The sequence below is a fragment of the Paramacrobiotus metropolitanus genome, unplaced genomic scaffold (genome assembly GCF_019649055.1).
Source record: "Paramacrobiotus metropolitanus isolate TYO unplaced genomic scaffold, Prichtersi_v1.0 Parri_scaffold0000181, whole genome shotgun sequence".
NCBI classification, from domain to species: Eukaryota; Metazoa; Tardigrada; class Eutardigrada; order Parachela; family Macrobiotidae; genus Paramacrobiotus; species Paramacrobiotus metropolitanus.
In genome coordinates this window covers 3,682-128,105 of record NW_026570401.1, presented here as the reverse complement: position 1 = coordinate 128,105, position 124,424 = coordinate 3,682, and the positions used below count along the sequence as shown (strand labels likewise).

General features: G+C 44.8%; 7 protein-coding genes across 7 annotated transcripts; 3 read left to right on the top strand and 4 right to left on the bottom strand.

Moving 5' to 3' along the window:
• Positions 1–6,019: 6,019 nt before the first annotated feature.
• Positions 6,020–8,728, bottom strand: LOC129600514 (zinc finger SWIM domain-containing protein 1-like). The gene is made up of 3 exons (XM_055499070.1): positions 7,761–8,728; positions 6,800–7,684; positions 6,020–6,743 (listed from the first exon to the last, which is right to left on the bottom strand). The coding sequence occupies exons 1-3, from the start codon at positions 8,481–8,483 to the stop codon at positions 6,477–6,479; spliced, it is 1,875 nt and encodes a 624-aa protein (XP_055355045.1). The 5' UTR covers positions 8,484–8,728; the 3' UTR covers positions 6,020–6,476.
• Positions 8,729–12,864: 4,136 nt separating this feature from the next.
• On the bottom strand, positions 12,865–17,403 carry LOC129600524 (uncharacterized). The gene is made up of 4 exons (XM_055499081.1): positions 17,109–17,403; positions 16,229–16,977; positions 13,208–14,077; positions 12,865–13,038 (listed from the first exon to the last, which is right to left on the bottom strand). Exons 1-4 carry the CDS (start codon positions 17,215–17,217, stop codon positions 12,865–12,867), a joined length of 1,902 nt encoding a protein of 633 aa, XP_055355056.1. The 5' UTR covers positions 17,218–17,403.
• A 2,246-nt stretch (positions 17,404–19,649) lies between these two features.
• LOC129600522 (paramyosin-like) lies at positions 19,650–22,832 on the top strand. Its single transcript, XM_055499080.1, has 3 exons — positions 19,650–21,695; positions 21,866–22,058; positions 22,610–22,832. The coding sequence occupies exons 1-3, from the start codon at positions 19,706–19,708 to the stop codon at positions 22,830–22,832; spliced, it is 2,406 nt and encodes an 801-aa protein (XP_055355055.1). The 5' UTR covers positions 19,650–19,705.
• Positions 22,833–22,969: 137 nt separating this feature from the next.
• Positions 22,970–24,835, top strand: LOC129600515 (uncharacterized). The gene has a single exon (XM_055499071.1). It carries the CDS (start codon positions 23,070–23,072, stop codon positions 24,681–24,683), a length of 1,614 nt encoding a protein of 537 aa, XP_055355046.1. The 5' UTR covers positions 22,970–23,069; the 3' UTR covers positions 24,684–24,835.
• A 24,449-nt stretch (positions 24,836–49,284) lies between these two features.
• LOC129600521 (uncharacterized) lies at positions 49,285–50,909 on the top strand. Its single transcript, XM_055499079.1, has 2 exons — positions 49,285–50,645; positions 50,702–50,909. The coding sequence occupies exons 1-2, from the start codon at positions 49,285–49,287 to the stop codon at positions 50,907–50,909; spliced, it is 1,569 nt and encodes a 522-aa protein (XP_055355054.1).
• A 2,956-nt stretch (positions 50,910–53,865) lies between these two features.
• Positions 53,866–55,979, bottom strand: LOC129600520 (uncharacterized protein F54H12.2-like). Its single transcript, XM_055499078.1, has one exon. It carries the CDS (start codon positions 55,552–55,554, stop codon positions 54,217–54,219), a length of 1,338 nt encoding a protein of 445 aa, XP_055355053.1. The 5' UTR covers positions 55,555–55,979; the 3' UTR covers positions 53,866–54,216.
• Positions 55,980–64,168: 8,189 nt separating this feature from the next.
• On the bottom strand, positions 64,169–122,350 carry LOC129600519 (uncharacterized; the record flags this gene model as incomplete). Its single annotated transcript, XM_055499077.1, has 3 exons — positions 64,169–64,401; positions 115,598–116,026; positions 122,195–122,350. Coding segments are annotated over 3 exons (818 nt in total), but the record flags the coding sequence as incomplete, so codon positions are not given.
• Positions 122,351–124,424: the final 2,074 nt, after the last annotated feature.

Below are 124,424 nucleotides of genomic sequence, written 5' to 3'. Positions count from 1 at the left end.
TTGTTTAATACGCTAGTACAGCACGGCAAATACCGTAATGCTGAAGTATAGTAAGCACTTATAAGTTATAAGTGAACGTTTCACACTTGTTCCAGAATTTAGCAGTTACAAATTTTTTGTGAAGGCAATCGAAGTCATCCCAAACTGTCCAAGCTTTTTATTGCAACGGCTAGCATGGATTCCGGGCAGGGATTCAGAGGCGCTGCCATTCTGCGTATACGAGATAGCGTCGTACTAGGTTTCTTAACATTATTTTGCGAGCCGAAAGACCTTCACTTTCTAAGTTATGTTATTAAGAAATTCTTTTGGGGACTTATAAAGTGATTTCCATTGAAACGAGACCGAGCTAATTAGAATATAATTATGTACTAGTTACAGTGTTACGAAGTTAGCATATGGAAACATTTTAACGCACTAGTTGGAATTACTAGATGGAGGCTCAAAAGGTTGCACTTCTTGCATGTGGCAATTAATGATCAACTGATCATTAATGAGCAGAGTCAGTAAAGCAAAAATAATATGAAAACTTGCCGGAAGAACTTAAAACAGTCCAAATACAGGGTTATCGTGCCTACTACGTAATTCGTTCATACTCAGCGAAGTGTAATAGTTATGTCTATATACGTGAGCCACTGAGCATTCCCGCCGGACACACATGCTCGAGAAATCAATGCCGGTTTAATATTGGTACTGATACAGGTTTATATAATGCACGGAGCCACTGAGCCACTAATAATAATTGAGATATTAGCGCCTTCTGATCTGCTTTTCGGGAGGGACAATATCAGCGGTGTCAAATTACCGCACGTCGCACGCTCCTATCTGTCTAATCGTGACCATCCCTGCCCGCGCGCGGCACCTGTGTTCACAAATAAAACGATACTGAATGTGGCCAATGGACATACTGCAATAACGTATTGCCGACTTTTGAATTTTGTACACCGCACAGAGCATAAAAAGCCTTACATGCCTTGATAAGAACTCAATCGCAATAAAGGTTGTATTTTTCAGCATCCCTTCTGTGCAGTAACTTAGATATTATGTACATACATATGAAATTTAAAATGGAAGAAACTTCAAGTTTTCGCAAATTTTACATAATATATGTCATTTTACGAGAAACTTCCATGCAAATTTACTGAGCTTCCGATTTTTGCTCTGTGCAGGAGAAGTTCAAAGACACCGAATAATAATCTGATTTACCATAAATTTTTTTTTCTGTATTTACTTTTTTATTCCCCATTTCTAATCACCTTTTTACGCACCGGATGCTGCTTGCATAAGCATTTGCGAGACTCGTTTTTTAAAGTTTCTTTGTGCAATTCGTATTAATAACTGCGACAGTACAGGTGTTTTCTAATTTTTTGATCATTCATAAACGTGAACATCCCCGCCCGGCTCGCGTGCTCACAAACGTGAACATATTTTCGCCGGCACCCATGTTCACGAGCGTAATGTAGACTGGCTGCCCACATCCACGCAGTGTGACAGCGCAGGTTGATCGGCTTGTAAGTGCGGCTAACATCAACGGTATCCGCTTACCGCACCGTCTTACAAACGTGAGTTTCCCTGCCCGGCACCCATGTTCACAGAATGCAAGCCAGAATGTCTCATATGCGCAGTGGTAATTAGGTAATATGCTCTCAGGACAATTTCATAACCATAAATTTCATAATGGGAGGCATTAAGAATAAAATTCAACTTTACGTGTTATATCATAAGAACGGGGACAGTAAGTAATTAGTATTATGATGTTATTATTGTTATGCCACTTAATCTACTGTAAATCAGCATTTGTTTGTTTACACGCCAGTCGTTGCGTGAATGTTTTGCCCAGAAATAAAATATCTACAAAAAATGGGAGTTTGGATTGTGCGAATACTTGTTAAGCGGATAGTAATATAGTAAATCAGCAATATGTGGTTTTATGTACTATCATGTTTGAAAAAACTTGCAGATAAGTTTTGATGTTTTTGCTTTTTGTCTTTTTTTTGGAACTCAGTGTACAATCTTTGAAACTTTTTGTTATCTTACTCTTGTCAGAATAAAAGACCGATTCAGTCAACGGGATTACCGCGCAGTTACTACCGTGAGCATCCATATTCGGCAATTCGACATCCAAAGTTTTTTTATTTAAAAACGTGAACATCCCGTCCGGGCACACCATTGTTCACAAACCTAATGCAAATTTAATAACTATATAATATTATCGTTTTAGAGACACACAAAGTACGAGCATCAGCCTTGACAGAGAATTAAGGCTTATTATAATCTTTTAATGACAACATTAACGTCCAATTACCGATTACCATACACGGCACAATTATAAGCGTGAAACCGTGAACATCCCCGCCCAACACGCTGGCTCGCAAACGTGAACAACCCTGCCCGGCGCCCATGTGCACGACTGTTATATGAACCGCCTGCATGTAGCCATGAAGAGCAAAACCGCGTCTGATCTGCATAAATGTTAGCGGTATCGGATTACTACATAGATCTTACAACGTGAGCATCCCTGCCCGGCGACCGTACCCACAAATATGATGTACAAAATACCAAAGTGGGCATTGCTTACACATACATTATTATTATATCAGAAAATTAGTACGTTATTCGTCGGTTATCCACAGAAAAAACAAGCAACATCTGCTTTATGTGTTGCACAAAAGTGCAAAATGCAGAGATCAGAGGGCAGCGCGTTCTGTATAGGCACAGAATAACATGAAGTACTGATAGGAACTAGTAGTCCATAAAAACGTGCCTAGGTGTGAATTCCCATGCTGTGTATGTAGAAACATGGCCGGTGTACCGGCTACCTAGTACTGTGACAAACTACACTGTGACAAAACTAATATTTTGTAAGCAAATGATGACATGAAACTATTCTACAACCAAATAATATTTAGTACGAGGCAAGCGACAACTCTTTCCCATCGCTTTAGAAAATTACCTCACTTTCCCTGCTGCATTTTTCCCGTATGCAGGCGCTCACGTGATCATGAACGGAATACCGTAGTCAGTGAGTGCATGCTGTCGTATCTCATTGTAATGAGAGCTTACTGAGCCGGCGATAAAATCTCACCTGCCGCGTTCTTCTATGTACTCGTTATCAGTTGCGCAATCAACTGTAGCTGCAAACCGGTTTAGACGTGAAACGGCTGAAATCAAGTATCACGTGAGCGCCTGCATACGGGAAAAATGCAGCAGGGAAAGTGAGGTAATTTTCTAAAGCGATGGGAAAGAGTTGTCGCTTGCCTCGTACTGGTCTCTAGAAACCCTCCGTGCGCGCTACTTCCGCTCGCTAAAATCCACGAAATAAAAATTACCATATAAGTAAATTTGAACGGCTAGTTCAGCCTAGTTGTGTGCTGTAAATAGAAATTTATTTTGTCTTCTGGCGATTTTATTGCGAGTGATAAATATGTACAGACATGATTTTGGATGAAAACCTGTTTCGTCGTTCTTTCTCAAACTTTTCACCTACATTTTTTAATTAACTTTTAAACGGAAAAATGTCATGGATCTGGCTTTTGACACACTGTAGGGAGGTACTGTTGGGTACAGCCTGACTGAAAAAAGTACAAGACACTGTTTCGTCGTGGGCGAAGGGTCAAGCGTCAGAAGATGCACACGCACTTAGGCCATTGCCGGGACATTTACCATAATTGTTTTTTCAGCCAAAGTGTATTTTCAGCAGCGGAAACTCATATTTACAGTCTTTTTTAAATGATGTCTCAGTCGTTCTGCAGTAAGAATCTGCATACAGAAGGCGTGTACATATATCATTCGTGAGCATTTTCGCCCAGCAAATATGCTCACAGCGTGAACCGTGAACATGTTAACATTCTTGCCGGCTACACACGAGCAGTAAGCGGCGACTGCTGTAATGGCCTTATTATTGCGTTTTAGCTTTAATGTTTCCCTTAGTTATGGCCATGCGGTAAATCGACCGGTGCCTTATTATCAGTTCCCCCGGCTAATTGGTTCTCTGAAGCATTACTTCGCTTTTCGGAGATCGATATTGTGCTGGCACTTACTGTATTGTGCGATCTTTCGTGCTTGGTTTGCATTATTGGTACGGGGATATCGAGACCTTCCACTTTATTCAGCAATAGTGTTTGAGGATAGAATTGTGCGATGTTTTTACGAAATTCTTTGCTCTGATTAAATGGGATTTTGAAGTGCCAGTAAACATAGTTGTATCCTTTGTGAAATCGTATTACAGGTAATAATTAACAGTCTAGAAGTACGTACAATCTGCCGTTACGCTGCCTGGCGCTCGCCGTTACCAGTTTGTGAATCAACGATGAATGTTCTTGCGCTGTGATGGATAACGAAGGAGAGCATTGTAAACAAAATTTAATGCCAACCGATATTATTATTTTAATAATGCGGGATTGCTCGTTATCCTCATTATAGAGTCACCGAATCGAGGAATTTTTCTCAGCGTAGCTTAACTTTATGCAATTATGAGCTGCTTTTTAATTACTGTATTCAGAAGAGATTTTGATTAAACAAGGAAACTGAAGCATCACACAGCTTCAACAAACAGCGGAAACCAGGAGGTCGAATCACAGAGGCTTAGCAACGATTACTAGCTGACCGACTCAAGTACAAGAACCAATATTTTTCTGCGTTGGCACATTAATTTTCCTAAATGAATTATGAGATTAAAGACTTTAACTAGTAAACCCCGCGCAAAATACGCGGAATAAATCAGCGATAAATTTACTTTTAGGAAACCAACAAACCCACGACTACGAATTGAGTGTTATTGATTGAAATGCAGAACAGTAAAAATATATTTTAATTGGTAGATAGTATTTGCCAAATACCTATTTCAGTACCGTTGACTACTTCCGTTGTAAATTATTTTACGATTTCTCATACTTCGCTGAGATAGGTAGCAGTTAGCTTGTATCACGATACTGTAGCGTTATTTTAAACGTCATGTCTACGCGCGAGAATACTCCCGCGCTATGAGTTTTGGCTACGCGCGAGAGTATCTCGCGCTATGAGTTTTGGCTACGCGCGAGAGTTTTTCGGTGCCACTATTTATGAATATAATCAATATATTTCGACATAAATTCAGCTCTGGAGTTGTTTATAGTGCATTATAGTTGTCGTATCAGTCAATCTGCATCAAGTTAGTTAGTTACACCGCAGTCGTTCGGAAACCGGTAGGCATTCCCAGCCGGCGAATTATAGGCAGTACATCAGCTGCCGTTACTACAGCGTTATTTTGGTCACAGAAGTTTTCCTTCGGGCGTTTCTTCCTTGTACTCGTGGAGGAGGTGTCAGTGCTCCTGTCTGTATTATTTCTAAGAACCACTGTCGGAAATCCTCGTCCCGGGCGTAATTGGCGCTCTGGATCTGTTTCCAGCAGAAGGTCATACGCATACGCAAAAGCGTATACCAAGCAGTTGTTACTGCCGGGAGACTGGGCGTACACAGGGACGTATTCGATGGCCACCTGGCCTTTGGTCTCGGGATAAGAGAAAAGGAAGTTGAGTTGCAGTTTCAAAGCATCGGTGGGCATTTGACCGGTGGAACAGTATATTCGCACCACGCCAGGGTTTTGAGAATTAAAGGCGCAAACATAATGATTGTCACCATTGCACAGCGGCTGTACGATAATACCTCCTTGCATGCGGACATGGAAACGAACCCTAGCGTAACACTGGTCGTTATGCTGGCACAGAGCTAACTCTGCAGGAAGTTCTAGCCCGCCTCTTTGAGGAAATGCATTGCGTAGCAGATAAACACCTGCGTTGAGTAATCTCAGCTCCAAATCCGAGCCGAACGTTTTCAAATTGTTGATGTCCTCGCGAAGCACCACTAATTCTTCCCCGAATCGGTGTACGACTTCATTTTGACCATCCGCATGTGCTCAAGTATCCGAACCGCACGCAAAGCGGGCGTTTCTCCTGGACGCGGCGGACTGTGGGGTATCCTGGCCGACTTCCGCCGCGGCATGCCGATATCGTTCCTTCTTGCCGAAGGACTGTTCAAAGCAGCGGGAGCCGGTGTTTCGGCTGGCTGGGGTGTGGCTTGGACTGGCTGTGACGACAGTACGGCTGTCCGATTAAATCGCTGATGGCGCCTTCCTTCCGACGGCCGACCGCGGGGCTTAATGGTTCCGCGAGGTCTGACTTTAAACGTCGGAAAATCAGGAGCGACAGAGTTGCTGACGGCAGGAGGCTCTAGCTCTGGCAAATCGGCTTCTTCGGCGGCTTCTTCCGCGGCTTCGGGGATGTTTGGCCGCTTTGGTGATGTTTCAGGTATCTATTCCTTAGCCAACAAGTCAGGGTGACTAATTACCGGCACAGCTCCACTTCGCACTATGTCCAGGTATTGCTGCAAAGCGGCTATGTGCACTTTAAACTCCACCGCTCCAAATTTTGCTAACTCAGTGGCGATCTCCTTTCCAAGCTCCGTAACAGTTTTGTATCGTACTCCCAGGCTTGAGAAACGCGTTAAGCTGACTCCACAAAGTCTTCTTCTGTGATCTTCATCCGGCTCACCGTTGATAGCTGCATCCAGCATTCGGGGATAAACATCAACTGGGTGATTTGCCGCCGGATTATTGCGGAGCCATCGGGGCAACATGTCAGATACCGAAACAGGTTCAGATCTTCTTCTCGGCGCACGTGGATTATATGCCGACAAAGCAGTCCGAACGAGCAGTTGATGTAACAGTTGCACACAAAACACCGGGTTGGCTGATCAAGTCGCTCTGTCACCTGGTGAATATTCGCAAGATGTACTGAGCGCCGGTCAAAGAAGCAGACGCATTTACCTCGTAAGTTCTTCCGCCTTTGGTATTAGCGACTACCCAGCTTCCTCGTTCCGCTCCGGGGTTGACTTCGTATGTTTCCTTCAGGTACAAGACGCACTGTCCTCTGATGACTCGAGCGGCAAAGTCGGTGACCTTTGCCTCGATCGCCGATCCGATTTCTGGAATTGGGAATTTGTGTAGTATCATCGTCTTTGCCATGTTGATGTAATCCTGGTATTTTGCAAGGTTGGCTTTATGGTCGATGACGGACATGACAATCTCGATGCACTCTGTTAGATGAAAACGTTTGGCAATCGATCGTCCCGATCCGCGCAGCGCTGTTTTCACAGTAAGGAAAAACCTTTCTATTCGATTTGTGGTGTTGTTGCCAAACGTTCTCAGCTCACGCCGCTTTGCCATGCACCACATCGCCGAATCCTTCGCCCAGTTCTTTTCGTAGTAACTTCGCAGCCTGTCGGTGCAACTCTGCCGAAATATGGCTTCCCGTTCTTGGAACATGCCTTCTTGTGGCGCGTACAGTAAACCACGGAAAGCCGTCAGCAGACCTTGCTTCTCCGTGACATTCAACTGTTCTTTTGCGATCTGGAACTTCCATGTCTTTATTGCGTGGAATGCACAAATAAGTAGGGGCACGTCAATAAAACGCTCTTGCAGCACCGCAATCTGCGTGGAATCTTGGTCAACGAAAATGGCCTCCACTTTACTGGTTGCGGCGCTCGTGAATTCCTTTACATGGTCGAAGAACAATCCTAGCGTATCGGCGCGCTCGTTGTCCACAAACCCGATGGCGACAGGCTGACCAAACCCATTTTCGTCCTGGACAACCATTGCGTACAAGGTATAATGTTCCATATTGATTCGATACGTGCTGTCCAAGAAAATGACCTAGAGCCGCATTGTGCATGTTTTATAATGATTATGGCAAAACTTTATGATGAAATTCACAAAATCGTGGCTATACCTCTGGATTGCGCGTGAAAGTCTGCTTCATGACAGTTGTCTGCAAAAAAACTATGCGTAAAGCGTTCGTTTCGTCTTCTGCCACGACCACGTTGAATGTGCCGCTCGCATCGCGCTGCCTCAGTTCTCGTAGAAATTCTGTAAGAATTTCATGTTCTTCTCGGCCTTGCCTCTTTCCCATGCGTATTCTCGTCCCTTGGTTGAAAATGTCTTTGGTAATAAGAGTGCCGGTCGCACCGGTCGACCGGCGTGTTGCGTTGATTGTATGGGCTATAATTCGAGGTGGCACCCGAGTCTCGATTAGCTGCTCCACAGTGTTCTTTTCTGCTTCCGACAGGCGCCTTCTTTCTGGAAAATGTTGGGCGATCGTTTCCGTGACTTCATGGTTATGGTCTTCTAAAGCCGGCACGTGAATAACCTCCATCATGCCGTTCACAAGCTTAAGACGGACCATAGCGTGGCAGTCACTTTTCAGAGTCGTCGTTATACTTTTCTTCGTGGGGGCTGAATTCCGCCGGTGTGGGCGGTAAGCGCCAGCTTTTTTGCAGACCAGCTTCACTGAGCTGTAGGGGAACGTGTCGTGAAGCGGATGCGTCTTTGACGTTTTCGCATTGCCGCCGGGATTTATAAAGACTTGGTGTGTTCGCTGGCTCCAGTGCTCCACCGCTCTCAAAACCTCCGCGTAGGATTCATAACGATTTCCCACTTTAAGTTCTGACGCCATAACGGCTGATAGTTGGGAATACTTGAATTATCAGAAAATGTAAAATGCCGGTACGGTCAGATTTTGTATTTCGTGCACTAAAAGGTGACCTTCCGTAATTATTGGTTGCCATGTGGTGATAAATACACCGATTTAAACTGTTTTTTGGTAGTTTTTTTTGTGCGGGAAAAAACTCTCGCGCGTAGTCAATACTCATAGCGCGAGATACTCTCGCGCGTAGTCAATACTCATAGCGCGAGATACTCTCGCGCGTAGTCAATACTCATAGCGCGAGATACTCTCGCGCGTAGCCATTTCGTATTTTAAAATGTGTGATTGTGTACTGTACTGTGTATCTGTGTCATAAATCTGATAAGTGATTCGTTACCCATCTGCTTTCTTTGTCTACTTCTCCTTAAAACCGGCATTTTCTCCACTTCTGAAATTAATCTTGAACGAGCTAGCGAGCGAGCGTTATAACTGCACTAACGGTTTAGAACTTAATGTTTCCTACTTTGTACCTGTGCTGCTGTTCGTTAATAGAATCCTAACACCAACCGGTTGACCTTTCGCTAAGTAAACCTGTGTAGCGATAGCGTCTCGTGCAGCGGCTGGATTAAGCCACGCACGTTGAGTAAGATTAAGCCTTATTCTTTAATACTTATGAAATTTTTTGTATTCGTTTCGGGGAAACATTTTTCCGTTCCGTTGATGCAGAATAACCTTATATTAGACCCGAAAATCAGACATTTTCCCGGACATGCTTTTTATGTCCCGGACATGATTTTTATGTATTGTTTTTAAAACAAATTCTTTAAGCTTTTCCAAAATGAATCAAATCAATCAGCAAATGCCGGCCAGTTGTTAAGAACTACATATAAGAAGCAGATCCATAATTACTGGAAATCAGATCTATAATTATTTATCTGATATTTCTACTCAATCTACTGGTTTATACACTTTTCCGATCGGAGTCGCCTTAACTTCCGCCTTCCGTTACGTGCTGATTAACCCTCCTCACTTCCTGTTTACATCCAAAATACGCGTTCCTCGCTCTGCTCCCAGAAAACAGTTTGGGCCGCTCCCTACCCCGGACGATGTTTAGACTCGAACCCGTATGCCCGCCGAAAATGGGACTCGTTGTTTTACTCAAACAGCGTTTTCATTCGAACAGGAAAATTCCAAGAGATGGACTCTCAGTCTCTCACAGATAATATCGGCAATTTAGCACGTCAGCAATTATTATTCAGTAATTAGTACGGTAGTATCAAAACCAACCGCCCCAAGGAAGGTTTTTAAATACGAAATCTGGTCAACCCGCTGCGAAAGGCAACTACTTTATCTTTGGAATTTGATTCGTTCCCACTTCCTACTTTCCAGGAGATTTCGTATGTTCAGTCTTTAAAAGGTATCTAGAACTCTCAAAAACCTTACATACATGTTTTTAAAACTAATTCTTGATAAAAACCTTGTGAACTCAAGGCAATCGGCTAAAACATTATGGACACAAAGCTTTCATCAAGACGTGTAAGTAGATTAGAGTTAGCGGAGCTAACAGTGCGTTTCCAATGCTGTCATGGCAGTGGCGGCGTGGGCGGGTTTGCAGTGGTGGGATTTCCACTTTTCCCTTAGACCTGTTGAATTCTTTTAAAATTTTCTTTAAAACCTTGCATACTTTAAGATAACTGACTGGTTTCTGCAAATCTGTAAACTCAGTGCTATTGAATAACATATACGAGTACTGTAGATATCAAAGTTTGGTTCAGTGGTTCGCTCACAAAAGGGAGACAGAAATGGAATCCGCTGAGGCTTAGAGAATTAATATATAGGATTTTCTCAGCTTCACAGTATCTGTATACCGTACATTAATTGCTCATTTTTCTGCTCAGCAAACGGACGCTTTTGGAGCAAGTTCATCCGCATCTGCTGCAGGAAGTCGCAATGCTGAATGCGGTGTCTCTGCGGTACCTCTGACCTTTCACATTAAAGGCGCCGTAATGCGGTGCGGAATCCCGAAAATGTGATCCTACATTATTAATCGAAATTTCTCCTACTGGTTAAACACAACAGCCGTCAGCAAGATCTACTTATTTAACAAAATATTCGTACATACTGTAAATAAAATAATACAGAGTGCAAAGGCATGTACAAAGGACATTCCAAAAGTTGCCCCTATTTCTTATATCCCTTTTATACGCATTCGGCTGACATTGCCCATGTTGTTTAGATAAGTTCTTCAGGAAGAAAATGTAAGGAAAGTTAGCATAAAGTATTACCTAACTCCATCAAACTAAGAAGAATTCCCATAAAAGATCAAACTTGCTTGATCCCCAACCGACAAAAGAAATTTCCAACAGGCAAACCGTTAACAAAATTTTGGTGTCACCGAAAAAGATCGGCCTAGAACTGTCGCATGTGGAGGTTGTTCTAACAAATAAGAAAACTACTAAGGAAGTGCACCACTGTTCGCTAGCACTGAAAGACCGAAGCGAAGCTAACAATATACAGAGCGTATCTAGAAATAGGGAGGTTACGAAAAAACGGTAACGAAAAGGAGTTTACGGGGTGGTCACAGAATTTTTTTTTGGGCGGGCACGATTACATTATAATTTATCTGTGCGTGACCGACGGGACAGAAAGTCCCGTTTTCTTCAACATAGAGGACCTTCGCTTCGCTTCGGTCGATGAAAGTGTACTGTAGCCGCCCGCACGAGTTGCTCCACTGGCGGACCCGGCCGTTGCCTTCTCCCTGCGCACACTGCGCTGAACAGCGAGCAATGTGGATGCAAATATCCGTATACCCCACTCTGTAGAGCAACGCTACAGTAATCAATCTGAGATAACCTAAGAAAAATAAGTAAACCTAATAAACTTAAAAAACCTAAAAAGACTTAGAATCCTAAGAAATCTAAGAAAACTCAATAAACAGAAACTCAAGAATCGTTGGTAACCGAAGTGCTAAGAATCGTGAGAAACATACAGATCACGTTAATCACCAGGTTGATTATTCTTATAATGCATTGTTTTTCATCAATTTCTAGCGAAGCGACGCCAAAGGGCGCGGTCTGCTTCTGTAGTTCCTTATTAGCCTACGTCCGTCTATGGGGGCCATGGCAACAGTCTATTTTCTGCGGCTTCTGCTTCCCCGCTGGGGCGTCTTAATTCCGCAATAACGTATGAACCTTCGCGCCGCTGAGACGATTCTAACGTACTTGGCCGCGTCGAAATCGACCCAGCCGTTCACTCGATCATCGCGGTCATCGTCAATCGTATATGCGAAGTTACGGATGTTCAACACCACTTTACGGAGGACTAATCCGTAAACAACTGTGCCATTACCGCGCATAATTTGTGGAGTTTTTTGGATAACTTTTGCTTTTTTTACGAACATTTTTTATAATACTTTGCTTTAGCCAGATGGTAGCGATGTCTGAAGCCGAGACTGACAGGCCCATGGCAACAATTCGTTTTTTGAGGCACCTCCTTTCCCTGGGGGTGCATCAGGTCGGCAATAGCGCACCGCCGCCCGCTTCGTTGCGACGATTCTGGCGCACTTTACCGCGTTAAAATCGGCCTACCCGTTCGTCCAAACATAATTTTCATAGCAAAGGCCGTCATGGCTGTTACGGATGTCGGTAATTATTATTACAACATTATTATTAATAAGCAAGAATTTGTGGATGAGACTTATGAGACTATGATATTGTAAACTATAAGTAACTTGGTTTATCATAAGTACTTCATCCATAGTTACATAAAATCGAAAAACCAGTAAAATAAATGTTCGTAAGTGATATTTATTGTCATCCCGTATCGACCCTGAACGGCGCGCGGATTATTAACTTGCTGCTAGCCGCCATGTAGCGGCACATCGCGACATCCCTAGCGAAATCTACCAGTGTCTGCGGTTTATGCGGATGATTCTTCATAAGAACATACTAGGCGCACAGATGCTGGTGCGTTTCCGAACCGTCAGTAAAAGAATTTATTAAAACAACGATGTGTTGGAATACTCAACTAAAACAGGTGTGTATACAAGAAAAGCACAAGCGCGATGAACTTATAGGTACAGAGTAATGGGCTTATCGTTGCTGGCAAAAAAAAACTAAATGGTAAATATACCTCATTTACTGTTTCCCAGGAGAGCAGAAAACTTGGAAACCATTTCCATAAAAACACCATGTAGAAGTACCATGATGGCAATACCATTGATAGCATCATTTCACGATGGTATGCCATCTTCCCGTAAAACGGATACCATTCTCTTTACTAGAGAGAATTAATATGCTGCAAGATCTTTGTCAGTCTTTGCAGCTCCGGTTTAATCAAGCCTTGACCGCCTGGGTTTTGCGTCGATTGATGCAGTGCTGAACCATTTTATTACGCACGTAGACGAAGGTCCTCACAAACGCCACCATCCACTCCAGGCTGTCTTCTTTTGAATTGCAACGAGAAAGTGAAGACTAAGACGCGACAGTTTCTCCAACTGCAAATCCTGTAACCCATCAACGCACCACTTTTTGCCGCGGTAGTGCGAGGAGAAACGCGGATCAGCCGACTGCGTCGCACACAGCGTCTGCAATTTAAACTCATAACTCATTGTTGTCAAAATTGTAGTGCATTCAATACGCACAAATAACCAGCATAAGGTCGAAAAAGAAGCGCGGGCTTTTTATCCTAAGCTACGAACTGGTGTGGCGAAAATGCCGAGAATAGGGTTAGATAACAGTAACTGTCGTTCCAACCTTGCACACGACCATCTCCAGCTTGACTTCGGCATTCGTATCCTCGCCACCTTTCAACCGCTGCACCAGCTTTTGCAGCTCCTGTTCATCCGCCCTCGGCAGTACCGCGTCCAGTGCATCCCACAATGCGCAGGCGACATCACCGCTTTGATGCAAGTGCGCCATACTGATGTGGATTTTGATAGCAGTTTTGAACTTCCTATCCTTAAACGCCCTAAGCCCCGGTTTGAGATAAAAGGAGCAAACCAGTGAAACAACACAATCCGCAATGTGAACAGTATCACACGGCAAGCTGCGGCATCCGGCAATGAAATCATGCAGCCAACAATACCCGAGTTCCGGACGCAGCGTTGGCTTTAGAGAATTCGACTCATGCATGCCACAGTCCACCGTGTCATCGATATCGCAGTTAATGGTAAAGTTAAGTGCGACGCGGCGTAAGAGAACGGCACGTAGTCGGATTCCGGACCGATGTTCGGCCACATATTGTATCATATCACATATCATAATGGCAAAGTCGGTGGTTGTCAACCATCCCTCATCCAATAGGGTTATGGTAACGCGTTCCGTGTCAGGATGTAGGGATTTGTACACCGTCGCCAGGCAGAGAAAGTCGTCAGGTCTGCCTTTGGTGTCGTGGTCCCATCGGACGACCATACTGGAACGCAGCGGCGATGCAGTCATGATCTGGTTCCATTTTGCGCACACAGCTCGCAGCTGAGTTTGTTCCATGGTGTCCAAGTAGGAAAAGACGTCCTGCCACAATTCGACCGGCAGCGTTAGCTCCACAAGGTTGTCATCGCCTGCGTGGAACTCAGGACACTGTCTGATCTTGCGGAGCAACACTTCATGAAAGTGATCCAGGCTTTCCTTGAAATCAAACGTACGGCACGTTACAATTGACAACAGTTGCTGGCTGCAAGCCTGCGCAGAATGTTAAGGACGGTGGATGATCGCTTATATTCGATTTTTAGGGATCGGGATAGTGGTTAAAAAGGGTTTGAAATCAGCCGCCAAGGCACTGAATTTTATATAAAGCTTCAAATTCCGGTGGAAATTCTATCAAAGTGCGCGACGGAAGAAACTGGACGGGTAGAGCGGGTCGACAGAGCGGCGACATGCGCGGTTTCCGCCATTAGCCCCACTGCCCCGTTTAATCGTACTGAACAACGGAACAGTTACGAAAGCATTAAAAAGAACATTATGTGCCAGTGAGCGCCACGATGCATAGTGGGCAAGTTGTTAAACAAAAACGCTCGAGAAAATCAGCGCTCAGTTAGAAAACTAACATGCTCTAGGTAAACTGTTTGTTTTCTGAATTAATAAAAAATTTACTGGAAATTTGATAGGTATAATTTTCCGTTCGCTGTTACTGGCAGTAAGTTTCTTATGATTTGATTTGCAAAATAATACAGATATGCGCAGATAGAATTTGTTTTTATTGAACCTTTTTGCAGGACGCACATGCCAGCCTCTCCGCGTTTCATACTGCTGAGGAAATCATTTTACCAAAGTTTTTCTAATGGGCCTTAAAACGTACCGAATGGTTGTCAGTGTTCTTTAAGCCGCCGCCGCCGTTTGCCGTGTGGTTGTTTTTTAATCGGGAGTGTTTTCGACGTACGCAGACACGCACATGTACCCACCCACTCTTCCCGTTTTTCCCCCGCGACGCTAATTGCCGAAACGGACTAATTGTTTTTGCACAAATAATAATTTTGCGGGAAGAGTGTTTCTCTCTCCGCATTGTGTTATTTCCTGCTTAGACTGCGTTGTGGCTGTGCGGGAATTGTATTACTCCGGGTGAGAGGCAGGATGGAGTTCATGTTTTTTTGTTACATTGGGAAAATCGTTCTGCACCGGTCGGCCGAATATTGGGTATATTGGGCCGCCGCTGAAACAAATCGTCAGCATGGCTGCAGACGGTCTGCTCTAAATGGGAATTTAGAGCAGGTCATCTGCAAAGCCGGTGGCAACTGGATAACGTAAACCGGCGCCGACAAAGAAAGTCGGCTGAGAGCTTGAGCCACACGTAACAAAGCATACAGGGAATTTCCACGAATTTAACTATATTTAAGTTCACTATGCTCGCTAACTGCTCTTATACCTAACTCGCGCGCAAATAAATGTTGCATTTTAATATTGTACGTGGCATTTACTTTGCGTCGCACACTAAGTCCTTTACACTGAAACAGACAGGTTGACGAACAGTCTGCCAAGAAGCATCGATTCCGGTGGGGCATGTGCGCTTCTAGCTGTATTACGCTACTTCGTGCGTAAAGCCGTTTTTTTTATTTCGTCCGGCTGATTAGCTAATTCTCTGGTAGATCGCTACCACCAGTTATTGTTGTTTTCTGGATGCGCTGTCGTCTGATTACCTAACCGAAGTTGTTCACTTTTATGATGAACAGAAATAAAAAACCGAATTTAATAATACGGTTTCTTTAGTAGTTTGTATGCTGTAGTCTGTAGACTATAGTGTCAGGCTGTCGGATACAGTAAAACCTGTCTCTACATACACTTGTTAAATACCTGGAAATAAAGTACTTACGCGGAAAATTTAACCGGCTCGTCCCGACGGTCCCGTAGACTATAATATTACGTAATGAATAGAGGGGATCATGTAAATTACATAAACCTGCGTAATAGCCTTAGACACACCTAGACACGCGTTAAAGCTTTAGCCTTAACCGGGACAAACTGCTTGTAAATGAACCTGCCGGGTACATACAGCCCCGTTAGGGAGCGTTTCCAAATTATGTGACCTGAAAAACGCCCTTTTTTGACCCCTCCCTTCCCTATTGTCACGAAAAACGCGCTTCAATCCCCTTTTTTCATGTACCTTTGGTTTTTTACATTACAGGTATCATACATTTTTGAGACCCCCCTCCCCCAGACCTGGTGACGTAATTTGGAAACGTTCCCTTATGGAATAGAAGATTACAAAGAAACAAACTGCGCCCCTCTACCAAAAATTCACCGTCTCGGGCCTGCCCGTCGGCATTACCGATGAAAATCCCTTACCAACAGAGCGTGATCATCCAGAGCATACTTTTCAATATAACCGATATTGTAAATGTATCCTAACTGGCCGTCGACGAGATCCACTACGAAAACTGGTGAGTGCAAATACAGACGACGACCGCCATTCAATCGCTTGATCAGCTTCTCTGTGTCGCCATTGGACAACGAGCGGAATTCCTCGCCGAGGTCCACACTGCGCTTTATGAAAGACTCTGGTCCGATGTAATGTTGGATTAAAGGATGATTGCTTGAAAGAGCTGCCGAGCTCGAGTTAAGATCTCCCGGCCCCGTGGCTTGAGAATGCGCAAAAAGCCGCTGCCAAGCTGATACATCCCAACGTGGGCGAATGCGCTCGATGGGGAGAATATCGGTGCATAGAACTCCCTTGTCGGGACACTGCCAATAGACAACAGCTCCTCCACACCGATCTCGCGACCCAGCGCGATCCACGCAGACCATTTCCCCCGGGAGCCAAATCCAGGGACCCGATGGGCTCTCCGGCAACAAAATCTCCACTGACCGCTGCTGGGCATAGAATTTGTGCTGATCCTCCAAGCGCATGAGACGATGGGAGTAGAAAACGCTGCCAAATGATGAAAACTCCCGTCGATGATCGGGACAGAGCAGATCGACGTAAAGACCATCTTTTGCCACGTCCACAACGCGCCCGTAGCGCATCCGTTGATCGCTGCCGAGAACGTACACGGCGGTATCCAGGCGCATTCCGCTCGGCATAGTGAACCCACGATCTAGGACGAAGAAGGAAAGGTTTTCTACTAAGGATGAGGGAGCTGGAAATTAGTACAAGTAAATTAGTACACTTTAGACTTACAAAAGAATATTCTTGTTTGAGTAGCCTGACTGTAGCTCGCAAACGTACCCCACTGGCACGGCTTTAGTGCTGGTACCGAGAGGTGCTGGCTGCCGAAGAGCTGATTCGTGAAAAGCGCCAGCACATGAGGATCAACGCAGAACAGACAGGCATTCATGCAGCTCAGACGTTAAAACAAACGAACACTTTCTTATTACACTAAACCTGTCTCTACATACGCCTGGCAAACAAATACACCTGGAAAGTAAATACCCTGGAAGAAGAACCGCGCATCCCGTAGACTTTAACATAGGGGGGATCCTGGGCAGTGCACACACTTGCATGATAGGCTTCACATGCACTTCTGCTCTTAACCGGATGCGAAATACCCATGTATAAAAACCTGCTGGCTGCATACAGTCTGGCCAAAACAAGCAAAATTACAACGAAACGTCCTGTGAGCGCGGGATCACTAGCGTTCACGTCAGCGGTGCTACGCCTGTGGCGCTACGCATTTGGATTACGTGTCTGTGTTGTGTCTCGCTTCTGATTGGCTGATGTTTTGTTTAGTGGGTGCGGCATGGCGCACATGCGAGAGCGACTGAATCGGGCTCTTCGCTCAGTGTTGTTGTGTATTCAATTTAGTCATAAAGTTAGCAAGTAGCTGAGCGGACTTCGCGTGTTATTTTCGCTGTTCGCAATACTTTCAGCATTGCTCACTCCACAGGATCTATCCCGTTTAGGTCGCTGCATCTGGATCCATTCTGGATCTAGCATTAGATGGTAGCAGAGCCGACAGCGGTTCTCTGATTTGAATTGATTTGATTCACTTGATTTGATTTGGATTGTCAGGCAAAATTGGCCTGTTATCCGTTAGTTGACGTGACCAGTAAGGCACAGGTCTGTGTGACAGCAAAGCGCACACCACAAGCGGTGAATTGCCTCATCGAACGCGGATTCCCAGCCGTGGTTTTCGGTACAGTGTCTTCAGTGAAGACCTGTGCTGTTCCACCGCTGTGAAAGAGTTCAAGAGTTCAGACGGCAGTGCTCCTCGGTGTAGAGTCTTCAGCGAAGACCTACACTGGTGCCACTGCTACTCGGCAAGGATTCAGCGAATCCTAAGCCGTGGGGCACAAGAGCCGAAGCGCCGAAAGGGGCGCACGGATAAAGACAGATCAGACTCCCCCAAACTGGTATTAGAGCACTTCTACTGTTGTTACGGCAGTCAGCCGGCACAGTAGTAGACGAAAAGCGGGCGGCACAACCGCTACGGAAAAGCGGCAACGCGGGAGCGGAGTGTGGAGAAGAAATTGGATCAATTGGATCATTTTCCCGTGGAACGGACGGTGAACAGGTAGAAAAACCGTTATTAATTACGGGATTGGTTAGCTGGTAAATTTGACAATTTTCATTGGTCCGTACTGAGCTAAGCTTAGACGTAGGCGGAGTTTTGCACACGGCGCGCACGTCTGGCCGTTGACCGTGACGTCAGGCTAATATAAAATCTAAGTGGATTAACGTGATTGGACGGTTATCTGAACTGTGATTGGCTGAAATTTGAACTGAATAATTTGAGCTAGTGGACCAATAGGAAAGACGTAAACAACGTAAATGGGGATTTTCCATTGAAATTAAGTTGTAATGGGAAATTTGAATTGAGACGAGATATTTGATTTGGAAAGTGACCTTTTGAGTTAAGCTGAGTCGGAAAGTGACCTTTAAGACCAGAATTGACCTTTCACTTCTAAAAGTGACCTTTACTAAAAAGTTGGAACTGATTAGTTTGACCTTTTAAGTGACCTTTAAGATCCAAAACTGATCAACGGTGACCTTTAACGAAGTGAAATTGAAGTGAATAGTAGTACAGCGATATCAGCAGCTGTAGGATTTCATTCCCGAACGGGTTTTAAATTGAAAAAAAACGGTTTCGAAGTCTTGTCCAAAAGGTGACCTTTAGGGCAAATCTTTTTACTGGAAAAGTGACCTTTAAACGGAAGTTAACCGAATTTTTTCAACCGAAAAGTGACCTTTAACAGGGACTTAGGAAAATTTCGCAGAACCTAAGTGACCTTTTTAACAACTGAATAAAGCATACAATAACGTGTGTGTGAGAACAATTGGCAGGAGCGTCGAAGTTATCCGATCACCATGGATACAGACAAAGAGCAACCGACATCTACTGGAAGTCAGGGAAGCACAAGCTCCCGTAGTTCACAGCAAAGCGCCCCGAACCCGTACAAAAAGGACTTGCACTCGTACTCACGTCCAGTTGGACATGAGCGGAGCACTCGAGCGCCCAAGGTATTCGAGAAGAAGGATTCACGAGGCTCTGATAGCACTTATCAGAAGGCGCTCGAAGCGGTCGCTAATCAGGAAAGCTCCAGCGACGCCCAGAAGCGTACTCCCGCGTCCGTGGCGGGATGTAACACGGTGAACCAGGCAAAGGTCACCGAAGAAAAAAGTCCACAGAAGAAGGAACGGAAGCAGCTGGGACATCACTGCCGGATGGTCCCACTGCTGGAATAAATGAGCAGGATAAAAATGTGAACCTGGCTCACGTACAAGTTGGAAAGGCAAGGGTCACCGAAGAGGAACTCAACGAACTTGGATTGGATGACCTTTCGCTCAACGATAAAACCATTAGCGATGACCTTTGGGCAACTCCAATGGTCTCAGGTGAATCGAACGAATCGTACTTCACGGACGACGAAACGACGATGAATACGTCGTTCCATACCGCTATGAAAGAAGCTGACCGTGCCGAGGGTATGACACTATTTAAGGACATACCCGAGCACCTTATTGAACGGACACAATATGGGAAGATCATCAACGTACGATCACCGTCACCGAACAGTCCCACATCAACCCTGAAGAGTCGTTTAAAGGAATTGGAAAACGAACTCGCAGCCAAGGAAAGTCAGGTTAGGAAGCTGAAACAAGAACATCGGGACAAACAGACTTCCATGGAAGCTCGGTTATATGAACTGGAACAACAACAGGGCGACCTGGAAAGTGCAGCGGACGAATGGAAAATCAAATTTGAGCGACAAAAAGAACTCGCAGAGGAGTACTTGAGAATGGTAGATGACAGAACAATGGAAGGTCATCTCGCAGTTAGCGACCTCAGTGAGAGCATGTCGGAAGAATCAGCTGAAAGGTCACGGCACTTAGCCGAATTGAAGGAGGAATGTGACCAGTTACGTCAAAAGGTCACTGAAGCTGAAGCTAAACGAGACGAATACGCGCCTAACTTCCCGGAGGTTACCCAACGATTGTCGAAGCTGGCAGCGGAAACATTTAAGCTAAGGAACGAACTGAATTCACGTGATGAAGCCATCAGCATCCTGCAGAATGAGTCGAAAGGTCACCAGAAACGCGCTGATGAAGCGGAGAATAAACGAGAGGAAGCAACCAAAGTGGCACGGGACTTGCGAGATCTTGTAGCCACCGAAGGAGAACGACTCAAGAATGAGATCAAAAAGGTCACTGAGGAGAACAAAAAGGTCACCGAAGATTGCCAAAAAGCCACAAAGGAAGGTCTTAAGTGGCAAAACGAGGCACGTCGGTTGGACACAATGGTTACAGTATTGGAAGTGAAAGAGAAAGAATGGCAACAACAAATAGCCCAACAGAAGCAAGAAAACGTAAAGGTCACTAATGAACTGTATGAAATGACAAGAACAGTGATGAGCAAAGATGACGAAGTAACCGAAGTCAGAACTCAGCTGAAATTAGCTGCTGAGGGATATCAAAAACTGGAAGGAGAGGTGGCCCAGTTGGCGGAACATATCAAAAAGATGGAAAGCAACACTGAAAAGATTGTTCAAGAGAAGACCTTTCAACTCCACCAGCATAAGTTAAAGGTCAAAGAGGAAAACCAGAAACTGAAAATTCAGAAAGAAGAATCCGAGTTGAAAATCAAACGCCTGGAAGATGAGAATAAAGCCCTCAATATGTCCAACAAACATAAGGATGAACAGCTCTTACAATATGGAGCCAAAACGGCCACAGTGGAATCTCCTCCGCCCAGTTACAGTAAGGCACAAGAAACGTGCAAAAGCTACCACTTTGAAATGCCGTTACGAACCGGTACTGGCAAAGGAGGCGCAGTCAAGACGGAACCTAATGACGAAAAGGTCACCGAAGATGATCAGATATCAGATGGGTTGCCAACCTTTGATGAAACCTCACGGTTTACCCGCACCGTCGAAACAAAGGTCATCGTAGATGAAGAACGAGGGGATGAACAACCTCGCCAGCGGGAACGCCAGAGACGTTCCGCTAAGACACGAGTGCGACGGAATCAAGACAGTGACAGCGATAGTACTGAAGAAGATAGTCAGGAGACAGCTAAGGAATTAACAAAGGCACTTAATTCTATGGCGAGGAAAACGAACCTCGCGACCTTTGATGGTAGCCGTGATGCGGTGACTGGTTGGACACGTTTAGTCAGAGACACCCAGAAGACGTATCAACTAACCGATGACCAAATAATGATTGAGATAGCCAGTGCGGTGAAAGAACCTGCAAAAATATGGTTTGAAGGAGAAAGGGAAATCGCACTCGAAGAAGAAGAAGAGTATTCGGTAACGGAATGGCTGAACAAATTTAAAGACGAATATGGTGACCGTGATGAAGAAGTCCTTGGCTTACGTGAAGCCATGGCACGGAAATTTGAACTGGGAAAAGAATCGCTTGATCAGTTTTATCAAGCGATAATGAAATTCAAAGCGAAAAGGATCATCACAGAAAAACAAGCAGTGGGATTCCTGATTGACGGATGCAAATGCGATAGTGCCCTTTATAAGGCACTGCGTTCACAGAAGTGCGAACGCCAACCGATATCAAGGACTTCTTCCGGACTTGGTCAGCCGGAGAAGACCGATACAAAGTGCCAAAAGGTCAACGCACTCAGGAGTACGCGACCATCGCACAGGGCAAGTGGAATCGATACCACAGCAACGATACGCAGCTGCACCAGTTCAGCAGCCAGTGGAACATCGCGTGGAAGCCCCAGTCAGAGAGGTCGCAAAAGAGGTGACCTTTATTGATAGTCAAACGGGACAGCCGATAACATACGCAATGGTGGCTGCAATACAAGCGGCGGCTCAAGTGAGACCGGCACCCCTGAACATGGCCCCGCTGAATGTAGCAGTACCAACAAAACAGGGAATGCCAAATGGCAACCTCGCTGGAAACGGGAACGGAAACGGAAATTGGAACGGAGGTCAAGGAAACCTCCAGAATCAAGGTCAAGGTCAAGGCAACTTCCAGCCAAACAGAGGAAACCAGAATAACTTCCAACAGCAACAAGGGTCACGAACGGAATTTAAGTTTCAGCTGATCGATGGATCGGTGGCAAACGGTGTGCAAATGTGCCAGTGCTGTATGTATGGCAACCACCAAACGCAAGGATGTAAGTTCGCCAACACACCGCCAGAGCAGAACCCGAACCTGTTTGCCTTCAGAGAATGGCAACGGCTGCGCAACCTCAATGGTTGGCGCCAAGCAGTTGCAATGGATATGACCTGATCAACCAGTGGTATCAGACGAAGGCGAACCTTCAGAATCAGCAGGGGAATGGCAATTACGGAAACGGAAATGGCGGTGGCCAGAATAACGGCGGCTACGGCCGTGGTGGCTTCGGCCGCGGGGGCTTCAGAGGAAGAGGCGGAGGCTTTGGCCGCGGAAATTGGAATGGTGGCAACCGCGGCGGCGGTAGTGGTGGCGGCCAAGGAGACTACCAACAGGGTGGTGGCGCCCAAAATATGGAGGCGGACAGAACGCTAACCCTGCAAACAATGGCGGAAATGGGCAGCAAGGAAACGTACAAAGGCGCGCAACAAGGTGTGGCGCCGGTTCAGGGAAACGAGCAAGATCAGTAGGCGCCGGTGAGCCTACTGATCGGCCCGACCCGAAACCACCGGATAAACGGGGAACGGAAAGATCACTGCAGAATGGTACTGCAGTGAACGTGAAGAGTGCAACGGCTATAAGGATGCCGTCACAGCAAGTTGAAACGGCTATATGGATGCCGTGTTATCGCAAAACGAAAAGGGAGCGGCTATACGGATGCTGTCACAACAGCAAAAAGAACTGGGTATCGTGAAACCAGTACAAGTGGATAAAAGATCACCGCAGAATGGTACTGCGAGTGGCAATTGTCGTGACGGTAGCGCGACACTGCAAAAATTGCAGAGAAATGAAAGGTCACCGTATTGCAGCGAGAAGGTGTTGGCAGAGCGACGCGCACAACGGAATGCAAAGATCCAACAGGCACTCTTGACACAAAGGTCACTACCGCAGAATGATACTACGAGTGGAAAAGTTCAAAGGTCAAGGTGCAGCTCATGTGAACCAGAAGACAATGATGAAGTGCACCATTCAAAGTTCCGGAAATATTTCGAAATCAATTACGAGACGCTGAAGAAACAGCAAGCGGAACGGATACGGCTGCAGAACGAGACTGCGAGCAAAGAAAATGAAAGGTCGCCTTCTGTTGGAAAAGTGCAAGCGAAAGGTCAAGGAGCAAGTGCAAACGTTAAAGGTCATGGCGAAAGCGCCATGTTAAAAGGTCAAGAAACGGACTTGACACTGCGAACAGCGCAGCAAAAGCAAAATGATACTGCTGAACGGATACAACAGGTCTCCGATGACTCACTTGAAGATGCAGAAACGCTGCAACGGAAGGAAATGTGGCAAAAAGTGGCCTACAGACCAAATGGCAATCACGGGATGTGGATACCAGTGACGCCGAAAGCGAAACAGAAAGCGAGAATGTCACAAGAGGATTACTGGGACATGCAACAGTTGCGGACACAATGTGAAAGAAGGAGATTAGAAGAATTGGTTACTGGTAAACCAGTACAAAGGTCACCGAACCAAGTCCCAGTATTCAACGCAGCTGAGTATAAGAACACGCTCGCTGATCTGAGAGATCCACGAAATGCACCGCCAGAGAATAAACCGTCAAACTATGGAGAAAAAGTCCCCATACAAAAGTTGTCAAGCGGCGGATTTGTCATGAAGCGCAATAAAAGGTCACGGGACTTAGCGCAAAACGAACAAAAAAGAAGGTCAAATGAGGCGGTAAAAACGCAGCAGAGTAGTGCAGTTGAAAGGTCACGGGACTTAACACAAGCACTGCAAAAAGATGCCAATAATAAGTCACCAGCTCGAACAGATGAAATGCCTTCGCAAATCGATCCGACGAAAACGAACAATGAAGTATCCGCGAAGGTGATTGAATGGATGACCCAAAATGGATATGAGATGGAAACATATGAAAGGTCACCAGACGAGCCGAGAGACAGCGAAGAAGAGGAGCTAAAACGAGCTGACCAGATAACAAGTAAAGTCATTGGGAAATTGCGAGATGAACGGAAAGATGACCGGAAAGAAGAAGTGCTGCATCAGACGATTACCGAAGTGGTTAAAGGTCACAGCACTTTAGCGAACGAGCAGGTGCAGAAGGGTGAAAAGGTCACCACAGATAAGTCTGCTAAGGGAAGAGAACGTGAGGAGTCAAAAGAAACGAACAAGAAAAAACCTAGAAAATTTTATGACGTTCGAACTAACGTGCCACACAGAATTGACAAGCTGAGGTCACAGCACAACAGCGAAAGGGCAAGTGCTTTCTGACATGGATCCGGGACCAGTATCGTTGACCCCAGTGAAATGTAAGATCCACACCTTGAAGATTCAAAACGGAAAATTGCCCAAGAGAATTGAAGCATACACACATGAAGTGAAAGCGGGAGACATAAAGGTCACCGCAATGCTGGACACTGGCGCAGAGACGCCGCTGATTAGTAAACCGTTTTGCGAGAAGAATGGACTTCATATGCTCCCATTGCCACCTGACAGATTGGTAAAAATAAATGGAATCAGCGGAACGTCAGGGTTCATGGTGACGCACTATTGTGTAGCACCAGTGACCTTAAGGAAAAAGACTAGCGAACATTCCTTTTACGTCCGACCGAAATGCGATGACGTACAGGTGTTATTGTGATTTGATTTCTTGAAAAAGAAATTCGTATTGACGGATAATGAAGGAGAGGAAGAGAAGGAAGATGACCCGAAAACAGTTGCCAAAGTTCAAGTCGGAAAGGTCACCGAACTTGCAGAACAGACGGGAAATGCTCAAACCGCCAATAAAACGTTAATCCCAGTACCAGAGGCACCGGGAAAAGAAAATGAAAGGTCACCAGCTAAAGTTAAAGAAGTAACAAAGCGCGATTCGCAAAAAGACTTGGAAAGTCCCTTTTTCGAACCACAATCTGCTACCAAAGATGAAAGGTCACCAACACTCGAACAGATAGCGGCCATACAGAAGGAAGCAGCAAGTGCGGCGAAACAAGCGCTCGTGCCTGGCATGGAGTGGGCAAAGCTTATCCCAGTACCAGAAGCAATGGGAATAAAGACTGCTAAAGTATGGAGAGATAAATTGAATGAAAGGTCAAGAGAACTACCGAAAGAGATAACTGATGCGGAACGAATATTGGCCAGCGAAATTCGCGACGAGGCAATTGAACAGTTGAAAGGTCACCAACTGGATACTGAACCAGAGGTCATCGAAATATCCTCTGATGAGAAAAGCGTGATCCCAATCGAATGTGAACAAGGAGCCACGGAAGAGAAAAGTGAAAAAGATGCTCAAAGGACACTAACCCCAGAAGAACGAGCCGGGAGTTGTCACCACGGTTACTACGATGATCCGTGCAGAGTGCAACCACAATGGGAATGCACTGAATGTTGCCAAAATGCCTCTCAAGATGACCTTTCAGAATGGCCGAGATGTAACGCCGCATTGACAGATCTTAAAGGTCAAGTCCAAAAGGAAGTGAAAAGTATCATGCGGACAAACGAAATGTGGAAACCACACATTGAACGATATCATTGGAATAGATATCGGGCATGGTTATCAAGCGTGAAAAACTTTATAACGTGGAGGGGCAAACTGCTGATTCACTGGCAACAATGTGTGGATAATGGAATCCAAGATCCCCTTGACCCAGTGCTAACGGAACGGAAATTCTTACGAGAATTAGACGAAATAAATGAAGAAGGAGAGATGTGGGATGAAGCAAGAGTTGACCTGTTTTGGGACTTCCGTGTAAATTACATGTTTAAAGATCAAGGGAGAACAATCATTTTTCCAGCAGGACTCAGCACACCGGTTTATGAAGCGTTCGAAGTGTACTTTAATGCACTAAAAGAGCGAAAGAAAAATCATTCGAAAAATACTGGAAAGAATCCGAAGCGGAAATTCCTACATTTGATGTAAAAGAAATGCGAGAATTACAAGTAACCCGGAAAAGAAGGTTACCGGGGTTGATGATAAAAAAGAAAGTGACCTTTGCACCAGATCCAGATGGAGTTGAATACCCAGAACGAGGTGGTGATACATGGTGCATGTATGAAACGATTCCGAGTGATGACTGGGTCACCGAAGAAGAGAGGTCAAATTCAGACCAGTCAGAAAGGTCATTCACGAAAATACGAGTAGCACGGAGTCACCCAAGAATCACAGCGAAATATGGAAGAAAAACAAAGGAAACGGGCAAACCTCTGCTCAAAAATCCAGAAACGAAAAACTTAGCGATTCACGGGGAGACGAAAGTGACCTTTCATCTGAAGATGAAGGAGTTGATGAGCGCCCACTCGAAAAGACTGACAAAGGTCAACTCAATGAACAGCAAAGCAGTGAATCTGACTCGGAGTGGACAAGCTCAAGCGATAATTCAACAACGTCAGAAGATTCAGGTGTAAGTGACCTTTCGGAACAAGAAGATTTATTGGACTTGGATGAAGATGACGAGGTGGATGAAGAAAAAGAACAGGAGATAAAAGTCAGGAGAGTAAAAATACAACGGGCAAGATTGTCAAAAGATGTGATCAGCATCTACAGTGACCAACGAATCAGATTGAAACCGTCAAACTGCACACGTGTAAAGGTCAAGATGGGAAAATACGCACCGGCTCAAAAAAAGTTGATGTTTACACCAATCCCACAAGTTGAGACTGATGTACAACCGTTGGCAGGTGTGACGGAACACAGAGGGAAACATTTCGGAATCGTTATTGCGAATCATAGCAGCAAAATATCAAATCGTAAAGAAGAATCAGCTTTTCGGCTACGTGGAGCCGTATGAACACATGGAAAATGTAAAGGTCAACGCGGGCACAGTAAAGAACGTGCTGGATGACCCCGAGGTGGATGATACAACGAAGGAAGAATTAAAAAAGATAATTCAGAACTTGAAGTTGGGACCTGACCTCACCGAGGAACAGAAGAACGATGTGTATAATGCATTTTGGGAATTTTGGAAAGTCTTACCGACGTCCAAAAAACCACACGGAGACGTGAAAGGGGTCACTCACGTAATCGACACGGGAGACGGGAAACCAGTTAAATGTAACCCGGCCAGAACGAGTTGGACAGGCCGCGAGTTCATAACGAAGCACATTAAAGAAACGTTGGCGCAAGATGTGATCGAGCCGTCAGACGCCGAGTGGAGTTTTCCAGTCGTGCTAGCTGTGAAAAAGAACGGCGACGGAACAATGGGGACAAGATTCTGCGTCAAATACATTTTGCTGAACAAGTTAACGAGGAAGAATAACTACCCGTTACCGAATCCAGATGAGTTGCTTGATGCGTGCGCAGGCAATAAATACTACGGAAAAATGGACTTGCAAAGTGGATTTTGGCAAATCCCAATGGATCCAGCGTCAATCAACAAGACGACCTTTGTCACGCAAGATGGAATGTACCGGTTTAAAAGAATGCCGTTCGGGGTTTGCAACGGACCAGCAACATTTCAGTTGTGTATGGACAAGGTACTGTCGAAGGCGAAAAGAAAGGGTTGCGTCTTTGGGTACATCGATGATGTTATCTTCGCCGGAAAGACTTGGGCGATTTTCATGCAGAATTTGAGAAATGTATTGATGAGCCTAGTCGAAGCGGGACTTACAATAAAGCCAACGAAATGCGAATTCGGAATGAGAGAAATGGGATTCCTGAGTCACATTCTCAGCGAGGACGGAATCAGAATGGATCCAGAAAAGGTCACTGCAGTATCCGAATTCAAACGACCTCAAACTGAACGACAGTTAAGGTCATTCCTTGGATTGGCAAACTATTACCGAAAGTTTATAATGGGATACGCGCAGAAGACATCTCACTTGTACGAACTGATGAGACAGGATAAGCAAGTGAAGAAAGACTGGACAAAGGTGCATGAAGAGGAATTCAACAGTTTGAAACAACTGTTACGTGAAGGTCCGGTATTAGCGAAATTTGACCCGACAAAACCGACCGACATAGAGTGCGGCGCGAGTAAAGAGGGAATTGGAGCGGTACTGTCACAAGACGGCCATCCAATCGCGTACGCGAGTCGCGTTCTACACGGAGCTGAAAGAAACTACGGTGTAACCGAATGGGAATGTCTGGCAGTAGTGTTTGCTGTCAGAAAATTCAAACCGTTTATCGATTACGCGGAATTCTCCGTGAGAACGGATCACCAGGCGCTGACCAACTTACTGAGGTCAGAGACGAATAAAGTTGGAATGAACCCGCGTTTGACGAGATGGGCGAGGACACTACAAGGTCACCAGTTCAAAATTGAATATAAACCGGGAAAGTATTGCGACAACGCGGACGCACTATCAAGAGCACCAATTGAAGGTCCAACATGTCAAGAAGAAGAATTTGACGAGATCCCGAATTTTGGAGACTATAAGAAAGAATTTGATACGAAGGAACCAGCGATCGAAATTGGACAGCTGTTCTTACAGATGGTGGAACAGAGAGAAAAACGCTTAAAGGTCAGCTCAGTTACGGCGAAAGAGTCGGCTAAGAACGCGAATGTCAACCAGGTAAAAAGTTGGTTGCCCACCGTTAGTGACTTAAAGGCCACCGGACTTGGCGCGGAATCGGAAGTTCAAAACGGAAAGGTCACCAAATCGTGTGAATCAACGGAGAATCAGGATGACCTTTGGGAAACGGACAAAGTTGCACGAGCACTGAATGAGTGTCCGATCAAGATGCTGAGATTCCCAAAGAACGCGAAAAAGAGATATAAACCGCTACCGCGTTGCAAGGTCATCAGAGACTGGAACGAAGTTAGCACTACAACGATTCGTATCGTTAACCTGCAAGGCGACGAAGAAAAGGAAGATGATTCGAATTTGCAGTTGCGAAATAGATAGTTGAAAGATCCTCACCTGGCAATGATAATCGATGAATTGGAACATTTACCAGATGCCGAAACAAGATCGAAATTCGAAGTGCATGACCAGTTATGGAATGGCATATTGTACCGAGTAAAGGATAAAAATGGAAAACTTGCAAGGTCATATGTGGTACCATTGTCAATGCGAAGAGCGATAATTTACACATTGCACGATGAGAAAGCAGCAGGCCATCTGGGATTCGAAAAGACGCTGACAGAAATCCGACTCAGATACTACTGGGATCGGATGAGTACTGATGTGAAAAACTACATACTCGCCTGTCATGGATGTCAATTCCGAAAAACGCCACGGAAATGTCCACCGGGAAAGCTGCAAGAAATAAAAGTTGGACATCCATTTTTCCGAGTTTATGCGGATCTTAAAGGACCATTGTTACCGACGAAGAAACGCGGATATAAATACATAGCGGTGTTCATCGATCAATTGACGAAATACGAGATTGCGGTACCAATGAAGACGGCAACGGCAAAAGAGTTTGCAAAAGTGTTCGTAAAGCACGTAATATTGGTACACGGAGCACCGCACATTCTACACACGGACCGTGGACGGCACTTTACGGCCGAAGTGTTGACAAAGGTTACCAATGTGCTTAAGATTAAACACACATTCGGACATTCGGAACGGCATACCATCCGGAAGGTCAAGGTCAAGTGGAACGACAGATGCAGATGATTGCGGACGATTGCGGACTCACAAACGCTAATATTTGCAGACGAACCCACATTTACTCCAGAATGCACTGCATCTGATGCAATAATTATCGTTTTGAAATGCGTACGTCATTTGCGTATGCTACATATATGGGGTTACTGATCTCATTCTTTACCTTGTCCTGTTCTAGAAGTCATCTATCCGACGGAAAAGATCAAAACGAAATTCTGACTGCCGCCCCACCCCACCCAACGCCCCACAACTAACACGGGTGGTAGCAATGAAGTCCAAACTAAAAAAAATATTTCATGGAATCTGATCAGTTTTTCTTGGTGAATCGAGGACGCATATTTTGAATCTGCTGTACGAATTTTGTTTTTACCGTTCGCGATTCTTTTCGAACAAAAATTAGTTTGGCGTGCTAAAACCAGAGTACCAGAATTATATTAGAATGTGAGCGATGGAATCACTGGCGTTCACCCTCGTGACGCTACGCTGCCGATGACGTGTCTGTGTTGGGTTGTGTCTCGTCTCTGATTGGCTGACGGCTATAGCCGTTCATTGTTTGCGCCACGTGCGGAGTAGCGTTGATTTGGCTCTCCGATTGATGAGCGAGCAGTATCGATCAGTGTTGATTTTCTGTTCTCCAGACTTTCAATATTCATTAAAAGTCAGCAATTAGCGGCGCGACTTCGCGTGTTATTTCGCTGTTCGCAATAATGTCGCATTGCTCACTACGCGGAATCAGGTCTGTTCTGGTTGCCGTATATAGATCAACTGGATCTATCATTAGAAGAAGAAACCACCCGAGGTAGCAATCAGATTCGGATTCAGCGTCATTGATTTACCTAGAAAAAGCGATCAAAGTGCAAAAACAGTTTTTTTGTGTGAGGAAAGAGAAGGGGCTCACGTACTACCCATTTTGTGTTGAACAATTCATCAATTGTTTAACACAAAATGCTGGCTGGCGGGCTAAATTTAGCTCCGTCAAGCCAGCGTATGTTTCCTTCTGTTTTTGTCCCAGCACCCAACCTTAGATAAGTTTTTTCGAACTAAAACGCTCCAAATTTTTTTCTGCATCTTTTGAATGTAAGGTAAAGGTAGCTGAGTGAGTATTCCTAAAATAGAGAACAGAAAGCAGTGTAGGCTTTCGACCGTTGTATACCACCACCTGAATATTCAAGGGCTGTCCTATGCAAAAGTTGATCTGCTCCATCAGTTGCTATCAAATCATGATAATCATTCTAAAATCATATGCCTGTCCGAAACTCATTTATCCGCGAACGATCCTGATCAGATTTACTCGCTCCCAGATTACCAGTTATTTCGCAAGGACCGTACGAAAGCATCCGGTAAAGCCCCTGGGGGGGCCCGCGCTCAAGCTCGGACTTGGACTACTAAAACTTGCACTTGGACTTCTCTTGGACTCTAAAACGTGGACTTCACTTGGACTCTAAAACTCGGACTTAACTTAAAATTGGACTTGGACTTTACTTGGACTCTAAAGCTTGGACTTTATGACTTAGACTTGGATTTAGGCGTTTCTTCATGTTTTCTTAGGTTACTCAGGTTTCTTAGGTTTCTCAAGTTTCTTTGGTTTCTTAGGTTTCTTTGTTGTTCATAGGTTTCTGACGTTTGCAAGATTTCTTAGGTTATCTGGGTATTCTTTGGTATTCTGAGAAACCTAAGAAACTAAGAAGCCTAAGAACCAAAGAAACCTAAGAAACCTAAGAACCCTAGAAACCTAAGAAACCTAGGAAACCAAAGAAACCAGAGAAACCTAAGAAAACATGAAGAAACGTAAGAAGACATAAGAAACATAAGAAATGCCTGAATCCAAGTCCAAGTCCTAAAGTCCGAGTTTTAGAGTCCAAGTAAAGTCCAAGTTTTAGTAATCCAAGTCCGAGTCCAAGTCCGAGCTTGAGCGCGGGCCCCCTGGTGGTGGTCCCCTGCTGTATGTTCCTTTCCACATCCCATGTCAAGAAATTCGGCGTTCGGAAACTTGTGGCCGTTGTGAAAGCTTATGGGTTCATCTTTAGATAGGGCAACGTAAAGCACTTCTTGGACTATTGTACTGTACAGAGCAACTGATGCGAACGCCATTGATACTGAATTTTTTTTCAGCCACGCAGATGAAATGCTCAAACACCGTGGTATTGATCATGTCGTCTGCGGGGATATCAACATCGATGTTTCAGTGTCGCCTTCCCCTTTTTTCCGACATTATCCTGATTTGTTGAACACCCATGCGCTGGAGGATAAAGTGTCGGGATTCACCAGGGTAGCCTGTCTAACTCGGAAGAGACATGGTACGATAATGCAGAGCGCTAAGAAGATCGATGTATTGTTATGTTCACCAGCAGAAAGCTACTCATGCCTGCCAGCAGAGGATGTGTGTTTTCGGACCACCGTTTATGCAGAACAGTGGCGTATTACAAGTCCGTTGCCCCGATACATAAAACGATTACGTTTCGGTTATGGAAGCATACTCCTCTTGAAGCATTCAATGAGCGAGTTGTAGCAGTGTGTGACAGGTACAGCTCGTATGACGAGTCCGTTGCAGTCGATGACTTTATTACAGCCTATATCCACGAACTGAACCAGATCGTGGATGAATGCTTTCCGCTGCGATCCCGGAGAGTGCGCCAGAATGATCCTTCCTGGATGAGTCTGACACTGAAAAAATCTTATCAAAGAAAAAAACAAGAGCTATCGCCGCAGGTGTCAACTCCGTGGCACAGATGAATACATGCAGAGCAACGCAGAATTCCACAGCTTGAAAAAGCAAGTCTATTCCATGACCCTGGATGAAAAGCGTGAATTTTGTTAAACGTAATCGGGATAAAGCAGAAGTCGTGTGGCGTGAGCTGGGCAGGTTGCTTCGGAAAGGGAAGCACAACGATGAACCGACCCTGGATCCGAACGTGCTTAACACTCGCACAATTTCTACTGCCGCTCAGGCGCAATAAATGCTTAAAAAACCAAGAACAAATTCTGCAGTTGTGCCGCGCTCTTTAGCCTTATATGTATTCCTAGAGACTTTGATAAGCTATAAAACTAGTTAAAGTTTTAGGAAAACAGAACAACTGTGTTGTTGTTAGCCAACAGAAACGGGAACACCCCCGAACCGGAAGTGACACACGTTTTCCCTGTTTACGCTGGACCAGATTTTTTGTTTTTGAATCGGACAACGTATGTAGCTAAATCCTGCTATTCAGCATATTTTAATATCGCAGCTCACGCCTCGTAACACAGCCGGAAATGGGCGTGTTGAACGACCGCGATTGGCGCTGCCTGGCCGGCGCACAGGAAAAGCCGACGTAAATCGAACGTGAAATTGTGCGAGTGTTAATAGGCACTTTGCAGCTCAGGGTCTGCACGGAAACGATCACGCTGCGCCAACTGCCCCCTCAGGAGGGGGCAATACTAACCCATTGCTTTGCAGGTTTGAAGACGTCACCGAAGATACTGTATCGTTTCTGATACAGCGAATGGCCAAGAAGAAGAAAAGCGCGGGGCCGTGCGGAATGCCTGTAAGAATTCTCGGTGAAATGAATAAGCACATGGCAAAGCCGCTGACGGGTATGATCAACGCGTCACTCAAGGCGGGAGTGTATCCGACCATCTTCAAAAATGCCGATATCATTGCGATTCCAAAGCAGCATAACGCACAGCATCCGGACGATTTCCGACCTATTTCGCTTCTCTGCAACATCTCAAAAATCTTTGAGAAAGCTGTCCAGAACCAACTCGTTGCCACCTTAAAAGCGAACAAGATTCTTTCCGACAAATAATCCGGATTCAGAGAAGGCCATTATGTGAAACGTTACTGCTGAAGATGTCAGAAAAATGGCGGAAGACAATGGATCAGGGGCAGGTAACTGCCGTATGTTTCCTGGACCTGAAGAAAGCGTTCGACTCAGTTTCCCATGCCAAATTAATTGAAAAACTGCAGGCCATTGGGATTGATGGAAATGCGCTGCTATGGTTTCACCACTACCTGACGTCTCGTAAGCAGCGAGTGAAAGTAACGGCGCGTTTGTCAGATTGGCTCCCAGTGCGGCCGGGAGTGTCACAAGGCACAAGGATGGGGCCTGTGTTGTTCATTGTGTACACTAACGATATGCCAAATGGAAATGATGCAGAATTGTTCGCCGATGATACGGTACTGTATGGCGTCGGTCGCACAAAAGTAGAAGCTGCAACGAAGTTAAGCGTGCAGATTGGCAGTGTGACAACCTGGCTTGCAGATAACACCCTCTGCATAAACGAAAAGAAGTGCGAACTCATGTACATCTGTTCCGAACCGAAGAAAGACAACCTTCTCCAGTGGTGATGATCAGTGGCTACCAGATGGAGGAAGAAAAGTGTTTGAAGTATCTGGGGATCTACATAGACCGCAACCTGAAGTGGGGAACGCATGTAGATCACGTGCTGCGAAAAGTTAACTACGGTATCGCAATGATTAACTGCGCGAAAGACGGCCTGGATCTGCCCCAGCGTAGAAGCCTTTACCATGCTTGTGTGCAGCCACACTTCGACTACGGGTCGGATACGTGGTCACCGGCATCTTTGGCTTTGCGCGGCAAACTGGCTAAAGCACAGCGGAAAGCACTGCGGGCGATTTCTAATTATAAGGAGTGGGTAAAGCTCTACCAGAAACTGCGCATCCTGCCGGTGTACGACCGCTAGAAGCAGTCCGAGGCAGTATGGCTGTACAAGATCTACAGCCACGAAGCGCACCATCCTCCACAGTACCTGGTCGACATAATTGACTTCACTGATGTTGCAGCGCGGTATAACCTCCGGAAGCTACAGAGAATCGAAGCCAAAGCGAAGAAGAAGATCAGTTGGAATTTCGTTTGACATTTTCTCCAAATTCGAAAGATGACTTCTAGATCAGAAAAATTCGCTGGTTTCAAAAACCGCAATCCGTTTTCGTAAGAAAGAACTTTGATCCGTAAACTAAAAATGATAATATTCTTACGAAGTGCATGACTGCATTGTCTGTGTGTGTGGAGCAGTGCTTCTAACACCCATCAGTGCCACCACACAGATTTGTTCGTGCGGATGTACACAAAAAATAATTTTTGACCTTTAAAAAGATAAATTTTTAAGCTCTTGCAGCTATTTATTAGAAAAGTGCCGTTCGAAATAAGGAAAACATCGAAGTAGAACAACCGCGGTTTGAGTTTATTGAATCATTACAAAAGGTTTCGATTTTCTCGTGATAATTCTAGGTTTTATACATATGATGTTAATAAAAATTTGCCAGGTTTTCAGTGTGTAACATGGCAGAGAACGCCATGCTTTGATGTCCCACACCCGAAGTCATATTGTAAACGTGCCGGGAATACGAAAACGTCAGTGTACAAGAACTTCCTACCGTAACATGCAGCACAATGAGCCTGAAGGCCATGTAGTGGCATTGTTTGATCAATTGATGCCGCCGGTAAAAGGGTTGATGACCTTTAGAGAAGGGTTGACGATCATTGGCAGAAAGGCTGATGACCTTCATTGAGCGTCAACCATCAGCCCGTCAACCTTCCAGTCGGCCACACGCGGCGCAGTCCAAATAAAAGACTGGTCAAACACTGTCATGCATTTTGAAGCGCAAAATTTTCGATCACCATCCAATGGCTTTAATGTTGAAATAATTTCCTTGTGAGCAGGATTTTTGCATGGATTTCAAAATCCACAGCGACGCCGTTTCGCTGTACTGGCGCATACGAAGAAGTTCTTGAAATAAATGTGTAGATCCTTTTTCGAATGTTCCCAGGCAGCAAGAATGGGAAAGCACGCCTTTTAAAACACCTTGCTAACCATATAAAAAGACCTTTAAAAAACCTTTTCTTTTCGTTATCACATTTTGGGCACTATTGACCACTCTGAAAGTGCCGGTACGAATACCCTCGCCATTTGGAAAAATGTACATATATTGCTAAATTCACAGTTATCCAGATTTTTCCACTATGAGCCTTGCTAGACGAACCTTCGCGTCTCTCCAGACAAAATGTTTCTTCGAAAAGGCTGAAACTCGATCTGATACTCTTACTGATTACCTACAAATGGTGGGATACAAGGGAGCAGATTTCGGATAAAACCCTACGTGCTAGCGAATGCCAAAGAAATAGGCTGGATTCTTTAGATAGGTCTGCACTAGCGGTACCCCACTCGAAATTCAAATACAAAGTTTTTAACCAAACATGGTTTCGGTGCAAACGTTTTTAGTTGGGAGAGGAATTTAGGTTCACTAAGAAAAATGCTTCTTATGGGCGTAAAAGCTAGCAGCAGCAAACACAATTCCTAGTACACAGCTGCAGCCCAGGAAGACTGTGGTGGGAACGTTGAAGGGTCTCCAAAATTCCAGGATTCGTCGTGATTGTTCTAAAAATGTGAAATTGTGAAGCTATTAACAATCTGCTAACATACACTAACGGCACTCTTAAATTTTCCTCGCTAATACAAAGCTTCGTTTCCCGTAACAAAAATTTTATAGCGGAATAGCGGAATGTGGACAATTAGGAAGTGTGAATGTGTCGAACTGCTAGAAGTCTCGCATTTGTGTAACTGCCCACAACATCCGGACCAAGGTATCTGGCGGCCGTTTTGGTTGTTAAGCCGAATAAAACGTTCGGGCCAAAATGTCTACCGTCGTAGTTTTTTTTCGCCCAGGTTTTTCGCTTTTTTTAAGCCCAGGTTTTTTGCAACCTTGCTGCCATCATGGTTTGATAGCGCTCTCGAGACAGGCACTTTGGTCGGACTTACGAAATCAGCCCCAACAAATGTTGGGGTTCATTTAAAGGCTAAATCAGCCCGAACACTTTCGTTAGAACAGAAAACCTGCGTGGACGATTCGTTCGGCAAACGCTTTACACGCGAATCCTCTCATCGGTACATCAAATCGAATTAAAAGAATTATTCCGAGCCAAATTTAATAACCGGACGGTTTGCCCTGCACAAAACTTTTTGTCCAGGGGGTTGTTCGGAAACAAGAAATTTGTTAAGTGATATTTCTGTTTTTATTGTAAAGTTCGATACGGATAAAATGTCGGTCTGATTTACCATGGTGCGCTGGGTCTGACCAATGCCTGATCGACGCACTAAAAATTTTATCTGAAAGAGCAATGTTTACTGCATTCAAAAGTTCAGCTTAACTTACATTATGCACAGGCTTCAGTTTTTTATAAATTTTTTTTAAAAAATGGATAGATTTGGAAGAAGTTCTGGAAACGAAAATTTGGAATTACCAATTTACAGAATTAAAAAAACTCGATACCCTACCAATTTGATTAAAGCATTTCGTTACTGCTTTGGGTAGAAAGGTGCTTCTAGTTTTATTTAAAGTAAGTAACTGCAGCATATTAGCGACCGCGTTTGATCGGTACACGGGCTAACGGCTACGTGACAAGTCGTCGCGGGACAGTTCGTCGCGGGTCATTTCGTCGGGGACGCTTCGTCTAAAGAAATTTTGGTCATGGGACAACTGGTGTTAGGATGTTTCGTTATAAGGACAATTCGGTCTGGGATACTTCGTTGTCGTGACAGTTGGTAGCAAATCTATTCGTTGCTTAACTGGTACATTCCGTCGCATGGATAATTCGCCGCATGGACTTTCCGTTGCGCCGCATTTTTTTGGGTTTTTAATGGGAATTATTACCAAACTGAATCCATTACAATTTGGCGTGTTTGTCCAAGGTCACGTGCCGCTTTCTGACGCAAATCCATGTGTGAAGTAAAGTATGTGCGATGATGGCACCCGGTCACCGGTATGGCTGTGAACTTTGGTAACAGTGAGTGCGTTGTCAAGCAAACGCACGCGACCGCTGCACCAAAGATCTTTACGTCGCCAAAACTGAGCAGTGTTAACCTTTCGTTCCAGCGTATACATAAAATGATCATGGATTAATAGTTCCCCACCACGAATGGCCGAAGAAAAACTATTTTCAGCCATGATAATTCAAAAACTGAAAAAAATCAATCGAAGGGTAAAATTTGTTTAAGTTTGCGCTTTATTTAAGAAAGCTAGCAAAACAGTGTAATTATGCTGGAAACACCATTATCGTAAGTTTTTTGAAGGGAAAGTCACAAAGTGCGCTAACTCATAATATTACTAAATACTGAGGTATCTGATCGACTTATGCTACGTCACGCTATGGGAGATGCATTACCACACCAGACACTGCAGAATGCACGTAAAACATGTTTTATTGTTTGAATTTCTTCAGTTTCTGAGAACGAACTTCAGAACACCAAGCTTTCTCTTGCTACGGGAAATCTCGTCATTTTTTCTACGTTGAAAGCCATTCAGCAAAGTATTTATACACACTTTTATCTCCAATATCGCCAAATCACTGTACAATGTACCACAGCCACTGCATGTTGGTTCCATCGCTTCCGCGCCATGTTCCAGCTGCAACTTTTCCGTACCTTCCATTAACGCTTCACGGTGAGATCCGGTTCCATGTAGGAAAGCGCTTTCTCCTTCGCCGTGCGTAAAATATGGAAGAAATAGCAGTATCGAGTAACCAAAACCGAAAAGCCCGACGGATACGTCATGCCGCCTATGTTCAGCTTTTTGATTAAATTAAACTCGGAATGGTTGTCCAGCTGATAGTGTAGCGTCTTGTTAGCTTTTAAACTAACTGAGCAGTCGGGGCACGAAATTCTTCTGCAGACTTTAAAAGCACAATAACCGGCAATAAATGTGAGAATTTCGTTTTCTTTCTTATCCAGCGTACCGGAAACCGAACAACAGGATCGACGTTGTTGCTGAACTACTCAATTAATCGCGCGGAGCCGTCATCTGCGTTTACTTGCTGTTCAATTAACGTTTGGTCAATTTTCGATACGCCGAAAGGTACCATACGGGCTTTTAAATATCCACTAACTCGCAATTTAGCTTGAGATTCAAAAACTAATCGGAAACAGACACCAGGTAGCTCGACCCAGAGAGCTGTCGGTACGAACCAAATGTTCCCTCAATGCAATCGTTAGAAATTTTTCCTGCAATAAAATACAAATTTTTTTAAATTAAGGTATAATATACACTGCACACCGTACTGTTCAGCAATGACCGGTCAAAGTAACATCCAGGACAGCTTTCGAGCACGGACTTGATTAGTTCGCATACTGCTTTCATCGTTCGAATAGTCGCTTTAAACGTGTCCACGGTAAGGGCAGATTTTCCCTTGGTTTATCCTTCAAAGTGGCACCAAGCCACTCTTCAAGCCATCGCACAAAATTGCTTAAGAAACTGAACCGTTCATCATCCTTCTCTGTGAATGGTTCGATTTCGTTGATGCGGTAACGCACTGAGAATAGTTTCGGATGTTCAGTATCGCCCAAAAACGCACAACAGTATCGATCAACATAACTGTGTTCTTATATCCAAAGAATTTTCAGTAAGGAATTCAATACCACGGGCAGTATGCTCCAAGAAAACTTGAAGGGCTACGTTAACGTTTTGCCGCTCCAAGCAGTTTGGCGCAATTGCAGTGGCCGTCAACCGGGTTGACTTTAGAAATCCATTCTGTTCAACGGCATAACAGTGCTCCAAATGAGACCGCAAAGCAGAAATGGTAGACACATCCAGGTCATCATAAAAAAACGAACGGGGATTTGGAAGCACTAAAATTCGCCTACTCAACCAATTGTTGAGTAGGCGAATGTAAACGGGGTCGATGATCAGAAACAACAATCGAGTAGGATCGCAGGGATGAGGAACAGATGGAGACTGCTAACAAAGTCCTGCGGCTTCGCAGAAGAGAGAAAACAGTCGCTGGTTTTCTTTTGTGGTTGTCGCAAACCAGGCCAAAAGCCAGAAAGCTCTTCTGCTCTAATTGTTCGATAATGTGCAGCGTCTTTTGGTATGTGTTCTTCTCTGTCACGTTGTTAACCGGAAAGAGGGCAACCATTTCCCGCAAGGGATACAGGAGACCGCTGATCATGAACCCTAAGATCGACGTTGCAGGTTTTTTTCCCGCCTTCAGATTGACCAACTATCTGCAATTATCGTAAAAACAAAATCAATATCTGTATTTTAAAACGAAAATTTAAATTTGGGTTTCAACAGTCATCTAAATTTAGCTTACTTTTCCTCCCTTGTATGCATAACACGGGCGCACAATAATTTCATCCAAATGCAGCAATATTGCTATCGTCTTCTATACGCCGTAACGCTGTCATAGCTTGGCTCATTAAATCAGCAGAAGTTGGCATTGAATTTTATAAGGATTCCACATAAGACAACAGATCCAAAAGTTCAATGGAGTACGACAGCATTGAAGGCACAGCTGAAGGATTCCACACAGACTCTCCGCTGTTGCCTGTGAAGGCTTCCACACAGCCTCTCCGCTGTGGCCTGTGTGTTGAAGTTCAACAGTAATTTCCATAGTTTCGAAAATTGTGATCTGCCTTTCTATAAATAAGGGTTCTGAATTCTTCAATAATTTGTAAAAAATCACGGAGTTGTCAGAAGAATAAATAAAGGTTCCATTCTTTCTTGGATAATATCTTTAACAAGTTTTTGGATGCCAGCCTTAACTTAAGTTCGCTCAGATTTACCAGACGAGATTCCTCTTTTTCCTTCTCTGATTCGGTAAGTTCTCGCGCTTGTGCATTCTGCCGTCTGTTCTCTGGATCACACCGTACTTTAGCGGTCTTTCTGCTCAAGTATTTCGGAATAGCGACAGGTTTACCAGTTTTTCCAAGCACCGAAAAATTTTCAGAAAATATGGTGGACATCGCATCGTCCGTTAACTTTGACCTTTCTCGCTGGTACTTCGAAATACTTCCATCTGGTCTCTTTAAAATGTCTGTACGTATAATAAATCGTGCTTCAAAATGCTGTTCACAGATACGGGATGAATCAGAAGGAGAAAAGCTCTCTCTGGACAAAGCACGAGTCCACGTAGCCCATCGCAAAGGATTTTTAGGGAATGCAAATCTAGAAAGATTTTTTGAGCAACCAGCTCTACCATAATCACACCCCGGCGCTACACAGTCTGGCATCTTTTTGACAATATATGATAAAGATATTCACATCATTTTGTGCAACAACGTTCAGGAAGAAGTTGGGTAGTAATTACTATTATTAAGTGGGAAAAGTGGGGCGTTTAAAGCATGCAGTGATTCATGGAGCGAGCAATGTGTGTGTGAGCGATGGGGCCACTGGCGTTCACCCTCGCGAGGCTGCGCCACCGATGACGTGTCTGTGTTGTGTCTCGCTCTGATAGTCTGACGGCTATAGCCGTTCATTGTTTGTGCCACGTGCGGAGCAGCGTGGATTTGGCTCTCCGATTGATGATTGAGCAGTGTGGCTCAGAGTTGATTTTCCGTTGTCGGAACTTTCAATATTCATTGGGCTAGGTCAATTGCTCTGTAAATTGCACGAGGCTTTAGATCTCGCTAGCAAAGCTCGGCTGTTAGCCGTTTCAACTCCAGAGTCAGGCGCCTGGACACACGCACTTCCATCGTCCCCAATCGGAAACCTTTTGGATGATGAGGCTTTTCGGATTGCCGTCGCAATTCGACTTGGCGCACCCGCTTCATCCGATCACCAGTGCAAATGTGGAAGTGACGTTGCTGCAGACGGTCACCATGGCTTGAGCTGCAAATTCTCAGCCGGAAGACGCCCTAGACACGACTGCATTAACGACATCTTGCGACGGGCTCTTGGAGCAGCAGGCATACCCGCAAGGACTGAACCTAGAGGCATGCACCATGAGAACGAAACACGTCCCGATGGCATCACCACTTTCCCATGGACAAGGGGATTGTGTTTGGCATGGGATGTTACCTGTGTTGACACTGTCGCCCATTCGTATTTGGACCAGACCAGTGTGAAGGCCGGAGCGGCAGCAGACCATGCCGAAGCCGAGAAAGCAAGAAAGTACAGCTTCCTTTCGGGGCGATACGAATTTAAGGCTGTTGGTTTTGAAACATTCGGCAGTTTTGGTACATCTGCCAAAGGATTTGTTAACGAGATTGGGAAGAGGATTTTGCTACAAACCGGCGAGATTCGTAGTCTGGAGTTTTTGAAACAGAACATCTCTTTAGCAATTCAACGTGGTAATGCTGCTTCAGTAATGGGGACCGTCGAGAATGTTGTTTCGTTTGACCGTAATTAGATCTTGATATTGTTATCACGCTATTGAATTAAAGAATTGAAACATGAAAAAAAAAAAATTGCTCTGTGTAAGTCTTACGCGACGCGCAAGCGGCAGTCGGGTAAAAAATCATGACGTCACGGCGCGTAAGCAGGTAAACGATTTGATTGGTAAACCAGAATTCTGGGATGGGTTTTCAGCTTACCCGTGCGTGTAACCGTTGCGCTTCGATTTCGAAGCGCAACGGTTACCCAAACTACGAGTAAGTCGTAACTCTCCTGCACAGATCAACAAAATTTTGTTTGTTTGAATCAAAAGTGCATCCAGCGACCCAGATTCACACTCGTAAACTCAGAAATAACTTTTTTGACGTATTACCACATTAAAGCATCAAAAATAAAATTTTCGGTTCCACTTCAGTTTTTCAGTTGTTCAATTTCTTTCTTGCCACGGAAGCGTACTCGACTTACGATTGGACGATCAATTTTTCGCTGAGTCATGGACAGATTTTTACGCGTTTCTCCGTTACCCGACGCGCAATGATTACCCAGATGCAATTGACCTGGCCCATTAAAAGTTGGCAATTAGCTGTGTGAGCATCGTGTGTTATTGCATAGCTCGCAATACTTGCAGCATTGCTCGCTACGCGGAATCAGTTCTGTTCTGGTTGCCGTATATAGATCACTAGGTCTATCATTATATGTGCTTTCCTATACCGTTACGTCATCGTAATAAGTGCAAGTTCGATTGTATACGTATACCTCAGTATTTAGTAATATTATGGCTGACTGCACAACTCATCCAGCGCAAGCAGCATGTCCACAGCTTTATGCCACTGAAAGTAGATGCCCTGCTATAGATAAAGCTGCTAAAAATATTCAAATAGTCCGTACGGGAATGAAATGTCACGAGATTCAACATTTTGCGAGCTGGGACACGGAAAAGTCCCACACAGTTTCAATCTGCACCATTTCGAATGAGCCCGTTTTATTTTTTCAAAAATGTTTTGTTGATTTTAGTAGCTTATTAGATTGTCTATCTAACGAGGGTAAACATTTAACATAACGACAAGTGATTCGCAAGAAACAAACCAAACTAGAAGACCGACATTTTGTTCAGCCAACCAGTATATCCTTAGCTCTACTTTAAGCTTCAGCACGAGCCTGAAGTCCAAAGACAACTGTGTCCTCGTGCGTGTTAGGAGAGACTTCTGGACGCTTAATAACGCTTAGACACTACAACTTAGAAAAACCGTAAACAGAGCATTTAGGCAAAACACTAATGGGCTTACTAACATGCTTACTCGGTCATAAGATCACGTTCTACGAAGCACGGTATTAATACAACTGTCCTTATGACCACCTGCCAAGAAACAGCTCATAGCTTACTAATTTTGCAGCTGAAGCACAGTAGACTTTCATGTTAAAAAAATAAACCCGATCTTTTCTTCGGTAGCATATTTACCATTTAGGTTAGAAATGTACCGTTCTAGGCTAGCATTACTCTGTATCAGACCGAAGCGAGGCTAGGGAGTCGGAACATTAAAAAGGCATGTAACCCTGCAATTTGGTACTGTAGCCGGTAGATGAAGTGAGACCACTGTAAGATCCGGGCTTTGCTTTACCCTCATCGGGCATTAGCCCCGAGCCTCCCTTCACCGGGCGGAGCACACTTTGCGTTTTAATTTAGTACTGTACTCGGGACTTACCATTTTGTCAATTCAAACCCGTCTCACAGATTCATCAGATCCACCAATAGCTAAATGCTATTTGCGAAAAACTGATTTTTCTTTATCTGTACTCTCGTTCATTGTTCCTAGCAGTAGCTTCGCTTCGTTCTTTTAGTGCTAGCCTAAAGCGGTGCGCTTTGCTAGTCTAGAATATTTTGTATTGAATGAAAAATCGTTTTGAAAAGAAGAAAGTAAAACGACCAAGTCGCTCGTAATTCCACCCAGATCACCTACAGACCGCCCAACGGGCGCGTTCTTGATGTAAACGCTGAAATCTCGGTTGAGAATAATTGTTTTTTCAATTTTATTTTTAAATTGCAGATGTGATGATTGTGATCCTCTCCGATTTAATCTTTAGTCTTTCATTGTCGATTTGATATTGACGATTTTCGGACAAAGTTTCATTTATTCAATTTACTTTTTTTAAATTTTGCTTCTCTGCAGATCATGGAAGATCTTGTACGCCAAGCAGCGTAACAAAATGCAGAGGCCCTCGTCGTTTCTAACTGCGTCTCTGACTTCCGTCCGGATGATTTCAGGTATGCAAGGTGCAGCTAAGAAGCGAGGATATTCCATTTTTGAATGCGAAGAAAAATAATAAAGATCGAATCGTGAATCGATCCAAACAGAAGGCAAAGTCGCAGGCGGATTTTCGTGATCGCATCTTTGAAAACCAAATTGAAATTTGCAGCCGCAAGAAAACTGGAATTGGAAAACGAATATATGCCGCGTTTCGTAGACGTTGCTAGTAACAAAAAATTTCTTCCGAAGGCTTTTTTTGTCGGTGGTTTTAAAATAAAAAATTGCAGTAATTCCAAAAGAGGCAGCGATGGAGAAATGTTAAGTAGAAACAGAACAAAAACGACGAAGGTCAAACTTAGTTCTGGTTTTGATTGTAAATCCAAAAAATCACTACTATACCCTAATGTCAAACCTGAGTTAACCAATTCTTTTGTGTTTCAGCTAGCTATCCAATAGTCAAAGCATTTTGTGTGGTCAAATAAGCGAAAACTACCTTAGCACTTAACAATTGTGTCTCACACCGGACACGCAAGGCCTTGCACTATTTTCAGGACGGGTGTCACTATAGCGCAAAAACAAAGCGCTAGAAATTCGCTATATCATTACTTTGAGACGTCAAGGCTGCGATAGGTCATTGTTTTACGTGTTTGACGTCATTTTGAAATCGTGCTACGTATGACTTAAAGTTTTCCGTAACGGGCAATAGATTAACGTCTCCCGTTTCGCCTGGATAAAATTGTCCTAACTTTAACCTGAATGAAGTAATCTTTCGATCAACCTTTGCTGCGCTCCTTCGATAAGAAATGATTAGAAAAGGCGAATCTCTAGAACATGTACCGTGCTGTTCTTGATTTGACCTCAGCTCAGCTTGCAATAGGAGTTCGTCCGCCGCACCATCGCCGACAAAGTTAGTTTCTGGTACAGCTTCACTAACCACGTTGGACATTACAGGCGACACCAGCGCTAAAGACAAAACTCATCAGCTAATTCATATATTTCCGCAAGCACATCATTACAAATGCGCAAATTATGCAGTCTGTACAACAGAAACACCGGCTACACAAAAGGCAATCCCTTATAGGTAGCCACAAACCAGATCTATTTTGATTTATTATACCTTTTACTGATTATCAACTAAATATCTCTTGTGAATTATTATCTACATTATCTCTATATTATATCTTGACCTACATTATCTATATTATCCATATATTCTCCGTATTATATATTTCTATATTATCTCTAATAATATCTCTACTAGATTATCCCCTGTGAACACTGGTAGGTTAGAGAGTATCTCCGAAAAGCTGTTCTCACATGAAGAGGGGCATGATAGATGGGGGAGGGGAGTATTCAAAAACGTGAATTTTGGCGCTAAGTATTTTTTTGATGGTCCCTGACTTTGTGAGAGCGCGCAATTAAAAACAGGTAAAGGTACCAGTACAGTACAGTGCAGATGACAGTAATCATATTGACGACGACAAGTCCGCTGCTTGCACTGGCTAGGATTGCTAGAACTGTTAACATAGTATCAAATTGCAAAGCAGGTTAGCATCACGGTGCAAAGTCACTGCAACTAGCTACTGGAGCTCATGAGACTTTAATTCGCTTTATGAGCAAACAAAAATTTGTCACACATTCTACACAAGTTCATGAGAAGCTGAAAACACGAGCGAGTTACCCAGCAACATCTACAACAACAGGCGGGCGAATAACCGAAAAGATCTCGTCTAAATTCGCCGTGGGTGGTGCTGTTCCCATGATAGATGCTGCGTTTCCTCGCTGAATTTCGATGCTGATACGTTGACGCAAAAACTCAAGTGCTCGCGGTTCGCCTGACTGCTGCTGCATCATCTTTCCTAGCACGTTAAGCAGCCCTATGGTTTCTGGTCCGGATGTTCCGTAAGTCTCGAAGGCCAGTGGTCTGAACCAGTAATCCTGGGTAATGTTGCGGTATTTCTCGGTCTTGCTCCGCTCGGCTAGCGCTGCTGCAGCTCCGGCTCGAGTGGACGTGGCTGCGATGTACGACAAGGCCATGGTGCTGCGGCACGTTACATCCCAGGCCAGCGCCTTTCCTCTTTCCCACGGGGAAATTATCACTCCGTCTGGTCGTTTGCCATCTGTACGGGAGATTCCAAGAGGTTCCAGTTCAGTTTCGATTCCAGCTGACGCAAAGGCGCGCTTTATGACCGCTTTCAGACTTTCATGGGTCGGTTTCCGCCCGGCACTGAACTTGCAACTTGAACCATGGTAGCCATGCTCATCCGCTTGGTCGCCGCAAATGCACTGGTGTGGTGTGCACACCGGTGCACCAAGGCGCAGCGCTACAGCTGTCCTTAGGCTGGAGTAGTATCCGGGTCCAACCTGACCAACTTTTTTATCCGGGGGTCTAAATTTTTGGACCTAGGGCATTATTTACGGGTCTAAAATATCGGGACCTAGGTTATAATTTACTAGAGCGTGTCGGCGCGGGCGTGCATGTACCGTCGTGGCGGAGCCACGACGGTGCATGTACGGGGCGCATACGTGAAATAGTACGCAGAGTCTCTACTGAAAGAACATTTGTTTTTACTAAGGTTTCAAAACTTAGTTCGTGCACAGGCGGAAACCTTAGTTGTTCTACACTAAGGTATGGGAAACCTTAGTTGACCTACTGCCGCATACGATATTGTTTTTTAACTTGGTTATTCGTTTTTTGTCATTCAGATGGTCAGTTTTTTTAATGGTTACCTGACAAACCTTGTACTAAAATTTTATTCCGCACGGAAAGTAAATGGAAAAAGTTATATAAGGGTAAACAAATACTGCATCACTTGCAATAATTACCGTATAACGATCAATAATTACCGCGGTAACGAAAGAATGTTACTAGGCGTATTCGATACTTAACATACTTGGGCAGGTATAAAAACACCGACTTCGTACGAGGCTTGCCTCATTCAAGTTTTCCAGTTTCTCCCTAATTATTATGCAATAAGATTTCTGGTGTTTTGTTCAAGTGTATCACGATTTTAAATATGGAGAATTCGAGAAAACCAGGGATTAAACGTCGTAGCGAAGAAGCCTGTCCAGGTTCGTCGAAAAGGTCAAGGGATGAGGAGACTGGTAAGCTACAATATTAAAATTATTTTTTTTTGAGGATTTACTTTAGATTTTGCAGATTCAGTATTTCCCGGTGATATTACTGAGCACATTCACATCAACGAAGCCGGTTCCAGAATTTGGAAAAAATTTCGGCTGCATTCAAAGTGTTATTCAGTAAAGGTTAACATGTTAAAGTCACCTCAAAAGCTGAGTAAAAGCTAAATTTATTATGCAGGTCACTGATCTGGAAAGAATTCCTTTTTCCGGTGTGCCTACGGCCATTATGGAAATTCTTCAGTACGTCCTAGATCACGTGTTGGACGCCATTAATGCCAAAGAAATGGTCCGCATTCGACTGGACTCCAAAAGCTTGAATTATCCCATCTGGACGCCGCCCATTCAAAAATCTCAACTTACGGTCAACCGCTGGATGTCAGAAGTTGAACGTGTGCTCAATTCATACGAGGAATTCGTGATTGATAAACATTTTGAAGTTTTTGTACAGCACACGGAAATTCCTCAAGGCAGATGTGTCCGCGAAGTACCAATTCTGCTAAAGAAAAGACTTCAAAGGATGCAATCCGTTATCTTAATTACAAACTCGGACAAGATCTGCATGGCCAGAGCTTTGGTGGTAGGGAAGGCGTATGCTGATGATGATAAGCGGGAGTGCCGCCGAATGAAGCGTGGGGAAAAATTGCAGACTAAAGAAGCACAAGACCTTATTAAGAACGCAGGACTGGAAGAAAGAGAATTCTCAATAGCGGATGCGCCATGTTTCCAAGCAGCACTTCCAAATTACCAAATTATCATTGTCAGTGTGGACCACGCCAATAGTATTGTATTCAGCGGGCCCAAACAAGACCGACGGATTATTTTGCTGCATCACGACCATCATTTTGATCTCCTGAAGTCATTGCCAGCATTTTTCCAAAGGACTTATTGGTGCTACGATTGCAGCAAAGGTTACAACAACAAGTCCGATCACCGATGCCTGTCAACTTGCCATTTATGTCTGCGATCCAATTGTGAATCGGATAAAGATAACATTATTGAATGTGAAGATTGCCACCGAAGATTTTACGGCAACGGATGTTTTGCGGAGCACAAAATTGGCCCCACCGTCCAACAAAAGAAACGAAAAAGCATCTGCCAGTCATTATTCATTTGCCAAGAGTGTTTCCGGTTGGTTTCGTTGAATAACCGCAAAGGATCGGCGCGCCATGAGTGCGGAGAAGTGTACTGCCAGAATTGCAAGATGCGTGACCTACCTGATACTCATGAATGCTTTATGAAACCCCGGAAAGTCACCGAAGAAGAACTGGAAGAACACAAGAATGCAAAGTTTTTATACTTTGATCTGGAGACCTTCGTGACCGAAAATAAAGAGCTCGTTCCAAACCTTGCGGTATGTAATGTCATTTTTTTGCAGCTTTGAATAAGAATAATTAATCTGAATTGCAGATAGTCCAGGACGATGACGGGCGGGAATGGGTCTTTCCAGAGGATGGAGTGCCGTTAGGAAATGACATTACCGATTCCCTGTGCGCCTTTTTGTTTAGTGAGCGACATCGGAATTTTTACATTATCGCTCACAATTTCAAGGTATTGCAACACAATTATCTGAAACGCGAATCTGACAATCTTTTGCTTGCAGGCTTTTGATGGATACTTTATCTTGCAATGGTTACTAAAGAACGGAATTACACCAAACGTAATCTTGAATGGTGGAAAGCTGATGCAACTAGACGTAACGGAGTATAATATACGGTTCCGCGATAGCATAAACTATAACCCACAAAGCCTAGCCAAGTGGCCAGCAACATTCGGCATCCCAGATATTGGAAAGGGCACCTTCCCCCACAAGTTTAACCGGAAGGAGAATTGGGATATGATTCTTCCTTTTCCTGACCCTGAAGAGTACGGCTTTTCCAGCATGAACAAGAAATCCAAGTCATTGTTTATGCAATGGTACAACACTGAAGCTGAGCATAAAAACTACGCTTTTGACTTTCGAAAGGAGATTGTGGAATATTGTCGGATGGATGTAACGGTCCTACGACTGTGCTGCCAGCAATTTCGCCGCCTTTTTCAAGAAATCAGCAATGGATTGTGCCCCTTTGTTTCGGCGATGACAATTGCGGGAGTGTGTAACCGATTTTGGAAATCATTTATTTTGAAACCTGACCAAATTGGATTACTGCCTCAACGCGTTCATGCCAAGAACCGCAATCAGTCGGAAGTTGCCAAGAAATGGTTAACGTGGATCGAATACCAGGAAAACGTCGAAATCGAGTCTGTACTAACCGGAGCAGAGCATCAAATTGGACCATATTTTGTTGACGGATACCGCCAGGATATTAATCACGTCTACGAATTCTACGGGTGCTGGTACCATGGATGCCCTCGTTGTCATGCTGCAGATACTATACATCCGCTGCGTAATCTGCCAATGTCGGAAATTTATAATGAAACATTGGAGCGGGAAAAGTACATCCGGAACCAAGGGCATGGATTAACCGTCATCTGGGAACACGAGCATCACGACCAAGTAAAGGCGGATCCCGAAATGAGAGCATTTGTCCAGGGACTGTCATTTATTGCACCTTTAAACCCTCGTGATGCTTTTTACGGTGGTCGGACCAACGCCGTCAAGCTCTTCCATGAAGTGAACGGTGACGAAAAGATTAATTATTTTGACGTCAACAGCGAGTATCCATACGTCAACAAAAACAAACGGTACCCAATCGGCCATCCCACCATCATTACCAAAGATTTTGATGATATTCGCAACTACTTTGGAGTTGTGCAATGCCGAATCCTACCGTCAGGAGATCTGCAACTTCCCGTACTTCCCTACCGCTCGGGTGGAAAGTTAACGTTTCCTTTGTGCCGCACCTGTGTGGACAACTATGAAAACGCTCAGTGTGAGCACACGGACGAAGAACGCGCTTTAACGGGCACATGGTGCACGCCGGAAATTACTGCTGCTCTGGACCGTGGCTACGTTGTTGTCAAGATCTATGAAGTGTGGCATTTTGACCAACATGATGACCACCTTTTCGAGGAATATATCAACAAATTTTTAAAAATTAAGACGGAAGCCAGTGGATGGCCGCTGCATGTCCAAACCGAAGAGGAGAAGCAAAAATATATATCGGATTTCAAGCAGCATGAAAAGATTGATTTGGATTATGACAAAATTGACACAAATCTTGGATTGCGATCGCTATCCAAGCTGTGCCTGAACAGGTAAATTTGCATCGGATTTTACGCCAACGTGTACTACTCGTGTGTTGCCTTTACAGTTTTTGGGGACGTTTGGGAATGCAAGACAACAAACCCAACACAATGTATATTACCGAGCCCGAGAAATTTTATGATATGCTTCTGTCCGGAAAATTCCACGTACAATCCTGGGATATGTTTACGGAAGACGTCGTGCAACTAGCGTACACTAATGAAAGCGGATTTGTGGAGCGCAATCCCAATACCAACGTCATTTTGGCGGCGTAAATGCAGAAATATTTTTTTCTGGAACTGTCAATGAGCCTAGTTTGCTTTGCAGATTTACAACATGCTGGGCACGATTGCACTTGTACAATTTTATGGATATGGTGAAAGATCGGTTACTGTATTTTGATACAGGTAATTCAGATTTTTCCGAAAAAAGGTTTTGTTTCTGGGAAATTTACCGTACATGCCCTTTACAGATTCGATATTTTTTGTCACAAGGCCTGGACTTGTTGATCCTCCCACCGGAATCTTTTTGGGAGACCTGACCAACGAACTGAAGCCAGGACAATTTATCACGCAGTTTGTTAGCTTGGGCGCTAAAACGTATGCCTACGTCACCAATGATGGAGATGCTGTCGTCAAAGTGAAAGGCTTTACGTTGAATGGGCAAACGAGTGAGCGAATTAACTTTAGCACCATGTTAGAGATGTTGGAAAACCGGACTTTTGTAAATATTCAGTATCCGGATATTCTTAAACGAGTTAAAAAAGATCTGACTATATGTACCACTAGTATGGAAAAACGCCTGCAAGTGACGTATGACAAACGTCGCATTGTTGATGCGGAATACAACACTTTGCCTTATGGCTTCAAGTTGAAATAAATTTATTGAATTGATCGAGCATGATTTCGACGCGTTGCACCGCTTTCAATAAATCAGTAGCGGATTTCAGACCAAGAAAATTACATTTGCCAGAAGTAAACAAAACAGCACGGCCAACACTACACTTGATGGCTAGACCACTAAACAATTCAGGTGTATACTCCAAGTGAAAAAACTTGCTGAATTTCTCGATATGCACACGTTGAGGAAAAGTATGATTAGCCACAATATTGACAATACGAAATTTAGAAATGGTACACCGGTATCCAATAGCGGTTAACATGTTAGTAAAATGCTGCAACAATTCGTGGGCTCCTTCTTCTGAGCGGGCTCCGTTGACGGTGATTTTGCCATTGCGGTACAGTTGACAGTGCGCTTTGTATGGTTCCAAGATCCGCAAAAGCAATCCAGAAAATCGATGGGGTATATACTGAGCCATCGGCAGCGCCTTTTCAATTTTCTTCAGGTCCAGGGTAGTGTTTAAATCCGCAACGGCAACGACATTGGTGATTTTCGGCATCGCAATAGTACCACAGCGTGAAACGCACGGCTTTGCGCAAGGTGGACACGGGGAGGGTGGTCAGCTTATGATACGGCGGGCATCCAAAGTTTTCCAGGTTGGCGACTTCCGGTAAGTACTGCTCCAAGAGGCGGCACTTTTCCAGTCCCTTGGCGAAGAAACGGATTTGATTCGGTCGGCCAATTTTTTTGAACATATCCTCTAGGGCGTAGGTCACTTGGTTATGACGATATTCTCCTTCGGTATTCCACAACAATCCGTGGGAGTGGCGGGCTTGGGTGCGCAATATTGAACCGTATTTGGCAGCAACGCGCGGGAGTGTAAAAGTGTACAACTCCTGCTGTTCTTTTTCCGGGCAGTAAAAGGCAAGCTGCTTAATGTATTTCTTCCCGGCAATAACAAACCAGTCAGCATCTAGAATACAAGGAGTGGCCATTTTGGATCAGAATGAATGAACACTGCTGCGTCACACGGCTATTTATAGCTGTGGAAGGTATCACTTTTAAATGTTACAGGTGTCATTAAGAAACATTACACCGGTAACTTTTCAAAATTACCAGTACCCATTCGAATGTTACAGGTCGGTAACAATCAATAATTACCAGTATCACTATCCATTGTTACTACGTTCCGTATGCCAACTATAAAAATCTGACAAGTTTCTTCAGAAAGCTCAGTTCTTTTTTCTAAAATGGAGTTTCTGGATTTGCCCCCACCATCGAACAAGCGACCTCGGAAGCCTAAAGCGGATGACGTCAAGAAGCCAAAGTTGGAGGATGCAAAACCTCACCAACGATTTGCCTTTACCCAGCAAGGCCGCCCCGTCTACCGCCTAGGCAACGACAAATTCGTTTACGTCGCCCGCAGCACGACCGACCACCATGTTGTCCGCGTGGTTTTTGGTGAGTGGAAAGAGCAACCGGATCATTCGTGGAAGCCGACTTGGGGCAAAAGCATTGCCCTCAACAAACCTGGAGTTTTACGTTTGGCTGCTCTGATGCTGACGGGTACTACGGATATGGATGAAGCGACGCGAGCCTCTTCAGCTGAAACGGGCAAGTTATCCCCATTATACCGTTTGGATGGTGGAATGTATTTTGGTTGGAACCGCTTCAACAGTGCCAATGTGGCAACAATCCGTCGCTATCATCAAAAACCAGCTGGCGATCTATACCCTACGCGCTATGGCATTTCCTTTGGAGAGCGGTGCTATGATGCCTTGAAGGAACTGTTGCAAGATATGCAGCTGTTTAAAGAAATGGCGGCCATTCAGAAAGAACTGGGAAAACCGGACCCTGTCAAGGAAGGACTAATGTACAAAGATTTGCTAAGCGAAGTAGCGGAAGCAATGGTAGGACTGGTCAAGCTGACCGATGACGGAACGGGTGGAACGGGTAAGGAGCGCCCAACCGACGGCGAATGGAATGCTGCTATGGAGCGCCTGACTGAATTGCGGATGGTGTATGGCATTTTATTTGGCAAAGACAAACTGGGCGTGGAACAAGCACTGGAGCTAAACGTTGCTGGATTTTTAGCCAGCAACGGAAAGGAATTGCGTGATTGTGTAGGTCGTATGCTAACTGACGAATGTTAAGTGGGTTCTTGAATTATATTATCTTTGTATACTATACTTTGTCACATTTACTGTTCAATAGCGCTGCCCATTTTTTTGCTGATCATTTTATTAATCGTTTGCAAATCTGCCGGATGAGATTTCCATCAACCATGGTTGTTTTAAATTGAAAAACAGTTAACGTACTGGCACACCATCTTGTCGTTGCTCGCCTTATTATCAGTAAACAAATGCACAATATTCGTAAATGACTCGCCACTACATCGTCGTAAAATGAAAAACAGACAATATTGGCCACAGACGGTACTGAGTTCTGATTGAAACTGCTCGGATTGCAAGACAATTTCATTCTCTTTAGTTAAACTAACAAAGTCTGACGAGTAAGATTCCAGCTTCTTGCCATACGAGTCGAACACTTCCATACTTCCATCCATTTCCTGATACAAAGCAATCCAATGCTCTCCTTCTCGGTCAGCCGGATCAGTATTTACCACACACGCTGCGGGATAGGGTTGTAGTGACGGGGGTACTTCATTACTGGCAAAAACACCACGAAAAGTTTGGGTGGTGATCGGATGGCCCTGCAAGGCCTCGTTGATTTGCTGGCTGTTCATGTTGAAAAGTCCGCAATCAGCTGACGGTGTTGGTTGATCTCAATAACGCTGTCGTACACCAGCATGCACACCATCATGATGGTTTTTTCCAATGGTTTTCCAAAGGAAACAGAAACGCTTAAATTGCCCTGTTTGATCAAAGTTAACGGTCCGCGTCCAGTATGTCCGGGCGTGAGGTCAAACCCATATAGCGTATAGCCTTGGTTGTACTGCGTGCGCGTAAACGGGAGACTTCCTTGTAGACTTGGTCGATGGCCCAACGTATCTAGTAGTCCATCATAGCATTCCAAAGACAGGCTGCGTTCAAAATCAGCCATGTAAGGTTTGTTGGGATAACTTTGCCCGTCCACTTCCACACTGATTTGCGTCAGGTTAAAGTGTTGAAAGTTGAACGGATTGCGTTTACTTGATCCATGAAAATCTTCACTGTCCACAAATCCAATGAAGACCACTTTGGGAATTTGTCCAATTTGCAGATTACTGACCACTGTGCTCTGTGTCTTTTGAGCAATATCCGACACACGCATTACCACACGTTCAATGTGGTACTTTACGGTTTTCTTTAACAATTCTCCCGTCACAGCCGTTAGAAAATCAGGGGATGGTATATATCGTCGAATCGATAGTCGAGCGTTGCGGATGAATGGTTTGAAGGTCTTTGTAGCATCCTGATCCCACACGCGCAAAGAAAATTCCGGTCGGCTGACTACTAATCGGATATTGACTGGCACACCCGTGCACAACGGTTTGCTCTGGTCAAACAGATCCGCAAAGAGCTTGCCCGAAAGTTGCACATAATTTCCACCATCAAACAAGGCTTTGCGGTTTTTCTCGCCCTTGTTTAGTGTTTCATCGTTGAAGCGCAGTGCGGTATCGTGGTAGAAAGCCGCCGATGTCAATTGACTATTTTGCGCATCGGTCGTATAAGATAGCAATGATTCTAGATAAGCACGGTATGGATAAAATGTCGCCGCATCCGAGATGAGCCGATTAGCCACCGTGACGTGACACGAGGAAAACAGAGAATGCAAGAAATTGTTGACGGGCGCGACACCATCGGCTGCCGTCATCGCTTCCCATTCTCCACTACCCTTGCGCACTTTGATGCCCACCTCCAACTCCAGTATCATATCAGCCAAACTAAGTAAACCAGACGTACTGGGAGGAATGAAAAAGTTGTTGTCTCCAGCTGAACCGTTATCCGTCAATATGGTGGTGGGATTCAATTTCTCGTTCTCCGTTCGCCAGCGGTCAGTCAACGTGGCCGGAAGGGCAAATAACTGATTCTCCAGCTGCATGGCCGGTTCCGAATCTTCTACCATGAGCATGGCCATTTTTTAAATAAAGTCAGGAATATCTTTAGGGGGAATACGTTTTATCCGTCGCAATCGTTTTCGAGCTTGTCCTTCTTGAGGAGCTAGACGTTTCTCAATCGCGGCTCCGGCACGTGCTGCTACATCTTTAATAACCCCGGTAGCAGCTTCTTGCAGGTGTGGTGTGGCGGCTTCCAGCGCGGCTTTGGCATGGGGAGCTGCTTGCTTTAAAAGAGGGGCCGCAAAGGAAGAAATTTTGGCAAATAACCTTTTAAGGATTTGTGGAAACCCCGATCCATTCTGCAAGGTCCCTCGGTAGCGTATGAGCGCGCTTCCTCCGGTTTGGTTCAGGAAGACGCTTTCATAACGCCGCGGGTCGGGTACGTACGGAACCAGAGGCATTTTCAATATAGTCTTTGGGGTCGGAAATGCAGTTTCACCAACGATTTCCCGGTTTGGAATTTGGCATCGTCTCCGAGATCATTAGCAATGGTCAGGTGAATGGTTTCGAAATGTTGTCGTAAAACAGGAACGTAATGCGGAATGTCGAACCGTGCTTCCACGATTTGATTGACTTCTCCTCTAATAGGTACAGAACGCAAAAACTGCGCTGCTGTGTCTCCGATCAAGCTGTAGTCAGCCACATCGCTGTACACAAACAAACTTTGATTTCCTAACAAAGTGTTCACGGGACGCTCCGAAATAAAAGTTTTCAGTTTGGGATTGGGCGGTTTGGTCAAGAACGAGAGATATTTGATTTGACTAGTCTTGGTTTCCATGGGAAAGGGGCCCCGCGCATTACCGTTACTCTCCACTGGCACATCCGGTTTGAATTCAGCGCTGTCAAATCCAAGAATCTTTTGCAAAATTGATGATCCTGGAGGAAAAACAACAGACACACGGTCGTTTCCAATGTTGAGTCGCACGCGATGATTTGTTGGGGTGAGGAACTGAACGGTAAAGGCTCGATCGTGGGACAAGGCGCTTTTATCGGAATGAACCGTATCATCCACCATGTATGCTCCAACTTTATGACCAGTGAATTGATCGTCTGCAGTAACAATTCAGCATTCTTAAAGTTGCCCGGCGGAATGGTAATTTCATCTTGATGGATGACGTAATCAACAGATTCAATAAAACCTGTGTCGTCTTTTTTCAATCGGAATTCTTTCACAATATTAACTTGTATTTTCTGCTCCACCGGCAAAGTATAAAACGAGTTCAAGTATTGCAGCTCGACAAGGGCCATTTCCCACTTTCCTTTGAGAGTGATGGGGTGTTTCAGTTTGGTTGTCCAGTTAGAGGCTGTGTTGGTTGCTTCTGTTGCCACGTCGCTAGGCAACGTCACGTAGAAAGGAGCCCCTTCATACATGATGCTTTGATCCACGAATCGTGTTCCGGTCCGTATCCTAACCAACGTACCAGTACTTTGTTCCCTTGACGTTTTACAACGTGGTCGATGGTATACTGGTCCGGTACAGAAACTTTGGAAAGTTCGTGTTCGTAGAATGTCCCTTTGATAAGATTGTCTTGATAGTCTTTCAACCGATAAACGGGAACGTATTGCGGAATAACTTGCACAACGTAGAAAATCTCTTCCTTAAATCGATACGCGTAGCCTTTTTCCATCTTGCCTTTGTTGATAGCAATCCGCACAGCATCCCCCACACTGTACCGCGGTTGGTACGCAATCTTTGGTGGATACAAACGGTTGTAGACCGATAAGGAATTGCTGTGCTTAACATCCACGGGGCGCATTCCATGCGACCGATGCTTTGAATGGTTGTACGAATACACCAAGTCCTGCAGCTTGTCCACATAACGTGTTGCAACACGTGCGCGGAAAAGTCGGAATATTCGCGACTTGATGGTCCGTATGACTCGTTCGGCCATGGCGCATTTAATGTCTTCGTTTTCCGAAGTGAACATGGCGATCCTTTTACCGTTGAGGAAGTCTTTCACCGTCTTGTTCAACATTTCTGTTCCTTTATCATATTGGAGCTTTTCCGGTTCTCCCAATTCCTTGAATGCTTGCTCTAAAGCTGTTTTGGTTTCTTTACCGGTCTTTCCTCTCAAAGGAATTACGCTCAGTTTTTTGGAAAAGCAGTCAATGACAAACAGCAAGTACTTGTATCCATCGTTTTCTTTGGCATACTTAGACAGGTCAGCCAGATCAGCTAGGTATTGCTGCTGCAGTGTCGTCACGACTACTCGGTTGCGTGGGAACCGTTTGCGGTTCTCCTTCGTCACCGTGTACGCATCGATCCCTTGCAGAATCTCCAAAGCTTTCCGTTTGTTGGCTCTGGTCTTTAAACTCCTTTGGAATCTTGCGATGCCGCCAAGGCTTCCGGGATTTCTTGGGTTTAAGTACTTTTTCATCAGCTTCTCCATTGTTGCAACATGTGGACACACAGTTGATCTTAAATATGCGGCATAATCGCAAAACACTGGGTATCCAACTCGCCATTATGGCAAAGTAATCCACGGTAAGCGTCGGCTGCCGCTTCCCACTTGTCTTTTCTTTTGGACAGGAGTTTCCACTTCCACAACCACCTTTCTTTTGGAGCCTTTGGTGGGTAGAGTAGGCGGAAATAACGGTCGACGTGGAATTTTTACCGGTAAAAAATCTTCGGCTTCCCGATCACGTTTGCGCCCTTTGGTTGGTAAGATCTCCGGAAATAATGGAACACGTGGTTGCTTTGAAGAACTCCTAGTATCGTGGAAATCCTCTTCACCCTCCCGTTCGCGTTTGCGCCCTTTGGTCGGTAAGGTATCAGGGAATAACGGAACACGTGGTTGTTTTGAAAATCTTTCAGTATCGTAATCGGTCCGTTTCCTTTTGGAACCAGTTGGAAGAGGTTTCGAAGATTCAAAGGTCAACGCTGTGGCTGAATGGTGGGAACATTCGGTATTTCCAGTAAATTTTCGTCGGTCAAGGCTTTCTGTTTCAAAGCCAGGAAGCGTTCCAGTATGCTTGATAACTGGCTGGCTTTTTCATACTCATTTATATCGGTACGATGCAAGGTTTTGGCTAATAAGGCATCCAATGACAACACCGCTCTGGCTTCGGGAGGTTCCTTATTTATCTGTATCTGCTCATGTAGTCGCGCTTCCATGTCACGGCGCGGTACAATGTAGTATTCATCCATTTCCAATCAGTGACGTCAACACTCCGGCTATAACGGGTAATATGGCTCCAATGAATCCTCCTTGCTGTAGAATTTTCCGCTTTTCCTTGTTTGGGTACCGCCGGAGAGCAATCAACTTTAATGCTTTCCGATGGCGTTTGCACTTGTCCAGTTCGGTAGGGCTGAGGGCCACAGTGTTCTTGACAATATTAACCGCAATTTCTTCCAAGGCTTTCATCTGCGATTTGTTCATATAACCCAATAGAACTTTACGCTGTTTGGGTTTCAGATTTTGCAGAGTAATCAGGAAAGGGGCTAAGGCTTTAACACGTTCCGACATTTTGGCAACGATTGGTGTAAATTCTCATCTGCTCATATGGCAACACATGAGAGCGGATCCTTAAATAATCCGGACATGCGGGTCGCATATCAATGATCAGAGGCTGGTAAGGTTGAGCAGTCACTTTTTTGTACGCTTCCACTAAATGTCTCAATCCTGTTTGACGGGCTAGTAAGTTGATTTGTTGGACATCCCTCACGCTCTTAAATAGTATCAAGTACTGGGAATTGAGGGTGATGTCTCGCATCGATTTTCCTTGCTTATATAAATTTTGCAGCAGAACAACGACTGAAACGTTGTTGTGATGTATTCCACGCGTGAACAAATTGGAGCAACGGTCGTCTTTACATAAATCAGAAGCCAGGTCGTCAATGATTATCAACGTTTGCTCGCCGGAGACGGTATCGTCTAGCAGCGAAAACAAATTATCCAAGCCTTTGACAAACTCTACGTTCTTCAAATTATGAAAAGCATTCTGCCATTCTCCGTAGCAGTAAAATATTTTAGATGGCGGCTTATCAATCAGTATGTCACTATTGTTGATCAAAGAAAACACAAAATTGGTTTTTCCAGACATTGTCGGTCCACAAATGCACATTCCAAAGGGTGCGCAAAAGCGCGGAAATGAAGACAACGTTCCATACATTTTGTCACTTTTGCTAGCTGGATTTATTTTGCGCCTTAAATGTTCCTGTTTGCAGTTATTTAAGGCGATGATCTGCAAACAGCAAGTATTTAAGCATGAACGTTTCAAATTGTCGCGCTATGGCCGACCCAAGGCGTTTGTTTCCGAATGCGACCCCTATGGGTCGCAGATGTGAAACAATTTTATTATCGCTTCTTTACGTCATCTTCTTTATTGTTTTTGCCATATTCATCGTGACGGAAGCGGTGGGGAAAATGCTACAAACCAACTACTGGAACAGCACTTTAAGGAACATCACTCACCCAAGTGGCAGCTAGGTAAAAACGGCCAGTCGGTTATTCTTTTGCAAAAATCTTTTATCGCTGGTCGTGCTTTCAGTTGCCAGTTGTGATTGAAAGCATCGCAACCGAAGAAAGCCAAAGCACCGAACGCGGAACAAATTTTACATGGCCACCGGAAAGATCCGAACGTCCTGACGATCTACAGTTGGATTCCCCATCGGGTCCAGAAATGCCCCGCGATTGGTCCCAGTTAGGTTAATTCCATTGTACATCAGCATCGTCGAGCTACGTCGAGGATAAGGCTGATGATTCAACAAAAGTAAGCACTTGAAGTCGTAGCAATCGGTCCTGGACTGTTCATGATACATCGGCATCGTCGAGCAACGTTGAGGATAAGGATGATGATTTCAACAAAACAAGCACTCGAAGTCGTAGCAATCGGTCCCGGACTGTTCATAATACATGGGCATCGTCGAGCCAAAGCCGTCACCAACTCGTTGACCTGACGATCTACAGTTGGATTCCCCATCGGTTCCAGAAATGCCACGCGATTGGCTCCAGTTAGGTTAATTCCATTGTACATCGGCATCGTCGAGCTACGTCGAGGATAAGGATGTTGATTCAACAAAAACAAGCACTCGAAGTCGTAGCAATCGGTCCTGGACTGTTCATAATACATGGGCATCGTCGAGCCAAAGCCGTCACCAACTCGTTGACCTGACGATCTACAGTAGGATTCCACATCGGTTCCAAAAGCACCATGCAATTGGAAACCAAGCGCGCTATTTGCAACGCTCCTGTAAATTCCAGTTTAATAAGCCCATGGTGTCGGATGATGCCGGTCAGCAGTTCCTCCATAAAGAATTTGCACATCAATGTGTGGCGATGCCGTTACGATTCAATAAAGTGTGGTGGCCGCCGCCATTCAGAAGATACCTTGCCCCTTAAATACCTGCGGAACTGCTATCATGCCTTTAAAAATGCTTGTGCGCCACCATATGGTGTATTTTTTTTGAAATAAAAATACCTGTCATGCAATTCTAAACTCGTATTTATTATGAAGCTGCCGGATTTTTGTTTCGTCAATCAATCAGTATTCCAACAAGATTTACGCAAAATTACTGTTAGCGTTAGGCTTAGTAAACAACCAAGTCATGCAACTGCAAAACTCTGTCGAACAATGTTAAGAATCGAATATACCTAGAAACATTCTTTCGTTACCGTGGTAATTATTGATCGTTATACGGTAATTATTGAAAGTGATGCAGTATTTGTTTACCCTTATATAACCTTTCCATTTACGTTCCGTACGGAATACAATTTTAGTACAAGGTGTGTCAGGAACCCACTAGAAACTGATGACAAAAAAAACCTGAGTGACAAAAACCTGAATAACCAAATTAAAAAAAAACAATCTCGTATGCGGCAGTAGATCAACTAAGGTTTCGCATACCTTAGTGTAGAACAATTAAGGTTTCCACCTGTGTATGAACTAACTTTTGAAACCTTAGTAAAAACAAATTTTCTTCCAGGGTTTAGTACGGTATGCTGCATGTAGTATTCCACGTATGCGCCCCGTACATGCACCGTCGTGGCGGAGCCACGACGGTACATGCACGCCCGCGCCGACACGCTCTAGTAAATTATAACCTAGGTCCCGATATTTTAGACCCGTAAATAATGCCCTAGGTCCAAAAATTTAGACCCCCGGATAAAAAAGTTGGTCAGGTTGGACCCGGATACTACTGGCTGGTGTCGTTAAGTAGGTTCCCGAGGGATGCTGCCGGTAGTGCTTGGAGCCATGCGCCCGCCTCTTTGGTGCTGACTGCCAACATCCGCGCCTGGCTAGCGATATCGTTTTCAGAAGCCCTCTCCAACAGTCTCAAATTTGACCTTATGATAGGTTCGTCCCACGCTTTGTGCACTCCCCGAACTTCAGGTGGCGGTGCATCTTGATTCGTCAACTGCTGCCATAAGGTGGTTGGTTCACTACAATACGTCTCCGGCTGGTAGTTCGTAACTGCGGAGGCCAGGGGAGCAACTGAATAAGCCGAGGCCAGAAAGGCCGGCAGTGCTAGCTTAACAATGTTCCTAATGCCCAAACCACCTCTTGATACCGGAAGTGACGCCTGTGTCCAGATTACGTCGGTTATGGCAGTGTTAGTTATTCTGGACAGGCTATCACGTATCATGGTGTCGAAATCATTCAGCAAGGGTTCCTGCAAGTAACACCGGCCGGTACGCAGTTTGTAAAGCAGCCTTACCGGTCCCATACTGCATCGAAGTAGATACAGTGCCTGGTGGGCTGGTATAATTTCCAGACGTTAAGTCATGCGGGCGACTACCTCCGTTGCACTGACGAGCGCCCCGGTAACGGCGTCATCATGAAGTGGTGCGCCTAGGTAGTGCAACTCCTTCAACTGCGGGCACTGTAGGTCTGGAAATGACTGGAGGAAAGCAGCGATAACCGAACTGCGCTCTGCTTCGGATCCTCCCACCACCACAAGTTCACATTTCGCGACGTTAACCTTTAGTCCACGTTTGTCCAAGTCATCTTTTAGCGTACACAGGTCGTCAAAGACATCGTTAGCCTCTCCTCCCAGAGCGTCGTCATCCAGAAAGCTTTCAAGGAACGCTGACTTTCAAGAAACGCTGACTAGCTACTTGTCGTTGGCTGAGCATCACAATGCATGGTAATGTACCATAATGCATCCTTGTATCTACTTGGTACACTGTCGATCTGCGGTTCATGTCATTCTATATTTTGAGTTGTCGACTTGTCGTCGTCATTGCACTATAATGCACCACGGTGAAAACATTCGTTAGAACTGTTTACTGTATCAACTTTCCAGCACCAGTACTGTGTAGATTTGTTATCAAAATGCAACACGTATGCAGTTAACAATTCTTTGCACCACAGTTCAAACCACGTTTTGCTTAACCCATGCTCGAGTATTAGGCTTCGTCCCGAATTCAAAGCGAATCTCGTTGCGATACAGCAACTCCACCTCGCGAGGGGGATTCGGGTACCGTATCTATAGGCGTGGCCACTGCATACAGCCACCTCGTGCGGTTGAGCAACCGTACCATAGCGAGATTCGCTTCGAAATCGGGACAAGGCCTTAGTCTCCAGTGGTACACAGTACTGTGCATCATACCGCCCATTGCTTTACCATGACGCAACCGTGAGTGCAAGATGCGGTAGAGATCTGCGATTTACAATAACCATAATTATTTTGTGTTGTTGTCGTCGTTGCACTTTAACGCACAACGGTAAAACGTATCTGTATTAACCCGGCAGTGCTCGGACTATCAAGGAATTTTTTGTTAGAGCTCAAATTGAAACAATAAGATAACAAAAATGTGATTATCCTAACCTATTTTTTAGTGTGGCTTTAACTATGGATATGGATACTGAATTTAACTAAAACTAAGTTTTAGTTAAATGCTCGTGCATTCAATTAACTTAGTTTTATTCAAACCCGCAGCAGTTTAACTAAACTAAGTTTTATTCAAACCCATTCAGTTTAACTACGACTTAGTTTTATTCAAACTGCGTCTCATAAAACTGAACTGAGTTATATCCGAAAGTCCCCATTTGAATATGGATACTCGTAGAACATTTTTTCCGACGAAATTCGTTGCTTAGGTCTAAATATAGGTAGCAGGTACATGGGTTACGATATCGTCTTACACTACACTACGGTTGCTTACAGTGCGGTCTTTTACCAGTGCACCGGTGTAATTTAAAAAAATGCACCACGGTTTTGAAAAATAAATTGATACAGCGGTGCGGTTCTTGAGAAAACCACACCGGCGCATACCACTGCGTTTGGGCAACCGCGTTGACGTACACCGATTCACCACCGGTAAACCGAAGAATATAATTATTGTAAATTCTCAATTAAAATAAATATTTTTTTGGGAAATGGCACTGCATGCTGGGTTCACGGCTTCACCCCCCGGGGCGCACTGGCCGTGACGGGCGCTCATCTATATCCTTTAAATGTAAATAATTGACCCTCAACTTCCCAAGTTAATATTTACTTATATACTTTAAGCACGCTTGATACTACACAGCACTCACAGCAGTACGAGTACAGCTTCTGCAACAATCGGGCTGCAATAATAAAGAAAATTCGTTCTTCCGTCAACATAAGAAACATAATTCACCGCACCGTTAACAACCCTACGTGCCACACGTAAGGTACGCTGCAAGCGCTCTGGTGATTCTATGGTACTAGTATTCATCACTGTCGTACTGCAAGTATCCACCCGGTGGAGGTTGTTCATCTGACACCTTTTTCTCCGAACTCTTTATGTTCTGCTGTTTCTGTTCTTCCTTGGCCGCAATAAACTGATCATATACATCCTTGTGATGGGCTCTAAGATGAGACTCCAGGTTGCTAATCTTGTACCCCGTTTTGATAACTTGTCCACAATTCCCGACAAGACATTTGGAATCTGTCGATCCTAACACACGCTCGAAGTGTTGATGAACAACAGAGACACGAGGCCTACCAACCTTAGAGGATCTATCAGACAGCGACAATTCTCCAATGTCACTGCTGCTGGTTGTTGTCATTTCAAAGTGTGTTAAAAATTGCAACAAAATAAACAAAGTTCACGACCAAAAACTGGACACCTGTATGAAAATTATATATCGAGATTTGTGCCAGCTACAATCCATGTAAAATACTTGTGCACTGTGCAACACGTAGTCATGAATACAGATACAGAAAGACCGAGTGACAGCATGGCGTCCTCAGTTGACTCAGTTCTCAGCTCTCAGTAGTGAGCCTCTCAGCGATCACTATGCAGTAATGCTGTGCATAACTTATTAGCCGATGTTTCACAAAATGCATGCACGCTGAATGTGAAAAATTTATCAAAATTACTACAAGTATATGTCTCAGCAGCCCTTAAGGGCAAGCAAGCGAGCGGCATCTAGACATTTTTTTAAAAGGTAATCCACAGACAGCACGAAGGATGGCTCCCATATTGCAGCTTTGTATAAGGCAGTAGGAGTTCAAACACCTAGTATAATTTTTGCTTAGTTCGACAACTTGAAAGGCGAGTACGCTTCATCGTCAGAATATTTGCATGCTAAGGATGCAAGCCCGAGTAGTGCAGTGATAAGACGTTCGGCTATAGACGCAGCTGTCGTGGGTTCGATTCCCACCTCTGGCGACATTTTTGCGGCATATATCAGTTTATATCTCACCACACGCACAGCCCCTCTTTCAAAACTAAACAAAAGAAATGGCACATGAAGCAACGTGCAAAATTAATCTCTATATATTAATGAAATAAGCCTTAGCGAATTCCATACAAAGCTCCCTTTTCTGAGCGAAACTATTAACGAAACTTGGGTGTCTATATATCATTCGATTGCGCCAGGTTTGCAGATGGCGCGACAAGAATCAGTTTTTGAGAAAAATGTAAAGTTTAAAAGAAAAGTTTAAGAAAAGCTAACATACAAAGTCTATGGGAAAAGTGAGGAACCCACCACTGCTAAATCGACCACCCCACCACTGTCTTGAGTCGACAGCTGAAACGCCGTTCTTCAAGCTCTTCTTCGAATGGGTGTGCTTATGTAATGACATGTATCACCTTATAGCCGTGGTTTATATATTTTTTACCAGAAATTTTTGTTTGCAAGACAGTTAGAGCTGAAGACGTCAGAAAGATCAGGCAAAGCAGTCCGCGAGTACGGAACAGCTGCAAAGTGCAAACCCAGTTTTTAAGTAGCTGTCCTCCGCAGTTGTTCGAGCTCCTTTATTGTAGCACCTCCAAGGGCGGGTGCGCGTGCCGTTATCACTGGCCGTTGCTTTACCGTACAACCGCGTGAAATCCATTACTACGGTGTCACCGTACTACGGTGGCACCGTAGTATGGATTTTACGGGGTTGTGTTAGAATGTGGTGCTAAAGTAGCGGAAGTGCAAATTATTCACGACGCTGCTGTGAAATTTAATGATTATTATTAATTAATTAATTAGTTAATTTAAATATTATTCACGACGCTATTGTGAATTTGTGAAACGACGCTATTGTAACAGAAGGCGAAGCCGCAGGTGACCCCGAGCTCCGGTACTAGCGAGTTTGCGGAGCAGCAATACACTGAATACAGATAGGACTCATACGAGTCATAAAATAATAAGCGAGACACAATCAGACACTGCGTCGTGAGTGCTGCGATCTGCGCATTGTTACCGGACAAACTGAAATTTAAAAAAACCCATGACTGGAAGTATGTTAATGACTTGATAAGTGTGGCTGCACTGGCTAGCCAAAATTCTAATACTTTGTACATAACAACGTGCAATATTTTACAATTTAAATAGCAGACTGATAAAGAAAAAAACTCAAAGGAATTTCTATAAAACAGCACATATTATATAAACGGCAAGTTTTGAAGTATATTACCGTTTTCTCTGCAGTGTACCGAACGAGAAAATGTTAACACAGAAAGATCAAAATAGAATTTTCGGTAAAACAGTGAACCCAGCTACGGCTACGAGTACAGCAGCAGCACCTTATTTTGAATTATGCAAAATTTTAAATTTTTAAATTTCTAAGCATGAATGAATCCAACGAAGCGTAGAATATATCTGAATTTGACAATGTACGTATCTTAGAAGTCATGGATAACGATGAGCTTATATATTTTTTGCATTTTAATCCACCACTGATTTATTCCGCGCAGTTTGAGCGGGATCTACTATAGTATATTAATTTTTAAACCCAGTCACACTGTATGATTATTCCTACCGACATTTTAGTGTAGGTTTTAGTGTTAGTGCAAGAAATGACTTGTTTCGAAATTATTTTTTAAAGAGTAATAATTTCCCGTGGTACATAATAATATTACGACAACATTTAAAAACGACTGCAAGCCTGTTACTTTGTGCGAAATTCTATTATTGCACCGATATGTTGGAGGTATACCGTCAGCATTAAATTCTTCGTTTTATTCGAAAACTAACTTCTATTAATAAACATAATTATTTAATTTTTTCTTAGTTTTTAATTTCAATTTTTCTCGATAAAACAAACCAGCAAGCATATTACGGATTAAGAATAGACGCCACCCCAAATGTGGAAAAATGCTGAAAGTAGGGAAAAGATTTGTAAAATTGTTGTACGTAATGTAGACTGTAGAATGACGCAAATATCATAATTAAGAATTTGGGGATCAGACGCACCGAGAAGCTAGCTCCCTCTGCCTACCTGGCATCGGCCTCCTCGTTGCACCCACTGATCTCCAAGCTGTGTCCGATGCTTAAGCCAACGGATGTGACCGTCGCCACTCGCGCCTGGAAAGTTATCGCTAACACAGACGATCTCCCAGCGGAAGCACAGCGACACGTTCAGAAGGCCTGGGACGTCCCTACGACGCTGCACGCATTTTCCAGGCTGACCTCATTACGTACCACAAAGGAAGAGGTCGCTCATCTGAAAGCTATTTCAGTCCCGGAATCTGGCGTGTGGATCCATGCATTGCCCGCGGCAAGCCTCGGTAATCTGCTGGAAAATAATGTTCTCCGCATCAGCGTAGCGTTGCGTTTAGGTTCTCCAATCGTATCTCCGCACGTATGCGTGTGCGGTGGATTGGTTGACGAATTAGGCCGGCACGGACTCCGCTGCAAACGATCTGCCGGACGGCTGCCACGACACGACGGTATCAGCGGGGAGTTCAGTCGAGGACTAAAGACCGCCGGCTTCCCAGCCAGAATGGAGCCGAAAGGTCTCTCAGCCAAAGATCGCAAAAGGCCGGATGTGATCACACTCGTACCATGGGAACGCGGAAAGCCTCTGGCTGTCGACGTGACTTGCGTGGACACGCTCGCTGCCTCATATATCGATCGCACTTCGATAAACGCCGGGGCCGCAGCTGAACACGCGGAAAGAGCGAAACTGACGAAACATAGTTGGCTGCAACCACGGTACAATTTCATGGCGGCAGCACTCGAAATTTACGGACCGTGGGGAGATGGAACAAAAAGGCTTGTGGAGAAGGTTGGATGCGGTATCGCCACCGCCACAGGACAGAAACGTGCGAAAGAGTTTTTTAGACAGCGACTCTCTATACAGATACAACGGGGAATGCGATCTGTGTAATGGGTACAATTCCCGATCAAGATAGCATTGAGGAGGTGTTTCTGTTATAAATGTTTCTAGTACTACGTTTGTACTTATGACATGATACTTATTAAAGGTTTTACTTCATTAAGAGTTTCATCAAACACGCAATTACAACCACCACGTCACGGTTGAGATGTTAGCTAAGGTAAGATATGCCTCAACTTCCGTAACGATATATGCAACTGGAAAGCACTGTATCTGTACTGTGTACGGCGAGTTGCATCCGATCTAAATGGCATATAACCCACTTTCAGAAACATTTAGAAATATAATACAAACTTTTGAAATCTTTAGAAACAAATTTGGAAATATCTACAAACATTTAAATGAATTTAGCGTTATTTAAAAATATTCAGAAATACTTAAGTATTGATTTGAAAATATGCAGAAGCACTTAAAAATATTTAAAAATATTCTGAAATAAATTTTCGAATTATTTAAAGATATTTAGAAATATATTAATAAATACTGAGAAATATTTAGAAATATTTATAGCTGTATTTAAAGCTATCTAGTGTTGGGCCAGTCGCTATGGCAGCCTACGAGTAGGCAGCCAGCGACAGTCCCGCTTCCGGTGTGCTGACTCACACCGAGTCGCACTCGCTGTCGAGCGCTAGATCGGCCTCGACTCAGGCAGCTATCCACCAAGCCTTACGTCTCGGCCAATCACCGGCCTCGATGTAGGCGGAGCCACGCCCCAGCTTTACATCTCGGCCTATCTGCGTTCGTTCGCTCGTATTGGATCTGCCCAGTGCCGCATTAGGCTTTTTCCCATGTTATGGCTCGATGTGCCGTTCATTCTCATTCACTAGCATATCATTCACTGTACTTTCATGACACTGGCCACATCGAGCTTTTGTGTTTTGGTTCTTCCTGTACTTTATTGCTATCCACAATAAAGCCTTTTCCTCACTATCGTGAGCCTCTGTTCGCCTGCTGTCACACTAGCAATATTTATGAATGTAATCGAAAACATTCAGTAATTCTTAGCATTATTTAAAAATATGTAAAATATTTGTAGAAATTTTTTAGAATTATTTCTAGAACGATTTAAAAATATATCATGAAAAATTTGAAACCTTTAGAAATAAATTTAGAGATATTAAGAAACATTTCACAGAATTCAACAAAATTTAGAAAAATCAGAAATATTTAAAAATTTATTTACGGATATTCAGAAGCATTTGGAAATATTTAAAAATTTACAGAAATAAACTAGAAATACTTTGAAATACTTAAAAATACTTGGAAATATACTAGTAATACTTAAAAAAATATTTGCACATGTATTTACAACTATTTAGAAATATTTATAATTAAAAGATATTTTAGTAGTATTTGTTATATTACTTATTTATTATAGTTATTACGTTTTAGTAATATTTATTATATCAATTTTAGAATTTAGTGATATTTGCAAATATGTAGAATATTTCTAAAAATATTTTTTTTATTATCTAAAAATATAAATCAAAATATTAGAAATCCATAGAAATATACCTGGAAATTTTTAGAAAATTTTAAAAGAGTTCAGCAAAATTTGAAATATTAAGAAATATTTGAACACATTTTGAAATATACTTGGAAATTTCCTTAGAAATATTTAAAAATAATTTTAGAGGTACCTAGAAATATTGAGAAAAAATCAAAAAGACTTACAAATATTTAACCTGTTTTCCTTATTTCATAAGGAAATTAATTCAGTTTTTTAAATTTGTTTAAGTATTATTATATTTAAAAATAGTTATAATTATTTCAAAAAATGGTTTAGAAACATTTAGAAATATAAGATTATTAAGAAGAATTTAAAAAAATATTTAATTTATTTCAAAAATTTCATAAATAATTTTAATGACTTATTTTTTTAAACATTTCTAATAGATTTGAAAATATTCATGAATATTTTTGGAAATATTTATAAATATTTTTAGAAAAATTCAGAAATAAGGAAGACATAAGCAATCAATTTATTTTGATAATTTATATTTAGTTAGATTTATTTAACGTATTTAAATGTTTAATATTTTGAAAATATTTGGATTTTTTTTAATATTTAGAAATATATCCAAAAATATTTAGAATCATACATAAAAATATTGCAAAACTTTAGTAATAAATTTTGAAATATTTAAAATAGTTTGGCAGTTTCAAAAATATTCAACAATTTTTTTAATAATGTTTAGAAATATATTCAAAGAAACTCTTCAAAATGTTTAGAAATACTTCGAGAAATATTTTAAAATAATGACGAATAAATACAGAAACTAGAAAGATTTAAAAAATTTAATTACTTTCAATTTTTTGAAGAATTTAGGTGTGCTTAAAAGTTAAAACTAATTAGAATAACAACATCTAGCCATTCTTGGAAATATTCGATAAATCTTTTAAAATATGTGTTAAGGCTTAAATACTGCTTGAAATAACCTACATGATTTATACAAAACAGGTGAAATTATTCCAGCATTTTTAAATATTACCTTCTGTAAAAGCACCATCTTTAAATCCTAGATTTTCCTTTCCATACATACAAATTTTTTTACAAACCAACCCGGGTACTTCGGTTAGACTCACCACAATAAACTACACCAGAAAAGTACAAAATCCCGGTGGTGACCTCGAGGAACCCGAGACCTCGAACCCGGGTACTTTGGTTAGACTCGCCACATTAAACTACACCAGAAAAGTGCAAAATCCCGGGTGCGACCTCGGGGACTCAGCGACCTCGAACCCGGGTTCCTCGGTTCCTCGATGCCATTCGACTCAGCCTGTCGAGTTTTGTAGGTTAGCAGCAAATACTCAGTGGCGAACCCAGGAACCCGGGTTCGAGGTCTCCGTGTCACAGAAAACTCAAATCTTATCTATAAATACGCAAGCTCGCTTCGCTCGCTTGCTTGATTACAACGGAACTGCTATCTGAAAACAGTGCTGAATCGTGTACCACTGTCAAATGATTTGGCACTGAAAGCAAACTGTTTCTGGTTACACAAAATCACCGCATCTTACTGAAGTCTGCTATGATTGTTAGATCATACATTGCTCCCTTTCCTATAACGGGCGAGCAAAACAGGGTAATAAAATCAAAGAATTGCTCCCTACTGATTGTTTGCTTTGATTGCGTTAATTAGTTTTACGGGAGTCAGCTGGCATCGGCATAACTTTGACCAGTGGGCAGCCGCCAGATAACACGAATTGAGCGGAGCTGGTTATTCTGTCTGTACAGGAAGCCGTTACAGTTCTCCTTCAATGCCCAACTGGTGCAATTTTCACCTATGGTTTTTAAAAATTCACTGAACGTTCCCCACAAAACAAATAATTGTTTAAACTGGTGGAACTCTATCATGTTGATACAACGTTACGACTGATCAAATTTCAATTTTTTCGCTTTACATACGATCCAGTTTCACTTTGTAGAACTTTTCGATAATTTTGCATCAATTTTTAAGCAGTATGGTTTTTTCTGGTGTGTTTTAATAGAAAACTAAAATACTGTGTGGAAAGAGCCATCTTCGCTTTATCTAATGCATATTTTGTTGCGTTGATAACAATTGTGCTAAATTTGTAAAAATTGACGAACTTTACTGGTGCTTTTTGCTTCTAGCAGACGCTGCCGAGTTAATGTGAAAATGTGAAAATGCAAATCTGCGAAAATGTGAACATGCAAAAATGAGAAAATGTAAAAATACGAAAATGTGAAAATGTGAACATCGTTTTTTAACACTTGCACTGTGGCAAACCAGCAATTTGAAAGGCACTCTGACAGTAATACAGCTCTTTAAAAGTATTGCTTTACTTTCAAATACAGCAGTACTTTCAAAATGCCCAACCTCTTAATCGTCTGTTTCAGAGATGTTTCAGTACTTTGAAAGTAATACAGCGCTTTCAAAGTATTGCTATACTTTCGAAGTACTGTCATACTTTCAAATGCCCCAGCTCAGAATCGTAAGATTCGGCCTGTTCGGGGATGTTCGGGAAGGTCACTTTGATAAACAAATAATTTGAAAATAATACGGCACTTTCAAAGTATTGCTTTACTTTCGAAGTACTGTCATACTTCAAATGCCCCTGCTCAGAATCGTCAGTTTCATCCTGTTCGGGGATGTTCGGGAAGGTCACTTTGGTTCACCAGTACTTTAAAATTAATACAGCACTTTCAATGCATTGCTTTACTTTCGAAGTACTGCAATACTTTCAAATGCCCCAGCTCTTGATCGTCACTTTCGGCGTGTTCGGGAAAGTCACCTTGGTACGCATGTACACGTTCCTACACGTGATGAGGGGCGCGGTTACTGGGACAACCCCTCGCTCGGCGACGTAGCCGATTCCTACGGCCAGGAGTGGGTCCGTACCGGCACAAGCGACACAACCAAACCGATAACTTTATCGTGTTCACAGTATTATAGTTTTTATTTTGCTTTCGCTCGAAGACGACAACATCTTAACTTACTGTATGGCTGCCGCTGCATTATTACGGCCAAAAGTTACTGCGTAATGTCGGAAGACACAGAAGCAGAGCAAGGAAAATGAGGGCAAATATGCCTTTATTGTGTAACAATAAAGCAACCACAAACAAACAGAAAACCAATGCGGTTTAAGCTGTGGAAAGTAGCTGCCAGCGAGCTCGTCAGTATCGTGATAATGAACAGCGTGCTGCAGCTGTGCAACAGCTGATGCCGCAAAGCATGGAATCGCTCGTAGGCGCTGGGCTACGCCCCCAAGAGTGCAGCAATGCGCTGATTGGTCAGCGTGGACAAAGTAAACGCTGAGTAAGCAGCGTAATAACGCGGCACGAATGGCGTGGCCGTCTGCGTGCGGGCGACAGAGCAAGCCAAAAGAGGTGTCTACCGCCTCGAGTGTCGGTCTCTGACATGCCTCTGGGCGGGAGTGGGAGCTCCTGCGACAACCTTCCCGACTCTGCCCCTGGCCAACCCGGTAGGGTGCCAGGATCCGATACCCGGTAGGGCCGGATGCCACTTTGTCTTTCAACCCGATAGGGCTGCTGCCTCCAGACCCGCGGTGCAGTGCACCGAACGGCCGAAATCTGGAGTGCACTCTGGGTGCTGGGGGTTCCAGTGTGCTTTGAATGCTTGGTTGGTCGAACAAGTAAAAGAATAAAGTTTATAAGGCTCATTGTTAAACATCGAAATAGAAAAATCACAATTCCAGTGAGAATTAAAGTAAAGGTCATAGTTAGAGATCCCAAAGCCAATTTGGTTAATGGCTAAATAAAAACATCAATTTCTTTGGTTAATAAGTCTAGAAAAACCAGACTTGGTTAAAAAACTAGACGAAAAATGGTTATTCCGACTAGGTTACCACAGGACAAGTTTTGTCCACACGAGTCCTAGTCAACGGTCCGCTTTATCCGATAGGATTGGTCTGGTCCTGTAGTTCCGGGGCGACGGTTCCCAGAGATGTCCACAGGGGTCCAGTGAAATAAATCCAGCGGTGTAGTATATGGAAGGCGCTGGTACTTTCGCAAGGACAGTTTGTCCCCTTCCTCGTTCAAGTATGGTTGACCAAGCCCGATTGGGCGGTCCATGAGGGCAAAAGTGATGCCTCTGGACAGGAGAGGTGCTCCTGTGACCGAAATAGTATGCTGGACCAATTTCGTTTGGATGGCCGATTTGGGTCTCTAACTTGGACCGGTCATGCACCTCGGTCCAAAAACTTCTAAGTTCGAGTGAGTGTACCCCGGTTCGGTCATGCAGCTCGGGCCAAAAATCTTTTAAGTCCAAGAGGGCAATAATGGAAACTTTTCTAAGTCCGATGACCGAAATGGTGTGATGGACAAAACCTGATGGGGCGGTCCAAACTCGGTCTCTGACATGCCCTGGGCGGGATAAGGGGTTCCATTGTGACGGGGCTTGCCTCTGGCGGGTGGAGGACGTAAAAGTTCTGTGTGGCCGGCTTTTTGCTCTTCGTTATGGACTTAGTCATTTTTCGATGATCCACGTCGTTTGGCGGGCCAAAATGGACTTACTCGTTTTGTCGACGGTCCAAGGTGGTTGGCGGGCCATAATGGCGCGCCAAGGTATTGGCGGGCCAAAGTTGCAGACTCGTTGAGTCTGGTCCGTCTCACTGGCCGTGGGCCATGAGTTAACTACCATGTCGGAACGGTTTCCCTGAGACCGTGGCCATAACAAATTAAGTGGCTTCTGACGAAAACATCAGATTGGCCTGGCCAAACTCCAAAAAATTAAGTTGTGGGCGCCGGTAGGCGTTTTCCACAAAGGAGCCGGTCTGCTGACTCGAAAAATCTTGGTTTCGCCTCTGGGCAGGAGTGCCTTTTCAGTTTTGCGTCTGGGCGGTAGATCTTGATTTGGCCTCTTTGCGGTGCATTCTTTAGTTTCGCCTCTGGGCGTCGGTGATGAGGCTGTTGGGCGTTGCATGCAAAGTGGGTGTACCACAACTTCTATGTGGCTCCCACTACCCACTTGTCCCAGTTGCCTGGTATGGCAACTAGACTCGTGAGCCGCTTATGGTCCGTTAGGCACATAGCGGGCCTGGTCCAACTTCTATGGGCCAGGACTTGTCCTTGGCTTGTCACAACTTCTATGCGGACCAGCACTGGTCCACGGCTTGTCGCAACTTCTATGCGGGCCGTCGCCGCCTTCTGGGCACTGAATCTCTTCCATGCCGGTGAACTGGGCCTTGCGCCAAGTTCGGTCCGGTGGACTCCGTCGGTTGGTCTGGGATGGCCGGTTGCAGCCGCCGCGAAACCAGAGCCAATCCGGGGATTCCGGTTAAGATCCAGGGATTAAGGTCCGGTGGGGTAGACGATACATGGCCGTAAGCCATATTTGTTGGGCGAGGGTAACAACCATTGGATTGTACCCATTATGGTCTTCAAGTCCGGTTTCAGTGTTATGGTCCCACTTCTAGCGACCATGGCCACTTCTAGGCCGACATGCAGGAATGGCTGTTGGCCTATTCCTGCCCGCCTTGTCCGGTTTGGTCGTCGCCATGATCCCGCTTCGGTCGGAGTGGGTCGACGAGATCTTTTTCCATGTCCTCCTATTTTTGGCGGGTTTCATCTTTCCACCGTCTGGAAGTTCTGGTCGGTTGAGTTTCTCGGCAGGGGTGTTTACGCCCTGCTGCTGATGAGACTAATGTCCGTAAGTTTTCGGGACGGCCGTTGGACCGCGCCCAGAAGACTGGTCGACACCCGTACTACGGGGTCGATTTGGTTAAGTCCTATTCTAGGACAAGTCCCTATGATAATTACGACCTATGATTTTAAGTCCCTATAAAATTTTTACATGTTATGTGTTAACTAGGCTTTTCTTGCCCGGTGAATTGTATCGGGATCACCCCCTAGATCCTATGGAACGTCTATGCCTAGATCACTGATGATACGTCGGCCGCTTTTTTTTGGTGGAAGCCAATGTCGCGGATTCGGTGGGACGAGGGCCATAACGGCTTGTCCGTGGCGGATGTCCCCTTTTCAGGTTCCGCTGGGGCCAGTGTTGGGTCGATGACGGTTAATGGCTGGCTTTGAAGCTTGGTCAAGGCTGGTGTCTCGAAATCCGGTTTGGCCTTTCGAGGTCGACCAGGGCCACGCTTCACTGTTGTTGCTGGGTCCGATGTCATTGGGTCAGGTGGGCCATAGACTGGGATTTGCAAAGACTTTTGTTGCTCCGCGACGAGTTTCTTGGATGGGCCCTTTCCGGACTTCTGCTTTTTGAGCAATGTCTCGAGTTTACTCTGGGCGTGTGGAAGCGCTGCGTCTTGTCCCGGCTTGTTAGTGCACCTTCCCGGCTCTGTGGGTATAGGCTCAGCGTCGCCGCCGTTCTTTTAGCTTGAGCGTGTTATTCTGCGACTTGGGCCATCCGGGTTAAGGTATGGCTTCAGGCGATCGACACATACGGTGTGTTTTACACCGGTGTCCCGCTCTGGATCCAGCAAGTATTCGGCTTGGGTATTCCGATGACCATGTAGACGCCGTCGTACTTGTTTGGGTTGGTCTTGTCGTCTACCATATTCTCCAGGGTGACCAAGTCTCGCTTCTTGAACTCGGCCTGCGACTTCTTTTTCTTGTAAATGGCCGCGTCCCTAAGGAATCAATCTTATATTCGCGTTTTTGCGATTTTATGCGCTGCTGCATCCTCTGGACGTAACGTTCGTTGGTCATAAAAGTATCTGGGAGGTTGGTCCCAGCGAGGACGTCTTGAGGTATGGTCATTTCTCGGCCGTATAACATGTGGTATGGCGAGAATCCAGTGGTTGCGTGAACGGCACGGTTCATGCCGGAAATTACGCAAGGTAGGGCCCGGTGCCAACCATGTTCGTCGCCGGCGCCGCCGAAGTTTCGAATTCCATCCCGGATCGTTTGCATCTGGCGTTCGACTTGGCCTTGGCCCTCTGGATGATAAGCGGATTCAAAGGTCTGCTCGATGCCGAAGATTTTTGCCACTTTGGCGAAAGACTTTGCCGTAAAATGCGTGCCCCGATCGGAGTGCATCGTGTGTGGCATTCCATATTTCAGTACAACTTCTTCGACAAAAAAATTCTCGAATTCTTTGGCCGAGTTTGTTTTTGGTCGGCTGTAGTGAATTTCGTCATTTGATCGACTACCACGGCGATGTACCGGTACTTCTTGGTTTGGGTCACCGGTAATGGTTCTTTGAAGTCGGCGAAGACACGGTACTAAGGTGCGACAGCTTCGGTCGGCAGCAGTAGGGGGAGGCGCTCGATTCTCGCCATACCACATGTTATACGGCCGAGAAATGACCATACCTCAAGACGTCCTCGCTGGGACCAACCTCCCAGATACTTTTATGACCAACGAACGTTGCGTCCAGAGGATGCAGCAGCGCCTGAACCGGGCGCATGAAATGGCGGAAACGCGCATCGAAGAAGGGTTCCTAAGGGATGCGGCCATCTATAACAAAAAGAAGTCGCATTCCGAGTTCAAGAGGCGGGACTTGGTCACCCTGAAGAACATGGTAGACGACCCGACCAACCCAAACAAGTACGACGGCGTCTACATTGTTATCGGAATTCCCAAGCCGAATACTTACTGGATCCGAGAGCGGGACACCGGTGTGGAAAACACCGTATTTGTCGATCGCTTGAAGCCATACCTTAACCCGGATGGCCCAAGTCGCAGAATAACTCGCTCAAGTAAAAAGAAGGGCGGCGACGCTGAACCCGAACCCACAAAGTCGGGAAGGTGCAACAACAAGGCAGAGCCGGGACAAGACGCAGAGCTCCTACACGTCCAGAGTAAACTGGAGACATTGCTCAAAAAGCAAAAGCCCGGGCAGAGCCCATCAAGAAACTCGTGGCGAAGCAACAAAAGTCTTTGCGAATCCCAGGCTATGGCCCATTTGACCCAAAGACATCGGACCCAGCAACAACAGTGAAGCGTGGCCCAGGTCGACCTCGAAAGGCCAAACCGGATTTCGAGACACCAGCGTTGACCAAGCTTCAAAGCCAGCTATTAACCGTCATTGACCCAACATTGGCCCCAGCGGAACCTGAAAAGGGGACACCCGCCACGGACAAGCCAGCGGCGACCGTAGAGCCTAAAGTGGCCCCGGCGCCTAGGGAGAAGCCTAAAAGACCAAAATCGCCTAAAAAGCCTAAGACAACCCTTACGGCTCAGCAGGTCCTAGAAGAGGACATGGTTGCTGACGATGAGGCGGATAAAGACTTACTCACCTGCATAACTACGGGTCGAGATAAATCTGAGAAAAGCTCGAAGAGCAAGAAGCAGAAGTCCAATACGCTTTCACTGGGCGTATCGGACATGTCCAGTACACTCCAACCGGGTGTACCGGCCAAGACGGTTGATAAATAAGGCTGGGCAGAATGACGCTTAATAACTTCTGACATGGTAGACTTAGAATTAGTCTAACTAATTATTTAAAACCCGCGATCGTCACCGTGAGCTGCTAACCTTAATTAACTAACTCTAACTATAATCGGCCAGTAGCATAGAAGTAGCTTAACTTGGCCCGACATGGTAGCTTAGAAGTAGTTAACCTGTAAAATATATTAACACAGTAGGTAGGAGTCTAACATAGCGTGATTCGCCTCGTGAAAGCGCCCCACACAACGATTGAAGGACGCCCACGCACTCATCGCTCTTATGATTCCGACCGAAGCAACCGCACACAACCATATTCACGACCGGAATCCCGGTCGTGAATATGGTTATGAAATCTTCAACTCGGTCGTCTAACCGGCCTCCGAGTGTATAGGTACCTAACATTAGGGCTATCTTAACCGCCGAGCAGCTGGCTACTATGTCAGTCGGCCCCAGTTCACGGGCCGACACTCCGCTACCGCGGGCCCAGCCTCTGCCACCTCGAGCCATTCCGCCACAGCATTGGCCGCCAGGGACATACTCTGACGAAACTGGGCTCTTGGTCAACGCAGCAGCAGTTGGCAGTGAGCCAAGCTCGTCGTCGGGCCAAACGGTCCGACATCATCCTCTTGGCCATACCGGCCCACCTCACCCAATTCTGTATGGTGGCCTACCGACCACTTTGGCAAGTCAGCCGATTTTCACAACAGTGGCAGTCGGGGAAACGGTCACGACTACGTCGGTCCATACTGGACTGCGGCCACATTACACCCCGCCGCCATGCTACAATCCTCACTTTGAATATCCACCGTATCCTGCGCCTGGCCCTTTGAACCAGCCGCAGGCGGACCCGAACCAATGGCGATACCCACCACCGTGGATGTATCCGCCAGGACCTTATGGATATCCACCGCCTTATGGCGGCTATGGAGGATACGGCCAACCGCCGTATAGCCCTCCTTCAGCAGCACAACTTGTCCCTACGGGCCAGGTGCTGTCTGATCTAGCAGTGGAACCTCCACGGGCGGGCCCGGAAGCGTACCGAACTCCAGCGCCACCGGAACCCCAGCCACGTACATCACGGCTCGACGAGTTACGTGGTTACCCATTACGGGTATTTGTGGACGGACGGTTCACAGTATATAACCGGCCAGAGAAGTTCCACCAGCACTGGCGGCCCAGCTTGGCTTAGCCGAACCGGAACCAGTGGCAGGGCCGGCACTGAACCCAGTGTTGGCCGGGCGCGACCAGACTGTCCCACCGACAGAACCTGTGTCCTCGCCGATGCCGGAGGAAGGGGACGTCCATTGGGATCCAATTACCCCTTAAATAAGGACTGAATCCCCGACCGAACCATTAGCTGACGGCCGGACCCCACTTTACCAACTTCAGGACAATCTGAAGGAAGTAGAGAATGCCATCCAAGAACTGGAGGCCATGGTTCGAAAATTGGACAGGCACAGCCCTCACTACCGTCAGTTGCTCAAACGCATCCTTTTCGACCAAGAAGAGTTTCGGCGCCTCGCACACGAACTAAGCGAGGAAACCGCGACCCGCTAGGCCCAGCATGAAATTTTCCCACTGCATGACCAAACTGGTCAGGCTTGGCTGGCGGCATCTCGCAGACTGAGGGATCAGCTGGCACAGCATCGGACGGAGAGACAGCTAAGGACAGAAGGATCCGCAGCATCCGCACGTCCGCCACCAGCACCATCAGCACCACCTCCCCCATTGAACCCAACAGCCGTAGTTACCACTACGACAGGGGAATCTTCCGCGCCACCAGTGGCCCAACCTACGTCTACCGACGAGGCAATGTTAATGGCCACTGGTTTTGAACCGCGTGAACCGGCATCGTCTCCGTACGACTTGAGGGTATATCCAGACATACCGCCCCTCGAGCGTGAACTTCACGCCGCGGAAGTCCTAGAAGAGGAAATCCGCAAAACCATTAGCAGCTTGAAGGGCGTGGACATCGCCACTATACGGAGAAAAGTGGCGCTGGACTTAGAATTTCAGCGCGTCCTAGAATACATAACCAGGATCCCACGGGCCATGCTGCGGTTTATGGATAAGCCACTAAATACGGCCAATGATGCACCAACACTGCGCGATTTCCGTAACCGGCAATATCAGCTTAGCCTGATCGACGAAGCCCTACGGCGCGTGTTGCCTAAACCCCGACCGGGGCAGCCAACACGCCTAGGACAAGTTGGACTCTTAACGCCGACACAGTCTTCAACACGCCAACCGGCGGAAGAGTTGAGACAGCGTTTCCTGAGAATTATGCGGATTTCGGCTGAAAGATTTGCAACCGGACCAGCACTCAGTCGACCAGCTAGCGCGTCGGACACGGAGACCGACAGCGATATTGAATGGTTCGACATGCCTGATCCTATTCCTGTACCAGGCCTGTCTGTCCCACCGGACGAAGACGTTGGTCCTATATATGCGGCACCACAGGATATACGGGAACGGTTGGCCCTGATAATGAGAGCCAATGCGACGCAAGTCAGACCGACTTACGCGGACGATATTCCCGCGACACTCCAATTGGCCAACGCCAATGAACCTGGCCGCCCGGACCATACGTAGGCAAACCACGATCTGCTACCATGTCAGAAGACACAGAAGCAGAGCAAGGAAAATGAGGGCAAATATGCCTTTATTGTGTAACAATAAAGCAACCACAAACAAACACAGAAAACCAATGCGGTTTAAGCTGTGGAAAGTAGCTGCCAGCGAGCTCGTCAGTATCGTGATAATGAACAGCGTGCTGCAGCTGTGCAACAGCTGATGCCGCAAAGCATGGAATCGCTCGTAGGCGCTGGGCTACGCCCCCAAGAGTGCAGCAATGCGCTGATTGGTCAGCGTGGACAAAGTAAACGCTGAGTAAGCAGCGTAATAACGCGGCACGAATGGCGTGGCCATCTGCGTGCGGGCGACAGAGCAAGCTACAAAAGGTGTCTACCGCCTCGAGTGAGCGGTCTCTGACAGTAACCTGCCCTATTATTGGCAGCGTGTTAGCCATTGGTCAGGGCCCGCGCTGAAGCTCGGACTTGGATTCGGAGTTGGATTACTTAAACTTGGAGTCGGATAACTCAAACTTGGACTTGGATTCGGAGTTGGATTACTCAAACTTGGACTTGGATTCGGAGTTGGATTACTTAAACTTGGAGTCGGATAACTCAAACTTGGACTTGGATTCGCAGTTGGATTAAATCTGGATTACTTAACTTGGATTATTTAATTTGAACAACTTGGTTTCCTAAATTAGACTATTTAACTTGGGGCTTGGATTACGTTTTCCAGTATATAGCTTATTTCTCAATATGTACAAGCTTGTCCGGTAATTTCTGACGAATCTGTACATACAGCGAATTACACAAATTTGCGTGTTACGCCAAACATTACACTACGGCGCGCCCCGCCACACTGTTTAAACACGTAACATGCATTTGGCTGGCTGGTGGCTTGTTGCACGCCAAATAATTGTAACAGACAAGCACGAGGAGATCACGAGTGATGCTTTATTGTACAAATAAAGGGGGAACAATGCTGCGTGATAGCAGGAAAGCAAGAACCAAGCACTGATGGCTAATAGCAAGTGTGTGCTAGGAAGGTTCTTGAGCGTCTTCAAGGCGTGAAAGAAGCAACTGGCGGCAAGCACGTGCTGTGTGCCATCAGCTGTGTGTTGATGCGCAGACTGGACTCTATCCAACGCGAGCGTATGAACGCTGAGTCATACTGCGAGAGAGGAACGAGAGAGCAAGTGTGGCTCAGTGTATGCGCTGCGTATATCCGCTTCAGCGGATGAGTGCAGTGCAGCAGCACACGTACGTACAAGCGAGAGAGGCGGTAACGGCAAGCAATGGGTGCAAGTACGTCCTGTGTGGACCGTACGCACCAGGCGCAGTCGTGGGCCTCTGATGATCTCAGCGAGGGCAGTCAGATGAAGATCCTGTCTGTTGAGGAAATTCCGAAAATGGCGATGGAGCGGAATCGAACCGCTGGCTACCGAGTGAGATCCACGTAGCACACTGTGCCATCGCCGCTGTTGGCGAAGATCAAGATATTTGTGCTTGAGCTTGAGCCAACCAGGTAGGCGGCGGATGGGCGGCTGCTGTGTGTAAAGAGGATTCTCCTCTTACATAATTTAGGAGAATAATAGTAAATGCCTCGCAAAGTAGCTAGAAAATGGTCGGTGCAGTAAGTGACAATCTGACTGCAGAGCGCATTTAGGCAATTCGATAAACGTAGTGAAGGCCACTTCACTACGTGCCATCGTTATAAGCGCAAACTTCGCGCTAGCTGTACCTTTACGAACCTGTAGGAAATTACCGGAAAAGCTTGTACAAGGCGAGCTTCGCTCAGCAAATAAGATCAAATGAAGAATTTGCCCCAATTAACGTGGGAAGGGACTGTGCACAGTACACTCATAGCATTACCACGCATAATCTCCGCATAATTTTCTTATCTTATACTGTTTTCTCGTGCTTATTCTTCCTTCTATTATTCTCAGGTTATTTTTAAGGTTTCTAAGGTTTCTTAGGTATATTAGTTTTCTGGAGTTGCTTAGGTTTTTTAGGTTTCTTAGGTTTCTCAAGTAATAGAAAACCGAACAACTTTCGAGCCGACAAATGTGATGAAAACTACAAGCGAATGATAGATCAGGAGAGACCATTGTATGCTATCTCTTCTGGATGAACTTTTCCTCCCTGAAGGTCATCACCCAAAATGCCTCCAATGACGCCATACTGTTTAGCTATTAGTTTTAAAGTGTGATAATTTTCTGCGGCTCGAACGTTTTAAGGTTTCTCATAACCTAATAAACCTAAGAAACCTAAGAATAACCTTAGAATAAGCTAAGAATAACCTGAGAATAACGGAATAATAATCACGCGAAAACATTATGAGAAATCGTCCTAAATTAAGTAGTCCCATTTAGGAAGTCCAAGTTGTCCAAGTTACTTAAGTAATCCAATTTAAGTAATCCAAGTTAAGCAATCCGACTTACGTAATCCTTTCGCCAAGTTAAGCAATCCGACTTACGTAATCCAACTTATGTATCCAAGTTATGGATCCAAGTCCAAGTTTGAGTAATCCGATTCCAGGTTTGAGTAATCCGAATCCAAGTTTGAGTAATCCAACTCCGAATCCGAATCCAAGGTTCAGCGCGGGCCATTGGTCAGCGGTGTATTATCGGCATTATGCCCGGCCCACGGGAAGACCGTATAAATACCGCTGCTGGAGTAAATTTTCCTACAGTTCCTCTTTTAGTATAACTGCCATAGCCAAACGGTCTTTTGACACTTTGGTTGCAGTACTTTTGACCAAAAATTTTTTGCTTCCCACCATCCCTCCCTTACCAAATTCTGGACAGGAGGTTTTCCCGGCTCACCTTCGGTTGAGCCGTTTTGTGTTCTCCGTTTTTATATGTTGGTATTTTTTATGCTCAGAAATTAAAAGCCGAACGGGATAAAAACACTGAAGTGTCGTTGCGTACGCGAAAAAATAATGCGCCTCATTATCACTGTACGTTTCGCAGAGCTTCCCGTCGCAGCCAGCGATATATGCTGGCCGTTAATGCTCTGCTCCAGGATGGACAGGTACCCGACCGCCCCGTCCAGATTGGCCTTGGGATGACATGCACCGTGATTGTGTGCAGCGGGATCTGGTAGAATGAGAAACTGCAGATGGACTTGCAGAGAAATTTTTCCTTACGCACCGGGAAGCAGACAGCGTCAAGAGCATGCACAAAATTTTGCGTGCTTTTATTTATTTGATTTTAGTTTATTCGAATTTAATTTATTTGGTTTTCATTTTTTTACATTTCATATTGCATAATTATTTACGTTATAACTTAATTACAAATCAATTAATTAATTACATAAATCTTTACATGTTAACTTTCAATCATTTTTTAGAATTAGTTTCAAGTTTATTCGGGCTGCTTTACTACGTAATTTTACCAGGTGCTCGGAGAAGTCAGCCGCGTCGTGACCCACATGACGAACCCAAGCCAGTTAAATGATAAAATTCAGTCAGCAAATTTACTAAATTTAATTTCGTTTTCGAAGTTTGCCAACTGCATTGAAGGTCAATAAAGGAGGATCAAGATCATGCACCCATATTGTCGAATCCTGCGTCTGCTACCTCGTTCACATCCGACAACACCGGCGTTGGTGTGAACTCGATGTAAGCTTTAGCCCGTCTTCTCCAGTTATCGACCTTCGCCTTTTCGTGGGCGATAGTGCTAAGTGCTCATTCTTAAAGGAACGCACAGAGTTCAACACAGTAAAAAAAAAATTATACGAGGACTGGCACAGCATTTGCATTTTTAGCCAGGTAAATCGACCTGTACACCAAGCAAATGCGCGCATTATGTCATAATTTAATTAAATGGAAGGTCACCTTACCGAACATCGCCGAACACCCCGAAACAGACGAATAAGAAAGTGAGGGCATGCTATTAGACAATTTGGGCAAAGTGCGGCAGTAGCAATACAAATGGCTATAGCCATAGCCGTCTCGTAGACGGACCACGGGACGGCTATTGCTACAGTCATTGGTATTGCTACTGCCGCATTTTGCCCAAATTGTCTAATAAGCAGAGCAGTACTGTACCTACTGTACCGTACAGTACAGTCTGTACGTACGTCGTACAGATACTTACCTATGTACTAGCCAGCTAATACTTACAGTACAATAATTAATATTACAAATAGTTAACGAAAACGAAGCATCGTTTTCTTACCAAACCGAAATTCAATGGTCAATACTGTCTCCAAGCAATAAGTTTCATACAAAGCACTTCGATTAACAAGTCGTACATTATAAACAACAACAGCAACAAATAAACTAGCAATAATAGCACAGCAACTACTTTACTACACTGACTACGTCAGCGGTGCGCAGAGTTTAAGCTATTGTGAACATTTAATAACCGGGAGTCTAAATAATTATATAGTATTTTGTACATCACAGTACTTATAATTATGACGTATAAAATACATTGTATAAAAGCCAGTAGCGTTAAGTTGGACGACCTCTACACAACAAATACAGTTTTTGCAACAGCAAATTTTGCTGCCAGTGACTGTCATTTGCTGTCACTGGTACCTGCATTCCTGATCGTCGTCCCCTACTTTTTCCCAGGGGCGTGGGCATTGCACGGTTGTGCAATACCCAGTATGGGCTGTTCGACGAGAAAATACCAGTGAACTGCAACAAGGCGCACGCCAAGATGGGGAATCACAACATCAGTCAACACTGCATTACACGGCACATCAATGGCAGGGTGTAAAACCTGGCAGTGGCACTTGCCAATGGCACTGCCAGTGGCATGGCATGCGATAAAAACTGGAGACTCTGGCAACTGGCAAGCGATAAAAGCTGGCAGATGCCAGAAACTGTATGGCGGTAGATAAAGCCAGGTGCGGATGTCGTAACTGCGCATACCTAACAGCGAGAAAGTGGGAAGAAAAGTAAAAGGCCTCCGGCTGGAAATTGCCTGATAACAAATATCGTCAAAGTACTCTGTAAGAGGTGTTATTCAAAAGCCGAGGACGGGTGTCGGGCGTGAGCTGCGATGATCCGAATTCCAGGCACAAAGACAACGGTAATGTTAAGCTTTAATGGAGTGACCTACGACTCAAATCATTCCAGTAAAACATGAGATTCGTAATGTCTTTGTGTCCTGAACTGCATTGCGGATCTGTCTCATACTCGGCAGTTGGCATGGTACAAGTTCGTAATTTTTACTTAGTACGTACTACTTTTTTGATAATTTAAGTGAACCTTCAGAAATTGTTACTGTACCCAAAATTTGAATAGGCGTGAGCCTAGCTAGCACTTACCGGTTAACAGTAGCCGGTTTTGCTGCTTTACTAGTGAGTTGAATAATGTACAGTTAGCTTATCATGATCTGTCGGTGTGTGTAAACGTGTATGCCGTGATAACAAAATACGAGTTCATTGAACCGGTAAATATTACGGCCTTCCTAGGCTGGTAACATATATCCGCAATAGTCACCGAAATCTGTCAATAAATATGCGAGCGAAAACTCGACAGAAAGCTAGCGATGCTGACCGGAAGCTGCATAACGATCACACGGGGTGGAAGGCACGCTCATACAATTGCGGTTAAGCAGTACGATGCAAGAATTTGCTGGAGTAGAAAGTATTTAAAGCAAGCCTCAGCGAGCAAAGCAGACTGATAAGCTTGAGAAACGCATGAGCGCGGAAAGTGCGGGACAAGTTTACCGGACCAACAATTTATTAGCAAGGTTCGGAGCGAGCTGCACCAAGACTAAATTTCCAGAAAATTCTTACCAGAAATTTCCAGAAAATTGTATGCAAACCTGTTTAAAAAATCTGAGCTTTCGGGGATTAGAATGCTGGCAACTATGCTGATTGCAAATTTGAGCGCATGCAGCCGAATTATGAGTGGCGTTAGTGTTAAGGTTACGGTGAAGTAGCGCTAGTGTTATGGTTACCGTGTCGTCAAGTCAACTTGGCCCTATTTCGTACAGTGAGTCTTATCCGATTCGAATGTGACTCACTGTACGAAAAAGGTGTTAGTTGAAACTCGATATTACTAGTAATTGATCTGAAATTGAAAGTTACGAGTAGTATTTGATTATGCACAAGCAGTTCTAATTTCGATATAGATGCCACAGCAATTATGATACCTGCGAAAGTCACCGGTTATTGGTTAGCACTTTTTAATGGAGCTAACTGTGAAGACGTACTAAGATTGACTACCGTTGCTTATTGATCTTTGGATTGTAGCAAAATTTTATGAGGTATTCGGCGGGATGTTGCTGTCTTGGCGGGTGTCTGTGTAAGTTCGAACTATTGATAGCATGGATGTCAGTGCGCTCTTAAGGGTACCCTCTAGCAGATGACGATTTCATTAGACCACATTTAGGGTGTTGTTTAATATTACATATCCGAGTAGAGAATTCTTTCCTCTTTATGAATTTTCCTCTTTTGCACAAAACCGAATTAAGCGGCTTCTAACTTATAAATTAAAAACTGAGACAGGGCAAGCGCTGATTGACTCACCATCAGTTGTCGCGCAGTTGCATTTCATACCTGCTTTCATTGCCGATATTTAGCTTCTTTCGTTGATGCAATTGAATATGTACCGCAGTTATGCAACCACAGTTACTCGTATACTTCGAAGTATTCATCTTGTATTTCGTCTATCTATTTGTCAGGTTGTTTCAGTAAATGCGACTAATTATGTACGTACTTAAGTACGAGGCGTGTGTCCCTTACTTAGATAGAGCACATTTACCTTACCATACTTAGATAACTGTGCCCGTGTTGTGTACTCAATGTGCAGCACTGTCAACCACCCAGAGATGGCAACGCTAGGGCGAATTTGAAAAATCTGTTGATTCAGCCGTTGATAACTTCAGGTGCTCACATCTTGTGAATGTGGGAACACAACTGTTTAAGCAATATCTCAAAAGATGCAGAAAAAATTCAGAAGATTTTTGATACCAAGTAAGTTAGGATTTAGAGCAACTGAAACAAGTTGTAGCCTTTTCGAATTTCTCGTAGACACACTATAGGATCTCTTCGTGGACCCCTTCAACGTAATACTTACTAATTACTATGCTAAGTCTATGGGAAACAGAAATGGCTCTAATTTATTTCAGTCGCTCTAAATCCTGACTTACTTGGTATAAAAAAACTTGTGAATTTTTTCCACATCTTTTGAGATATTGCTTGAACAGTTTTGTTCCCACATTCACGAGATGTGAGCAATTGAAGTTATCAACGGCTAATTCAACAGATTGTTTAAATTCGCCTTAACGTTGTCATCTCTGGGTGGTTGACAGCGCTGCACAACACGGGCACAGTTATCTTAGTATGGTAAGGTAAATGTGCTCTATCTAAGCAAGGGACACACGCCTCGTACTATTTATTGATTAACGTTTGTTGCAAATTTTTACCAGACATTATTTTGTGCTGTTTTGCGTACAACAGAGAAATAGTACGAGGCAAGCGACAACTCTTTCCCATCGCTTTAGTAAATTTTATCACTTTCCCTGATGCATCTTACCCGTGTGCAGGCGCTCACGGGTAAGATGCTATAGTTGATTGTGCAAACTGATAAAGAATATAGAGAAGAGCACGGCAGGCGAGATTTTATCGCCGGCTCAGTAAGCGCTGATTACAATGGATACGATAATAGTATCACGTGAGCGCCTGCACACGGGTAAGATGCAGCAGGGAAAGTGAGAAAATTTACTAAAGCGATGGGAAAGAGTTGTCGCTTGCCTCGTACTAGGTAAAGCAACTTCAGTAAAATTTGACCGCTTCTCATCTTAGCACCTGGACGCGCGTTCATTGCAGCTCATGACCGGTACCCCGTGCTTGGCTTCTGGACAACGTCTGGTACGATCGACATTTGTTACCAGACTGCACTTGCAGGCCGCCGTACATCTAGTCCCCGACTTGAAAGTTGCGATATAGTTCAGTGTACCAACAGCAACAGTTACGGAGCTGCATCTCACCTGGATGTTTCTACCGATTATTGTTTCTGGCATCTGCCAGCTTTTATCGCTTACCAGTTGCCTGAGTTTCCAGTTTTTATAGCATGCCACGCCACTGGCAGTGTCATTGGCAGGTGCCACTGCCAGGTTTTACAATGTACACCCTGCATCACATCAATAGATATCGAGAAAGCACGCTTGTTGGCAATTTCTATGAAAGAATCGGATGCTTGGTTGTCCGCTTTGCCCGTCGCCAGCCTTGGTAATTTGTTGGACGATGTGGCTGTGAGGATCGCGGTTGCGCTACGGTTGGGTGCTCCTATTTGCAGTGAGTATAAATGTTTTTGTGGTAATATTGTTGACAAGTTCGGCCGCCACGGTCTATCTTGTAAGCGTAGCAAGGGACGGATACCTCGCCACGAGCATTTAAACGATATCACATAAAGAGCGATTGGATCAGCAAAGATATCGTCTATCCGTGAACCACCTGGTTTGGATCGGAAGAATGGCAAGCGGCCTGATGGATTAACGCATTATCCTTGGAAGAATGGCAAAGCGTTGTTGTGGGATGTTACCGTAGCCGATACGTTTGCGCAGACATATATCGGTCAGACATCCGATCATGCTGGCGCTGCAGCAGAAGCGGCCGAGCACCGGAAGTGCGGCAAGTATGCTGACTTGGCTGATCGGTACATTTTTCAACCCGTAGCGTTGGAAACAATGGGAAGCTGCGGCCCTCTTACCATGGATTTCATCAATGAGGTCGCTGGACGCATCAGAGAGCAGACCGGTGAAATCCGCGCAAAGCATTTTCTGTTACAACGTTTTAGCGTAGAAATTCAGCGTGGTAATGCTGCTTGTGTGTTAGGAACTGTTGAGAAGCAGCTTGATCTCGATGATGTGTTTTTGGTTTGTGTATAGTTGAGCAGACGGTTTTGTAATAAGGTGTACTTGTACTAGTATACATCCTGTGCAATACTACTGCCAGAATTATGTCTTGATTACTTGCACTGATCTGACACGCCGACGACATAATTAAGTATATAATTTACTAGCGCTTAAAGAAGTACACAAAACATTGGTGTGAAATAAAATCCTGACGTCTTCATGCGATTTATACAATTGTTTTTGGTGTGTAAGGGGGAAACCGAACACTGGAAGCCATTTTTGCTCTAAAAAGCATGAGGATTCAGGTGTCTTTGGATTCCCCGCTGGTGCTTAGGCTTACAATAAAGCTCAGAAAATACTGCATTTTATTCCAGTTTTTGCAATCGCACTGATCTAAACTAAACTCTAAAGGATAAGATTAAAAAAAACACTAAAAGTTATTAGAAAGCTGGGATGCACTATGGCGATCGGTTTGTCTCAGCGTACCCTTTCGTGAACTTTTTCACCATTAATTAACGTCGAAAGTTTTGCGCAGTGTCTCGCTTGCTTTCCGCGCTGCGGAAGGGCGTAGCCTAAGAACCACGTTCAGTTACACACTGATAAAATCTGCTTGAAATCTGACAGAGATCTCGCTGTAAATAACAGTATTCAATCGCCTAGTAATAATCCCATCAAAACATCCCCAACTCACACATAACGCACTGCGCTTGCGACCGCACGGGTGGTTCATTAAAAATTAGCTCGTCGGATCCAGGAGCGCTGGAGAGGGCGTTCCCCGTGCTTTTAAATATCGACCTGTGATGAAAGATGATGGGATTTTTATGCTCCGCAGGTTTTTCTTATAAATATTTTAACCTCCGTGCGGACATCCGAAATACGTGTTTCTCACTCCCCACCCCGGAAAAAATTGGGCCGCCAACTCCCCCTGGACGGTGCATAGACTCTCTTCCATACTGACGGCTGGACTTGAAATCTTGGCTTTGCTCAAACAGAATTTCTTGTCGAACACCAAAATTCTCGACTCAGTCTCTCTCACAGATGACGTCAGTTTTAATATCAGATGACGTCAGTTTTAATATCAGTTATTAGCACGCATTAACAAAACCAACCGCCCCGTAAAAGCAGCTTCAGTGTAATTTTAATCAGCCCGCTGCGGAATGCAACTACCTTATCTTCAGAATTCTCGAATGAGTCGTTACCCCTTCTCCGTTCCCAGCTGTGCCGTTCCCGGCTGTGCCGCAGGTTCCGGCTGGCTGTATCAATCTCTTAGAGCAGCTGGCAAAGAATTACCTACAGAGTTGCGTAACCAAACAGGCATTACAGTGGGACTTGGATATTGGGATGCCGGAAAATACGGCTGACTTCCGGAAACACTTTCGGCAATTCACCACCAGAAAAGCGAAGTGCAATGTGCCGACTGGGGAAGCCATCGGCCGAATGCGCCGGCGGCCCAAGGATGGGATCGGGCTAAGCACCGTGCGTCCGCAATAGGGATGCCACCCGTAGTGACCCGAGACCCGCTGCTTACTACGGCAGTAATGTTGGCCTCAGCCGGTAGTCCAGGTAACGGATTCACTAGCCAAACGAAAGTTACAACGGGGAAGTAGCAGCCGAAACGGCAGCAATAATAACCGAGGTCAGGAGATATGAACCGGCATCAGAGTCATGACGTGGGTGCCCCGATAGGGGCGGCAAACTGCGCAGCCTTGGTTGCACCACCGCGCCCACGAGGTGCGATAGACTACGAGGTGCCCCATCTTACCACCCGGCACCGAAATTGGAGCCAACGGAGGGATCCTACCGGACGGTGGTGGGTACTACCAAGGCCAAGAGCGACACTAAACCATCTCCGGCCAAATGCAGCAGCTCTGCGGCATTCACACCCTGGACCGGTTTAATCCCCCCCCGGTGGTGAAATACACTCGGTTTGTTCGATGGGGAACCTGTTTGGCCGGTGAGCACCGAGTGTATTTCACCAACCAGCGGTGGTGAAATACACTCGGTTTGTTCGATGGGGAACCTGTTTGGCCGGTGAGCACTATTGGCTCCACTGACCTCTGCTTCCAACCAAAGCACCGGAAAAGGATAACCCTGTGCACCAGAAAGCCGTCACAGTGTCAAAGGAAGAAACCGAGAAAACAGCCGTGGGACCTGGTACATGTGCCCGACATTGCGCCAATGAGTTTCCGCCCGGCAAAAAAACTCTTATCGGACTAAAAGCCCAGAACGGGACCATACTAACCGTAGAAGTCGGAAACCAACCATAGCGAGATCGTCCTATACTGCCAACAGTTGCGCTGGGGAACTGCGTTCCGACAGGAGAACGCTGGACGCACTGCACAGAACCGAGCCACCTCAAAACAATAACGCCGCCGGGCGACCTGAACGTTAGGTACGGTTAGACCGACTGATGACGATAACGCCGTCGTCTCGCTCCGGATATGGTCAGTGACCACCTGTGCCAAGTCTGGTTTACGGGACGAGCGACCACACCGGCATTAAGATATAGTACTAAGGTAGTCCAAGCAGGCCTCAGTGGGTTTCAAAATGATAAGAATATCTTAATTGAAACACACGGCACCCAAAATGGAGTCGCATTACCAGATAGCAATGACGCTGCCGGGGTGTCTGGTGTCAATAACGCCACAGAGCGATCGGCGTCAACAACGTTGCCGTGATTCGCGGGTCGTTTGCCGTCAATAACGTTTTCAGACCGGCCGGTGCCACTTGCGACGCCGGGCCGACCAAACCGAAAAGCGCAACAGACATTGCCGGGGCAACCGGACTTTGTGGTTCATCGAGACATTGCGATGCGACTTCCCAGGACGCAATAATGCCTTCTGCACCCTTCACCATGCATACAGCGGATGGAATGCTGGTCAAAACCGCGGAAGGATCTCTCGGTAAAGCCTTGGATGAAACGTCTGTATAAACCGCGGACATTATTGCCTCCCACGGGCCGAAAAAGGGAATTCGCCAACGGCAATGAAGTCGCTGAATGCAAGGAGGCTTACGCCTAAGCACAATGACAATGGAGCAGCTACCCATTCCAGTGAGCAAGCCATAACCCAAGCCGCCCTGTCGGTCACCAGCATAACGGATTTGTTGCGCCGAAACGTAAATCATCACGCAAAGTCCCGAAAGAAAAATCCGCCGACCGGGCTGTAAATTCTCCCAATCCGCTGATGACCTCTGTCCCGATACCAGAGGCAGCCAGCAGTGTGCACATACGGTTGAACTGGTGAAAACCGTCGCACCATTCACCGGTGAAAACCGTCAAACCCGCCAAGATTGTACCGGTGCAAGGCAGAGCGCCGTTAAGGTAATACAAGCCCAGAATGCATTAGTTACCGAACCGTCAAAGTTGATAAAGTCCATCCCGATATTAGAGGCATCGGCTTCAGTCAAGGAAAAGCCGAAGAGTATTTTCCGACAACCCATGGCCTCCTATGTACAAGAATGGAAGTCACAGAGAAGTCCGGTATGGAAGCATTTTCTCTGAGCTACGGAATAGAATGGAATAGCAACCGGTTCAGACCCGACGGACAAAATCTCAGGACCAGGAACTAACTTACGCGACTGATCCATGTGACAGCTATAAGGACGCCCAGAACAGAATTTCCTCCGAGCCAGTTAAAGCTGAGCCCGGGGTCAGCTTGCCCTTTAGGCGAGAATGCGGTGAACCCAGTGAAACCTCAATCCGGTCTTGAGCGCCTAATAGGTGCCACAATAAACTGATTTCTTCAGGAACGGAATGTTTCACCAGGCGCCAACTAGTGCCGCTGCTTCGCGAAACGGGGGCGACTAGGTGTCGCCCCAACAGGGTGACATGGTACCCAACTTAAGCCGGACATCAACCAAAGAGCGGCTACACGGTCCCAGAGGACGACTTTCGAACGCAAGTCAACGGTGACAAACCCAACTTCACCGGTCGGGAAACCGACTTCACAGGAGGGTAACCGGACTTTACCGGAGAAGAACCGGAAAACTCTGGGAGAACCTCTGGACGCTCTTAATTAGCGCTGTTTTACAGAACTTCCGGCACTTTACCGCACAGAGCGCATTAAAAGTGCACGGCGAGACAATAATGGTGTGGCAAAGTAGCCAACTGACTATTTTGCCGAAGCCAACTGACTATTTTGCCGACCATAGTGCGGCAAAATAGCTGAGCTGCTATTTTAACGCAGTGTGTGGTAAAATAGCCAACAAGCTATTTCGCCCACCCTAGTGCGGCAAAATAGCCACTTCAATTTGTAAATTCTAAAATGTTCGAAGCTAAAAATTTGTTCGACGAACAAAAATCACGCTCTAACAAATCTCCGGAAATTCTGTCGAAAAACATGGGTAGAAAATCGCCCAGCAAATTCTAACAATTAACATAACTGTACGCGTACAATAACTTGAAATTAATAGCATTAGCAAAATAGCACTAAACAAATAGCAATAAAATAATCAATAATTTTAACAAGGCTGAAACAAAGTCGTAATGACCTTTCGTAACAACCTTTCGTAACGGACACAAATACATTTTTGTATTAGTGCTGAATTAAGAGGACCTTCGTTACGCTCCGGTCGATAATTACACACCGTTTTTGTGGATTCCTCAACTGCTGATCAGTTTTGGTCAAGCTAAGCCTTAAAAATTACATGTTTGTTCTCTAGGTTTGTCCATACGACAACTAATTGGCTACTTTCTTGCTATTTCTTCCTTCTTCCTTCCTTGAAGGTCTTCTATGTTAAGAAACGCGCAAATTTTATCGGTCTTGTTGCTCGCTCCATAATTTCCCTACTGGTCACACAGTAAACTTTGGAGCCGCTACTGTAGATGAGAATGCATCGCAAAGTCCGGTATACGAAAAATGTCGTGCGCACTGCATCAGCTACGATAATGAACGAGTGTAATGCTCGACAGCTGGGTGGCAGCGGGCGGATTTGATGGTCGAGCAATCTCATGAAGCGACTCCGATAATGAAAAATCCAAGCTTTAAGGCTAAGTTCACTATCTTTAAAACTCAAGTATAGCGAGGAATACCAGGCATGTTTGTCGACAAGTCGCACACTCACACAATCAGAAGTCAGAACTGGCATTAGCGCGTCCACCTTGTGCTTTGCTTACAGAAAATACTTGGTGTTCTTACCAAGTTTACTGTTAATGTTAATCAAAACCTTATTTCCGGCCACCGATAACATAATGTTCCCTGGATGAACCCACATAAAAAAAATATTTTTAATACTACTTAATACTCAGCTAATTTGTAACTTTTGAGAAACTTGATTTGAACCGAATACAACCAGAAACAATAAATCAAATTCAACAAAAAACCCAATTAAAAAATTTGTTCAATTGTTAAGTATGGAAATTGGAATAGATTTTTTAACTGCGTTTTGCGTTGAATGTATTAGCTGCTTCATGTTGTATTCGGTTTATGAATAAAGGCCCTCAAAAACTGCAAATTACCTGTGTAACGTTGAAAGTTGTTTTTCATGTGGGTTCATGCAGGGCAACTTAACGGTGGCCGGAACGTGGAACTGTAAACTGAAAGTGGCCGGGATGCGAGATAAATCGAAGTAATTAAAAACCTTACATAACGTCACTCATTTTAAACAAATGGCTCGGGGCGGTAGCAAATTCACTCCGCGAAACTTGTTTTCTGTTTCTGCTTTTAGCGGAACTGGCTAACGAACGAAACTGTTAAAACACTTTTGGAAACTGTTACGACACTTCTGTGTACACTGGCTCCGCGAAGCCGAGGCTATATCGTCTAGTCAGTCTCCAACGTGGTTTGCACTGACTCAGTCCCAACCGTGCAGCCACTCGGGTAATTCCGGAAATAAAAGCTTCTTCAATCTCTTGAATAGTCAGGGGGACATCTTTTTCCAGATAGCACTCTCCGCGCAGATCATTAGAAACGGATAATCCGACTTCCACTGGCTTAATTACACGATTCACAAGCACGTTGGGTGCTAACAGAATAAATTCAATTTCCTTGACAGATGCCAGGTTGAACAAGCCTCTACTGCTCGCGACTGTGAGGAACAAGGGGATCTCTTCGAGTTTCTTATCAAGTGATTTGCTTTCGCTGACTGTCATATCCACAAAGTAAATAGTGATCTCCTCGCTCGAACTACCTGCTCCTCCACTGACATAGATATAAGCCAAATCAAATCCAGGATGGTTTCTTCTCACCGGTTGCAAATAATAATGGGCAGTTACCCCAGAGATACGACGCATTGCGAAAGCAGGCAGGAGTTCGGCTATAACCATGTCATACCGAATGATTCCCGGGTTTTTCTGTGGATTAGCCTTCAGATACTCAATAAGATAGAATGCGTTGGTTTTCGGCCACTCTAACGGCAAAACATCTCTCGCTCTCTCTTCCAGGATCTGTCTCTCTCGCTCCTTCTGTTCGGGTGTCTGGGGGTGTACGCTTTGTCTCGTCTCTCTTTTCTGTGGCACTTGTAGACGGGCTTCCACATCGGATCTAAACATATGAAGTACAAATGGTTCCGCAGGCTGGACTGTCAAACTCTGATACACGAAATCTTCCCATAGCCAGCAAAGGGTGTATGGGTTGTCAATGTAACTTCTACCGAACCGGTTCAGATCCTCAAGGCTGACGACCAGTTTCGCTGCCTCCTTGACATAATGAGATAAATAAAATATGTCAACGTTTCTTCGATTGGAAGTGTCAGGCGGGGGCGGTGCTCTGTTTTTACTGTGGCACGCAAATAACCGATCGCATAAATGTATGCACTCATCAGCAAGAACATTAGCCTGGTAAGGACTTATTAGGGTTGAGTGATTGCGTAATTTGTCGACTGCATAGTCCAACTCCTTCACCACTTTCTCGTAATCGAGGAATGCTGCTCTCGCAGAAGTGCCCGTTTTAAGGAATTGCTTCCTCAATGTTGTCTCAGCATCGTCCCGCAGCTGATCGAATGACCTTTGGATTTGGCGCCGGTCGTAGTATTTGGTACGGAAAGAGCCAGACTCTTCGGAACAGATATTGCCATAAACTTGGCGAAGAAATGTCGGATTGTCCAGAGCACCAACCAGTTCTCCTTCGGTCCACGACAAATAGAAGAAAGGTTCCAGCTCCGCCACATCAGAATTTTCCATCAGAGAATAAAAATTTGATGAAACAAAAATGGTATGACGCAAGTTATGGTCTCCCACTGAATTTCGCCATTGTCCGCATGTGGCGAACACCGACACGCCCATTTTTTCCTTGCTGCGGACGCCATCCACGAACAGAACCACAGGCTGCCAGGCCCTCATTAAAATTTCGTCTTTAAGGGCGTTTTTTAATCCGCCGATGTTGTTGTCAAATTCAAATGTCTTCACATTCCATACCGGTTCTGTACCATTCTGCGAGTGCCACAAAATGACACAACTCGCTTTGGTGTTGTTCCTCTGCCTCGGTAAACTAACCCAAGCGATTGTAATTCCATTGTTAAATCTAAAAATATGCAATGCAGACGCATAGCAAGAAAGGGACTTCCCGCTTCCAGGAGATCCACAAATAAGTAGCGATTCCTTATCGGCGGGCATCCGATAATTTATTTTTCGCGTGATAGCACAGAGTAGCCTCTTTAATTCAGCCCTTTTTAGATAGATATGGCGTAACTCATTCTCTTCTGTAGAGACGATTTCCCCGAGCTCGAAGTTTTGAACGAAAGCTGTTGGGAACGTGCCGTAATTGCCATACTCATTAATGTCGTGGAAAACGCTCTTGCATTCCAGACGGATATTCTCTTTGACATGAATTTTGTCGCGAGTTGGCACAGTTCTCGTAGGGTTTGACGGCAGCATTTCAAATTCAGTCAGGTCAATTTCATAAGGTGCGTCACCCGTTATTCTGTCTGTTTCGAACCCTACAAGGATAGTAAATCTAAAAAACCTCTCCAGCACAAATTTTTCTTGGCTAAGGCTATTTTGCCGCAGTCAGAACAATATGCGGCACTATAGCTGGTTGGCTATTTTGCCGCACACTGCGGCCCAGTAGCCATAGGCTATTTTGCCGCAGTTCGAGCGGCAAGGTAGCTGGTTAGCTATTTTGCCGCAGATTGCGGTTCGATAGCTTTTCGTCACTTGGTAACCCATTTTGTCACAGTTCAAGATTCCTTGGTAAAACTAACTGAAAATCTACGCTGTTACTATTTTTGGATATTTGTATCTTCGTATTTTAGGATGATTGTTGTACTCGTATAAATTTGCCCTCTTGACGGTAAAAAAAAATTAATAAGAGGCGCAAAAACGGCTTGCCGTGCTCGTTCGAGCGCAGCGTGCTGTATAAAGTAGTAAGTGGATGCTACCTGCTACCATTTCGATACGACAAAATTCATATAACAGCTGTTAAGTGAATAATACTAAATTTCTCCTAGCAACTCGTTATAAATTGTTTATAAAACCATTATTTAAGCGGAACAAAAAAATTTTAAAAAGTTTTGAAAGAGTTTTAATACTTAAAGTTCGTGAACAGTGACTGGATCAACCATTCCAGAGAAGTTTACTGGGAAGAAAGAGAGAGACAGGACTGGCGGATGAGAAAGCATCTCGAGGAACTCGTGAAAGCTTCACAACCGAAAGTACAAGAGTACCGGAAAGAGAAAAACCAATGCGACGAAAACAACTGTCAGTTTTGAGAGCGGATTGAGAAGGGTGAATCACGGCCTCAATACGGCGAGAAAGTACCTTTATAAAGGTCACCAAATGGAGGATTTTTCAGTTCTAGACCGAAAAGGTCACCGGACTTAGCGCAAAATCCACAGAAGGAGAAGTCATATGACTTGACGCAAGCAATCCGGAATAACAACGAAAGGTCACTGCCCAGAACTGATGAAATGTCCTCCCAGGTTGACCCAACTGGCACAAATAACGAAATTGCGACGAAGATTAAAGAGTGGATGAAAGAAAACGACTATAAGATGGTTGCTTATGAAAGGTCACCAGAGGAGTTGAAAAAGGACGAAGGCGACGAGATGATTCTTACAGATCAAATTACACAAGAAATAATCGAAAATTACGAGAAAAGCCGTCCAAAGACGTGCGCAACGAAAGGTCACAATACGAAGTTATTGCACAAGTGATGAAAGGTCACGAGAACGCACAAGAGAAGGGGCAAACGTGCGAAGTGGCAAAGGTCACGGGTAAAGAGACCGCTGCGAAGGAGCAGGCGAATGTCTTACCGAAGTCAAAGCGGATCGAAAAGCTCTCAGACATGCGACCCGACGTACCGAAACGGATTGATCGTTGGAGCTCGAAAGGCCTGATAGAGAGCAAGCACGCTCCCCCTATCCCAGTCAAGTGCCGAGTAAGAGTCTTGAAACTCGAAGATGGAAACTTACCGAAGAGGATCGAAGCTTGCACACACGAAGTCAAAGTGGGAAATAAAAAGGTCATGGCGATGCATGACACTGGTGCTGAGACGTCTCTGATTTGCCAACAGTTCTGCGAGAGGAATGACCTCCAGACTGTACGGCTGCCGCCAAGAAAGAAGGTGATGATCAAAGGGATCAGTGGGGCGTCAGGGTTCGAAATAACGCACTACTGCGTAGCACCAGTGACCTTAAGAAAGAAGACGAGTCAACACTCGTCCTACGTCAGGCCAGCATCAGACGATGTCCAAGTCATACTGGATTCGACTTCCACGCAAAGAAATTCGTCCTAATAGACGGGGACGACAAGGAGGAAAGAGAAACTGAAGCTGAAGATGATGAGCCGAAATCCTCTGCAAAATTTAACGCAGGAAAGGTCACCGAACTTCAGCCAAGAAATGATTCGGGGGAACCGGCTATCCCAGTACCAGAGGCACAGGGATCGGAAAATGGTAAAAGAAGCAAAAGGTCACCCAAGTCAAATGGGAAACAAAGGTTACCAACAATGGAACAGATAAAGATAATGCAAGCAGTAGCGCTTATTGCAAAAAAACTGTCACTCGTTCCAGGAATGGAGTGGTCAAGGCTAATCCCAGTACTAGAGGCACTGGGCACGAGAATGGTTGGGCCCAGAAAAGAGCCTGGATTGATGAATAGTGACGAGCGAGCGCTATTCTCCGAAATACGAGATAGAGCCAGAGAGCAGTTGAAAGGTCAAGGCACACGCTCGCGTAAAGATGTGGCAGAGCGTAGTTGTCGTCACATTTCCGAACCACGCTCTGCAAAGAAGATATAGAAGTCATCGAGGTATCGTCAGGAAATAGCGTAATCGAATGCGATCAAGAATGGACGGGTACGGAAGATGAAGAGGACAATCTCGTCGTCGTTCGTCCAAAACCAAGAGAATGGACGGCGGAAGAGAGAGCAACCTCTTATCATCACGATTGGCACGATAGCGATGACTTTTCGATAGCAGGACCTCAGGAAAAGTGCGCTCAGTGCATGCAGGAAATGACGCAAGGCGACTTTCGGAATGGCCGAAATGCAATGCAGCAATTGCACGTCATAAAAGACAAGAAGGGAAAGAGGTCAAATCAATCATGAGAACGCTTTCTATGCCGGAGCTGCCAAAAGCAACTTACCTATGGCAGTGCTACCGAGAATGGCTATCGGTAGTAAAAAACTACATTATCTCCAGAAGAAAGTGGCTCAACCACTGGCAGCAAGAAGCTGATAACTTTATTCCCGGAAAAGCATATAAGAGCGACCCATGGTACACCAATGCGATAACGAAGCTCGATAGAGAAAGGCGACGAGCGATGGAAGGAAATGAAATATAGGAAAATGCTAGGGTTGACTTATTCTGGGAATTTCGAGTCAATTATTTATGGAAAGGTCAAGGAAGAACGGTCATTTTCCTAATTGGATTCGGCACACCGGTGTACGAACTATTAGACCTTTTCCAGGCCTATCTCAAGAAGGTAAACTTAAGGCAGTGGTACAAACAATGGGGGAAAATCCTCGAAGAAGTCCCGGTGTTCATGGGAGAAGTGCCAGAACTCAAAGTCTTAAGAAAAAGACGAGCACCGGGGCCATTTGGTTACCCAGGAAGGAAGAAAGTGACCTTTGCACCAGATTCGGATGGCGTGGAGTATCCCAAACGAGGCGGAGAGACTTGGTGCATGTACGAGACCATACCGAGTGACGACTGGATCATGGAAGAACTGTTGGCAAACTGGGTCTTCGGAGGTGGTAATAAAACGAAAGGTCACGGCACAAGCGCCGGTGAAGAGAAAAGCACAAGCGCTGAAAAGACGGCACGAGCGCCGAAGAAGAAACGAACAAAGAGAACGGCACAAGCGCCGAAGAAATTAAAGAAAAAGAACAGGAAGTTAGCACAAGCGCTGCTCAAGAAAACAGCAGAGGCGCCGAACAAGAACCATCGCACACAGCGTATGAGATGTCCCAAATGATCAAGGAACTGAACCAAGCAATTCGGGATAAGGCAAACGGAATCCCAGTAACAGAGCAAAAAAGGCTCTAATGTCTCAGAAAGAGAAATAGGCGGCGTCGTTAGTGGCATCACTTCAAAGGTCACTCGGCATTGGTGAGGAACGGCCACCAGCCGAGAAGGGCGAAAGGTCGCTGAGCGCGTTGCTGGAGGAGAAGGAGCCGGAAAGGTCAGCTCCGAAAGTCAACGAAAGGTCACCCGATACTGGTGAGGAAGGGCTGCAGTGGGAGAAGCAGAAAGGTCACAACCTGAAAACGAAGAAAGGTCATGAGCAAGGATTCGCGCAACGCGAACTAATCCGAGGATTGCTGCGCGAAACGGACGAAAGTCCAAGGAAACGGACAAACCTCTGCCCGGAAAACAGAAAGCGAAAAAACTTCGCGCTCCCAAGGACGAAGACGATGACCTTTCAACGGAAAGCGAAGACGAAGGAGTCAATGAGAGGCCAATTGAAGAAAAAAGCAAAGGTCAAATGCCTGAAGCTAATAATAACAGCGAATCCGATTCGGAATTCTCAAGCACGAGTGATAACTCGACTACTTCTGAAGATTCGGGAGTGAGTAACCTTTCAGATCAAGAAGATCTGCTCGATCTTGATGAGGATGATGAACAGAACGAAGATCAAGAAAAAGAGATCATCATTAGAAGAATCAAAGTACAGAGAGCGAGAATCCCAGAAGGAGCCATAAAAGTCTATAGCGACCAACGAGTCAAGCTAAGACCAAACCTCGCGTAACGCGTGAAAGTCAAGATAGGCGCTCATGTACCCCGGGGACAAAAGCTGATGTATACAGCGACTCCTCAGAAAGATAATGAAGTACGACCGAGAACGGGGGTAACGGACCATATCGGAGCTCGGTTGGAATCGTCATAGAAAATTGGAGCAAAAACCGAAAGACAGTCAGGAAAGGTCAATTTCTGGGTTATGTTGAACATTACGAACACCTAGAAAACGTAAAGGTCAACTCGGCTGCCGTCGTGAATAACATACCTGAGGATCCAAAAGTTGACGAAAAGACGAAAGAAGAACTGAACGACATTATCGAAAGAATAAAGTTAGGACCAGACCTAACTGAAGAACAAAAGAATTGAGCCGTCCGATGCGGAATGGAGTTTCCTGGTCGCACTGGCCGCAAAGAAAAACGGTGATGGAACCATGGGAACAAGATTCTGCGTCAACTACATCCTGCTAATCAAGCTGACGAAGAAGAATAACTATCCTTTGCCGAATCCAGACGAACTGCTTGACGCATGTGCAGGAAACAGATATTACGGCAAAATGGACTTGCAAAGTGGCTTCTGGCAGATCCTAATGGATCCAGCCTCAAAAGATAAGAGGACTTTTGTCACACAGGACGAAATGTTCCGTTTCAAAAAAATGCCTTTTGGAGACTGCAATGGACCTGCGACCTTTCAACTTTGTATGGATAAAGTCTTGTCGAACGCTAAGCGAATGGGTTGCGTTTTCGGCGATATCGACGATGTTATCTTCGCGGGGAAGACCTGGGAAATCTTCATGCAGAACTTAAGGAATGTCCTTCAAAGTTTGTTTGACGCAGGCTTCACAATTAAGCCGACGAAATGCGAATTTGGCATGAGTGAAATGGGATTCCTGGGGCATATCCTCAGCGAGAATGGTATCAAAATGGATCCCGAAAAGCTCATGGCAGTTTACGGCCAAAAGAAACCGACAACTGAACGGCAGTTGAGGTCATTCCTTGGATTAGCGAACTACTACAGAAAGTTCATCCTTGGATACGCGCAAAAGAGGGCGCCTCTCTATGAATTGCTGAAACACGAGAAGAATATTAAAAGAGACTGGTCAGATTTCCATGATCAAGAATTCAATAACCTTAAAGAAGCACTGTGCAAGGATCCAGTCTTGAGGAGTTCGATCCAACAAAGCCGACAGTGATCAAGTGTGACGCATCTAAGGAAGGGCAAGGTGCGATCTTGTCCCAAGACGGACACCCCATTGCATATGCAAGCCGCGTTTTGCATGGAGCGGAAAAGAACTACGGGGTAACAGAGCGGGAATGATTGGCGGTAGTTTTTGCCGTCAGAAAGTTCAAGTCGTACATCGACTATTCCGAGTTCACAGTGCGAACGGATCATAAAGCATTGACGAAACTTCTGAGTTCTTCTATTCTTCGGAATCGAACAAGTTGTGCATGAATCCCAGATTGACAAGATGGGCAATGCCACTCCAAGGTCACCGATTCAAGATTGAATACAAGCCCGGCAAATACTGCGACAACGCCAATGCATTTTCAAGAGCGCCAATTAAAGATCCCACTTGCAATGAAGAAGAATACGATGAAATCCCAAATTTCGAAGTTTACAAGAATGAACTCAACAGGGAAGAACCTCCAATTGAAGTTTGGCAATTCTTCGTGCAACTGGCTAAAGAAAGAAAAGAAAGGTTGAAAGCCGACATGAGAAGGATTATGTCGCAAGAGAAAGCAAAAGCAGAGCGTGATCCTCAAGCAGCGCGTAATTCAACGCTTACTTTTGAACCCCGCTCTGCTACCAAGATAAACGTCAACAGAGTGAGAAAAGAAACTCCAGTACGAAAAGATGGAAAGGTCACGAAAGATGGTCAGAAAAGGGTAGACCGGAATGACCTACGCGAAGCAGAAATTCTCTCTGAATACATACCAGAAGAGTGTCCGATCAGATTGCTAAGATTCCCAAAGAAAATCGAGAAAGGTCACAAACCACTCCCGAGATGCAAGGTCATCAAAGATTGGAATGAACTCAGTACTGCAATAGTCTGCATCGTCAATCTCCAGGAAGAAAAAGAAGAAGAAGACGATACGAATTTGCAGTTGCGGAACAAGCAGTTAAAAGATCCGCACTTGGCGATGATCATTGATGAATTGGGGCACCTGCAAGATGCAGATAAAAGGTAAAAGTTTAAGACGCATTATCAGCTATGGAATAGCATACTGCATGGCATCAAAGACCAGAAAGAAAGACTTGAAAGATCATACGTAGTACCGCTGCAAATGAGAAGGGCGATCATTGATGCACTGCATGATGAAAAAGCAGCAGGTCATCTTGGCTTCAAAAAAACGCTGGCCGCGATCAGGCACAGATATTACCGGGACCGTATGAGCAAGGGCGTCAAGAACTACATCCTCGCGTGCCAGGGATGCCAATTCATAAAGACGCCAAGAAAATGTCCACCTGGAAAGCTCCAATAAATCAAAGTCAGACATCCATTCTTCATAGTCTATGCGGACCTAAAAGGACCTCTACTTCCAACGAAGAAACGGGGATACAAGTACATTGCGGTCTTCATCGACCAGCTGACGAAGTAAGTCATAGCGGAGCCAATGAAAACAGCTACCGCGAAAGAATTTGCGAAAATATTCGTGAAGCATGTGATCTTGGTGCACGGCGCGCCACATATCCTCCACACGGATCGCGGAAGACATTTCAACGCAGAAGTTCTGAAAAAGGTCACCAATCAAACACACGTTTGGAACGGCGTACCATCCTGAAGGTCAAGGACAAGTTGAAAGACAGACGCAGACCATCGGTGATGGATTGTCGCAATACCTGAAAGCGGGAAATTAAAGGAAATTCAATAAATATCTCCCATACGTCATATCAGCAATGAACCGTGCAGTTCACGCAACGGCGGGTATCAGCGTATTACATGCTTCACGGGAGAGAGATGACCATGCCAGAAGACGTAGTGACGAAGACGAACATTCCTGACGATTATGGTGCCCAAGATGAATGGGTGGAAACCATGAAAAGAAATTTAACCTCTTCAGAAAAAGTCGGGAAGTGCAACATCAAAGATGCTTATGAAAAGCATGCGGAAATCTACAACAAGAAGAAATCAGAGCCAGAATTTAAAGTCGGGGATCGAGTCTTAGTTAGACTGCCGAAAGACACGAAACAAGGGAAGAAGGAAAATCAAACTGACTTCAAGAACAAATACGATAAAGTGTGGAAGATTCTCAGCTTTCCGAGACCGAACGAAGTCGAGATCATCGGGCAAGATGCGGTGAAAGAACCGGGCTTACGAGTCGTTTCAGTGCATCGACTGAAACCGTTGCATCCGCCACTACCGGTTCATAAGGACGGCAAGGTCAAGCTGAAAGGGCAGCTTTGGAAATAACTGAGAAAGGTCATGATGAACCAGGCATAGTGCGCGGCTCCCAAGTTACTTTCGAACCACGCTCGTAGCAGAGACGCACGTTCAAAATACTTTCGAACCACGCTCTGTACCAGAAGTGGCGGAAGAGTCAAAAGAGGCAGAAGAGCCTAAAGAGGCGGAAGAGTCGAAAAAGAAAAGAGAGGAAGACCGAAAAAAGAGATTAAAGATTTTGAAACGCCAGTGACAATGAAGCTGAATCAAGAGCGGGAAATCTTGCCGTTGAAGAAATTGACGAGTCTGCTCGGGAGGTAGCAGAGCGTAATTCAAAAGTTACTTTCGCACCACGCTCCGCTACCAATGTCACTGATGACCTTTCCAGAGCAGAGTAAATCGCAGCCGTCAAAGAAAGGGCCGACTAACTTGGTCAACAGATCGCAAGCGAAATCGAAAAGCGAAAGGTCGAAGCCGACTCCAGAGCAAATTCTGAGAAGAGAAGTCCAATACGAAGACGAAGCCTAAAAGGAGTTACTTGACCGGAAAACTAAAGGACGAAAACAAATACAACCGAAAATCAGGCTTATAGGAGTTTATGATATTAAGACTGGAAGTTGGGACGGCATAAAGGTCATCAGAAATAAACCTGCTAATGAAAGCCACTTTCACTGTCGTAGAACGTTCCATTGACGTGAAATAGGACACCATGGTTGCTGAAATGGCTTGGGAATGTTACTGCAAGACACTGATCCTACAATACGAAACCAAAGATGGACAGAAAGGTGAATTCCGAGAAGATCTGGTAAATCAGTGACAGGCGAAATCTTCCCAGATAATAGCGAAGGAATTTCCGGTGAAGAGTTCCCACGGCTGACAGACAAGTTAAAGCGCGACCTGAGACGTTCGATTGAGTCGCTCCCAGAAGAACAGCGAAACGATGTCTCAGCACTGGCTAAATTAGCCGTTGGTATACTTACCGAACGTGCCAAAGAAGTAGGAGCTAACGTAAAGCTGACAGCAGTATTACCAATCGGGGAATCTTATCAGCAAACGTTCGACTCGAATGGAAGACTCTTGCCAAGTCAATAGAGAACGTGCGTCGGAAAGGTCACGCAGCTGATAAGGTAGCTAAAGGTCAACAGAATTCAGCAGGAATTGGAGCCGGGCGGAAGGTCACCCGAGCTCAAGTGAGAAAAAGGAGAAGCGCCCAGTTAAAGAACCTCAGCGGATAAAGACTTACCACTCAACCAGAGAAAGACTGAAAGCTCATGGCGCTGACAAGCAGAAAAAGGTCATTCATCAGCAAGAAGCAATATGTGGGAGGAATGTTAACCACACGAGAAGAAGCAACGGCCAGAAGTCGCAGAGCGCGAGTCTACTTTCGAACCCCACTCTGCAAGAAGAGTTGAATTAGCGAAAGGACTAAAGCACTTAGCAAATGGGCTATGATGGGAAAGGTCACCCATACTGTTGAAAATGGTTCAGTCAAGAAGGATGCCAGAGGTCATCATGAACGAGCAGCGAACAGTCTCAGCTCGGCACTGAATAGCCTAGTTACCATAAGCGTAAAATAGGCGTTGAGAATGGGTAAAGTAAAGGTCATAGCATTACAAGGTTTGAGATTGCGTGTTGAAAGGTCAAAATGGCTGAACGGAGCCAACCCGGCCAAAATGCGAGAAGGGAGCAAAGATCACCACTCAAGAAAGTGACGGGTGACCCGTTAACGAATTTCAATGAAGAGTGTGACGACGTAAACGGAATAATATCCTGTCAACCAAGCGTTACACTTGTTGGCAATGTGTGTGCGCAATGCCCAACCAAGTGTTCGTCATCCCACAAGAAGCAAAAAGGGGAAACTTAGATGTGTTCCGACATTTGATTCTAGCGGAAGCATAGAGAAAACTTTCAGCCGAAGACAAAATGATCATGGAAGATAAATATCGGATGTGGGTCGGACGCAGACTAGGTTGGGATGTCGCGCTCGAACCGCCAAAAACAGCGGAAGCGGATGCGTTCAAAAAGAAGTTTGAAGAAGATTCAGCGAGAATGGTGCAAGAAAGGCGCGAAGCAGAAAAAGAGCGCTTAGAAGAAAGAGAGAAAGCTGCGGCAGAGAAAAGTTTAGCCGGTGCAGCTAAAGGTCATGCGGGACTTGATGTACCCGTCCCAGCTGCGATACTGAAGAGACAAGATGAAGGAGAAGCAGCAGTGATCAGACAGTCACTGATACAGCAAATCGACATCATTTTGCAAGATCCACTGGCCGTCACGAAAGACTAATACTAAATATTCCTGGACGAAAAGGTCAATCTGACGAAAGGAGGCAAACCGTCTCAGGTCATCAAAATCGCGCTCGAAGAAAGAATCAACAGGATGCGAAACTTTCGGAAACGAGAGACGGACGTGGTCGAGGCCTTGAGAAATTTAAACAGGAATTCAAACGCCCGAAATCGCCTCCGAGAGATGAACGATATCACGGTTATGAAAGGTCATCAGACCGCTCTCGAGAAAGGTCACGGGACAGATGTCGCGACGACAGATACAGTGGATACGCAAGACGTACGCGTACTTTGGAACAGAAGAGAAGGGACGAAGAACGTATCCGATCAGAAAGAGATCACCGGGAAAAGCGTCACCAAGAAGAGGCGGAAGAAAAGCGATTGGCAGAAGAGCACAAGAAAATCAATGAAACTTGTAACAGGCAGCAGGAGGCTGAGCAGGCTGCAAAGGATATACAAAGTCGCGAAAAAGATTCACGGAGTAGAAAAGGAAGAAGCGAAGGCTCGGGTAGATCAACCTGATCAAAGAGCCCATATGATGAAGAATGGGTGCGAGATAACTTGAACATGGACGATTATGAGTTTGGAGACAAATCATACAGCAGCAGTAAAAGGTCATCCAGCTACCAGAGCCACCGCACACCAAAAAGCCCGCGCAGATTGAAGTCGACGGTCCATGGCGTCTGTTCAACGTTTAAGTCCGCCGAGAAACAACCGGCAAGGCAACCGGATGAGGTCATGGAATGCAGCCCATCATCCTCTAACGTTATTGAAGTCCATGGAGACGAGGATATGCGACCATCAAGACGAAACATCATTTTCGATCTTGACCGTCAGCTGACAAACGCAGAAGCGGCGAGTAATGCACCGCCAGAATCAGAATCATAGAAGGGAAATCAGAAAGGTCAATCAAAGGTCACGGCTCCAAGGAGACAGTCACTCCAAACCATTGAGCTGATATACGAAATGAATGACATCCTCGAATAGACGAAAGAGATTTGCCGCTCAGTGGGCACTGAACCGGGGAATAAAGAGTAATTCGATAAAGTATACTGGTTTCTTATGAACCTGCGACAGGTCATCAATGATTCCGGCTACGCGAAAGAGTACCAATACGGTCAATGGGAAGATCGGATCATCACACAAGAGTCAGCGAATCTTCTTTACTTCCCAACGAGAGAATGCGGGCTCGTCAGTCTGATTGACCTCAGCCTCTTGGAAACAAAGTTGGACACGCCAGATCCAACAGGAATGACCCAGTTCTGCTACAGAGATATCAAGGAAAGAAGACTCCACGTGGCACAATTCGTGCTGAGGCATGTGAATGCGGCGTTGAGACTCCTCGCAGGAAGGGCTGCGTTAGGATTGTCGGAGAAACCAGACTCACCGCCTGATCATTGTGCCATGATCCAGAAGATTCTGGCGACGAGACTTGGCCACTACGAGACGCATCATCAGCTGAGAAAGAGCGCTCAAAGAGGCACGGAGATGCCGCCGGCACTGACCGCGCAGGTCATAAAACTGGGAACGCCCATTGCGAATTTCAACTCTTCGGAAACGGCCAGAAAGCAGCTGAAGGACGTCCAAACAGCAATGAATTTCGATGAAGAACTGCACGCTCATCGATGTGCGGAACGGATCAGAGCCACAATGGGGACTCGGTTTATTCAACCGTCCGACTTCGTCTATGATTTCATCCAGGAAATCAGTATCAATAAGAGCAGCCATCGGCCGGAACTCGCCAGAGAACCCCAGAATAACGGAATGGGCCGACGAGAACGAAGGAATCAACAGTTGCACACCGATTATGTCGAGTTGTGCAAAAGGTCACGAGCAGATTTGGACAATCAAGAGTTAAAAGCGAAACGAATTCACGCTCGGGATCATCTGATCCGCATTCAGCGCCGACGTGACCGAAATCGGCACAGCGTCGCTAGCAGCCGGAGCGAAGGAGACGAGCTGCAAGAGAGGGAAAGAGAACCTCGAGATCGAACGTCTGATCGCAATGAAAAAGAAAGACGACGTTTCGATCGGAACCGTGACAATGGTTCAAATGATCAGTGATGACCTTTAGGGCATCGCTGATGTGCTAGTTACGGCCATCAGTCGGCAGCACAGAGAATGGTGTTAAAGGTACAGTATCAGGACGGAAAGACATAACGTGTTAAACTGTCATATCATTCGTGTCTTGTTGGTTGCAAAAATTTATTGCAGGTGATCAATGCGATCTAACATAAGGGGAGTTACGGAGGCCATCCGGGCCTCGAAGCAGGAAGAGTAACGGCGATAACTGGCCTTCCTCATTACAACTTGACGTCATTTTAGAGTGTAGTTGCGGCCTACTGAGTCGGCACGCTCTTGCGGAATGTCAGAAGCCACAAGCGGCGAAAAAGAGAAAGAGTAAGAAACAAAAACTTCGGATAGCGGGGTTACGGCGGAGAAAAGGTCGGCTTCAAAAGAGACGAGTTACGGCACTAACCGGCCCTCAAACCCTGGTAAGGAAAATAAGAAAAGTGCGAGTCAATAGAAGGGAGGCTACGGCGTCACACCGGCCCTCTTCTGCACTTAAGAAAAGAAGGGATGTGCGACCGAAAAACAGATAAAAAAGAATGATGACCTTTACAAGGGAGGCAAGCAAAATGCTTGAAAGCCAAATATCTTCTAAGTCCCTCCATGACTTTTAATACGGAATTTACTATGAAAAAAGGATGACATTTTGGGATCGTCACTGCCCAAATGAGTCGCACATCGGAAGAGAAAGGGATGACCTTTGAGAACTTCACTGCCCAACGAGTCATCAATTAAAGTTTAAAAAGAATGAACTTACCAGGGAGCAAGCATCAATGCTTGTTTTCAAAGACGTCCCTCCATGTCAAAGAGGAAGAATCTTATTATGGCAGAAGTCGCACTTGATACACAATTAATCCGAAGATGAAGCAACACTATTCAGAAGTCGTACGATGATACGCACCTTATTCTTTAAAGCGGATCTCATTTTGATTAAAAGACTGCTTAAAAGAGCGGAATGGATCAAGCGGATTACGGTTGACAGGACCCAGTGACCTTTAGGATTCGGAGGATCGTAGTCGTTTTGATTACGAATTCTCTTGATATTTTGTACTGTTTTACTCTTTTTCGAGATCTCTTTATTCACACATGTAATTGGAATATTGTGATCGTTAAAAAGAGAGAATCTCGATGTTTTATTTGGGTCAGCCAAGAGGTCATGGATTCCAGAGGAATTGGGATAGAATTTCGCCTCAACGGGGCTCGGCATCCCTCCCAGAGGCATATGAGCGCCGGCAGTACTTTCGTACACCTCGCTTCTGATTGGTTGTTCGGTATATCCCATATTGTTCTCGGCTCTACCGAGTACGAGTGTTGTACGTGTAATGCACATGGCGCACACTTTAGCACGGCAGTCTATGGGACTTGCCAGTGAGGCATTTTCTAGCATTTTCAGTCGGTTCATAAGTCTCTCGCAATCACATCGTTTCTTGCTTTCCATAGCGTAGGCATATGTTGAGCATTGCCAGATTTGTTTGGTAGCCAGAATCCCGTTAATTCTGTTCTACGGCGGGAACCTAATTCAGGCCACGCCTTATATCCTGATACGCGCAACTTACAAGTAATAATTTTCCATTGTAATGCCTCAGGCAACAATAATCAGATAAAGCCGTTTCTAAGTTGGCCACATCATTCCTCCACTTTGTGCAGTATGATATCAGACCAGTGTACAAACTAGTCCGAGTGTATTTTTCGGGCCATTACACGCGCCCAGCCGGCTTAAGGAGTTTTTGGGGGGATAGCCGAGGAAGCGGTGTCAAGTGCCTTAAATTCGCTTGGGAGAGTGATTTGGGCGTCGTACCTAATGTGTTTTTTTGTTTTAAGCTTTGAAAAAAGGTAAACTTTTTAAAGTGAAAAGGAGACATTTAGGAGATTATGAAAATCTCGGAAAAAAAGTAAAGACTTTGAAGTTTAAATTTAAAGAACAATTTAAAGTTATTCCGCCCCCTTAGCCGCTAGAATTCGCAAATAAGGGAGGACGGACCGCCTGAAAATCGCAACCTTTTATTCTTCTTCCCGAATTTCGGCTCTGTGCGCGTCGTTTTCTCCTTCCCTTCGGTTAAAGTCTTCATGCACTGAGTGTGTTTAGTGCGAATCCTTTTGTCTTTTTTGACAAGTTCCTTGTACTTTTACAGTGTTACGCGTTATTGTGTACAGTAGTTACTATATTCATAGTTATTTACGGTTGCGACTTGGTGAAAACGTTACAATATAGCGATTACGATGTCCTTGCTTTCCTTTTTCCCCACGGGTTTATTTTGGAAATTTTTCAAAATTAGGTAACTATTAATGTATGTGGGTTTTGTTTTCATGCAAATAGCCAAAAGAGTAGTCCACCTATCAGACGGCGGCAAAATAGCTGACAAGCTGAACACCCGCAGTGTGCGGCAAAATAGCCAACAAGCTAAGTGGCCGCAGATACTGCGGCAAAATAGCAAAAGGCTATTTTGCCGCAAAAACTGCGGCAAAATAGTCACTCCGATTTTTCTTCACATTAGTTGTTTTGCCGCAGTCTCCAACGAAGAACAGCCTTCCCGCCTACTGTTTCTTTACAGCAGTCTAAGTCTGTTAATCCAACTGAAAAATTTTAATTTCGCAACCGCGTTTTCGACATACAGACTAGATATTTCGTCTTGCTGAACTCGGCATTACAGCCATTCACAATTTGACGGCAAACAGAGCTATACTTCTTTTCAGTTTTGTTTACGGAACAATCTTAAAATAATTATTGTTCAACCAAGTCGGTACTCTAAGACAAATTGTCAACTTAAATTGTATTTGTTTGCTGTGGCAAAAATAAAGAGGGTGGGGATCGAGGTGAACGCAAGTTGGCAGTCTTGTCAAGCTTATCGGGTAAGAATGGCGCTTATAGAAAAAACAGTAAGTCGTGAACTGAACACAGTTAAGTCGTGAACTGATGAAAGTATACAGAGAACTTGTGCTGTCTTATGCGCAGATGCGCCCGCCGACGACAAACATCCAGAATAAAAGAACATTCATAATTGTTGTTGTTGTACAGACACTCCTAACCCCGCCATTTTTGCCACTTTTTGTTAATTTTTTAAATCGAATTTCGCCCAATGGCTTATTGATAGTGAACTGGTTGTTCATTGGACGATATGGGGAAAGCTGTCGAACATGATCCGCTAACTAATACTATGTTGTTAATCGTATACAAGGCGATGATTTGGGGTTTCGAAAATAGTGAGTAAGCGGACACCATGTATTTGTAAATGGCAATGATAATATGAATGTATTTAATGAATGAATGAGAACAAGGAAACACCCAAAATTACATAAAGCTCTAAATTCATGGCGTAATATAGGGGGTGTCAACGCGCAATTTTTTGGAATTTTGGAATTTGACTCCCCCATCTTTCCAAAAGTTTTTGCGCGAGGCAGAATTTTTCGATTTTAGGGGTGTTTGACATCCTTGTTAGTTTTCTTACATATAGACTGGTAAAATTAAAACTGTCCCCCCTGTCAATTTTCGGGTGTTTTCCGGAAAAAAATGGTCCTTGTCAAAGTTTGATACCCCTCTTGCCAACGATATTACGCCCGTTCCGGCGGCCGGCGGGCGGGCTCTTATCATGCAGCTTAATTCACAATTTCAGCATACTTGCGTACCTACGTATAAGATCATGAAAACATAACGTATGATTATGTTTAGTAAGGAAATCTCGGCATACGGCCGTTTTAAAAGCAATTCGATCCTTATTACGAAAGCATTATTGTATTAATTGCAGACTCTGATTTTCGAATATTACCGCTTATTTATTTGTGAATTCGACTGTGAAAGGGTTATCTTTCCGAATTATAGCACGAGAAAATTGTTGCAGAATCTATACAAACACGGTTTCGGACTTCACGCGATTTAAATATTTAGGTAATAGAGATTAGATAGGGCTAATAAGCAGGTTGCGTTTTTAAAGTCGTTACGATTAACAGCCCAAATAACGACAATTTTTAGGTTATTAGTTCATGGCTTCGTAAATTCGAAAAAAAGATTGCGTTATAAACTTAGCAGTTAATTCCTTCAGAAATCGGAACGAGTTTTCTTGGTTCAAACATTTTTCCATAAATTTTTGTACCGATAGCATTTAGCAACAATACAATCTGCAGCATAAAAATTAATTTATAAATTTTGTTAATAATAAAATAACATGCACAAATGGGTTCAATTTTTACCCAGCCGCAAACACGGTTATTTCATTTCGGACTGTATGCGCGTCGCTTGCTGAATGTACATGATCGGTAACACGCTAGAGTTCTTATTATTACGTTAGGGTGCACTGGCATTCGGTAAGCCGTAAGGAGATAGGTTAACGCTTGTAACTGTATATAATTTTTAAATTCAATAATTTAAGGCGTCATCTGTGGAAAAAAAATCATTTTGAATACAACTGCCAAAAAGACAAAAGGCAGCAGTACAACGGTCGACTGCCATTTTCAAAAATGCGAGTCGAGTGGGCTACTCAAGATTGAATGCCCAGGCAGTAAGCCACTGGGCGGCGATTGCCCCCGTCGTTAATTCTATCGTCAATCGTACGCCTTCGTCATACCCCAACCTGCTTATTAATATGAAAATAACTAATAGCGCCAAATAAGAAACTGCAAAACGTACACCTGGGTCGGAGCACCATGGTCCGGACGTTTTGCTTGGTTACACGCATGCACTAATTTTAGATTCCTCGATACACAAACTAAAAGGAATGTTCGAATTACTTTGGTGATTAATATCAGAGTATTCCGTCACCGGTATATCTGTAACGGCAAAATATTTCAAGGAACTACTGAAATCGTGAATAGATTGGAAGAGACTGCAAAGCTACGTAATGAACAGGGATAAAAGTAGCATGTAAATTAATCCAGACTAACCGCAATCAATTGGCTCTTTTTGTTAACCATTTTTTAGATAATCAAAGTGACAACTGGTCACTGGGGAATGAAAATGCACAAAAATAACTTTAATGACCAATGGCGTCCAACCAAGGCATGTTCGAATTACTTTGGGGGAAATAATCTGAAATATACCGTCAAAATGCACCGATGGGGAAATCGATCCCCGACTAGCAACTGTAAGCCGCAAGATCCGCTTAGACAATTTGGCTGCGCCACGGCGCAAAGGCTTGAAAATCTTTTTGAAGACCTTCCTGCTGTAAGGTGGTGTCACAAATTAGGCGCCACACTTTAAGCTGTTGTAAATAAGTTTTCTGCACTCTTGAGCAGAGGCCAGAGGGCGTCGATGCTGCACTGTTTATGGCGGCAAGCCGCTGCTTTGAAACATTGCAGGTAGGGCAAAGAAACCGCCGCATTACATATACTTGTTCCGGTTAAATACAGTGCTGCTAATGCGCTGATACCGTACGGCCTACGGTACGGCTGTTTAACAGTATAAAGTACATGAAGTTCTTTTCCATTACTTGGGACCTTTTCTGCTTGCGTTTCACAGCACTTGTAGAGAATGCATAATACTACGAACAAAAAAATTAAAAACTTTCGCCGGTCTGGTATCAGTACTGATTCTGTTGAGTTCGGAGAACTTGACGGTGAGCAAGCGGATGGTACAGCAGCCTAACCTGCTGTCACAGCAGTGCCAGGAACAGGTCGTTTGCGCTAAGTTGCATGACCTTTATTTTTAACCTATCTTGCATTAAAGCAGCGAGGTGCTGTTACCCTACTTATCAACCTCCCGTAATAAGCGAATCGCCGTATTCTTGTTTGAATACTTAAGGGATTTGGCCCGGTACATGGCACCAAATTTGAATACATCCATGGCAACTTTCGCTGTCGCGCGCTCCCAAAACATTTTTTGCATTGCTTTATGATATTTTGGAGCCAAAGGATTCGTATACATAGGCGAAGAAACCGTTTGTGCGCGCAACATCCGGTTCGGGAGATATTAATATAATAGAATTCCAAAAGTTTAAATGCGCGGAGGTGCACCAAAAGTTTCATTATGAACCGATGCTCTTCAGATTTTGCACGAAAATGCACATTACTTTGAAGATCGTTTTGGTACCAAAGCAATCCTGTACCATTTTTTCAAATTTTAAGTTAGTTTTTAAAAATTTTGAAATCCATTTTAAAATTTGAAAAGATGGTAGAGAGCTGGTTCGGTACCAAAACGATCTTTATAGTAATGTGTTTTCGTGCAAAATTTGAAGAGCATCGGTTCATAATGAGATTTTTGGTACACCTCCGCGCGTTTAAACTTTTTGGAATTCTATTACATGAATATCTACCGAACCGGATGTTGCGCGCATAAACGGTTTCTTCGCTTACGTATACGAATCCTTTGGCTACAAAATATCATAAAGCAATGCAAAAAAGTGTTTGGGAGAGCGCGACAGCGAAAGTTGCCGTCGTTGTACCCGAATTTGGTACAGTACTATGTACCAGGCCAAATCCCTTAAGGCACTCAAACCCCGAAATAAGCGCACCTCCCGCACCTAGTTTTCGTTTCTACTTACGGCTGTTTGGCGTCAGCGAAATTGTATCCTTAGTAGAGGTGGCATTCTCTGGTGGATACGTTTCTGGATGCACTTCCATATGTTTCTCAATCTTTCCGAAAGCCGCTCGAGTCACTGGAATATTAAATTCACATCCAGGAAACAAGCACTTCGCTTTTAAAATCGGCGTCCCCGTTTCGCATAAATGGTTAGCGGGAGGTATAAATTTTGACGTCTTGTCGAAGGAGTCATACGATGTTGGACACGTAAAATCATATTGTAGGACGTATTTTTCACACGAACATTGTGATTTAATGACAAAGAAAGCAGGAATGGCCATCTTGTTCGAGATTGTTTTTTGCATTGTTCGCGTAGGCTTAAAGTCAGGAAGTGGTTCTTCTGACTGAAACGGATACGTTTCGGCAGTACCCGCTTCTGTACTGCCGGCTCCTGCAAAGAAATGCATACGTAATGTTTTATAGAAGTATCGAAAACTGGTGACTTTGCAAGTTCAGGGAGATATCATTAAAAGTATCGTGCAAAATAAAGTTTACGTACTGAGACTCTTCTTCCCGTACTTCGAATGCTGCCTTATATGGGCTCCCCTTATATTACTCTCCCTTATCTGGGCTCCCGAGCAATATGAGCTACCCTCTACATGGGCGGTTACGTTATTGCTCACCCTTTCGCAGCTGTTATCAGTGTTATGACTGACTGAAAATTTTGATTATTTAAAATACTTATTTTGCCAGTACTTTTGTAGCATTTTTTAGTTTGTTCATTGGCAAATCCGGTTGAAATTAATGTAAAATATATATAAATAATATATATAAATATAATTCGGATGTGAAATTTCGGAATTCTTTGGTGTGCTCACTGGTAAATCGGACTGAAAGAAGTAGAAAAGAGTTCTGCTACAAATCTGATAAATTTAATTTGACGGGTATTGCTAACTAGCCGGGAGCCCAGATAAGGGAGAGTAATATAAGGGGAGCCCATATAAGGCAGCATTCGAAGTATTCATTTAAGGTGATGGCCTTGCGGACGACCCATTCCGATATACATGTATTTACAAAAGTTTACTGTGAGCCGTCGATCATTATCGCCTTCTGTGTATGACACGCAAGTGTAGACTTTAGGGCAAGCGAGCGAGCATGTTAATTTTTTTGTTGTAAAAGACATCTTTGGTTAAGAGTAAGACAGTCACTAAGACTGCAACTGGAGTAACCAGTTAAGCCTACGTACGCATTTACAGCTGTTCTATATTCTGCGGACGAGTCACTAAACAGATTTCTGTCTTGCAAAAGCTGAGGACTGGCGGCCAATTCAACGACAGTTTGAACGCTGTTTGGTACAAGAAAAAGACTGCGTTTTAAGCAGAGCAGTTGCTTATTTCCAGGTGTCACATCGAGCAAAATATGTAATTATTTCGAGGTTTCTTATATTTCGCTCACTTCGTGTAAAAGGCTTCATATTTTTTTGCTCATCCACTTATCTTCAAATCTGAAGACCACAAAGTTATCACAGAAATCATCATCATAAATTCCTAATCTCTAAATTATCACAAATCTCTAAATCTCTCAGCCACCCCAAACATTAAGCCAGGAATTTACAATTATTTCATTAAAATATCTGGCGTGCACCAAGCTACCAGCCAGTCAAATGAATGTTACGTGCTTAAGCAGTATGGCGTGGCGCACCGTAGTACGGATTTGAGCGTTACCCGTAAATTTTGTAATGTTTGCTGTATTTATCTGTATGAATGCTACTGGCTTGTATATCGGGGACCGTATGATACGCACGAGGTCACCTGTTGCGCTCGTGAAACACATCCTGGTATGGTGAGACAATTAGTGCAACCAAGAACGGGACAAAAGTAACACCGAACGGTGACCAAACGCGCCAACCTTCTAGAAACATTGATAAATACACATAATTGAAGAAGTTTAAATTCACAAGCATCGCGAAGTTTTTCATCTGTCAACGCACAGGCAACACCTCAGCCAAATCCGCGGCCGTTTAATCAGCGGCAAAGTTTCACGACGAATTCGCCCAGGCCAGGCCTTGGTTAAGGTCCGTAGCGGTGGCAATTGCTGAGTTTTGTTTACTGTCCGTGTGGTCTGTTATGGTTGCAGCCGTTAGTTTCCGGGCCAGACAAACAATCCAGCTTATCCCGGCCACCGTATCCGCCGGTGCCGCTTAGGCACTCGCGGTTCGAGGTAGCCAATGCAATGTTGCCGCTAGTCAGATGTCGCAGCTGCCAGTCTATGTACCGTCGCGTCGAGTTTTGGGCGATATCCTCGTTTGGGTAGAGTCGCCATAGATGCAGTTGGAATTCTCGTGGTCACCCCAGCTGTTTCACGTGATTGCATTTCCCGCGAACCACTTTTCGAACAGGCTTTTGTGCCTGTCGATCTACCAGCCTTGATTTTATTACACCTGCCCGAGGTCTGATGAGAATTCGCCTGTTAAAGCTTGCATCCCTACTTGGTGGCGGACCGCCGTCACGTATTTTGACGTCCTACTATTTTTCTCGAAATATATCTTATGTGCGGTGCCGATCGGTTCCTCCGTCGCCACCAAAGTCGAAAGTGGGGCGCCAGTCCAAACTGATATCCAGCCAACTTGCGTGTAAGTGATCTCATAACTGTTCTGGTGTCTATGTCTTGTAAGGGTTCGAAGCCGACCGGCGCTCTGACTGGAACACATTGTGACGCAGGGTTTCACATTTTTTTCATTACTCAAATCACGCTGCTTTGCAGCAACACGATGACGTCGTGGTAAAGTTTTCGCGTTTTGCTTAAATCGGTAAATGCGTAAGGCGATTGCATCCAAGGCGTTTATCATCTTTCCTTTCCGCAAAGTTGACCGAGGAGTCTGTCTATCCATTCGTCGAATGTTCACACGCAATGTGGTTCCACAGAAAATTCGGTCAGATACCAGTCCACCCCCTCGTCTGAAAGGATGGATTTGACCTCACGCTATACCTTTGAACGGTTCACAACCGCCGTACACAATTATCATTGTCAAAAACGGACCCGCAACCGCACCCGGACATTTGGGAGTGTGACATTTCGCTGCAATTAAATTCGACGCTCGACTTTTCGCCGCACGACTTCTTAGATTGTCTAAGGTTATTCTTAGCTTATTTTTAGCTTGGTCTTGGGTTACTCTGAGCTACGCTCAAGTTATTCTTAGGTTTTTTAGGGTTTTCTTATGGTTCTTAGCCTTTGCGCTTTCTGGGTTTCGTCAACTGTTTCTTAGTTAGTTTCTTCTGAGTTCCTGAATTTTTTCTTAAAATTCCTGCCAGTTTCAATAAATAAGCCTGGTAAAAAATTTGTCTGCTAAAATGGACTTTTCGTCGAAATAGCCCTGCAGCGAAATGTATCGGCGTCGAAACGGCCGGCCGACGAAATGTCTCATGGTGTGATGTCTCAAGTCCTGCCGGTTAAATGTCCCGCGAAAAAGCGCCGCGAGGCGAGATGACCTTGCGGCGAAATGGCTGCGACCAGAACTCCTGCGACGAGTTGTCGGCGGCGAACTGTCGCGGTGCCACCAGCAACGGATCACTGTGGGCCCCTGTTTTGAATCCCGGTTAAATAAGTGAACCGAAACTTACTTTCGAAAAAGTTGACGAAAGTGTACAAAAACATTCCAAACATTGAAAAACAAAAACCACAAGCACCAAAGTCAGGGTGCAAAGAAATGCTCGACGATGAAATGAAACCTCATTAATCGAGGAGATTCTGCAGAGCCAACGGCCCAAGAATCAACCCCCAGGGACATTCCACCAGCATCCTGCGGTTTAACTAAGTTTATCCCGTCCGAATGGTTGGCTACTCCTCCGCAGTGTGCATAGGATCAGTGCGGAAGCTTACGGAGCGTGGCCTTTAATAGCAGCCCCAGAACGCGCCGGCGGATCTTAAGGGAAGTGGGCCGGTACATGATACTTAATTCGTGTACATGCACGAAAAGTTCACTTTCGTGCACTCCCAAACACATTTTTGTTTCGTTTTCTGCCATTCTGTAGCCGGATGATTTGTATACACTGGCGTGAACACCGTTTGTACGCGCAACATCCGGTTCGGAAGTTATGGCTGTTAGAAAATTCCAAAAAGTTTAAGGGATTTGGCCCGGTACATAGCACTAAATTCGTGTACGTTGACGGAAACTTTCGCTGTCGCGCACTCCCAAACGCCAAAAGTCTCAATATGGACCAATACCTTTCAAATTTTGCACGTAAGTGCACCTGGCCATGAAAATCGTTTTTACACCGATCGACTGTTCTAACATGTTTTTCGAATTTTAAAATGAATTTCAAAATTTGAAAAAAATCATGAAAGTCTGGATCGGTGTAAAAACAATCTTCATGACCGTGTGCATTTACGTGCAAAATTTGAAGGAGGTCGGTCCATAATGAGACTTTTGGTACACCGAAATACATTTAAACGTTTTGGAATAACTAACAGCCATAACTCCCAAACAGGATGTTGTGCGCACAAACGGTTTTCACTCCCGTGTATACAAATCATCTGGCTACAGAATGTCATAAAATAAAACAAAAATGTGTTTGGGTGTACGCGAAAGTGAAAGATTTCGTGAATGTACACCAATTTGATACCATGTACCGGCCCATTTCCCTTAACCTAGCGCAGGGTTTTTGTCAAACAGCCCGGCGACAGAACCGCAACCGTATCATCCGGAGTCAGAAGTGCGACCGGATATTCTGGTCAAGCAAAGTTTCACCAGAATGGCAGGTGCCAGTAACGCCTGGACTACTTGGTGCCGTTAATGCTATCTCGTTTTCCGGACCTTGTGGTAACGCAAGACGTTGCACCACGATATCTAAGGATGCCAGGACGACTGCTGAAACATTACTGCATCCGGAGCGGCGGAGTAAACCTTCAAAAAATGAAGGATCCAACAAAAAAAAAATTTGGACCGATGGGTCACCGCACGGTCATTTGCATTGGTGTTTTGAGTCCGGCCGGGTGAACTGGGTGGAACTGGTTGGATTTGTTAAACGATGGATTCGGTCTGACAGTCAGTGAGAGCACGAGTTTGAGCTGCTTGCGTTGGAGATGGCTGGGATTCCCGTCCTCTGTTCTGGAAGCCTGTCGACGGGCTCAGTCTCACCGTCTCACCATGCCTACAATGTATACGGATTGACAGCAGTCGGTTGCTTCAGGTAGCCAAGAAATTAATTGCTGGACCGCGGAGCCTCCAGGAATTTTTCCGGACAATTCGCATGGTCTGGAAAAGTGTGGTGAGACGGCGGCTCGGCCATGCACAGTTCAGATTGTTGCTGTCTGACTGGGGTTTGCTTCACGTTTAGGCGGTATTTTTCGTTGTGGGATCCACTGCGTTGAGAAATTTTACGACTGTGTCAGTGGTTTGCCGGAGATCTACCAGCTCGGTCTGCCGAGCCTCAAGCTGGTGAATCCGCTGACATGGTCCGTCAAGGTTCTGAAACTTTGTTTGACCTGAATGATTTCTGCGATTGGTCCTGCAGTCTGCCATTTTGGTGGTGCAGATTTAATTGTTCTGAAGCAGCTCTTGTTGTGACCGTAAAGGTTATTTTTATCGGTGCGGCACTTGTAACGCACCGGATTTTCGGCAAAAGATCCGCACCGGGTCTCGCAAAAGGGACCCCCCATACATTTATAAGGCCGTTTCGTGAAAAATGCCTAACTGGTTCGCCATCTGTCGTTTCCAAAAACGCTGAACCATGACCAAGCAAAATTTCTGGAGCGTTTCCTAAAAAAACGCATCCTCTATACATTTTTCATGGGGGATTCGTAAATATTGCCCGGATGGTTCCCCTTATGCAGATTCTCAAGCAGGCACAATCTGGACCGAGAAAAAGTTTTGGACCCGACCCAATTCCCGTACCAACCATACATTACCAAGGCGCGCTCATAGAAAATGCCCTGGTGGTTTCCCGCCGGTCAGATTCCCGAAAATGATCCACCTGGGCCAAGCAAAATTTCCGGACCGGGTCCTAAGAAACTCACCCTCCATACATTACTACGACGAGTACGTGAAAAATGTCCCGGTGGTTCCTTGCGTGTCGGTTCCCACTCAGACTGGTCCCCTGCGTGTACTGGGTCCAGTTTTACGGATTTATACGCATTTTCTACAACAGATCCGCCAAATTTAGCTCTTGAATTTTTGATTACGTTCTTGTCCCCCCGCACCCCCTGCTTATTGGGGCTCCGCCCTAAATCCCGTCCAGGGACTTCGTCCCTGGACCCCAGGGACCAAGTTCTCCAATTGTTGCACTGTAAATGAAAAATGCTCGCTCGCTTCATAATGGTTTAAATTATAGAAGTATATACAGTGCATTTTGTATACGTAAGGTCACACTAAACAGTCAAATTAAACTTGTTCAATGTTTTGTTAGAAAGCGATTGCAAAACGCTTTTGATTTGACCTCCATCCGCACCGGTAATGTAGAGAAAACGATAGTTGTTACATTTACGAAAATTTATTAAGGCGGACGTTTTTACGGTTACAAAGGACGGAAGTTCACACGAACGCTGGAAGAAGCTTGAAAGTACTGTATTCGCTCGAATTTTACGACACAGTTTCCTGGTTGGCTGGCTGTAAGTTAGTTACCTGGTTCCAAACTGAGCGACGCTGCACGTTGATTATGTTGCTGCCTCATCAGATTTCGATTGCGCATCCGAACTTGAGGTTTCTCCTGTTCCTGCTGTTCTTGCTGTTGCTCTGGTACCTGTACCTCCTGATGCTCCTGTACTTGTAATTCGGAGACTGAAAAAACGAGACTGTAATAATAAACAGCGCATCCCTGCACTTCCAGCATGGGTATGGAGTATGGACTATGGACTGCAGTGACTTTGCAGTACCCCGTAACCAACGTGGTGAAATTTGGAGAATAAACCACCTGATATTTCATACTAAGAAGGATGGTTGTAGTATTACTACGTAGTAGAGTCCTGCCCAAACTTGGCAGATAAGCCAGTGCTTGTGGCCGGCAGATCTACTGACCTGTTGGCGAACCCCGCAGGAAAGTGGTTTTCTTCCCACAGAATCATCCGAACTGCAGCCACAGTTCTCAGGACTCGACCCTATGCATTGCCTATGGGAACTCCAGTAGATCGGCCGAAGCGACGCAACAGTGATACTTGACACTTCAACGCAGCGTAAGTAGGCATCAATACCATGGCCAGGCCGCTGAATCAGATGCAGCTGCCTAGGCCTGTTGTACCGAAACTAGACTCAAAGAAGCGCGCGCTCTTTGCAAATGTGAAGCCAAATTTTTGCAGATAAGCACCTGTGCTGGCTTTGAATGCAGGCACCAGACTCAACCAAAGTTCTTGAATCCTAGCCTGAATTCTAATAAGACCATGGATCAAAATTTAATGCCCTGCCAGTGCTGTCTGGTGTCAGTAAGTGGCATGGCTGGAGGTGTCCCGTTGCATAGTACTAAATTCATGTAGCTCTACAAGGGCATTCCCTTCCACGCACTTAAATCATTTTAGGGCATTACTGTGCTTCGACAAATTCCTTATTCCGGCTTCCATTTGAAGTTTCTTACTTCGTGTTTTCTCATATTCCGGTCACTTTGAGTGTATTTTTTCATATTTCGGCCACCAGGCAGTTAAATTGCCCGGCCATCGCCCTACTCCAGGGGCTTCACTGTATTGTATACAGTGAAGATAGTCTGTATTGTATGAAATACAGTACAGCCCCTGGAGATCCGCGTTGGCCCGGCAAAAGGAAGTTCACAGAGACCATTAGTTTTTATAAAAACGACTTCTCTTATTAAATTGGACCGTACATATCAACAAATTTTTATGTAAGACAAAACACATAACAGAAACTCTGAACAGGTAGTATTCTAACGCCCACTTCCAGCGATTCTTTCTTTATTCATACAATACAATTTATTAAGAAGCTTTTTCACAAAAAAGACAGTTTTAACAGGCTATAACAAGAAACGTTCCTCTAATTTCTCATGATCCGGTATTGTGCCTACCACGCACATAGCGTCTCCTCCTTGAATTTGTATGGAGATCCGCTGCCGGAAAAATTCCTTCGCCCGTGGTTGGCCGGTAGTGCCCGCGACGAGGTGTCCGATTTTATCCACTAGCTTCTTAGTCCGTCGCCCAAAGGTGCGTATGTTTCGAAGGCAGCGGCGACAAAATTGTACCTTGGCTAAAGCCACGCATGTCTTGCGAGCTTTTTTGTTTCGACCAGTTCCGCTGCCGCACCGACATTGACGGATGTACGGTCAACATTAGAAGTTGCCAGAGTGTCAACACAGGCTACGTCTATTGCGAGTGGTTTACCACGTTCCTATGGGATAAGTGTAACGATATCCGGTCTTTTTTTACCCACTATGGCCAATCCTTTCGGTTCCACTCTGGCAAGAAAACCGCCCGTCGTTAACGCGCCAGCAAACTCCCTGCTGATGCCATTGTGTCTAGGTAGTCGTCCGGCTGATCGTTTGCACCGCATTCCATGTCTCCCGAACTCGTCCACCCATTCGCCGCATTTACATTCATGAGGAGTTACGATAGGACCACCTAATCGTAGAGCGACGCTTGTCTGAAAATCAATATTTCTAGCAGATTACCTAAGCAAGCAGCGGGTAATGTGTAAATCCAGTAACCGGATTCTGATGTTGACACCTTCAAGTGTGCGACTTCTGTGGCAGAGACACGAAGTGCTGAAAGATCAGAGAGGTCGCAAGGTCGCAGGAGTATCCCAGGCTTTTTGGATGCTGTGAATGGGTTCAGCCGGCACATCATTCATAAGCAACTTCCAGACCAGTGTTGCGGAAGTTGTATCGGTCGGTGGCAGTATCGGGCATAAATTAGAA

What these genes read in the sequence shown, in the direction of transcription:
- LOC129600514 (XM_055499070.1), bottom strand. Translation starts at nt 8,483, where the DNA reads ATGGCGTCAGAACTTAAAGTGGGAAATCGTTATGAATCCTACGCGGAG. An exon ending in CTTTCACGCGCAATCCAGAG is followed by an intron (nt 7,685 to 7,760) that starts GTATAGCCACGA and finishes ATGCGGCTCTAG; the next exon opens with GTCATTTTCTTGGACAGCAC. An exon ending in AAGGCGGAAGAACTTACGAG is followed by an intron (nt 6,744 to 6,799) that starts GTAAATGCGTCT and finishes AATATTCACCAG; the next exon opens with GTGACAGAGCGACTTGATCA.
- LOC129600524 (XM_055499081.1), bottom strand. Translation starts at nt 17,217, where the DNA reads ATGAATGCCTGTCTGTTCTGCGTTGATCCTCATGTGCTGGCGCTTTTC. An exon ending in TGGATGATCACGCTCTGTTG is followed by an intron (nt 14,078 to 16,228) that starts GTAAGGGATTTT and finishes TTTGATTTCAAG; the next exon opens with GAAAGCCTGGATCACTTTCA. An exon ending in TGGAGATGGTCGTGTGCAAG is followed by an intron (nt 13,039 to 13,207) that starts GTTGGAACGACA and finishes TTTAAATTGCAG; the next exon opens with ACGCTGTGTGCGACGCAGTC.
- LOC129600522 (XM_055499080.1), top strand. Translation starts at nt 19,706, where the DNA reads ATGGTCTCAGGTGAATCGAACGAATCGTACTTCACGGACGACGAAACG. An exon ending in TGAAGAAGTCCTTGGCTTAC is followed by an intron (nt 21,696 to 21,865) that starts GTGAAGCCATGG and finishes CTGCGTTCACAG; the next exon opens with AAGTGCGAACGCCAACCGAT. An exon ending in AACATCGCGTGGAAGCCCCA is followed by an intron (nt 22,059 to 22,609) that starts GTCAGAGAGGTC and finishes GCGAACCTTCAG; the next exon opens with AATCAGCAGGGGAATGGCAA.
- LOC129600515 (XM_055499071.1), top strand. Translation starts at nt 23,070, where the DNA reads ATGGATGCCGTGTTATCGCAAAACGAAAAGGGAGCGGCTATACGGATG.
- LOC129600521 (XM_055499079.1), top strand. Translation starts at nt 49,285, where the DNA reads ATGATTCTTCCTTTTCCTGACCCTGAAGAGTACGGCTTTTCCAGCATG. An exon ending in TCCAAGCTGTGCCTGAACAG is followed by an intron (nt 50,646 to 50,701) that starts GTAAATTTGCAT and finishes TTGCCTTTACAG; the next exon opens with TTTTTGGGGACGTTTGGGAA.
- LOC129600520 (XM_055499078.1), bottom strand. Translation starts at nt 55,554, where the DNA reads ATGGCCATGCTCATGGTAGAAGATTCGGAACCGGCCATGCAGCTGGAG.